The sequence below is a fragment of the Scaptodrosophila lebanonensis genome, unplaced genomic scaffold (genome assembly GCF_003285725.1).
Source record: "Scaptodrosophila lebanonensis strain 11010-0011.00,11010-0021.00 unplaced genomic scaffold, SlebRS2 tig00000001-arrow-pilon, whole genome shotgun sequence".
NCBI classification, from domain to species: domain Eukaryota; kingdom Metazoa; phylum Arthropoda; class Insecta; order Diptera; family Drosophilidae; genus Scaptodrosophila; species Scaptodrosophila lebanonensis.
In genome coordinates, this window is record NW_022060529.1 from 14,269,752 (window position 1) to 14,391,647 (window position 121,896).

At 41.5% G+C, this 121,896-nt stretch overlaps 10 protein-coding genes across 10 annotated transcripts; 4 read left to right on the plus strand and 6 right to left on the minus strand.

Annotated features, from left to right (window-relative positions):
* Window positions 1–2,741: 2,741 nt before the first annotated feature.
* LOC115627460 (inner centromere protein) lies at window positions 2,742–5,900 on the minus strand. The gene is made up of 6 exons (XM_030523135.1): window positions 5,781–5,900; window positions 5,556–5,724; window positions 4,270–5,494; window positions 4,071–4,167; window positions 3,319–4,006; window positions 2,742–3,202 (listed from the first exon to the last, which is right to left on the minus strand). Exons 1-6 carry the CDS (start codon window positions 5,847–5,849, stop codon window positions 3,009–3,011), a joined length of 2,442 nt encoding a protein of 813 aa, XP_030378995.1. The 5' UTR covers window positions 5,850–5,900; the 3' UTR covers window positions 2,742–3,008.
* Window positions 5,901–6,630: 730 nt separating this feature from the next.
* On the plus strand, window positions 6,631–11,933 carry LOC115633893 (peregrin). The gene is made up of 5 exons (XM_030531398.1): window positions 6,631–7,924; window positions 7,986–9,244; window positions 9,316–9,590; window positions 9,735–10,459; window positions 10,817–11,933. Exons 1-5 carry the CDS (start codon window positions 6,802–6,804, stop codon window positions 11,707–11,709), a joined length of 4,275 nt encoding a protein of 1,424 aa, XP_030387258.1. The 5' UTR covers window positions 6,631–6,801; the 3' UTR covers window positions 11,710–11,933.
* A 6,779-nt stretch (window positions 11,934–18,712) lies between these two features.
* LOC115624191 (J domain-containing protein DDB_G0295729) lies at window positions 18,713–20,805 on the plus strand. Its single transcript, XM_030518830.1, has 4 exons — window positions 18,713–19,231; window positions 19,288–19,450; window positions 19,493–20,585; window positions 20,658–20,805. The coding sequence occupies exons 1-4, from the start codon at window positions 18,713–18,715 to the stop codon at window positions 20,803–20,805; spliced, it is 1,923 nt and encodes a 640-aa protein (XP_030374690.1).
* Window positions 20,806–31,861: 11,056 nt separating this feature from the next.
* Window positions 31,862–33,544, minus strand: LOC115633059 (growth arrest and DNA damage-inducible protein GADD45 alpha). Its single transcript, XM_030530407.1, has one exon. The coding sequence runs from the start codon at window positions 33,177–33,179 to the stop codon at window positions 32,691–32,693; it is 489 nt and encodes a 162-aa protein (XP_030386267.1). The 5' UTR covers window positions 33,180–33,544; the 3' UTR covers window positions 31,862–32,690.
* Window positions 33,545–39,321: 5,777 nt separating this feature from the next.
* LOC115632088 (adenosine kinase) lies at window positions 39,322–41,333 on the plus strand. The gene is made up of 4 exons (XM_030529058.1): window positions 39,322–39,770; window positions 39,929–40,084; window positions 40,169–40,324; window positions 40,394–41,333. The coding sequence occupies exons 1-4, from the start codon at window positions 39,703–39,705 to the stop codon at window positions 41,100–41,102; spliced, it is 1,089 nt and encodes a 362-aa protein (XP_030384918.1). The 5' UTR covers window positions 39,322–39,702; the 3' UTR covers window positions 41,103–41,333.
* Window positions 41,334–46,504: 5,171 nt separating this feature from the next.
* On the plus strand, window positions 46,505–48,109 carry LOC115628982 (odorant receptor 43a). The gene is made up of 7 exons (XM_030525265.1): window positions 46,505–46,813; window positions 46,873–47,011; window positions 47,071–47,328; window positions 47,396–47,505; window positions 47,561–47,662; window positions 47,738–47,845; window positions 48,005–48,109. Exons 1-7 carry the CDS (start codon window positions 46,505–46,507, stop codon window positions 48,107–48,109), a joined length of 1,131 nt encoding a protein of 376 aa, XP_030381125.1.
* A 12,307-nt stretch (window positions 48,110–60,416) lies between these two features.
* LOC115624281 lies at window positions 60,417–61,670 on the minus strand. The gene has a single exon (XM_030518939.1). The coding sequence runs from the start codon at window positions 61,668–61,670 to the stop codon at window positions 60,417–60,419; it is 1,254 nt and encodes a 417-aa protein (XP_030374799.1).
* A 4,104-nt stretch (window positions 61,671–65,774) lies between these two features.
* Window positions 65,775–120,792, minus strand: LOC115633767 (protein prickle). The gene is made up of 8 exons (XM_030531242.1): window positions 120,554–120,792; window positions 75,177–75,539; window positions 74,873–75,086; window positions 71,112–71,225; window positions 69,349–69,477; window positions 69,060–69,263; window positions 67,767–68,307; window positions 65,775–67,712 (listed from the first exon to the last, which is right to left on the minus strand). The coding sequence occupies exons 1-8, from the start codon at window positions 120,790–120,792 to the stop codon at window positions 66,400–66,402; spliced, it is 3,117 nt and encodes a 1,038-aa protein (XP_030387102.1). The 3' UTR covers window positions 65,775–66,399.
* Window positions 108,323–110,812, minus strand: LOC115633768. The gene has a single exon (XM_030531243.1). It carries the CDS (start codon window positions 110,725–110,727, stop codon window positions 108,586–108,588), a length of 2,142 nt encoding a protein of 713 aa, XP_030387103.1. The 5' UTR covers window positions 110,728–110,812; the 3' UTR covers window positions 108,323–108,585.
* LOC115633769 lies at window positions 110,754–112,786 on the minus strand. Its single transcript, XM_030531244.1, has one exon. It carries the CDS (start codon window positions 112,777–112,779, stop codon window positions 110,830–110,832), a length of 1,950 nt encoding a protein of 649 aa, XP_030387104.1. The 5' UTR covers window positions 112,780–112,786; the 3' UTR covers window positions 110,754–110,829.
* Window positions 120,793–121,896: the final 1,104 nt, after the last annotated feature.

Consider the following 121,896-nt stretch of genomic DNA (forward strand, 5'->3'; position numbering starts at 1 on the left):
TTTTTATTTATTAATTTGCATTTTGTTTTTGCACAGCTTCATTAATTTTAATTGGCAGTGAAAATGTATGCACAAACATAGGTATTATGAATATTGGTCGCGGCAACGCTGAATTATGTCTGCAATAAATTTCAAAGCACGAATAAACGAATTTGCAAAAGCTAGCACAAAAAATGAAAAACAAAAGAGCAGCAGAAGCCGCTCAAACAGCCACTGCATTAAGCCAAGTTAAGGCGGTCGTCAAAGGCAGTCAAAAAGCGCAAAAAAGAAAGTTTTTTGTTGTTTTATTTTTTGCCTTCTCTACACACACACACACAAACGCACACGCACACACATACACACAGATACAAATATCATTCATCCATATGTACGTTACGTTTTGCCTTTTGCTGCTGCTTCTTTTTTAATTTTTATGCAGACACACGCACACACACGATGAGAGAAATGTACGAAAGCTTTGAGCTCGTTTAAGTTATTCACTTTTCATAGATTAACACACACACACACACAGAAAGACGCGGACGCCCGCCGGTATCTTGTGCTGCTTCGTCGCCTTCTGTAATACGCACTCGTCTACGCGTCCACGTCCGCGAACTCACCAATGCCGACAACACGTTGTTCACCGCTCGAACGCTCGACTCAAACTGAGCGCCCACCACTTGACGCCAAAGAAGTTGCGCTGAGTTGCCGGGCAAGATGTCGGCCTGAGAGCTTTGAGAGTGGTGAAGTTTCTTGGCGGTTGCTTTTCGAAAAAACAAATGACTTAGGCAACAAACTTGCATAAAGTACTTGTATGTTTTGTTTGGTATGTGTTTTAAATTAAGTTTAAACTTTTAATGGGTTTATGGAAATACATTTTTTTTTAATTATTTGAAAGATGCTCTTATATTGCATACTCTAGAGATTAATTATTTTGTCTGTTAATTCAAAAGCTTCTTTTTGTTTTGAAAATTAGTTTGTAAAGTTAAGAATATTTTCCATTTGAGCATATAGTATAGAAAGAAAATATGTATATATTTATTCATTAAAATCTTCTTATTCAAAATAATATTTTTTTACAGATAGTAAATGTAAAACTATGAACTTAAAACATAACAAGTAGATTCATTGATAAGTGATATAACCATAATAGCGTTAAAAAAAAAAACAAGCCCATTATACCTAATATTTGCTAAAGTACATTTTTTAGCACCATTGATACTAACATACAGGAAAATTAGCCTAAACATTCGATCCGATTTGTGAAAGAATTGTTCCGAGCGCATAATGTAGACGTCCCAGTCAATCCCCAGACTGTAATCCCATTAAGATCCAAGAACTTAAACGAGGGATTTCAAAGACGGTTTGCCAAAACAAAACGCAGCTATGGGAAAATATTCAAAATGTTTATTATTTAGATTTGTCCTTAATGTCTGCATGAATCGAAAAAATCATCACGAATAATGGTGAATATTTAGGGTATTAATTGCGATCTTATCAATTCAGTACAATACGGGACCTTTAATAACAAAATTTCAATATTTATTCTTTACAAAAAATCACTTGTGAGACTTGTTATGGTACTTTCGAAATATAGTAAATCCATGTTCCGTCAACTCAAAAGATACACAAATTCTTTAAATCATTTCTAAGAAATGTATAACCCTAAAGCAATTTTAATGATTAGGCAAATATTTCTTCAAAAAACATTGGAATAATTGAAATTATACCGTCTGGCTCTACTTTTTAGCTGCTCAGATGTATCCATTAGGCTCTAATGGCATCAAATTGTGCGCTCCTCCGGCCCCATACTAACTTCAGATTCTAACAAGCTCGCAACCGAATTGCAATTTTCTCCACCCAACTGCATCGACAGTCCAATCAGCATGCAGCAATATTTAGAAATTACCATGCAAATTACATTGCAGCAGCAGCAACAACAACGAACGCTACAGCTAGCCAGCCAGCCAGCCAGCCAGCCAGCCAGCCACAAAATGCGAATGTGATTACGATGGCAGCATGCACGGCAAACCAATTGAAAATGAAAATGACTTGGCGAATTTTCTTTTCTATGAACACTTCTATGCTAGCAGCCGCAGCCAATGTTGTTGTTTGTTACTTGTACTTACGATTGAAGTTGTTGACATTGCTGAGGCTTACCACGAGTATTCGATTGCACCCACACATATACATACTTTTATAAATATATGCATGTATACATATATGTATACATTTGCATTTGCACTTTAAAGTGCCACAAATGAACTGCGTAATCAAAAGTAAGAGGCGGCATTATTGACTCGCATGAAGCGGCTTTGCCTTTTTCCATGTCACCTCGTTTGGCAGTCAAGCGCCGCAGAGCGCAAGCAAAAGAAAATCCGAACAATCGAACTGCAAGATATAGAGAGGAGAAGGAGGAGACAGACGACCATGAATGCCATGGAACCATAGCATGACCAGTGAAATTGTGTTTACTTCTATTTTTCATCATCTCAGTCGAGTTTTTGCTTTTATTTTTCTACTTAATTTCCAACGCATATCAATTTCATTGTACGAGTACGCTTGCTGCGGCGCACCTGTTTAATTGAAGCCGCCGATTGGGCACTTTTGCAGCTTTAATAGCCCAGCAGTTCTAAGTACTTGAGTATTAGTGTCAAATTCGAAGCTCAAGAGCTAACCAAAGCGGTACTTTATTTTATTTATTTTAGCATTTTGCGGTTACTGGGTCTACGCACGATTTATTTTAAAAAAATGGCCAGTAATCAACTGATATAGAACTAAACTTTATTGATAATTTATTTAGTACAATGCATAAAATATTTAAGAATAACCACATTCGTAAAAAACACATAAACATATAACTGATTGCAATAGAAAATTGTAGATTTTGGGGACGTTTCCTCATGTTACAGGTAACTCTAGCCAGGGCAGAAACAAACATATTTTGTATAAAGATATTCCAGTTTTTGCGCTAATTAGAGTTAGCTGTCACATGAGAAAACGTCCCTTGGCTAGCTTAAAAAGAAAACTTAGTATTTTGGTAGCTCCGAGTAGCGCGGTGGTGTGGACCAGAGCACGCTGGAGTTGCGTTTCAACTGACGTGGATCAATGTTGGGAAATATTAACTTCAAGTCGGGGGTCGTTGGTGCTACAGAGAAGAAGCTGTCTATGACATCGGTGGGACAATAGCTTTGCATGACCAGCGCAGCGTTACGCACGTGAGCTGAAAAAAATAAAAAACAAATTGATGAAAAACTAAAAAAAACGGGATTGTGTATATCGATTCAAAAAAAATTAAATAACTAATCTTTCGATAAAATATAAAAAGGAGCTACTTACATCGACTCCAAGTGGGTGGCGGCGGTCGTTTGTAGGTTACTTTTCCTTCATCATCCGTTGAATCATCCTCGTGCAACATTTCGAATGTGTATTTGGATTTTGGTGGCGGCGGCATCATAATTTGCTTTGATTTGGCCGAGTTTAACTGATCCTGTTTCATTTGCAGCAACATCGCACGTTCCTGCTCCTGTATGGCCTTAGCCTTGGCCTTCTTCAGTGCTTCGGCCTCCTCTTGCTGGCGCAGTTTTAGTTGCATCTCGTGTTCTTGCTTCTTACGCTCTTGTTCCTGCACTTTTTTAATACGTTTCTCTTCACGCTCCTTTGCCAGCTTAGCCATTCGTTCGGCACGCTCACGCTCCTTTGCCTCGCGCTGTTGCGCAGCCAACAAATGCTTTTGCTCGCGCTGCTTTTTACGCTCTTCGGCCAGCTGATGCAATCCCTTTCGGAAGTCATCACCACTGTTCTCGCGTGAGAGGGTTTTTGTGGAACTGGAGTTTGTGGATTTAAGATTGGTGCCAGTAGCGGTTTTCATCAATGTTGTGGCTTTGCAGGCGCTTAGGGGCGCCTTTTTGGGTTGTGCCGAATTCAGTGGCCCTGCACTCATAGTTTGTGTGGGCGTTAGAAAACGTCCCAATGTTGGAGCGGGTAGTTTGCCAATTGTAGGTGTTGTGCCGCTGCTGGGTGTGCCCTATTTGGGTTAGAATAAAGCCATTGTTTAGTCGCTATTAAATGTCGACTATAATATCGCTTACCATAAGCTCCTTGGTGCGTTTCGGTCGGCCAGTTTGTGCATTGGCTGCATTTTCAAAAGCTTCTACGCGCATTTTCACAGGACTTTGTAAAAGGGGACTGTGGTACGAACAAGAGAAAAGGTGTAAGATTATTACTAAAATTCTATAGCCAGATGATTTCACACATGGTTTATTGTCCTAAATGATGTGTACTACTTACTTGAACAGCTCATGGGTACGTGTAGGCATCTTCAAGGGCTTAACAGTGGCAGACTTTGGAGGTGGTACCACTTTTTTGGCAGCAACTGTCTTGACCGGTGGTGTCTCGTCCACTACTGAATCATCTTCGGTCATAAGACTATCTCTTTGTGGCTGCTGCGAACTTGTATCCTTTGCAGTTTCCATTGTTTTGTTTGATGAATCAGAGCTTCGGGTATCATTTTCCACAGCAAATGTTGCATCTTGCTTTCCCAGTGTGATAGTCGCGTTTCCTTGGGGTAAATTGAAGGTAGCATCGCCAGGAGCGGTGCTCAATATCATGGTTGCATTCGAGATGGTCACTGTTTCATTAACTGCACCTTGAGCGGCCGGCTCTGCGCGCGTTTCACTGCCGTTGGGCAAATTCTCTATAGCATCCTCGTATATCGATCGCTGCGGCGGCTGTGACTCTTCTGAATTGCGTTTGCCGGGAATGTTTCTGCGAGTGCGAGAAGAGATTGGCGACCCTTTCTCTAGATCGCTAAAACGCTCAATTTTGATTGGGCGATGGGCCTCCTTCTTTTTGCGGCCCTTTTTGGCGGGTGCTGATGTTGTAGTTGTATTCGTCGTTGCAGTTACCGAGAGGACGGTGCTTTCATCGGTGTCACTTGTCGCGGGCAATGCTTTAGCTAGTGGTACGGCAAGTGGTACCTTGAACTGGTCTGCCAAAACTGGCGCCGGTGTTGAGTCCTCGTTTTTAGTACCATTGCTAAGCTTCTCACGTTTGATTTTAACAACTACATCCCTCGATGTATTAACTTCTCTCGCGCTCTTATTGTCCTCCTTATCATCGGAAACGATTTCGTCAACTGGCTTTGACACTTCGGTGCTGGGCAATGGAGTTGGCGCTGTATCTGTTTCGTTAAAGCTCGCCGTTTCAAACTGAGACTGACGGTGCTCGTGTTCCAGTTTGACCTTGACCAAATCTTCAGTTGTGGGACGTCGCATTTTGCTATTGAGAGATGGTTCCTTCAGGTTCTTTTCAGAGCGCAGTTTGGCCGCACGCTGAGGTCGACCCGAGCTTAAAGTCGTGTCCGCTGGCGCTGGAGGTGGCGGCATGAGACCAGCCGTTGTATTAGCCTGGCTGTCAGTTGAGACATCGTCTGCGGCGGCCAGAAGCTGCGAGTTGCTGACGCGTACGCTCGTACGCAACGAAACATCCTTCTTGGCGTCATTAGCTGCAGCTCCTGCACATGCGCAACGGTAGCAATAAAGATTTGGAGCTGGCAATTAAATTGTACAACTTACCAGAGTCTGTTTCTTCTTCGGTAAGGGACGAAAGGCGTTTTGGTCGTTTCTTCGTCTGCTGGGGAGTAACTGAAGTGGACGTTTTAATGGACTCGCTTTGTTCGCCAGTGGCGTCTGCAGCAGGCGTTGATACACCGAAAAACAACTCATCAAGCTCCTCGAAATGTTTCTATGAAAAAACGGCGCGTTTAGCTGCGGATGCTAGATTCGAAATAATCTAAATACCTTATGAGTTGTATTCAAATCATCTTTGAGATTGCTTATGATGCCCAGTACTTTCAGTAAGTCTTCCATTTTTACAAAAGAAGCGTGAACACAAATGTTTTTTTTAAGTAATATCAACGACAGCTCCTTTTTCCCCGTTTCGTTCAAATGGCGGCGCGTCACTAGAAAACGAGTTTGCAAAGATTTGTTATCGAAACTATCGATATGCTTAATCGATGTACGCGATGTGTTGCACTATTAAAAATTGCGTATGATATTTTTATTCTGTAAAATGTACGGTAAACAGCGAATATCTGATTTATTTTACAATTGAAATTGTTATAATGTTAATGACATTTTTTTGGGACTATGGGAGAACTCGAATTGGTTTTGCGCAACACTGTTCTGGCTGAAAGATTTTCCCGCGCAAACCGAAAATATTTTTTGCTGGTCTGAACTGCCTTTTTTATGCTTTAATTTGAAAACAATGTATACAAAATTGCCCATAATCACCAAAAGTATATTATTGGCCATGATTGTTTGAATTTTTTATTATATGGCAAGATAATACTGTTCAATGTGCTCGGTGCAGCTGCTGTTCTGGCATAGTGTTGTAAAGCATGAAAAGCGGGCAAGCTTCTAAGTAGTTTAGTTTATAACAACTTAACTAATATAACTGTTGTTATTATAAAAATGCAATTTAAAAGACGCAATATAATGCTTAGCCCCGATAAAAAAGATAGAAATCCAAACATTTGCATTCCAAACTCACAACTTATCGAATAGTTTTCAGTGTTGGCAGAAGGTAGCCAGCATGCTGGCCATCAAGTGTTGTAAAATATCACATTTGTACATTTGTTAATATCTCAGAATTTCGCATTTTTTGCAACAAGCCAGCAAAAATAAAGTAGCAGATAACAAAAGAAGCGCGCTGCAATAACAAAATAAACATGTATATATGAGAGCACCATAAGCCGGAGTAGACATTCGTCACCAATAGCAAATTTCAGGCCAACAGCATAACAAACAATACGCTGCAGCAATGGGACTCGATTTTGATGCCGTGGAGTACTGCAAGAGCGTGAAAATAAAACAGTCCCAGCCGCCATACGCATGTCCGGTGCGCGGATGTGATCGCAGCTACAAGACCATTGTCGGACTGCAGTATCACCTGGTAAAATACGATCACGACAACCCACAGCCCTTGACACCTGTGCTGACGCCAAGTCGAAAAAAGGCGCGATCTCGAGCGCACCATTCAACGCCTAAAGACAATGGCAGTGGCGGCGATGGCTCCAGCACGGGTGGTGGTGACGCCAAGAACGGCTGTGCCGGGAGCAGCGGAAGTGCACGACAGCAACAATATTCGAATCCGGAGTCTCTGGTGTCATACAACGAGGAGGAGGAAATGGTTACATTTAACATCGACGGCAAAAGCGTTCGTATAGGAATAGATGAGCCGTTGCCGTTAATTGACGACGAGGAGTTCGCTTCGCTGGTGGAGCGAGGGTGCATACTGAATGCAGACGCACCACCTTTAGAGGAGAATGCGCCGTGGGCGCGTGTACAGGTGCCGGAGGCGAATGTGCGCGAAATTGAAGACTACAATGTGCCTGATGCGCCACCTAGGCCGCTAGCCTACTATCGCTTCATTGAGAAATCAGCAGAAGAGCTGGACGGCGAAATTGAATACGATGTGGATGAAGAGGACAGCGCCTGGCTAGAACATATGAACGAGCAGCGTGAAAAGTCTGGCCTGCACACTGTGAGCATCGATACCATGGAAATGCTAATGGATCGGCTTGAGAAGGAGTCACACTTTCAAGCAGCGGCAAACGGTACGCCCACAGGCGTCGAGGTGGATGATGATGCAGTGTGCTGCATTTGCCTAGACGGTGAGTGCCAAAACACGAACGTGATACTCTTTTGCGACATGTGCAACCTGGCCGTACATCAAGACTGCTACGGTGTGCCCTACATTCCGGAGGGTCAGTGGCTTTGTCGTCGTTGCCTGCAATCACCCAGCAAGCCAGTCAATTGTGTGCTCTGTCCAAATGCCGGTGGCGCTTTCAAGCAGACGGATCATGGCCAGTGGGCGCATGTGGTGTGTGCGCTGTGGATACCGGAGGTGCGCTTTGCGAATACTGTGTTCTTGGAGCCAATTGGTAAGTTCGCTTCTGTAAACAAAAAACTGCAATTATTTTTAAACGATGCTTCTCCATGCAGATTCTATTGAAACCATACCACCGGCACGCTGGCGTCTTACCTGCTACGTGTGCAAAGAGAAAGGCCTGGGGGCCTGCATACAGTGCCACCGAAATAGTTGCTACGCTGCCTTCCATGTGACATGTGCCCAGCAGGCGGGGCTCTACATGACGATGGACACGGTGAAGGACGGGCACAACGATTCGTCGATGCATGTGCAGAAATTTGCCTATTGTCATGCACACACGCCGGCAGATGCTAAGCTAAAGACCAATGTGCCGGATTTCGAGGATACGCGTCACAAGATGCGCGAGGCGCGAAAGGCTCTGGCGAAAAAGCGGTCCACGGCGCCGGTAGTGCTCATTCCGACGATACCACCGGAGCGGGTGCACGAGATCGCCAGCATGGTGAACATGCAAAAGAAGAAAGAGTTTCTTGATCGCATCATTGCTTATTGGACGCTCAAGAGGCATTATCGCAATGGCGTGCCGCTGCTGCGACGTCTGCAAAGTCAGGGTAACAACCACGGCGTTATTCAGCGCAATGGCATTGAGGGCTCTCCGGACACGAAGGAACTGTATCGACAGCTCAAATATTGGCAGTGCCTACGTCAGGATCTGGAACGAGCACGTCTGCTTTGCGAGCTGGTCCGCAAGCGTGAGAAGCTGAAAGTTGCCTTTGTAAAAATATCCGAGGAGGTCGTCATGCTGCAGCTGAATCCACTGGAGTTGGCATTTAGCAAGCTGCTTGATGCGCTTGAATCGCGCGATACACTAGAGATTTTCCGTGAACCCGTCGACATTACCGAAGTGCCCGATTACATGGACATTGTTAAACAACCCATGGATCTGGGTACAATGCGCCATAAGCTCAAGGAGTACAAGTATACGATGCTTGAACAAGTTGAGGCTGATTTCGATCTAATGATACAAAACTGCTTGGCTTACAACAACAAGGATACGGTTTTTTATCGTGCTGGCATACGGATGCGAGATCAGGCAGCGCCGCTGTTTGTCCAACTGCGCAAGGAGCTGCAACGTGATGGGCTCTTGGATCGCACGAATCGCTCGCAAGTGGATCACGTCGAAGCAGAGGTGGAGGAGGAGTTGCGTCAACTATTAGCGCTGGCACCAAGCGATGGTGTAGTGCAAAAATTACTCATATTGGCGGACAAGTCACAGGTGCTTAAAAATCCCAGCTATCGCACTAAGAAAATCAAACAGATACGAGTAGAGACAAACCGCATTCGCAAGGCTCTGCAAAAAGCACGATATCTGGCGGTAAGTAAACGGGCAAATAATATTTCAAGTATATCTATTTAAAGCTATTAATATTCCTTTTGAAATTCTAGCGGCACTCAGCACGGAATTCGCAAAGTGACGAGGATGGTGAACATGGCGTAACGTCATCTAAAAAGCGCACTCGTATACGTCGCTCAACGAATGCGATGGAAGTGGATGAAGATGACGATGTGGAGGATGTGGAGGAGCATGATGATGATTCGGAAGATGATTCAATGGGTGATGACGGCGCCTCGAAAGACACAACAAATACAGTACAAACACCGCCTTGTAGTCCCATCAAGAGCCTGAACAATAGCACCTCGCCAGTGGGTATTAATAGAAGGTAAGTGCTAACTAATAACAAGACAAGCGAATAATTTTCGAAAAGAAATTAGACGATGAATCCAAAAGCAAATCATTCTGACGACTGCCTATTTTACATTGATTTAACTCGTTTAAATAATTATTTTGTATTTCAATTTCAAAGAACGGCCATTTTATTGACGCGCAAATCACAGGCAGCCTTAAAACGTCCATCGGAAGCACAGACGACTCCCGTTAAGGAGGAGCAGCACAATTCCCAGTCATCAAGCATGCAATCCACAGGCACCTCATCATCGACGGCCGCAACGGCAGCAACCAGTACGCTTAATGCTCAAACACTCAACCCCGCGGCGCCGACCACCTCGAATTTTGCGTTAACGCACAACAACAACAGTACAGGTGCCGCTGCAGTGGCCAATGCAGCAACAGCTGTAGTCTCCGCCAGCTTAACCTCATCTGCACTCTCAATAAGTAACAAGCTGGGCCTGACAGCGCTCTCACATACTGCGAATTCGGTGAACTCGTCAACGGCCGCCAAGTCGCCCAAACGCAATGCGCGTTACAAGCGTTTGCCCGAGCTACGGAATAGCGCTTCGATGTCACCAAAGAAATCACCAAATGCTGTACCTGCGGTGCCATCAGAGTCGCTGCCTTTCGAGCGCATACCGGATAGTTTCCGAGTATATCGGGCCAATAATCAGCGCGATGTTAGCGACAGCGACGATGGACCCTCGCAGTCAAGCAGCCCGTGCAGCAGCTGTTCCGACTTTAGCTTAACGGGCAGTTGCTCGGACTTTGACAGCGACGAGGCAAGCGATGGCGATGTTCACAGCGAGGACGGGGACACGGATGAGCATGATAGTGATGGCAGTACAGCTGCTACAAAAGGTAAGCCACTAACATAAGGCTCATTCATTGGGTTTGTAAATCATTTTGATTTGAATGAATTGAATCAAGAATTTAAGTTTGAAATCAAAAAGTAATTGAAGTTATTACAAAAGTAATTATTCTTCGAGTCTTTTGTTTTCAAACCCAAGAATTTTGATTGCCTTCATATCATAATCAATTGAATTTTATGAAATGACAATACAGTACAAGAAAATCCAATTTTCTTTAGCTGTATGGGATCCAAAGAGGAAAAGAAATCCAAATCCAAACATTTTTTTTAAATAAAAAAAAAAAAAATAAGTAAATGTTTTAAAATTGACTAAACTATATAAATAGTAATGTCATGAATATTTTTAGGTGTCAGAGATCTTCGAGCGATTCGTGACGGCTCACAGGATTGCACAACAGATGCCATGGATCAGCATCATGCCAGCATGAACAATGCAGACGGAAATGGAGATATGGCCGTTAGCAGTAGTGGTAGTAGCTCAGAAAGTGATAATACGCAGGAAGGAGGAGCCATCGCATCCAAAAAACGCGTGACACGCAGCACCCCAACGCTGCAAGCGGACAAGCGTCTGCCTCTACCGGCGGGGCGTGGCAAAGGAAAAAGGCGTAGCAATTTCAGCGAATCCACAACATCAACAGCAACGCCACCGCCACAAACACGCGGTATGAACAAGTCCACAAAGCTTCGACCCGCAACGCCAAATGCGTCGACGCCACTGGTGAACAACATCAAGTCAAGACGAAGTACAGTGAGCTGCACGAACAACAACAAGAGCAAAAAGTCAAGCGACGAATTGGAGGAGTCCGTTGGTTCGCGAAGAAAGCAGCATAATAACACTGTTCAAAAACCGGCGCTGGAGCCTCTGCAGCTTGTGTGGGCGAAGTGTCGTGGTTACCCATGGTATCCAGCGCTCATACTGGATCCAAAGACGCCCAAGGGGTTTGTTTATAATGGTGTGCCACTGCCAGCGCCGCCAGCGGATGTGTTGGCTCTGCGCAAAAACTGCCTAGACGACATAGTTTTTCTGGTCCTTTTCTTTGATGTGAAGCGCACTTGGCAATGGCTGCCTGCCAACAAGCTGGACATTCTGGGCATTGACAAGCAGGTGGACCAGCAAAAGCTTGTGGAATCGCGTAAGCCCGCTGAGCGCAAGGCGGTGAAGAAGGCCTACCAGGACGCGCTGCACTATCAAAGTCAGGTATCAGATCTGGAAGGGCAGGGGCCCGATCCGATCATGTGAAAGCTGTTTTCCCAAATGCATTTGTAAATCGAATGCGATTGCACCAGTGATAAGTGCAGATTAGGAGGATGTTGACTTCAGCGTATTTCAATATTATTTAACATTCTTCGCAAATGTTTTGTAATTTCAACATTTTATTTAGGTCCTTACGATTTTGTTTTTATATAATTTAGAAAAAACATCAACATTTCAACATCCCGCTCGCCTTGTGTTTGCAGAAATGATATTTTCCTTGTATTTAATTGAAGGCTTTTGTCTGGAGCCTGGCTATGTAGCCAATACACTTTTTCGAAATAGTCTAATAGCCCTGTCTAGGCAATGGTCAAGCCCCAGACGTGGTCCGCAGTGTTAATTTACTTGCTTACTTGTTATTTAAGAAGGCCCTCCATTAGAGTATTTTGCGTGCAGTTACCTTTGGCGATATTGAATGTTAAGCAAGATTGCCAAGTTTCCACTGGACACTAAAAGTGACGGTTTTCGTTGTTGTTTTAAGCATACATTTTAAATTATGAGTAACAAATTATTGATTTGTATTCATTTGTAAAGCATTATGTTCTTTTAGTATTGGCTGTTACCAGCAACAATAGCAGCAAGCACATAAACAAACAAAGTAACACACTATACATACATGTATACATAGCATGAATTGGAAAACATTATAAAACTGAGATGTGTTTTTCAATGTCTGCTGAATCTTATATATATGTCCATACTCAGTCAAAGATTCTTATAGCGAATGGTGAAATTTATAAAATTTGCGTATTGTAAAGTTAATCGGCATTTTAACACTAGATGTTGTCCCATATTGCAGTTCAAATGGAAGAAGAAAACAATTGGATGATCTTCAAAGCTGAATAAATGTTAAATAGTTGTTGGCTTTGAAAAAAAAATACATAAAATCATACACGCACTGTATATTTATTGAATTTTCGTTGGAGCAAGCTAATTTCGAAAAAGCGGTCTCAGTCTGTAAACTATTTAACGACTATGTAACAAAAAGAACTAACGGGTTAATTGTCAGACAGATTTTATGAAAAATCAAATCAATGTTTAAGTTAAATAGTTCTAAGCCATTGTACATTTAAGGGAAGCGGTCAATAGGCGGTGTAAAAAGAGCAAATAATATTATAAATATGAATGTATGCATCAAATTGTGTGTAACTGTGTGTTTGTCTTAATTCTAAATATGAACAAAAAAGTAACAACAACAAAAAAAAAAAAACAAAAGGAAAAATGCAAGTTTGATTATTATGTATTACGACTATTATTAACTAATTATTATAATTACTGTGTGTAATTAATGCAAATTAATAGGCTTAAGTAAGAAAGATAGACAATTAAGTATTGTAGTTGCCCATAACAAGATTGAATATTGTTTAAATTTAATGGTAATATAATGCAGAAAATAAATGTTTTAAACAAATACGAATCCCTGGAATTTCGTTAATGGATGTAGGCATTATTAAATAAACTATATGTGTGTGAGTGGGTTTTTGGAGCATCCTCATACACAATGTATTTAACACAACTAACAAAAAATTGGCCAGGATATGCAAGGCTTAAAAGAATTTCAATTTATTTGCAACAGATCAGTTGTGTGCCAGCAATATTTAGCTTTATTCTTTGTCTTAACATTTTCGATTCAGTTTCCAATTTGATTTCATATACTTTTTTTGTCTTATTAATTATTTGGGGGAGCAGGATATTTGAGTTTTAATTACTTAAGAAAAGTGCCTGTGAGCTTGCAAATCTGTTGGATCAATCGAAAAGGTCTGCACTCTAAAACGCAATATCACTTATTTTCCTTTTCCAGAAAGATCGGAAGAGTGCAAATGAATAGTAATTCCATAAATAATTTCATTTACGATATAGCCATGTCAATCTGTCCGTCTGTATGAACGCAAGTATCTTGGAAATTAGAATGAGTTTTCTTTCTGAATAGCGTACACTTTGTTGTCTAGAATTTTCGACGCTTAACTATTCAAAAGGTTATAAAAGTGGCAAAAACTTATATAATCGATCGTCGTTCCAGGTGTAGTGAATAAACGGCTGATTTGTGCTAACAATAATGGGCCCTAAGGACAGCTTAAACCCCATGGATGAGCCTGTTTCCTTACACATTCTGCTTCCAACTAGTTTGTGGAACTGATTGGAAACAGTTTGGAGGCGACTACGCCCATACGTACACAGACGCATACTTTATTAAGCCAATTAAACTGAATAACAGATTGAAACAAAAGCGAAAGACGACAGACCGTAGACAAAAGTAAATAAACAAATTATGAGCAACTTTTAAAATAAATTAAAGTGCGTGTCAATTGGTGGCATAAAATATTTGCTCGCATTATTTATATGCTTTGTGTGTGCTAAAGAATAATGTGAGGCAAGTGTTCGATGCATTTGTATAGCTTGGCTTAAAACTGATTGATTGTGTGGCTTTGACACGAGCACACGGTAGCAGCAAAACGTGTTGCCGGGACTGTTGGCGTGCACGATAGAAAAATTTGAATTAATATGAAAATTGAGTGGCCTGTTGAGCTGCTGCCATTTCACACGTCGGACCCAGACTTGGCGTCGGAAATTGCCGATCATAGACAGCTTAATTTAGCACATGTCCATAGTCATAGATACATACATACATATGTATAGTATTAATATATTAAACGCCCAAAATCCCAGTCAGCCACTTGGCCTTAATTATGAACACAAATTAATTTATGAGCGTCTGCGATTGAAGTTTATTGATGTTTTAATATTGTTTTTTTTTTTTTTTTTTTTTTTTGACAGGTGCTTAACTCAGCTCAGCTCAGCTCAACTCAATTCAACTCAGCTGTAGGTCATTGCGTTGGCGCTTTAATTGATTTATTTATTTAATTAGTATGTAAGCAAGGCGCAAAGTTAAACGGAACTAGCCAAGTGCTAGCAATTAGAGCGCTCACGCTGGGAACTTCCCCAGCGGATCAATTGAAGTGCAAAAAGGCACCAGAGCAAGCGTACAAATGAATCGAAGAAGAAAAAAAAAACAAAAAAGGGGGGAAACAAGAAACAAGTTTTATTACGATTTTGCTGAAATGACGCAAATGACTACAAGAGCGACGGCATAAATGGCTCAGCCGGCGACAAACATAATAAGCCTCAAACAATTTTAAAAAGAATTTTTCAGTTTCAAAATAAATGCCCTTGGCGGTTTACTTTATTTTTGAAATAATGTGGAACGGCCTCATACCTACATACATACATATTAAAATGTTTGCAAAAAGCAAACCCAATAATGGCAAAATTTCCCAATACATAAATATGTATATACATATATCATTTAGTATATGTCAGAGTTTTTGTCAGACAAAAAATGCATAAATTGTATTTATCAGAAATACGAAAATAAAATTTCCCAAAAATGTACGTAGATAAGATGCTAATCGAAATACGGGCTTTTCAGCCAAAAATTGTTAAAACAATCAGTTTTTGCTGACGTTGCTTTTTCAACCATTCACAAAAATATCAGTGTTGTTTTTGTGTGTGACATTGTTGGGACTTTGTTATTGCGCTGAACTTGCCGCAAGCGAAAATTATTTAAATTAATTTGCACGCAGAGGCATTTGCTGCACACCAATACTCCGATACTCCGATTCAAGTTCCGCGCTATGACGTTGGAGGTTGGTTTTTGTCTTCGCCATTAGCTGGTCAAGTCGCACGTGATGTGGCCAACGTTGCTCATGAATAATAATAAATTGTTGGAAACAAATGTAAAATTGTGTGTGTGTGTGTGTGTGTGTGTTTAGTCTGCCTTTTATAATGCTAATTATGGCTTGGAAATTTTGAAAAACTGAAGTTCAAGTGCGTTTATTGGCCATCATTATGGTTGCTTTTGTTGCTAAGCAGCTCGACTAAAGCGAAGGCGTGATCTTGTTTTATTTTTTTGTCATCAATTTGAAAAAACCAGCGACCACAACAGGAAAAGCAATGCAAAGCGAATTTTGCCAGAAGGCGCACTTTTAACAAAATGGCGTGGTTTTGATAACATTATGAATTTAATACAGCTGGCAGCAGACAGTTAAATTGATTTAATGCTGCACTAATTATATTTATGTAATTATCACCTCTGCGCCACGGCTCTTGAAGTTGCGTATACGCCGCGTTGACAGTTAAGAGAAGTACTTTTTTGTTTGAAAATATAGACTTTGCTGGAAAGCAGAAGCTGCTTTAATTAAGCAGGCGTGCCTCCCATTTCGAGCATTTAGCCCAATATAGCGAAGACAACAGAATAATTGAAATAAATTGTGACGTAAATTGCTGAAAATTCTGCCAGCGGCTATGTCCACCAACCCATGAACATCCAATGGAGAGGACGTCACATGCTCAGAAAGCAAAATATTATGGTCTGCGTGACTGTGGTCAGTTCGATCAACCCACACACACACACATGCGAACATGCCTCGTGTTTTAATCTATACTAGATATTTGACAGAGTATGGCGCTTAGCAACAAGATGGCTGTTTTGGCAACGAAATTCCTCAGCAGCATTATGAAATGTTGGCTTGCTTGAGAAAGTAGCTGATGTAAAGAGTATTGAAATGAAATAAACCAAGGGTACAAAGGTCTAAAAGGTGCTAAAATAAAAGGCGTTTCTGTGACAAGCTGCTAGTTGTGCTGATTTGCTAACAACTTGAAGCCTATTTCTGCCGAATTGGGAGTGATTCAGCCAATTTCCATTGCCTGGTTCCATTTACTGTGTGTTTTGATATTTTGGCTGCCTGAAGCTCTCCTCGATGCATTGACAACATTGTGAAAAATATGAAAGTGCTTCTTCGCTATCAATTTTAGTGGAAGAATATACGTGAAATGTACGCTATAGTTGATGAGTGTATGGGAACTCCAAGGGTTAACCAACTGGTTATTGAAAGAGCAATGTTTTAAAGTTTACAAAATCGCAAAGCAAACATTCACGAAACAAGTTCATGATTCAATCATTTCCAGTGGATGACCCCGTTATGAAATATTTGAATTTCGATTCAGCTGTTAGCGTTGACTCTTCTAAGAAATAATATAGTAGCTTCGCTAATATTCAAATTGTTAGTATTCTTTATGAATGGCTGCTTCATGCTTAAATAAAATATGGTTCATCTTAAATAGGCCATATCCATTCATAAATCAAATTAAGTTGTAGGAATAGGTGTAATTTAATTCTCTTCTGTCTTCTGGACTTTTTCCGGTACTCACAAACATAGCAGCAATTGATATTAAAATGTGTAAAGAGATAATTTTAGAAATGAATTGAAGAGCTACTAAAAGCAATTGACGCAGCTGTGGTTGTGAAAATTTTATTAAAATAACAACAATGACAAATAAATTTATTTGACGTGCAATTAATTGAGGTGAAATATTTTAAATAACCGATTGAAAGGCAACTGGTAACAGGTTATTTTTCCTATTGCATATAAATTTTGCCAAATTTAAATTACTTGTAAGAATAAGGTACTAGTCGTTGATTTTCTGTTGCAAGATCTCTGTACGCCTTCTTAAACAACCCTTTCCATACCCTTATTATTGATCATAAAATTCGAGTTGGCCCCCATCTGCCATATGAGTCAATGTGAAGCTAAATAAGTATTCATATATGTATGTTAAATTTAAGTAACAAAGCCTTGGTTTAATGCACCCACTTTCGCGAAAACCACCCGATGAACTCCAATTGAACTGAATTTTTACTTACTATATATATATATGTATGTGAGTGTACATATATACTATGTGTGTATATATAAAGCACAAAAATGTTCAATGACATTAATTGTTTATTTTATTTTGTGTATTTTTTTTTTTTTTTGTTTTTTGCATTTCCTTTGCCGATGTTACCGTCAAATTTGTAACGATATTGCCCATATAACGGCGCCGACTGAAATTAAATTGAATTTATTATTAAATGCCGAGCGAAACGAAGTTGAACCTTTTGGGGAACCGGTTACGTTTCGGGACCAAGTACCTGCCTCTGCCAACATCTGCTGTTACCTCTGCTAACTGTCTCATATGCAATTGCATTTATGGAAAGCGTTTTGTTCTCGGGCCATTTGTCGCGTCACGCAGACGCGCCAGCCCGGCGACTGTCATTTTGGAGACTGTACTTGCTAAAAATAACCACGCAGCGGAGACAGCAGCTCCAAATGTGGAGCCGAACAATCAATAAAAACATAAGACTTGCATTTACGGCTTATAATTTGACAAATGTCCGAGGCATGCAAAAGATTGCCAGTGTCCGAGTCCTGCTTCGACAGCAATTGGGCGCTGATTAATGGATAGGCGTTGCATTCCTGTCCTTTTCTTCTTCTCCCCTGGATGCCCTGGACTCTTACTTTATGTGTAGGGCTGACCATAAATTGTGTGTGCTAAAAATAAAACCAGACTCGACCTTGAACAGACTTTTGCCTGATGGCGACATCGAGGTAACGGAAGAACCAGAGCCAGAGCCAGATTCGCAGCTAAAGCCAAAGGGTGGTCAGCGAAGGCGGCCTTAAGTAACGGCATGCTGTGAGATTCCGTCTGCAGCTGCAACGATGGATGGAACGAGTGTCTGGATCGAGCAATTAATTGCAGCTGCTGCCAAGATAAAAAGCCGAAAACAAGAACTCACGACACGCACGAAGGCAGAGGCAGAGCCAGGCTAAGGTAAGCAGATAGCCGGCCGGTTAGCAGCTCGACCGCTTGGCCGACCTAGGGTAACAATATATTTATTGGCACATTCTGAGCCGATTGAGACGACAGACGCGTCAAGGACAACAGGCGTTTTGTGGTTTTTGGTGCTTTTCCACTGGCTCAGTGCAGCATATAAAAGGGCTTGGGTGCTGTCCAGTTCCATAACAGTTCTACGTCAGTCGCTAGTGTGTGCAGTCAAAAAGAGTCCAGAGTATCAGTTGTTGAAGTTGTAGCGAAGTTTTGGTCAGTGCCACACCAGAAGTCCTACAAGTCTACAGTGCTGTCAGTGTTTCCGGTTCGCAGATAAGCTACCATGCGCTTGTTTTTGCTCAGCCTATTGGCCCTGGGTGCGCATGCTCACGCCCCCATAGCCTATCGGACTAATTTGCTGGCCTATGCGCCGGCACGAGGTGAATTTGCCGTGGACAGTGGCTTGGCTCAGGGCTACGTGCGGTATTTGGATAATACAGGGGCAGAGCGTCTGGTGGCCTACAAGTATCCGGAACCCCTATACGGCATCCGTCGTCTGAGCTATGGCAATGAGGACATTTTGAATCCGTTGCTGCGCAGCAGCTTCTCTCCAGCTTCTATTAGTCCCGAACAAGCTGCTCTCTTCCGTGCCTGGTGCGAGCAACGCTACAATGCGCTTAAATTGGAGCTGGATCGTCTGAAAGCCGAGGGCAAGCAGCCATCGGCCAATATGTTGGCACAGTTCGAGCCACTCGAAAAAATTGTGAAGACAAACGCATACGAAGCTGTGCCTGGACTCAGTCCTGAGGTTCAGCGGGCACGTGACGAACACTTGCGGATGTGGAACGAGGCGCGCTTGCAGGTAATTATTCCAAATAGTTTCACTTTGTTTTTGGTGATTTATGCTTTCATTTGAAGGTGTTGCGCGCTGAGCAAGAACAGCAACGCTTGACCCAGGATCAGCTGCAGTATGGAGGCGAGTTTGGAACGGAACTCAAGCAACCGATCAAGCCCGAAGAGCAACAGTTGCTAGTGAAAACTACTCCGCTTACTTATGAAGAGCTTAAAAAGCAGCAAGATGGTCTCCTCCTGAAGAAGACGCCTCAGCCAAGCATTGGTGCAGGACCTCTGCCGGTGCAGGAGACCCCTGAAGTGTTGCGAGCACGCGAGGAGCATCTGAAGCAGTTTAATGCCGCCCTGCAGCGTCAGCCAGTCCTGTCCGAGGCCCCCGTGCCCATTTTGAAGGCCGTTCCAGGAATTCAGCAGCCTCTGCAACCGATTGCGCCTGCACTACTCAGCGCAGACTCCAAGCCGATTATAAAGACTACTCCCATATTTGCTACTCCTTTAAAGAATTACGAAGGACAGCCGTCTCCGGTACCTGTGGAGGAGACGCCAGAAGTTAAACGCGCTCGTGAGGAGCATCTGAAAAAATACAACGAGGCTGTGCAGCAACAGCAGATGGCTCCCCAGCAACAGCAACCCATTGGCCAAGTCTATGCGACGCAGCCCATCGCCATCAAGTCCATATTCGATGTACCTGGAACACAGCAACCACAGCCCGTACAGGATACACCCGAAGTTGTACGTGCTCGCGAGGAGCACCTGAAAATACTCAAACAGGCCAAGCTGCAGGCTCAGGACAAAGTGGACGACATTGCGGACTTGATACGTTACGAGGAAAGAGAACGTGACTCCGAGCGGTTGCTCGAGATCGAGCAACGTCGTAAGGAAGAGAAGGAGGCGCAGCTGGAACGTGAGCGTGAGGCGGAACGCTTAAGGGAAGAGACACGTTTGCTTGAATCTGAGCGCATTGCACTGCAGCAGCAGGAGGAACAGCGACGCGAGAGCGAGCGTTATGAGGAGGCGCAACGCCTCAAAGCTGAGCAGCAGGAGCTCCTCAAATACAAGCCAGGTGGTGTCATTTACAGCAGCCCAAGTCCCTTGGAGTCTCAGAAAATCGACAGCAGTAGATTTAAGCTGATTGCGCCCACTGCTTCCATCGCCAAGCCTCTACCGCAGCAGCAGCAACAAAATGGTTTCTTCCTGCGCATACAGTCCAATCAGCCTGCCACTTCGGCGAGCTACGCGCCCAGCAGTGCAGCCTATTTGATTGCGGAGCAGAACCCCTTCCTGCTGCGTTACATCCAGCAGCAGAGTGAGCTGAAGCCGGCCGCCTTGCCCCTGACCGACATTCAAACGCAACTGAAACAATCGCAACAATTGAAAACCGATGGCAGCTTTTCAGCAGGCACTGTGGGCGCTGTCTACACCGCTGGCACTCCGAGCATCCCCACCAGCGGTTCCATCTACAACGCTGGCGGTTTCAGTGAACTGGACAAGGCGACACGTGAGCATTTCCGGGCACATGAGATCGCTTTGGAGCAGCTGCGTCAGGCGAATGCCAAGAAGCCCTGGAGCCCCGATTGCAACTAACCATGGCCCGCAAATTAATTGACAAACTCTCAGATACACACACAAGCTGACAACACTTTAATACTTTACGATTAATTGGCATAAGTTCAGTTCATTTTAATGCACAATTCAACAAATTTGCAAGACTCTCGATTACCGCTCATACACGTATGTATGCGCTTAAGTCCATTCACCCATACTCGTACACCTCTACACCTGTAGTAGTCATATACAATACATTTACAAGAAAGCATAAAGTTGAAAAGCAACGTTAAAATCACATCTAAAATCTGTGCATTGTATTTATTGATCGGTGCAGAGGATGTTGCCCAATATACGTGTACAGGTGCCCCGCAAAATGCACCGTTATGGCGTCTTCAAAACCGTTTTAATTCAAATTAAATCAGCACGCAGTCTCTGAAAGTCATCTAAAATGCGCATACTGGGATATGTGTAGTGGAAAAATTGCGCATTTTATCTGGAGCAGACGTCTATGGCACTTGACAATGCGTCGAAAATTGTATGCCATGCGAAAACAAATAAATTATATCTACAGATAGAGATACTCATGCATAGTCGGACAGAGAGGGGACGGGTGAGGGGAAGGGGGAGGGGGAGATAGGCCCATTGGATACATATCGTGTCAAGCGTCGACCACTTAGCATACGAGTATTGAATTGTATGCAGATTTCATGTTCAGACATGCAGCCGGGCAGCCAGACATGGCGACAGTCTCACTGACCTAGCCCAATGCAAAACGGTAAACGGTAAAAAAAAGCGCACAGCCGTTAGTTGTGCGAGCTTTGATGAAATCGCCAGCCCCAAGCACTTAGATACGCTTTGATTACGTGTCGTATGAGTAATCAACGGTGGCTCGTCTTTGCGGGCGCGTGCTCTCTACCTATGACTAACGATCAGCACACACTCATACCCACCTGTACTTCAAGACTGGCATGGCACAGTCGGATGTGATCTCTTCATTTATTTAAAATGTACTTCCTACAGATTTTTGACATTTTTTGCGCCATCACGCTGCTCTTGTTAGCCATTTAGAGGGGGCCACGTACCATTGGCACCTGATAAGCGCATTCACATATTCATGGCACTTTTATCAGCTTGCTTCTCTCGGCTCTCGGCAGGGGAGGGAGTGCTCAAGTAGGCAACCAAAGTTCGCCAATGAGTCAGGTGATAAGTATGAAATTTTTTACAGCAGCAGCATCTACACCTGCTTCATGATTAGTTTTCACTTGAATTTTACGCTTCTCGGTGCCAAAGTCCCATTTCAAAGGTCTTGTTGTATCTCCAAGCTCCAGTTATCATTTGCAGATACATTCCCAATTCTATTAATACTATTTGTGCGATTCGGATTGATATTTTCATTCAGATTATATTCACCTACATATGTATATTTGCGAGCAAAAATGTTGACAGTAATTCAAGTTCCATCGATAACGATGGCTGATGCAAGTTCTGGCCTTTAATGGTCGAGACGCACATAATTGAGTGGGTCTATGGAAAATGGGGTTACGTCTGGCCTTCTGTATGGCAATCATAACAAATGCGCAGTAATATTTTATTGATTTGGAGGCATGCGAATTATATATTTAAATATACAATGCTCAGTTCGTTCATTGGTCCAAAAAAAAATAGTCTATTATTAAATCCAAACAGACCCAAATTATAAATATTATTTTGTTTTCAATGCGCAAAATGTAAATAATTTTTGAACATTTCTATAAGTAGTTCAAACTGTGCTTTGATTTATTGTAGAAGCATAAAAGTGTTATAAAAGTTGGTTAAAATATAACTTGTTCTACACATATATTTTCAAATGACAAACACCTTCAGTTGACATTGACTTTTCATGCAAATTGCTCAAATCAGAGTATGTGTGTATGTACAAATATGTACATAGGTTCAATTCAATTCAATTTTCTTGAAATGTAAAATATACGTGTCTAATATACTGCAACTTCTTGTTAAAAAACCAGTCCAGGAGAACCGCATAATCACCAGTGGGCAGTGGAATGGGCATCTGCTCTGGGTTAATGTAAAAATCCTTTAGAAAGTGGTCCCCCTATAAGAATAGTGTTTGTATTTAATTTTCTGTCAACTATTATTATTAGTACATACCGCATATGGACAGGGGTGATAGACATTTGAAAAGTTTTTTATCAAATTCCAAAATATCTTGAACATATATCAACATGAATAAAAGGTATTAATTTTATGGTGTTTTGGACACTTGTTTCCGTGGAATTGAATAAAACTTGTATTTTAAAAGGGCTTACGCTATTTTAAAGAAATGTTAATACTTTAAGTACGTAAAGCGATTCTTGACTTTTTGTTGTTTCTTAAAAATAAAAAAATCTTTTATTATATTTGTATTTCCTTAGAAAGGGTATATTGCTTTTGGTCTAATATGTGTAAAGCTCAAATCAAGTCGTGGCAGACCCCATTTTAAAGGTAATCATAGGCATATGTAAATAAAAATGGTGTCCTTTTGTTATACGAGTACACATATAAGTATGTATGTACATACATTTGTCATTAGTTTTTTCCCTCTTCGGGTACAGACTGAGAAATAAATACGAAATAAGCAATATTCGAGTATATGTTAAAAAATTGGTTGGCCGAAATATTTTAGCGACAAATAATTGAATTACAAAAGTATTAAATACATTGCGTATTTGTTAAGAACGAAAAGAGATTGTTGGCCTGTTTGGTTGATCTATGGTTTAATGTAAAAATCCTTTAGAAAGTGGCCCCCCTATAATAATAGTGTTTGTATTTAATTTGCTGACAACTATTATTAATGGACAGGGGTGATAGACATTTGAAAAGTTTTTTTTATCAAATTCCAAAATATCTTGAAACCTGGATGATTGGGGCGTCGCATGAAGTCACAAATATCAACTTTGTAATCTATAATCCATGGCTTATATCCATTCGCTTTCCTTTGTATTTGAAGTCGCAATCCAATATAATTAATCGAATAGATAAATGTTCTGTTTATATTGAGAACGACCTTGTTTCTGGCCACAACTTTAAGGCGGCAATAATTTATAACTATCACTGATTTGTTGTAGGACTCGCAGACTGCAATGGTCATTTTGAAGGAAGTTGCATTCTAGAAATTGAAGAAAAATATTTTAATACCCACGAAACTATATTTACTAAGTATATGTAGGAAGAAACCCACAAACACTGCACCTTTCCGCATAATGTTGTTTTCCGTTGGACAGTTTTTCGTTCACTGCCGCTAATGCATTATAGTATTTTTTGCAAGCTCCAGTTTTAGTAACGCATGAATTAGTTTATTTAATTAATACCATATCTTTTTAGGTCTTCAGTGTATTTCTAGGAACCAAAGGGTATATTAGGCAGTCTAAGCAAAAATGTGTGTAATAGGCTGAAGAAGGGATGTGGTCTTGTCTCGTGAATAGCCTGATTACTTATACTGCTACTATATATACTATATACTATAACTGCCAAAAAAATATTTCGCTTAGCTGGATAACTTTTGGCTTTAAAAATTTAGTTTAAATATTCAATAGAATCCCATGGTATGGTACAACAAAGCTTATTTGAAAAGCTGCAACGATTAATAAATTTATTAAGTATGTAATATAATACATACATATATAAGAAGTTAAAAATAAAAGGGTATTCAATATACGTATTATTCTCAATTCAATTGATTATATCGTATATGTGCACGTGTAGCTTGATCGCTTTATAATTGAGCAAGATCAACCTAATAAGATACTTAATATGTATTTAAAATATAATCAATGATAATTTTGTTGTTTTTGCAATGTATTATTTAGTTAAAATATTAACGATGTTAATGCAAAATAGATGACGTTCATTTTTTGCTAAATATTATTTCTTAATAAGTTTATCGTTGATCGAGACTAAATCAGAAAACTTATTTATACTTTTTGGAATATTTTTTGTATCCTTCACTAAAATGTTTTATAATTAGAATAAAAAGAGAGAAGGGTAGAGCTGCATCCAAGTGTGTCCAATTTAGTTTGCGTAGCTTCAGAATTGCAAAAAGCATGCCCAGGATATAATAATCGGGGTATAATTGAAAGGGAATATTATTCAACTAATGCATAGACCAATTAATCGTCTATTCTCCATTTTGTAGATATATGTTGTCCTTTTGTTATATGTATATATTTGTTATTAATTTTTTCCCCGTCCGGGTACAGGCTATGAAACAAGCCACATAAATGATGCATATTTATAAAAACGCTTCAGTTAACTAATTATGTATAAACTCGTATTTTATTTTTGTGAACTGCTTCAATACAGTATGAATGCAATCAAAAAACTTAATTTCAAAACTAAAATTAAGCATCAAACATAGTATACATACTTCAAAGTAAGATTGTTAACAATCTATTTATTTTATTGTTATTAAAAGTGACACTCTGGTAGTTCCCCCCAGCTATTTGCAAATAAAGATACTGCGACTGCAATGGTTCGTCGTATTTCTCAAGAAGGCCACGCTGATAACAACAATAAAAAATTGGTTCTACCCACAAAAACAACAGACTTGCTATTGTTTACGATTGGTTTTGATAAATTATTTCCACAGAATTATACATTTTTCCACTTTGGCTAAAAATAGCAAAGCTACAAGGTATTTATAGATTGCATTCATAATACAGTTAAGGTAGAAGCCCCATAATGCGACAAAGCATTATATTGGCCCAGTAAATGGAAAAATACCATACTTTTATAATTAATTACATTTAAATGAAGAAGCAAACATCCACAAACCGCAAAATTTAGGTTGCCACCTGAATAATTGATAACAGAGTAGTGGTTTTATCAGCAAAATGCTTATTATGTGTTGACTGTGCATTAATTTTTTATGGGATACACGTATGTATGTACTATGCTGGAGAAAGTGTGTCCGAGTTATAATTTTGTGCCTTGAAATTGTTTTTCGCATGCTTGAACTTGAGCGTGAAGCGTAGACAGTGTTTGGTTATCTGAAAAAGACTGTGATTAGGGTTTGATAAGATTGCAGTTAATGGTCTCCAGTTCGACGAACACATGAACTAGAGTATGATGAATTGGCGTCGAGAATATACACAAATAAAGCTATTTATTTTTAGGCCAAAACGGTTTTATAAATGTGGGTCTTCCTGATGCCACGCCGATAAGAATTATGGCTTACTAATAACAGTTCGCAATTCGGAAGTAAAGCTTTGAATGAAACAATTGCTTTGGATAGGTTGATCAAAGTTGGATTTTAAATCAAAATAAGTCTTCAGAGCTGGAAATAAACACATTAGTATAGTTAGTTACAAGTATATGAACAAGAATTGAGCATGTGGTCCCGTGAAATATTCCAGCTTTAAAATAAAGTCTCAAGTGGGAACCAAAAATACTATATCAACGATGCCGCATACACATAATAATATTGAAATATTTATAAAGAAAACAAAGGACTCCATCGAAATTAAGTATAACAATTTAAAATACAACTAATTGTTTACATATTATGCGGGTATGTGCGCGTGTTTTGAAACTACATGTGATACTATCGGACGTCATGAATCTGCTTTCGTCACGCCTCCAATTCGAATATGTAGAATTTCTCGACCAACCTACGTAATTGCTTTGGCATATGCAAGATATTTCGTTCTTTTGAAACAAACAATTCAAACAAATTATTCCTTGGGGGCGTATAAAAAAATCGAATCACACGACTGTGCTGTGCTTCCCCATTTCGCGAAATGTTTTCTTGGGAAATCGGAAGGTGCATGTTTATTTATTCTATGTGTGTGTGGGTATTAAAGGCGTGTTTATGGCGGAGATTGTGGGTGCGGACCAAATCCGTCAAGACCGTAAAGTTCATGAAAAATCGAGAGTGTGAGTATAAGTATATGAATATATACTATAGATTTATATATAAAAGTATGTATGGATATGTGAGCTCTCTCATTAAAATTTTCAGCAACTTAATTAAAATGTCATAATCAATTGTAATAAAGCTTTATTTATATCGCACACAAAGCGATAATCTGAATTGAGTTACTCACCTTGATTTGGCACCACAGAAAAAAAGAAAAAAAAAATTATAAACAACACCCAGAACTTCAGTTAAATTTGAATTGCGTGAGAAAGTTTTATGGCGAGTCGCACAAAAGATGGGGACAACTGACGCAGTCGTCGCCTGTTCGGTCGCTATGTGGGTGAGGCGGGGGGCAAGGCGATGGCATAACGGTAACCGGCAACACGCTGCGTATGCGCAACGATTTAACGATTTACGTAAGTTGCTTGAAGCCCCGAAACATATGTACGGCACTTGCGGCCATTGCATGTGTATATGTACAAGTATGTATGTATTTTTAAAATGTCTCGTTCAATATATACAAAAACAATAAGAATCACATATTATAACTGTTGGTTTAGTGACAGTGGAAACGTGCTACCAAGCGACAAAGCGTAAAATCAACAACAAAATTGTAACTCGCTTATCAGCGCCAGCAGAGTTTGAGTTTACTTTTCAATTTCAGGGCTGGCGGCACGCGTTGCCGGTCTCCGCTTATCGCTTATCATGGCGCCGTCTCCTATACTACGTGTACACGACTAGTATTAGTGACCATAAACTTGTACTAAATAGTCAATATAAAACAGATTGTTTGGCCTCTTCTTGTGAAATTCAACGCCGTCACGTTAATTCAGGAGACAGACACGACAAGCGTTTAACTGCAAAGAAATAATCACATGTAGGCATGGTTGTGACCTGATAAACATTAATTAAATATTGGCTGAACCAGACTAGTGTGAGAGTATTGGGGTATGTGTGAGTGTGTGAACCCTATTTGTTATATAATTATAAATCAGGCGTTAATTTTGCATGGCTTTGTTTATGCAAATATTTACATGCTGGCGCTTTATGTGCGCCTCAGGTGCAATTGCGTTTTAAGTTTTGCACGCCGATTAATAAATACTATTACTATTTGGTTTAAAAATTTACAATTTTATTGCATGCTTTTCCCACAATTATGCTATCTACGTAATTTCGTGGGCGAGGTTCGATCTTTGCAGTGAAAGCCCTAGCTAGAATAATAATGGACTGTAAACATAAAATGTGTGAAAATCATAAAAATAAATAGTGGAAAAATTTGAAAAATCATTGAACTTATGAATTAAGAATACGGCGTTATTTGCGATGTAAGATAGATGAGCTTAAAGCAGATTTAACTGGCTATAAAGTGTTTGAATAACTTTCAATTAGTATCTGCTCCCACAGAGTGTTAACTATTAAACATATACATATGTATATTAATTATAATGTATTGGAACGAAATAGTGTTTGTTTGGCGTTCATATAAAAATGCATTACTTTCGCGCCAATGCCTATCTGGTTGGTGTAAAACTAAATCAAAACATATCACTCAATACTCTCAATTGTTTATCCCAATGAAATGCCTTCTCAAGATTTACTCGGAATGTGTTGAATGCCATTATTTGTACATACGAGCATCTGTAATTGCTAAGCACATTCTTCTCAAATACTTTAAATATATTTGGAGCGTGGCATGAGTACAACAGTTCTTATAATTATTTATTTAAATAGTTAATTTTCTTCTTACTAAGTGTGCGCATGACGCTGCAAAAGATTGCAAATATTTTGCAAGCATTGTTTGTTTATTTACAGTGATTAGTGAAAAATATTATTGCAAAATCTGCAGTCTGCTTGTGCAATAAAGATTGTACATTGTTCCAAGCGGTTGTTGTCTCTGCAACCGGTTCCATACCGAGAAATTAATTTATGGCGGCTAAACGCCTAATTTGTACGGTAATCTCTCAATCGTGGTGTCTGGCATATCACTAATTAATGGAAAAGTTTAACATTTGTTTGAATGCGCATCAAAAGAGTGCCAAAAACTGATACTTATCATTGATGGTGTCTCAGTTGTAATAAAAAAAGCGGAAAGTTTTTCTCGCGAAATATAAATACGAGTTCCTACAATTCCATGCATACAACTAAGTTGTAAAGTGTGCCAAAACAGGTCTGAAGTAAACACTCAATGGGAAATTACAATACCTTCAGCTATCGCGTGCTGTGCCCGGGAGTCTCGTGTTACCAGCCATCCAGCATTAAGTGTGCTTTTGTTTTTGTTTACGTTTAAGGGGCTAATCGGTGTTAATTCTACAGAAGTCTGAGATGATAATGCACGACGTTGGAAATGGGATTCATCTTAAATAATACGCACTAAACAAATACTGTATTGATAAGGGACGGCTACACAGAATTTGGATTTTTTATGGGTAAATCTCGTACTTAAAGCGCGGATTAAAAAATATTATTCAAGTCTGAAATTTAAGTGGGGCAAGGCAAAAAGGGAAAAAAGGGAGCAGCACTATTGTCATGGTTCACATAATTGTTGACCAGCTATGCACATCTACACACTGGTGGCCACGAGCCTGAGCTCTGTTGGCCACATGGGGCACAAAATGCTTGGCACTAGCACGCCAAGTAAATAGCACGACCTCATGGCGGTCACATGAACAGCTGCTGTTCTAGCCAGATAGTCAGGCAGTCAGCCAGCCAGCCGGCAATGGGGGTTACTGGTCACGAAACTAGTTTGTCGAGCAACCGGCAACAGGTTGTACAGTTGTCGAGAGGGCTATTCCAAATGCAAGCACTTTGACGTACTAGTGCCATCAAGTCATGCCTTTTTGAGGCTCATATGACTGGAGAATCGTCGACACATACGAGTATTACTATACATGGTATGCTAATTTGGGGCAGCCACCATTTGGAATTGTTATTGATATGAATCATTACCTTCGACGACATCGCCATTGTCGTTAAAATTTCTGCGAACTGCAACTGGTTTGAAGCTGGTGAGCCGCTCGAGTCGTGGTAGGCACGCCGGTGTCGTCTGCCTTGAGCGGGGAATGGTGCTGACGGTCGCAAGTCACGCTACTCGCCGAGAATATAGTATGCTTTCCGTACTCGAAATGAGTTAACAAAATGAGCACAATGCCGAGTACATGGCATGGGTGTGTGATCTCTATGAATACTTGACCAGTTCTCACTTGTATTTGCATTGAAGGGTGACCCATTGAGTAAGCTCAAGCGTGCGAGACAGCGAGAGAGCGGGGAAAAAGGTTTCCCCGTAATGCTGAATGGCTTGGAAGTATGCCAACATTGATTGTTCAGTCAATGGGCGCATGGCTTCAGTTGCCCGGCGATTACTCAAGCTGGCATGAGTTGGCTATTTTTAAAATCATTTTCGGATCGTATTTTACTCGCAATATTGTTTATTTATTGACATGCAAAAAGTTCTTGGGGTTTTACGTTAAAGTTTTCGGCAGATTTCGTTTATTATGCAAGCAAATCGTCAAAGTCTCAAAGTCCGCCACAGATGATTAAGCTGGGGCTACACGTACGAGTATATAATTAAGTGACTTACATAATGTCTACTGTCTACAACTTTTTAAAAGTTTAGTAAATAGCACGAATGCTGTTCAGTTGCCAACTGAACTTTTGTTTTAATTCGTGTGCTTGAACTATAATCACTTTCCTCTCTAACGCCCAACAGCAAGTTTCTTATCACAATTGGCAAGTAAAGTGCCTTGAAAGTGGGACGCTTCGCAAGCTATGCCAAACCCGATATTTTCCCTGCAATTGGTGTTTTTTTTGTGCGCAATATCGAGCTCTATGCGGACTATGGAATGGCTTCATAAACTTGAATGTAATTGCATTTATAGTAGAAGTAATCGGATTAAGAACATGGGGACTTTACTTTTTCATTTTCCATGCCTCTTGTCAGTCATATAAGTAAATCGTGCTTTAGCGAGAACTCTTGACTTATTCCCCTTTATAAAGTTTTCCAACAACTGGTAATTCAGTTGTTTTAGCAGGAATCCCACAATGTGAGCTCGTTCCTCGAGTAGGCCTTGATTCGAACCGAGGAATCACGCCGCTACCATCATGACAGAAGCATGATTAAAAATTGCCAAAAATATCATAACATTTAATAATTGTCCAACCTAGGACAGATCTTGAATAAAGATTAAAGATTTGCAAAAGATTGTTTGAAAGTAGAAGTGATTGGTGGCATATCATTTGTTGCATATAATTGTGATTATTTTAGACTAAATAAAGTTTCCTTATCAGTTTTGCCAACATTTGTGGATCTTCATGGCTTTTGTGTACGAATGATTAATAATACAAAATTAAAAAAACTAATCAACTTGCGAATTTAGTTTTAAAATTTCATTCTTGTATAGATACTTAGAAGTACCATAACAAGTCCGTTTAATAGGAAACCTCTCTGTTAAGTTTTTCTGTTTTTACACCGGTATTGACACCGGGTCGGTGGTGTTAATTAGATATTATTGTAGTTTGATTAGATTTATCCTTCTTAGGCTTTTCTAGCTTATAAGATGCTTTTTATAATTTTGATATATTTTCCTCCTATGTCGACAGTCAATTTTGTTGACATAAATAAATAAATTACAATAACAAGACAGAAAGCAACTGTATGGTTCCATTCCATTTAGCCACCGTTATTAAAAATAATGCATTTAGAATCGCTTGATACTCGTCATAATTGGGCCTACTCTGCCATTATATTATCAGTGTTTATAAAAACGTGCACAGCTGCATGAACTGATTATAGAAATCTGAATGGCCGCACGTTCCATGTAATTAGAATATGGTATTCCAAAGCAATGACAATTTTCCAAACACAACTACATTGATAAAAAACGCACAGTGCCTTGGCCATGGGGAATACCAAGCAAGTATAATGACTGTGCGGACTTAGATATATGAGCGATTTCGAGTATACATAAGGGGCTTGCCGCCATTGACGTCAAATGAGTGATTGGGCTAAGTCCAAGAGGAAGTGGGAACTTTTCTGTAAAAAAAAGCGCAGAAAAACCCGCTGAGTGGATAAAATAAAGAGACAAGAAATTTTTCATTTTTATGAATTTTTTATTTGTTTTTTGTTAAAAAAAATTCTTTGTTTTAATTTTAGTGCTTAAAATTAATTAACAATTTTTTTGTTGTATTTCTTTTTTTTATGTATGTATAAAGGTGTATTTTTTCTATAATATGAAAAGCTAACATAACAAAACTTTAATATGCAAATTAATTTTTGTTTTTCTTTCTGATTTTTCATGCAATTATTGTAATATATTGCATAATAATTTGTTCAATATCAAAATATAATCGCTATTATTAGTGTATGTAACAGTTACTATATGTTGGGCTTATAGCGAATAACCAGCAGCCGATCAGCCAGGCAGCCAGTCACGCGCTTTTGTAGCTCGTATCTGTGGTATCTATGAGTCTGGCGCGTGTGTTTATAATGTGTGTGTGTGTGTGTGTGTGTGTGAGTTGTGCGTGCACTTCCGTGCATACACAATTGCTGTTGTTGCTGTTGTTGCTGCAGCTGCTGCAAGTTCTACTGCTTTCATGATGCTGCTGTTTCTGTTGCTGTTGCTCCGACGAAGGTCGCCATCATCGTCGCCTTTCAGTTTCAATTAACAGCTTTGTAGTGCCCGCTGCCTCGCTCTCTCAAACGCTTATCAACTTAGCATATGATAACTGGGAATATGGTGTTTCTTGTTTTTGTTTTTGGTTTATACGTATAAGTGTGGCGTCAATGCGCCACCAACGGCGTAGCGTGCTTTGCCTTGCCTGCACGCCGCTCCTCTTCATCTCTCATCTCTATATACAGTATATAAATATGTACATTAGGGTTGTGTTCCAACGTCGGTTTCCGCAGAACTCTCCAAACGCTTGGGTCCAACAACCCCGTTATTGTTGATTGTTTTTGGGTTTTTTTCAATTTAAACCAAAAGTTGCCCCTCTATCTGGGCTGTTCAATTAACTGTTGACCCGCTCACACGCTCTACACAGATGGTAGCTGCACGATGGGATGTTGGGGTGCATCCCAATGGGCCTCGCAGTAGTCGACCAATTGGTTCTCTTGCTTGTTCAGCTGCTCCTCATCCTCATCGCCCGTCCAGGTCTTTTGGATCAGGCAGCATGACTCGATGGTTTCTTGGCCCAAGATGCGGCTTAACTTGGTGGCGTCGTCCACCTTGACGACGTAGATGTCATTTTCGTAGCAAAAGGCTTCAAGGAGCACCTCATGCATGTGGGTGGCGGAATCGCCGGCCTTGGGAACGGCCATCAGGCAGAAGAGGGAGCCCTCTGGGGACTTGGAAAGCACGTTGATGGCCGCCGACAGACCCACAATGACACGTGACTCGGCCTGGGCTTTCAGCAGCGCCGTCTTCACAGTACGTCCAATGAGGGGGCATTCGCCCATGTTGTGTTGTTGCTGTTTTTGTTGCTGTTGCTTGTAATGCATGCTGATTGATTCTTCTACGACCATTTTGGAAATGAAATCGAGTTGTTGTTGTTGCTGCTGCTGCTGCTGTTGTTGTTGTTTTGGTGCTGGGGTAGGCTCCTGCGCGCTAATTTTCGTGCTTTCGCGTGACACTGTCTTTGCAGCTATTTTCGTAGCCTCTATTTGCACTTGTACGTTTATATTTGGTAAAAAGTTTGTTTTTGGCACACTTGATTGCACTGTTGTTTCTTGTATTTGTGGTTGTTGTTGTTGTTGTTCTCTCAGTTTCTGGTTTTGGCAATTAACGCTTTGAGATTGTAGTATGGTTTTGCGTTTGATTAACTTTTGCTTATGAAATTCTTTTCACGTTTTCTCTGTACGCTTGAAATCCGTTAACCGTTTAGCTTGCTGCTCGTCGGCGTTGCTTCAATTTTGATTTTCAATTTCACAATGAATGCCAATAGCTGGCGAGCGAGCGCTTTTATAGGGGCCGCTCTCGCAAGCATGTGTTTCCATTGAATTTCATCAGAAGCTCGCCAATACGCTCACTGGCGTGCGCGCTTATGTGTGTGTGTGTATGTGTGTGTGGTGGGACTTTTTTTTGGGGGCTTGCTCACGGCGGTAGCTTGGCGCTCTCCAGATGCCAGCCGGTACTTGGGGCAGCGTAAAAACCAACTCAGTTGCGTGCGTGTGTGAGTGTGTGCCAATTTTATAACTTCTCTGTATTTTTATGCCCTTCACTGAAAAGTATATTGGGTTTGGTTTGTAGTTTGTAATCGAAGCTATAGATATATGTAGATATAAATAAAGCTAGGTATAGCTATATGCATACATACATACACAGCTGTAGAGAATAATAGATGTGAGAACATTTTTTTTTTTTTTTTTAATCTTGCCTTTCGTAATATATATATTCTCAATTTATTTTCAATTAGTTTTCAAAATAAACATACTTCAGCGACAAAACAAATACGAACTATTAAAAATGACTTGGCGTTTAGTTAATTCATAAAATACAAATATTGCTGCTGGGCGAATAATAGGTGTGTGAAAACAAAATTTGTAAAAAATATTGAAATTTTGTTATTTATGGTCCCGTATTGTACTGACTTGATTAGATCACACTCCATACCCTGAATATCCGCCATTATTCTTGATGATTTTTTCGTTTCCTGCAGACTTAAAGGATATCAACTTCTGACAAATCTTTGAAGGGATGTTATACCAATGTTTGCCCATAAAACCTAGAAATTCATTGCCAGATCAATGGGATTGTCTGAAAAGTTCGTCAAACACCAAGAAATACTTCAATGTGTATGTTGTAAGTATGTTATGTTAGACTTACAATTGGTGATATCCGTCCATCCATCCATCCATCCAGATTTGGATCTATAGCGGTTAAGTTTTGCTGCATGGGGTGCTTTTTGGCACACTAGTCAGATCACTACATCATATAGATTTCAACAACTTTTTTGTTTCAGATGATCTTTTCAGATCCAAGAATATTTTTTCATAACTAATATTTTAACTGGAAATCATTTGTGCTTATAAAGTTTATAAATTGAAACTTGTGAACGATGACCAATGAAAATGGACAATGGGAATGGAGGAACAAAGTTTTTGTTAAAGGGTATTTAGCAGTCGAGGGTAGTTTTTTTCCCTCGTTTTTCCAAGTAAATTTTGTTTAACGCCTTCCCCTCCTACACTCTCACACAAAAAGTCTTTTTGTTAAAGAGTATTTAGCAGTCGAAGGCAAATTTTTTCGCTCGTTTTTCCAAGTAAATTTCGTTTAACGCCTTCCCTCCTACACTCTCACACAAAAAGTGCGCTCCAGCAAATTTTTATTTGCTGTGCTCCGCACATTTCGTTTGCCTTTTTTGGAGGAGCATATATTTCCGTTAATTTTGATAATTAGCAGTTTATGTGTGAATGTGTGAATGTGTTTGTCTTTCGACAGCCGCAGTTTTGTCTGCAGTTGAAGCCTGTTTTTTGGGGATATTACCATAAAGGTCGTTGTCGAATTTCGTTTGTGCGCGCCATTCCCTCTCTCTCTCTCTCTCTGTATCTTTCTCTCTCTTTGCCAGACTCTCAGCTCCAGAAGAGCTGCCGTGCTCAGTTAGCTGAGTGAAAAGCAGTTGCAAAACTGAGTGTATTGAATAACTATCTTTTTTTTGACACCCTGTACTTTCTATTATCAAAGCCATTTTCACAGAACAGAAGATTTGGAATATAGTAGAAGAGGATCGCTTTCACCTTAATTTGTTTGCTCACATAATTCTCGTAAAAATTAAAATTCTGCATAATTTATAGCCTTTTCATATGCTTAAGTGTCCATTTAAACGATTTTCTCTTAATTTTCAGATACTTATTTTCGAGCGAACTCAACAAATTTCCACGTAGACAGACAATATCATGCTATGGCTCATACACTTGGCTGTGGGCCAAATGATCGATGGGTCGTGAAAGTAAAAGTGTTCCCGATTTACTATTGTCAAGGCTGTGTTCAACATTTGACGTCAACTTGTGGGTGATTGCCAAAAACCTAATCATTTCAAATTAATTAATGATTTTTGGCTGGGCACACGACAAACAAGTTTATAAACATAAGTTTATTCGTATTTTCACATGAATTTTGGTGAATGAAATGAATTGATGCCAGTCGCTGGGGGGTAATGTCGGATCGTTGCATATATCGTCAAATTATGAATATCGGCAGTCTGAAATGAAGGCAGTGAGGCAGACGAAAAGCAAACATAGCAAAAAAAATACGCTAAATGATAAACAAGTCTGGAGTGTATCTGGTTTTTTTTCTCCCTAGACCAAGAGGGGGTCGCACGTGGCTTATGGTCGTGTCTGTGTCGCGATCTATGGACTGTCAAAAGGTGTCATTAGCCAGGAGTTTTTCGAACCTAATCCTAAGAGTGCATGCGTGTGTTTTGTGTTTGAATTGCTTTTGTCTGTACTGCCTTGCATATGGTACATTTTATCAATTGAACTTAATGCAATATTTTATTCATTTTCATACTGTTGTTATTTTCGGCATAAACAAGCCACGCCACTGGGTTCAATTACCGCTCAGAAAATATTGGCGCGCATTTTTTTCTGCCAATTATAATAAATGCATTTTTCAATTTGTTTTTTTCTTTGTATTTTCTCCCTTATTCTCCCTTATTAAAGGTGTACATTTTTGCTTAGCTAGAATAACACATTTTATAAATAGCCACTAGCATAGGTACACACCTATATAGATGTGTAAATATATATCTGCAACCTTTCTTTTTCGGGGAATGGAATTTTGTTTTTGTGGATGGTCAGCAAATAAATGTGCTCAATATGTTTATTATTGTAACTACTTTTCGAATTAAATAAAACGCAATTTATCGGCTTTAAATAGAATATGCTTATAGTGCCACCCAAGTGGGGCTACCATGTTCATATCTTTTCAGATACTAACATCACCCGGTCGCGTGTTCTCCGATAATAAGTAGATTAATGAAATATAGCGGAGGCGTTTTTGCAAAGTTACAATTTCTTAAATAATTTTTATAAATATAACTACGCCGTAGACCCTAAAAAAGTTTCCTTTGCAAGATAATTATGGATCAAAAAAAAAGGTGTATTGCTTTAGCACCGCCCTAGTATGGAAATCAACAAAAAACTGAACCAACTGTACCGCGTGTAATAAATTTAAAAATAACTTTGTCACGTTCCCACAGAAAACATTTCACATAAAATATAAAAGATTAGCAGTTTAACGAACTTCTTGGAAAACTGTAATTTAAATTTCATTAAATTAAAAATAAAAAATGCTCGTTAAGGGTATTAAATTTATGAACTCCATTGAACTGCAAGTGAAAACAGTTGAGTTGACAATTTCTGGGCCTCACACTCCCATACAGAGCGGGGGCAGAATCGAATCGAATGTGCTGACAATATGAGGAAACTCTCAACGAAATCTGCAGGAAATACTGACCTATGTATAAGTTAATAACAACAACAAAAATACGAGTATTCTTGTAGTTTATTTTGTACATTGAGAAAACACGGCTTGCATAATTGCTTCGTAAGGTAAACAAAATACGATACGATACGATATCGTGATAAACATATGTACATACATTTGTACTCAGCATGTACTATAGCTTGAAAAACTTGCATTGTTAGTAATCGGAGCGCATTCAACCTGCTTCAGCAAGGGGCATCAAGTTTTTGCGCGCCAAATTTTCCTCGATTCTGGCCAATGAACTTGGGCCGTGGCTTGTTTACTACCAACTAAATGGTACAATTGCCGGAGCACGTACCGGGCACATGAGCATCGTCCGATCGCACTGATCGCACAGTAGATAGCGAAGGTAGCTTTGGGAAGGGCAGTTCAATTCATGATATGCACATTTCGAATGTTTGGTGTACATTACAGCAGTTCGTGGCGGACGCACAAGTGTTGAGTCATTCTCCCAATTCCAAGTATGTATCTGGTATGCTGTCCGAACGGGTTTTGAGAATTCCCCAAATAATGCGTGTCTTTTCATTGAGACAAATTCGAAAGCCAGCCTCGCAAGATCGGTGCAAAGTCCGGCAAAACCGATCAGCGACCGAGCTCACGTGTGCACCGCTAAGAAAACGTTTCGGCCATACACGAGTATATATGCCATGAACCAGTTTAGAGCTTGGTTTTGGTACCATACTAGCTACAATGCTGCAACGGCGACACTTGCATGCGGCTAGGGGGTTTTTTTGTTGGGGAAAACCCCAAATGAACGGTGCATTCCAATGCAGAATGCTGCATGCCTTGTGGCCATAAAAAGCCCCAATGCCAAAAGAGTCTGTGAGAAAGGCTGCTTATCTTCAAATATAGTATTTCTGTACTTTTTCTGCTTTAAAGTGATGACAAATCGACTTCATATTTTTGGAGAAGCTCGTATTTTTCTGAATTAACAGATTTGCAAGTACTTCCCAAATCACTATAATGGGCATTTATTTTTGGCGAAACGTGCAGATTTGTTTGTGCAAGCAATTGGAACATATTTCAAAACGGAATATGTAAACATAAAACCCCCCTATATGAATATAACATGTGTAATTTTAGGTTGATTGAAATTCCGCAAAAATTGAAAATAAAATGGAATTTCAGAAGTCTTGGAAGTTCTCTAAGGTTTTAAATTCAATAGACATAAGTAGATAAAATTCATAAAGCTTTATCAAAAAGAGTAAAAAAAAGCATGGGAACTTAAGAGCGTGTTTTCACACATGATACAAAGAGACTAAGAGTTAAGCAATTAACAATTAACTGCAGCTTTTGCACTCTCACAATAAGCTATGAGCCGGACACAGACACAGTTAGCGGTAAAGTAGACAAGAAATTTACCGAGCGATCCGCTTTCACACAAAATTTTCAAAATTATTTCTCACTGCTTTTTATTATGGTTTCATATATTTTAATTTAATTGTTACAATTGCAGCGGGAATCAACAAAGCACTTTCAAATTTCATATAACAATCCTTTAGAACTAGAATTGTAACGGAATTATTGCGTCATTATAATTAAAGTATTTTTACTATTTTGCATCTAGTATATACGATAGTAATTTATTATTAAATATTTTTTTGTTATGATTGTAATTCAAAATAGCATTACTTCAAAAAAAGGTTGACTGCAAATATATGATTTAGCTTCTTAAAGAAATTAAACAAAATACTAGGAAATTAATCTATTACTATTTGTTTAAAGTTGAAAACTTAAAGTGCAACGTATTTTTGTATTTCAAGCAAGTTGGCAGCATTAAAAGCTTTTTATAAACGTAAGAGAGAACTTTGCGCATAAAAGAGCGCACAATGTTAGGAGCAGCTCCACTTGAAGCACGTGTTGCCAATGTTTTACCGGCATTTGTGAAAGCTTTTTTGCTGATTTTTTATTGTATACAAAATAAACAGCTGAGAGCAATTTAAGTGTTGGCAAACAAAAGGCAGCAGTCATTTCAATCTTTGTTCTAACAACCACAATGCGCAGTTTTTTTTATCAGATACGTACAAGCTGGGTAATCTAGTTTAATATTATGCACGCAAATATTATAGTTATTAGGGGTAATTTGTTATTTTGCAATGCAAATTTTAAAAGCTTTGGGGCGTCGCTAGGCAACACTAAAGAAGACACAAACAACAAAAAGCTTCCACTTACATCACAAAGTCAAAGAAGTCAAAATAAAAATAAAACAACAAACACAAGATGACGAGGAACAACAACTGGTCACCGCAAAGAAACCAAATCGAAGTTTAATACCCAGTAAAGAATAAGACCAAAGTACATATATGTAGTATAGTATATGTATGTTTAAAATGGGAAAGAAGCCAGTTACGAGAATGGAATAAAACACTCCGCGAAGCAGCGCCGAGCATTCAGTTCGTTGGTGGCATTGAATGCTGGCGGAAGTGACGAGTCGCGGAGCTGGTACAAGCATAGACGTTTAAAGTAGAGCGCCAGTATCTGTGTTTACATGTTTGTGTAAATCGATTAAAATAGTGAGGGAATCCAACTCGATCTGAGGTAAACACGCAACGTAATTTACAAACAATGGAGCTCCTGAAATTCGCGTATGAGAAAATATTTGGCGCCGACACAGAGACCGAAGGCCAGTGCGCGTAAGTATTAGTTATCGTGGTATTATTGTTGTCTATTGTTGTGGGTGGCTGGGGGATTCTGTCGAAAGCCCCGATGCTGCACTGTGCGAAAACCACTGCGGGGTTTTTCATCGAATATGATTCATGAAAACCGTTTCCTGTCTTGTCTCCTTTCGCAGACCATGTCAAGTTGTTTGCTTTGGCAATGTGCTGCTTGATCACACATTTCAGTTGGACGATCCGGAGCTGCTCCAGCGGCACAATCTCGAACCGGGCTCCAAGGGAGAGATGGAACTAGAGGAAATAGAAAAACTTGTCACAGATGCCAGCAACAGGTAATAAACAACTTAAAATTCTTTCAACATGCATTCGCTAATTGACGCTATCTCTTTTTATTTTTTTCTTGGGAATGTTGGCAGTGCTAAATGCCTCGTCAATCCAGGTGGTTCGGCGCTCAATACAACCCGTATTCTAAAGAAGCTGGGCACTGAGGCACAGTTCTTCGGTTCTGTCGGCTCTGACAAGCGTGCCGAGCAGCTACGAGATGTACTGCGAGAGCAATGCATCAATGCCAGGTAGTGGAAAAAAAGAGAAATTGCAGTTACTTTTGTTGCTCTGACTAAACCCTTTTTGTGGTCTTGCAGATTGCAAACCATCGATGACACACATACGGGTCAATGTATTTGCTTTATATACAAAGATAATCCCACCATGTACGCCAATATTGGGGCATCCGAAAAGTTCTCGTTGGAGGAGATCTCGCGCATCGCTAACAATAACGAACAAACGTTTCTGCGACCCATCGAACGTAAGCAAATACTCTACATCGAGGGCTTCTTTTTGACGCGGCGCACGGATGTTTGCGGCCATCTTGTGGAGAATTATGTGCGCAGCCGTCGACGCCTGGCTGTGAATCTCAGCGCACCTTACATCGTCCAGCAACAGTCCAAGACTCTGCTGAAATTGATTGAACGCGCCTACTTCGTGTTCGGTAATCTGAAGGAGTTTGAGGCGTTGTGTGACGTGACCGATTGCAAGAGTGTGGAGACCTTGGGACGCCAACTACTTGAGCAGAGTAGCGGCCCAAAAATCATATTGGTCACAAATGGAGCTTCAGGTGTGCGGTTAATAACTAACTATGTGGGAGAGAAGGAGCCAGCCGGCATAGTATTGATTGAGGATTTTAAAGCACCGCGTGTGGAAAATGTTGTGGATGCCACAGGGGCAGGGGATGCGTTTGTGGCGGGCTTCTTCCACAACTGGCTGCAAAAGCGCTCCATCACTGAATGTGTCCGAAACGCTATGGATGTCGCAGCCACCGTGATCACCCAATTGGGTTGCAACCTGCCATAGCAATGGGGCAGATAGGAATCGCCTTAACAAAAGCAAGAAACAGCAATTTAGACTTATTTAGTACATACTTTTATAAACATATGTATGTAGTTCCTCAGGATTGCTCTTTTTGCACTAATTTTTATGTACTTGTACGTATTTTGTATGTACTTAACTTAATTGTAATCTTTCGACACGCATAAACGCTGTAGGCCACATATTCATATAAAAGTGATGCAATTTGTTTGTAAAGTCTGGCATTTTTTCTATAAATGTGTTGGGGCATGGCCCACTTGCCACCAACGCACTGAAAAGGCAAACAAATTTTTGTATGCCAATGATTCGTATTGTGTGAGGTTTATTCGAGATAAATGTTGTACCCTATAGTTGAAGAGTATTAGGGTACAACGAAACTGTTTTGTTCGAAGCAACATCCAATAGGAAAATTAAGTTGCATTAGTATGATTAACTTTATGACCTTCTGATCGTCTATCCGTCTGTATGAACGCAATATTTTTGGAATGCATCAACATTTTTTGCAAGTGCATTTATGCAGAATATAACTCTCCAAACTATATTCTTATATCTGCACAATAAATGTAATCTCTGCCCAATCCGAAGTTCATGCGCCCTGCGAAATGTTCTATGTTTCTTAAATTGAATGGTTATTTTGTATAGTTTAAAGAAACGGTTTTCGGTTGCAGTGTATACACGAGTTCGACACCCTGAACTCTAGTTTTTGAGATTTTTTTTATAATGAACATTATGGTAGCCAGTCATAGTTAATCTTCTTAAACATTGTCATGGAATGTGTGACTAATGTTTGCTAGAAAAGAACGTGGGCACAGAAATAGCTGCAACCGCGACTACATTTAATTGACTCATTAAAATAAAGTAATTCGCGAATGTTTACAACTAAGGTTATGAAAAGGGTAGACCATTTGTGAACATTTAATTTATTATTTACTTTATATACTATACATAGTAGTATATACCATCTATTGCCATCGAAGCTGTGCTAGATTTTACGCTGCGGAAGTTTTTCCTTCTTTTACAACTGGAAGCTATTTTTTGGAAGAACTTAAAAGAGCTATTGGATGACTGTTGACCAAGAGTTCGTGAAGTTGGTTTTTCAAAATGTAATGATCGAAAAAATTGCCAGGAGAAAGTTATACACAAGATGGTGCAATTATTGCAAGGTCTGAGAGATCGAAAAGAAAGAAATGTTTAATTTTGGTAATTTACTGGTAAACAGCTTACAGATTTATACCCCCCGGAATCGGGGGATTACTTTAAACAGAGCTTCGAAGACATTGAGCATGAGCTCTCTCTCTTTAGCTTTTAATTATATTTTATCTTTTATTTAAGTAATTTAAATTTGTTATTTTAATTTAATCATATTACTTCTTTATAGATTCTTGCTATTTTTTCTGCCCCTTTTCTTTTTGTTAGGTCAAATAACGTCTCTGAAAATTCCCCCACCGGGTCGGATTCGTTATTAGAAATGTTTGTATTTCTATGGGCTTTGTTTTTCTTCAGTTTAATCTAGTATAAGTTCTGTATTGTTTTTGATAAAATAACTAAAATAAATAAATATTGGAGAGGATGTAGGGAAATGTATTACAAGCATTTTACCTACATTTTATTTCCTCAGATCCGGCTACTGTCGCGCATTAGGCCTTAAGCTTAAGTCGGCTTAGTACTTATCTTGAACAACTAACGTGTTCACTAGCTAGCTCTTGTTAGAACTATGACGGCATTAACAGCAAAGCGATAAGTAGCATGTCTAGATGCCATCAAAGGCAGAGAATCTTAGTTGTTACAGATACATATACCCGTACTAGGCATATTATTTTTTTGGGGGTTGTTGTGCGTCACATGTGCCAGCAAATCGTTGGGGAAACTAAGCCGCATTAGCCACGCTTGTTGAGCGACTTGTGCAAACAGTTGATTTGAACAGCTGATGCAAAACTCCGACAAACAATAAACAAATAAAGTTGGAAGATTACTCAAGCCATATACTTGTAAGAGTGTACACATAGGTATAAGTTAAAGTTGCTCATACTCGTATGTATGCGATGTGCTTTGGCAAAGCAATTTTCAAGTCGTAAAAATTGAGCTCGCTACCTAATTGGCAAAAGCGGCTTATGGCTTAGCTCGCTGCTTATTGGCGCTGTAAACTACACTCGAGCAGCTTGAAATGTGCAAAAGCCAATATTGACATGGCCAACAAAGCACGCCCACTCAATAGGTAGTGCACATACAAGTATAGACGAGTGGGCGGGTGGCGGTCACATTATCAAACCTATACCGGTCCCAGTCCTAGACCCTCGCTTAAATCACGTCGGGAACTGGAATCTGCTGCTGTTAATTACTCGATATTAATTTTACACAAGGTCTGGCAGTCGCTCTCGCTCTCGCACTCTCACCTACACCCACTTGCCCACATACTCGTATGCTTAACTTGGGCCATGAGCTTGATTGTTTTGTGCCATTCCGGCCACTCCTTGTTCAGTCTGTCTGTCTGTCTGTCAGACTGCCTGCAACTACAAGTACACGTAATTAATGTCATCGTGTGGTTTATAGGGTTTACGAGCACTTGGAGCGGATGGCTTTTGATGTGTGCTTGAACTGAATTCCATTTTCATTTCCACTCCCATTTCCCAAGCAGACATCCAACGGCATCCTTGCCTTGCTTAGCTTAGCACATACTTAGATGTGATAATTAAATATCGTCATTAGTTCAGCTTAGCTTTTAATTTATTTTAGAAATTGCCATTGTAAATTGCAAAGGATATGCAAGTGCTGCAAAATATGCATAGTCGCCTTTCTTCTTTGTACGCATACCCGTATACATATGTATTTGCCGGTCATTGATTTATGGGCAGCTTGGCGTATGCGTAATAACACGGACATGGACACGTATACGCAGCGTGGTCAGCTGCACGAGTATGTGGCGTTGCATATTTGCCTCTTGACTGCGAAATATGGACGTTTGGCTTTGCCATTGCCCATGTTTGCACAATATATTGCGCATGTGACATAGACAAGCCCCAAGGCCGCACTACAAGCTCATCCATTGTCTCTGCCTTTGCCTTTGACTTTGTCCTTCGCTCAGCTTGCCTTTTTGCGGCATAACGCGCGGTTAAGTGGCCATAATGTGTGCCTTTATGGGCTTGGGCTTGGGCTTGGCTTTTTTGCTTGTCCTTCCTTCCTTGCTCGCCTCGCTGTTTGTGTTGTTGTTGTTGTTGTTGTTTTTGGTCGTGGTGTTTGTGGTTTGACCAGCTGGGTGGTTTTATTTTAATTCCTCGCCATATTTGCAGAGCCAGCATTGTTGTTGAATTATGTTATGACGGGCGCTTGTTGATTTTTATATTGTGTTTTTTTTTCCTTATGCAGACTCTGCTGTGGTGTTGTCGTCCTGGACTTTGCGCATGATAAGCGGCTGGTGAAAATATTCGGCCCTGGCATGTTTGTTCAGTTGTTAACGGATAATCCGGTTTTATTGTTTAATAAGTCATGACGGCTATCATACCCGGCTGTATGGGTGCCTATGTCAGCGGTTCGTTAGCTTTCTGATATGTTCGGCATTGATATGTTGTGCCAGCATTTGTGGTAGGACATGAATTTGAATCGTTTCTTCTTGTGGGTTTCCCCAAAAATCGATAAAATTGTTAAAATCGTGCTGTTCATGCGATTACAATGATATCTTGTGGGTCAGTTGTACATTAAATGGCGGCTTTAATGCTTAGATAGGGAAGATTATACCTTTACTATTTATACATATAAAACAATTTTGCTTTTAATTTTAGAATTATTTATTTATTTAACACGATACATATTTGGAAACTCTGATTTATATTATAATTGTAATTTAATGGATTAAAATTATGATATATAATAATATTACGTTATAATTTCAACTTAAAAGATAAGAAAGCCTAAGGGAAAAACTACAACAATGTCTATTAATGGTGGAATTATATTTGCCATTTAACCAGCTAGGCCCCGATTCACAGCCATATGTAGTCAGAGACATTATAGACCTAACAAACTTTTAAAAAATTTGAAAGAGGAGGAAAATAATTCCACGAAACAGCTAGTTAAGCATATAGAGAAAGTGAAAACTCTGAAATATTGAGGAGCAGAAAATTGAGCGCTTATCAGTGAGGAGTTATGGTAAGCAGTGGGCTGAATGATTTATTATTAATTCATTAAATTTACTGCTTGATGCGAAACTATCACCAAGTATCCCTAATCAACATCTCATAGCCAATAATAAATACATTGCTTCCGTCGGAAATCAAAAAAATCGAGAATTAAACAACAAATAAATTAACAAATATTTAAGTGTTCAATAATACTTATATACGAACTTATACAAGTAGTAGTATTGAAGTAAGTTTCTATTAAGCTCTGCAGAGGACTAAATACTATATATAATATGATAGTAATATTTATTTATAAAACAAATGCAATGTTTTGTTTCACTCCGATATTCTCGACTTGTTAGTTCTAAACCGATGCTAAATATTTTGAAAAAGAATTAGGAATTTTGATTATATCTTCTAACATTTTGCGAACTTTTCAGCTAAACCGTAGAATAGTATAGTAGTGCAATTATAAGTTTCCTATTTGACAAATTATATGCTATGCGACACCTATTACCCAAGTAAATGCGCATTGATTGCTAAGCTCTCCAAAACGCTTCTGGAAAGTGTTGCAGGCCATCAGAAATATAAAAATCTACGAATTAGCCACCAAATGGGCTAACAAATATTATATAGCATTATTTATTTATAGGACAAGTGCAATGTCTAGCAGTGTAATTATTTCAGACCGATATTCTCAACATGTTAATTCAAAACCCATCTGAAATATTAAGAAGAATAATCAGGAATTTGGAATATATATTTAGGTATAATTTTGCGAATTTTTCAGCTAAACCGTAGAATAGTATAGTAGTGCAATTATAAGTTACCTATTTGACAAATTATATGCTATGCGACACCTATTACCCAAGTAATTGCGCATTGATTGCTAAGCTCTTGAAAACGCTTCTGGAAAGTGTTGCAGGCCATCAGAAATAGAACAATCTATGAATTAACCACCAAATTAGCTAACAAGTATTAAATAGCATAATTTATTTATAAGGCAAATGCAATGTCTAGCAGTGTAATTATTTCAGACCGATATTCTAATACTATTTGACAAATTATATGATATGCGACACCTATTACCCAAGTAATTGCGCATTGATTGCTAAGCTCTCGAAAACGCTTCTGGAAAGTGTTGCTGGCCAAGGCGTCGATTAGCCAAATAAAAGACGCTTGCCCAGCACTTGGCTATGTAGTGTCGAGTGGACAGCGTCAAGGACCAACCTACTATCAAAAGCCATGAGAGGAGTAATCGACGAGGCAAGCATGCAGCTCATCGAGGACATGCCGCTGGTTGCCATAATTGTGCGCATCTGGAGGTACTTGGGTGTGCTCAAGCCCACTCCGAGTACCAATTGGCGGAAATATTTATTCGTGTTGCCCGTCTTATTGATGAATTGGATGCAGCTCGTCTATGTGCTGCGCATGTGGGGCGACATTACGTCATTCATTTTGAATTTGTTCTTCTTCGCAGCCATTTTCAATGCCCTGATGCGCACCTGCCTCGTCATAATCAGACACGTCCATTTCGAGAGCTTTCTGATGGTGATGGAAGGCATATATTCGCAAATTATGGTGCGTGTTAGATACAATCAACCATTGTGGATTTTTCAACATATAATATCCTATTGCAGAGATCGTCCGACACTAGCTGCAAGCAGATTTTGCTGGCAGTCGAGCAGGATGCGCGTGGCATTGCCATTTTCAACTTAACAGCTTCGTTTTTGGACATTGTGGGTGCACTCTTCTTTCCACTGTTTAGTGAACAGCGAAGTGAGCGTCCCAGTCTCCAAAACCGTCTGGCGTTTGCTGAGATATTTTGTCTTTTGCAGTGCATCCGTTTGGAGTGGCTCTGCCGATGGTCAACATGACTAGCACGCCAATTTATGAAATCGTGTATATAGTGCAAGTACCGACCCCCTTTGTCCTGACTCTCTTGTACATGCCCTTCGTTAGTTTGTTTGCTGCCTTTGCGCTCTTTGGAAAAGCTATGCTACAGATACTGAACTACAAATTGGAGCACATTGCTCACCTGGACACGGAAGAGGAGCGTCTCAGAATGCTGTTCGCTTGCATTCGGTTTTATCACAGTGTGACTAGGTAGGCCAATTAATCTCTCTCCTGAGACTCTAACCAAAGAGATAATCGATGTGGGAGGTGTTTTTAGATATGTGAGGCAACTGAATGATCTGGTCACGTTTATTGTGGGTGTTGAGGCGCTCATATTTGGTGTCATTATTGCATTGCTGCTCTTTTGTCTGAATATTGTAAGTGGATCCATCTTGCTATAATAAGCCATAAAGATCACATCTTTCTATTCAGATAAGCTCGCCCACCCAGTGTATTTCTTTAATGATGTATATTCTCACCATGTTATATGTTCTGTACACGTACTATAATCGAGCCCACGACCTTGTTATCGAGGTATGTATGTGAGTTAGTTATTCATGTATGTTTGGTAATGGCATGACTGATTTGCTTTAATTGAAATGTTTTCAGGGCGCCCGTGTTACTCAGAGTATTTACAATGTGCCCTGGTATGAGGGTAGTATGAGATTTCGCAAAACTGTGTTGATCTTTTTGATGCAATCCCAAAGCCCTTTGATGGTGAGTAGCGGAACCTTTTCTGGGCATGCATTTCATTTGGCAGATTCTAATCCGGCCTGCCTTTATGTTCGTCTGCCTGTGTGCCCAGTGAGCTCAAATTCATATCAGTTGGGCTCATTTCATTTCATTCCGTTTGAGCTCGTTTCATTTCGCTTGCAGATAAGACTTGCCAACGTTTACCCCATGACTTTGGCCATGTTTCAATCCCTACTGAATGCATCCTATTCGTACTTCACAATGCTGCGTGGCGTTACCAACAAATGAGGTGGAAGCTCAAACTTTTGGCCATCGAGGCTGGGCAAATGGAGAGAGAGAGAGAGTTTGTGTTTGCAGTCAGATGCACAATCTGAGCAATGTAGATTGTAGTGGATGCTATTTGCATACGGTCGTCGTTTGAATAGTTATTCAGAAAGGATTTAGTCCGCATACTCATTTGTAGTTCTGGCATGTAGCCTGCAGCATAGTTGCAGCATTTAAGAGGTTGCAACAAATTAAGCGCTATGAAATGTTTCTATTCAAGTCTTGGTCTACTGTCACATTTAATGCACTCTTATATTGTTGTAAGGATATGGATTTAAACTGGTCTGTTTCTTCGTCCGTCCGTTTTGCTAGAACCCTAACTGTTAGTTAGGGGATTCTGCACATTATAAATGATTGATTAATTTCATAAAGTGAATCACAAAAACCGCATGAGTAAAAAAGAGTGGAAACCCAAGGTTGACTGTATTTGCATTTACAATCAAATGCGGCTGCTTATTCATAGTCTATAATTGTAAGATTTTTTATGGGGTCCCTAAGTAAATAGAAATCAAAACCCAAAAGTTTAATACCGTGTATAACATTATATATTTCGATTTTTTAAATGGGCACTTTATTCTACTCTCCAAAGGTACACTCACACTTGATCGAGGATAGAAAAACGTATACACATGCTAAATTGCATAATTATGCGTGTACTAAAAATAGTTTAATTAACATTTGTCGTATGGTTGACTATGGTAATGATACGCTGTTTCATTTAAAATAAACAACAGAAAGAAGGACAACAATGTTTAGTGTCAGGCAGCAATAACAACTTAATTTAAAATTCATTATAACAGACACCAACTAGTTAAACAATTTCCATGCTTCAAGCAGTGCAGAGCAGCTAAATGCCCAGCATGAAGAACAACAGAAGCCAACAACAACAACAACGGGGTACTCAAAAGTTGAAATGAGCGGCGGGCGCACTTGAAATACGCAAATAAACTTCAAAGGCCAAACGCTGAAGGACTACACGCTGTGTTCTCCTGCACCCAGCAATAGTGGGCTCTGATCCTGGCCGCCTGGCGAGCGCATAAATAACAAGTTGCTGTGGCAGCAGCAGCGGCAGCACCAGCACTGCAGGGTCCTACGAAGCGGGCGCGCATTTGGCTCGAGTGGCGTATACTTAATTTTATTATGAGGTGTCAAGTGGGCCGTCGACTTTACGTCGTTGAACGCCTTTTGGCTTTTGTTTGTGTAATTTATGTTGTTGCCATTTCATGGCGGCGCGCTCTCGCCACCAGCGACAGGTGTGAAGGCGCAGGACACGCCCTAATGGCAGGCTCGCAACTACAATGGCGGGTCGCAATGAGAGGACACGGGATGAAGGCGTTCTATGCAAATACATGAAGTTGCCTGCGGCCTGTCGTGCGACATCGGGCCTTGGCAGCGCAAATGGCGACGGCGATGGCGATGGCGAAAATGTTCATTTCCTTTAGGCTTTTGCTTTTTGCTATAAAGTGCTGCATACTTTTGGGCTTTGATTTTTATGCGCTACTTGATAAATAGAGTTCGAGCTCCAACTAAACGAACCCAACCAAGTTGGCTACTGTGGGAGCCAACTGTTTTCACGTTGCCACACTGCTGTGGGGCGGCAGCAGCTACAACAATGAATGGAAGCTGAAAAAAGGAATATGCAAATGATACGGAAATGTAAATGTGACGCTCACACACACACACACACACACACACACACACAAACACACTCGAGCACACACAAACTCCATCCATACATTGGCGCAAAGGCAGTTCGTCCTGCCTGTCCGCTGACCGTACACTGTCTGTTCGCCTCTCTGTGTGTGCTGCATAAAATTATCAAGTTTCCGGGCTGTGGGACGCTGCACATTGCTTTGGCAAAAAATGTTTCATTAAAGCCACGTTATTTACCAACAGCTGTCGCTTTCGCCCTCGCCATTGTTGTGGTCTAGCGCCCACTTCTGGCGTCAAAGGTGGCGCTGTTTTATAATTGAATTCATATGCATCAATGAGAGCTCCAGCCAGCCCACCCTCCAAGGTGGTTTTGGCTTCGCCAAAGGGGCAAATGAAATGAAAATGAATAGCGACACGCGAGGCAGTGTTTGTACTTGTATGTATTTGTGTGTTTGTGTTTGTGTTTCTGTTTATGCGCGTGCAGTTTCTACTCCTCCATTTCGCTGGCATTTCGTTTAAATGGATTTTCAATTGCGGTTTGAACATTTTGCATAAATTGATGTAATGAGTTTATTTCGTGCCGCTGCCATGGCAGGCAGTCTAGCAAGTAGCTTCGTTTATCCTGTCTGCTACAATTCTCGTTGCTGTAGTATTGTGGGTGCGCCACTCACTTGGCTCATTTGCAATTGTCAACTGGCTGTCAGCTTAGACAGTTCTATTGACAGTTTGCTTTTGCTGTTAATTTTAATTGTGGCATGACGACATTTGATGACATTACGTCTGACAGTCGTCGATGGTGTGGGTTTGGTCCTTCTGTGGCCAAAGGCTTAAATTGAATTCAGGTTTTAAATGTAAGCCTTAAAGCAGCTTAGGCGCTTGAGTGTTGAATAAAATGAAAAGCAGTTTTATTAATTCTGTAAAATGTGCTTGCTGAGAATTTTAATTTATTCAGTTTCTCCAAGCCATTGCGTTATCTCAAAAGATATGATTCATGTACACATTCCATATGAAGAACAAAATTATACACAGAAGCCTGTGAAAGCATCTTTAGCTAATGCCAGCTTGGCAAGTAAATTGTATTTTGAATGCAGATATACGAGTATATTGTTATCATTGCCTTTTGGCAGAAAAGTCATCTCTAACCCTTTTTGAATGAGCCAAATGGAATTTTAATAAAATTTTATACAAAAATCTCTAGTATTCTGAGGAAAAGTCACACTCTAATTTTCATGATATTTATTGCAAGTAAATATGTGTTAGCAAAAAGTGGATTGTTGTAAGCTATTAAGCCAAATAGTGACATAAAGTGAAGGCAGGAATAAAAATTCATTACCATGATAAAATAATTTTTTTTTGAAATACGTTTTGGGCTAACTGCGTCAGTTTTATTAAAATAAATGAGTCACAAAACAGTTTCATTTGTAAAAGAGTCATACAAACTATTTTGCAAAAACTTAGCAATTACCTTGCACCTAATATTACCTCTAGTAGGTAAAAAATGTAAGATCAAAATAATTAATAGTTGCTTCGCAAACAGGGAGCTGCAAATATATATTTCTCGTACTTTTCTAAGTGCCTTTTATTGTATTATAACTGTGTGCTTGTCCTTCATTTCCATTTACAATCCCAATTGCATTTATCTCATCGTTTGGGTTATTTCAAAAACTTTCATAAACGAAGCATTCATTTTCCAATTATTTATTGATGGCCATGTGGTCTGCTTTGTTGGTATGTACGAATACCTATGTATGTGTGTGTGTGTACATATGAGAGTAGCACTGGGACTCGGAAGCCTGCCAATAAATCACTTCCGTTATGCATTTGTATTAGTTTCTATAACAACACTCGGCTCGGCTCAGCTCGGCACCACTCCATGTGTGGCTCCATTGTCTGCCTCCATGCATGCCTTACGAGTGCCAGCCAGTGTCTAGCAGTTGGTGTTACTGCCTTTACTGACTGTGCCTGCAAAATATTTGCATTTTCACTTTTGATTTATTATTGTCATTGCCATGTGTAAATTGCCAAAGCAAAGGTGCAAACAAGCAAGGTAGCAGCAGCCACAGCCACAACGACAATATTCTCGGCAGACCTGAGCAATACTTAGAGGGCCATGCATCTATGCAAATGAGTTTGTATGTTTCTCTGTGTGTGTGGCCCTGCGTTGACAAGGACACATTATGTTGGCCAAATGAATGGTAATTGCGGCATAGAAACAAGTAATTGAAGTGCAACCCAGCCAGCTCTTCAAGCTCAATGGCTGCTGTGGTTTGCTCATGTGTTTGAAGTTTGTTTGAGTCCTTCATTATAGAATTGTGAGAGTGTGTGTGTAGGTGTGTTTATGTGCATCCTGCCTGTCACATTTCGATTTGTATCTAAATCAAAAATTTGCCAGACTGTTAAGTCACAAAACGTTGTTGCCTTTTGTTTAGTTTTTATTTGCATCGTCTCGGTCTCGCACAAAAAGTCATTACGCTTCCTAATTACAAGGCCAAATTAGCCTGGCAACGTTTCAGGATTCGGCTCCCGTCCTTGGTCCTCATGATGCTAGTATTGCTGCTGCTGCTGCTGCTGCTGCCACCACTAGTCACAAATTACTTCCGCTTGTATGCAATTTCCGCATGACACTGCGGAAGTGACGGCGGTTGGAGCGCATAAGCAGCTTTTCTGTTGCAAAATGTCAAACAGTTCAGCGACAACTTTATTTTGCCACAAGACAGCCACGACTTTGGCTACTGTTTCCATTTGTAGTGCTGTTGTTATTCCCATTGCTGCTTCTGGTGGGGCAAAGAGCCCGTCCGGCAATATGGCCTCACAATAATGACAACGGGAACGAGCAACAACAACAGCAACATAAGCAGATAATTACACCGGCTGCCGTCGTCCATGCTTCAAGTGATAGCGCCGCGGTAGCCACAAAGTAGAAAAGTAGAAAATTAGAAAATAAAAAAACCACAAGCGGAAAATTAACGTGACGTGCGTTCGGAGTGAAAAGAATAGCAAAGTTGGGCATTGGAAAAAGGGCGCAATGTAAATACAAACATTTGGCATAGGCATTAGTACACTGATAGAAAAATCGGTAAATAGTGAATAATGATTTGCTGACTATAGCACAAGCGCACTTAATAACTCCTAATGTAGATTCACTTAAATACAGCAATTTAGTAAACAAATTTCTACAATTTAGGAGTGTGTCTTTCCATTGTCATTGAAATTGTTTGTTTGTTGGATTTTATGGGCAAACTCTTGTTTGGCATATGACTGCCCTGCAACATTTGGGCGAAATAAAGACATTTTAAAGACTTAGCAATTAATTAAATCCCAAAATATTTATATTAATGCAGTCGATTTAATTATTTAAGAGAGAAGTAATTTAAATGAAGGTTTCTTTTTGAATAGCTGCGTTAACTTTGAATTGCGAAGTCTTGATTTACATAAGGGCTCTGGTTTGCTCGGAAGTATGCAGAGGTGTGTAATATAAATTTGTGTATACGGATGTAGCTAATTGGACCTTTTATTAAAATAATATCGATACACGATAGCAAAATCATAACATGAAATTGTATCTAAATTAACTTGAAGAACTAAGAAAGGGAATCTTGCGCCGTGCATTAATCTTGGATACATTTTTAATAAGAATCATATCATATAGCAACGGGACTAAAACCGGACAAAATCACGATTTTGTAAGCAGAGTCCGAAATTCTGTTAAAAAAAAGTGTTGACTACTGAAGTCGATTTTGCTTCACCTCCATTCCTTTTGTCATATTTCGGACCTGTTTCTATATAATTTTCTTATTGTTATTTTGTGTAATTAACTCTTAACGAAACAATAACTTCCACTGAAAAAAGAAAAGGCGTTTCTCGATTATGGTTCAAATGTCGGTATTTTCTGCTCTCTTTATCATATCCTTGAATTTGTATTCCTATTTCTTTTTTTAAATATTGTTTTCGGTGCAGAATCCATGTCCCTACACTTCCTTTAATTGCTGCTACCTGCGGCTATGTTGTGTAAAGTTTTAAAGAGCCGTAGTATATCTGTCCAAGCTCATTAAAGCGTGAGTTGCCGTCAGTGTTAAACTTTTGTTTACCCATTCTAGTATACCCATACTACAGTATATCCATCTATGTAATTGTATAGGCGCAGTTGTGGCAAGAACTTTATCAAGATGCTTATCGTTCGAAATGCAAAATTCCTGTTTACCGAAATTCCAACAACATGCAACACAGACTGAGCCAACACAGAGACATTTCGAACATTTTTGACTGTCTGTGCCCTACGCTGTAAGCGAAATTCAAACAGACATGCCAGAGACTGTTCCTCAGTTTCAGCCCTCAGCCCTTATCCCTCAGCCTTCGTTTGCTCCTCCGCCACGAGTAATGGAGCTAGCCATGGCCACGGCCACTTCAGCGTCTGTGTTGGCGTCTGCCTTGAAGCTACATTTAAATGTGCCGCAACTTTTCCGTGTGCTTCGACGCGCCACACACTGCCTCCCTCCGCCACCCATTGGCGCCCCTTGCCAACATTTTCAGCGTCGCCACGTGTGCAGCTTTGTTGTTGTTATTTTCGTTGCTGCCGCTGTGTGTTTGGCACTGATTTCATGCTTTATAACTTTCGATATGCGAATGGCAAACAACGTTTAGCGCTTTGCCACGTACAGAAAGTGCGGCTTAGCCACCTGAGGGGCCGCAAACACGGCGTATGCGCAATGTTTGCATCTACTTCTCATTTTTTATGCGCCAGAGGGTTGATTTTTACCTATGTATGTGTGTGTGTGTGTGTGTGTGTGTGGATTTTTTACTGCCACATCATGGCACATACATCAAATATTGATGCAATATTTTAGCTATTTTGAAAATGAGTTAAGTCTGTCGAAATATTTCGTTTACGGGTGGAAAACGGGTAACAGCTGACTACGCTGTTTGCTGAGCCGCTCGTCTGCGATAATAAAGTTTAGCAGATAAACGATTTTGCAATCAAATTATGCGCATATTGTGATGAGGGAGCGACTGTTCCGCTGCTCTAGAGTGCGGCCTGTGTCGACAGTAAAATTTATAAAATTCAAATGTGTACTCTATAGAAGCGATTTTAGGCTGTAACAATATGTGCCGCTGGGGAAACAGTTGAAAAATTGCAAGGTGATGATGCTTTGGTGGTATGAGAATAGCACACTGAATGGTTAAGTTGGCGATAGGTTTTATTTTGTCAGTTGCTGTTTGTGCATGTAAAAAACAATATTGAATATTTAAAATGGGAGGACTTAGTGTAAACACATGTTGGCTCTGTTCATCGCCTTCTGAGGAGCAGCTATGATTATTTTAATTATACATAATAAGTCGATGTTGTTATAAAGATAAATTTTAGGTTATAGGGCATATTAAGATTTAAAGATTTCCATAAATAACTTCGCTTGGAGGACCAAATTGCAGTTACACATATTCACATGTTTATTAAAGCCATATACTATCTGAAAAGAACTGTACTTCGCTTCTTCTGAAATACGCAAGTAAAAATTGCAACTGAGAACAAAGTAAAGAACTTTGTATTGTCTGTTTCGTGCTAGTTTTTTTTTATTTTAAATTTGTTCCAGATAGAACTATTCTTTCATTTTTAAAAACTAAACCTTGATAGATAAATATGTTATTGCGACATTTTTTTCAGTTTTTAGAGCTAAATTACGTTTAAAATTATTTAAGGAACTATGGAAGGGGAGGTCGAGCGAATGGATCCTTCTAAAGCGCCTGAGGTTCTGGCTGTTGTGGCCTACTGATGGTCGTTGGACATGCCGATCCGTTAGGGATTGTATGAAGACCGTTTCAATGCCGAGGTGCGCCGCCAATGGTGCAAAGAGTTTTATTTTAAAGCCGCTGCAGAATCTCTACATTACAGTAGCTGGTTGTGCCCCACACTTGGATGCCGTATTGCCAGACTGGTGTTATTACCACCGCTTAGAATAACAGCTAGTTACGATGGTATAGTTTGGATTGGAAATGTTTCCTTCTGCCTGTTACATTTTTCACTTTTTAAAAAAAATGTAGGCAATGGAGCCAAAGGACTCTTTAAATGCAAAAGCTATAAAGTACCTCAAACCAAGATAATGTCATTGTACTGGTTGGCATTGAGAACCGCTTATAACATATTCGTCTGCGAAACTTTAAGTCAAATTTTTGTAGACAGTATAAATAGTTGAACAGTTGAGATGTGCATCTCACACTAGGTGCTTGTTTCTGGTGTAATTAAAACACCATAAACGCAAAAACCAACAAGCGAACACAGTCGTATGTCCTCACAACCTCACAAAGGGGCACACACACATCCGTGCAAGCATGAGTGTGCCAAAATAAACATGAGCGAGCATTGACAGCAAAACTTTCATATCAATTTTAAGCCAAAGTAATGAAAAAGTAACAGCACCCAAAATAAAAGAAGGCTAGAAAAAACAACGAAAGTAACAGCAACAAATGCCATAGACAAAGCATATTTGCACAAGCATCGCAGGAGTCCCGAGCAGGACAACGTAGTTGTTGCCCATAACGTTGATGTGGATGTTGATGATGCTGATGATAATGATATTGTTGGCGACGCAAAGCGCAGCGCACAAAGCAACGTTTTATGACAAGGAAGCGCTGGACCTTTGAATACTTTTGGGCGCGCTTCTAAGGATATTGTTTACATTGCCAAGCATGGACTTGGTGATGGGCATGGGCATGGACTGAGGCAGGGGCACGGGCACGTCTGCGCCACAACGAAATTAAAAACCAATAAAACGCCCCGTGGTCCATGCCACATGAAATTAAAAATTATGTTTTCCTTTCAACATTTTATTGCAGTGCCGCATAAAAAGCATACACAAAAGCATAAAAAGTGTGAGCGAGCAGAAGGGAAGCGACTTTAGGGCTACGCGTCAATGTATGCGCAAAGTTCAGGCCCAACGAACGCAAACTTTCGCAATTAAGGGCCACAATAAAAGTTGAGAGAGCGCCTAAAATGCTGCTATGCATTTCGATAATTGAATATTTTTACCTGTGCGAGCTATGTAGATTGCATAACCACCCACACCATCTACAACAAACACCGAACCACCCAACCACTCCGCCACAAACGAAAACAGAAGCTTGGAAAACTGTTTTAAGTTGCCAGACAAAAACAAAGCGCCACAGCGTTGTTCAGCATGACGCCATTTTGTTGCTGCTTTGGCTTAAAAAAGGTATCATGCGCTCAGCAGCTGAAGCTGCGCAACAGTTAATTTGACTATGCGGCTCTGCCGACGTCGGCGCCGGCGTAAGCAGCATCGTTTTACATACATCAAGTTCGACGTCGTAAAACTTTCACTTGATTGCACGGCCAGCTTCTGTGCGCTCGCCAATTAAACGGCATTTCGGGCGTGTGCGAGTCATTTATTTAATTTACTACCTGCGTTTTCGACAGTAGCTCTAACAGGACCTGTAGTACCTCGGCATAGCTATGAATAATTTAAGCAAATCGGTTTTCAGCCGCCTCTCTTACTGCCTGCCTGTCTGTCTGTTAGTGTTAGTGTGCGAGTGCGACTGTTTGTACGTGTCGTTGCGCCGGATTAGACGGCATTTGCATATTTTAATTATTTAGATTGTTGTGTTGAGCTACTTAGCTGCGACGCCGCGACAAACGGAAGTGCTGGCAACTCCATTTTCGCCAACCAGACAGACAAACTTAATTAAAAGCGGCTGTTTTTCTTGTGGCATTAGAGGAATTGGTGTGCGGGTTAGGCACTTTGTAATTGATAGCATTCTCATGTGTGCCACAATGCCGAGCTACAAAGCTTTACTTAAAACCGTGCTATATGCAAAAATAAAGCTCATGTCCGAACTTATTCTATTTTATTATTTGCATAAATGTTAGATAAAGGGTTTTTAAAAGACAATTTAATAAGGATGCAGAAAGACTGCAAATTATTTTGATTCTTACATTGAATTTATTTGAATTATTTCTTGAATGCAACAGCAAGAAAGGGTTCCGTGATAAGCATATGTCTTTCAAAACAAAAGGGTCAGAGACTAGTCTGAGTCTAAAAACTCAGACTCGCTAGAAAATGTAAGCCATGCAGACTACAAAAAGCTTTTAAGTTCACTTGAAAAAAAAGAAAATAAATGCAAGACAAAGGCAGTACATAATGATTGCTTCACAAACTTACTTACTTACTCATTTAAGGGCTCGCCTGATTAATTGATTGATTGAAAATATGAATTTTAATAAATGTCTCCAGACCCTCTTCATTTTGAAAAAGCGATATTTTGATTAAAAAGTTAAATTACTGTTCATTTAAGAGTTCATTACAAGTTTTCGTTTTTGTGAGATGCCGATTTTATTTCATTAATTTTTTTTTTAAATTTAATTTTATTTAGTACATCAACAATAATTCTATCGATGATAATAATTAAAATATATTTTAACATTTTATATATACTTGTATTAAAATAAAAAATAAAATGATGATATAACTGAATATAACAATTTCATCTCAACTTAAAAGATATTAAAGCCTAAGACAAAGCTGTACAATAACGTCTATTAATGCCTCCGACACGTTCGAAGAACGTGCCATATGGGGTCTAGACATTTAAATATTAATTAAAGAAACCAATCTGGGTCAGAAGGATATCCACAAATTATTTTAAATATATGGATTTTTAAGGAACATTGCAACTTAAACTTGGAATGAAATTATGCATTTAAATAAATGTCTCCATACCTTCCCAATTTTGAAAAGGAACTAATAAAAGCGTTATTTTAATATAATGCTTTTCTTAACCTCTATCGTTTCGATGGGCAAACTTTAACTTAACTGAGCACTCTAGTTTGCTGATAGCTCACAACAAAGTCATTTGAAAAGAATTTTTGGGAATGCAGTGCATTGCTTATTTTGAAATTGCCAGTCTACTTATATGATGTTTTGGCGAAAATGTGTGCAGAGGAACATTCGTTCATAAACATTTGTAGCCGGCTTTCCCAATAAACACATTACGTGCGCCAGCAATCGTAAATTCATAATGAAATATGAAGGCGAAGCAAGGCAACCAGCCAGCCGGTGGCCAGCAGATAGAGCAGATAGATGTTCAAGGAAAAGCTAGCCAGCGGAACGAGCATAATAAATACGCACAAACACAAATACACACACAAACACACATACACCTCCACATGAGTAGACACACACAAGTCTTGTTGCAAGTTTGTGTCTGGTTTTTGGCAAAAATGTAGCAGTAAAGCAGGCGCTGGCAACGGACTATGGGTATTACTTTTATGATTATTTGTGGTGTTTATTGTGGCGAACCGGCTGCGTTTTAGTGTCGCAGAGCTGCAAAACAAACTTTAACAACTTCCAGCGCCGGTCCTGCCCAGTCTCGCCTCAACACAGACACAGACCGAGAGACTTTGTGCAGCGCAGCGTGCAGCTTTAATTAGATTTTCGCATTAGACGATGACTACAATTTGAGTGCTGCCTGTGACAAGCTAATGATACAATGATACTGACTAGTTGGCATCGGTATGCCGGACACGCCACGCGCGTTCCCCCCAACTATTTATGGGGTTCTGGGGTTGGCCGGACTTACTTACTCGCCCCAAACGTGCGGCAGAGTGCAATAAACACCAGTCCGTAACAGTAACAGTTGCCGGATGGGTGTGTGTGTGTGTGTGTGTGTGGGGACCATCAATAAAGCTTAATTTAATTTGACCGACGCACATTTCTGCACTATCTTTAAGCCAAGACCCACTCACACTTACAAATATATATGTACATGCTTGCAGAATTGGCGGGCTCATTATTATTATTAGTTATGATGATGTATGGCTTATATAAGCATGCGCGTATGTACAAACACATATAAATGTATATACAATTATGTATGTATGTTTGTCTGCATGCGAGGGCCACACCGGCCTGGCAAATATTAATAATTGTTTTTGTTGCTGATACTTGTACATACGCATAGCTTCGTCTACGGAACACGCTAAAAATTAATTAAACGTTTTTTCTTCACTGCCTCATGTGGCGGGCGGGCTCAGCGGAGTTTGGGAATTGTGGGGTCTATGGGGTTTGGGCTCTGGAAGGCTTTTGCTCGGCTATTTCGTGGTTATTTATGCGCTTGCCATTTGCCGTTTTTACAACGCGCGACCAACAACAATGGCGGCTATATTTGTTTCATTTTGTTTTTGCTTTTGTTTTTGTTGCTGCTACTGTTGCCGCTACAGCTGTCTGCTGTTATTGGTGTTGTTGGCATTGGCCATGCATTGGCAATTTATATTTGTATTAATTAATGGGCCAGTAAACAATTGCTGAAAGCTGTGCTATTAGTCCGCATGGGCAGCATGGAAATTCTGGACGGAAGGGTCATAATAAGCTTTGGCATTTGGTATTTGGCTATGCACATAAATTATGCACAATTCGTTGAGTTAATAACATTTTCCGTTATGTGGAAATTGACTTTTGTTATGTCAGACATGCGATGCAGACAACGCAGCTCTGCAGGCGTTATTAAAATTATTTAAAAATACATTTATTTTATACGTATGCTCTAACTAAATTCCTACAAAGTTCATTAACTATGTATATACACGTAGATCGTATTAAAACAGATTTACTCATTAAGCTGCTATATTAGATTGTTGTACACCGACCAACTTTTGTAGAAGCATTTCATCGGCTTTGCGCTGCTGCTCCTTCAAGGCTGTCAGTTCTGAGAGACTCGGCAGAAAGCCCAGCTTCTTGTACTTGGCCAAGGTGCGATCCTGTAGCTGCGGCTGGAAACGCCAGATATTATCGTCCACCACGGGGTCCAGCAGCCAGGTTTTGTTGTCTGGCTCCCTGTAGTGTTGCATCTGGGCGTACTCAATGGGCACAGACTTGGCCGCACAGCTCGCCTCGTTCGTCCAGTGTATGGCAAAGTGATTGTGGAGTCCGACGGCGTAGCGGGTCGAGTGCAGACACTTGGCCGCATCAAAACGATTGCAGTGCAGAGCTGTGCGCTTCACATGTTGCAGCATATAGAAGAAGGAGGGCAGCTGTCTGAAGTATTTCGGTTGATCCGCATAGCGCGGATAGTAGACGTTGCGAAAGCAGAAGCTAACCCAGTCCTGGCAGCTTTCACTCGTGTAGCCCAAGTAGTCGGGCACGGTGCGTGCTAGTGTTACGAGATCCGTCCAGTTCGTCACATTGCCGAGTGGCATGATGACCTCGTCAATGTCGAAGACACCTATATAGTCAAAGCGATACATGTTGCGATAGAAGCAGTCATTGTAGGGTATCATCTCGTTAAGAATGGTATTGAAGTAGTTCGAGGCCATGATATAGTGATGAAAATGAGGTAAATTGGGTTCGCCTCGGCCCAAGGACAGTGGGCGGAGCTCCACAAAGTCTGGACTCTCCTCCATATAATGTTGAAGCACCCGCGATATATTCGCATGCATGGGCGAACTGTAAAATATGACCTTGCTGGTGCCCAGCAGACGCATCAACTCCAGCCACTCAATGAGACGCCAGGACATGTCGTCGTATAAAAAGTCCAGGGCTTTGACGCAGATGGCAAAGCGGAGCGAACGATCTTCTGAAGAAACATTTGGGGCATCTTCCAGTTGCTGGGGCTCATACACTACCTTAAGTAGGTTTGTTGCCTTGTCGCAGGGACCGGAAACCAGTGAGATCATATCGGGTACCTTGCCTTTGGGGACTGCGCACGACATCAGTGTCGGAAAATAGTAGCCTGGGGACCCAGCACCCCATTTCCAAACTACCTTGTGCTCGTGTACTCGCACTATGAGCGGTTTTGTTTGTTCCTTAAACCACATCTGGCAATAGGTCGTAGGATATTCCGTACCTTTGAAACCGCGTTCATTAATCATGGCCAGGAGACGAACTAGTGGCGCCTTAAGCACTGTCTCTCGACAAGTTTCTTGCTCGTGCCACTTGCCAGTAGTCGTTGTGGTACTCAATGTTCTTCGTTAACGGTGCACACTTAAGTTTCACTTGAATCTTCGTCGCATTCAGCATTTCAACCAATGGAACCGATGGAATCTCAGCACGCATTAGTTCCAAGCGTTCTTGCAAGGTCGGGCCTGTACAAGACACATAATCGTACAAATAAGTGAACAATTAAATGTTCAGTACTTACTCCCGCGTCTATCAATTAATAGTTCATCGATGATTACCGCACGCCTTTCATATATATAGCTATTCCGGTTACTAAAACTAGAATATATCAGTAATAGGAGGAAAAACGTTGGCCCAACCATTATGCAGAGGGATCTGTGGAGTTGGCCGATTTTCCTGAACATGATGTGCAAGACTAGCAGTTAAAAGAAATGTGGTATATGAGTTCTTAGAAAGTACTGTTGAGGCTTGGAGGCTGCCTAAAAGTAACCAGTTTAGGTTCTGTTTTTTAACCCCGAATCGAAGGGTATTATAAGTTTTATTGGCTTATCCATCATTGGAAATAGGCTGTTATATCTGTCAGCCTTTTTAAATGTGGTCGCATAAAAATAGTTTTATTGTGCCCTATTATTTCTATTCTATTATTATTTCTGTTAAATTATAGTACTAATAATTATTCATATATATATTTATTTTTATTTATTTTTAATTTAAATGCACTACGAAAAGGTATTCTCGCTTCGACGGGGCCTAATCCAAATATTATTTTGACACTATTTTTGACATTCACGCACATGTTCACATATTTGCTCTCTATTGTGTATTGAATACGTAAATATAGCACTATTACATTATTTTGTAGGCCTAATTTAAATACAGTATTCAGTTAAAAAGAAATATAGGTGAACAATAAGTTATGAGTAACGCAGTTTTGAGGAGCTGCCAACAATTCTTACAACTTTTGCTAAGCTATTACTTTTTCACTTTTTACTCTCGCACAGTAATTGTGTTTGGAGTCTTATAAATATTAACAAAGTATGATTAAAATTAGGGCAAGTTTTCTGTTAGTGACGTTTTAAACGAATGACGTTTGCTAGTGATGTATTAAACTATAACATACGATTCTATCTATCTATTCAGCTGAGCAAATAAATTTGATATTTGGCTTTAGAAATACTAATATGTGTTTTGTATACGTAAGTGGGTGTCAGGGGGTCCCAAATAAAATCTGTATGTATTTTAAACAATGACTATTAATAGCAATACACTGTTTTTTTAAATAAACGATATTTTCTTTGCAGTTTTTGTTACTCACAATAGCGGCATATGTGTGTTTATTTTACGTGAGTTCACACACCAAAGGATCGATCAAAAATGTGTTTTTTTTTAATTTTCTCCATTTTTAAATTGTTATAATTATTATACACATTCTTAATTCTTTATTTAATTCCGTCCTGGGTGGCACAATTATTAGAGGAGGAGGGAGAGACTACTTTATTTTTTTGCATATTTTGAAAGTTGTTTTGAACATACAAGTAATTCCGAAATGATGATCACATATTGGGAACATAAATGGAACACAAACATAAGTGGAAATGGAAGAAATCCTTCATTATTTGCGCCCCTTATATTCCGTTTTAATGTCACATAACGCACCAATAACGAAATGCACAGCACAATACAAATAAACTTCAATGTAATTTGCGTAATAAAAACTCAAGAGCGTATTGAAAATGCCTCGAACAAGTGCAGGCAAAAGCGCAACAAAAACAACAGCAACAAAGGCGGCCGGCACTCAATGTCCTGCAGGCGAAATGTACAACAAAAGTCACCAGGTTTGAGGGTGTTCCAGTGTCTGTCTCTTTGTATGGTGTCTGTCTGTGTGTGTGGCGTTCTTTGCCATGTCTATCTGTGTGTCTATCTGTCTGTCAGTCCGACTAACTGTGCATTGTTGTAGTTGTTGTTACTTGGTAATAACTGCAGTTGCAGGTTTACAATTTGTGCGTGGTTTGGTGTTTGGGGCCATGATAAAAATAAGAGTCGAAAATGCGAATATAAATTTTGCCATATCTGATGTACAGATGTACAGAGACCAGGGGGTGTGCCTGTGCCTGTGTCTGTCTGTGTGTGTGTGTGTGTGTGACAGGATTAACGTAATGGTTGCATTGCATTTACCCGAGCAGCGGAAGCCGTGCAGACCAATCATCAGAAGCATGTACTCGTATGCAAGCGGCAGAGGAAACGGAAATGACATGCAATAAAGCACAAAGCGTCGCACAAAGTGAATGCGAGCGAAAGAGAAAGTTGTCAAGGTGGCTGCTCTGCTGGTGGTGGTGTGTGTGTGTGTGTGTGTGTGTGTGTGTGAGTGTCTGTCTCACTTGCGGATTATGTACAACGAAAGATACCACAGACCCAAAAATCTATCTACTTAAGGCAATGCGTACCAAAAACGATGCCCATGTGTCCAGGCAAACTTTTCCGAAATTACAATTGCAAAACTAGTCTGCAATCTCTCAATGTATGTGCGTATATATGTGTGTGTGTGTGTGTGTGTCTATGTGCCTTTGTGCGAGCGAACGTTAAGTTATTTGGCTTATCAATGCCAGACGCACACAATTCCAAGTCTTATCGCCCAACCGCATCGGTCGCCGTTTTGTGCGCTCACATGCAGGTATCGACGCGCTGGCCATTTTGATTTAATGCTGCCCATTTAGCTGGACTATTATTAAGCGGCCATTAGCAGGCAGCAGGCAGCAGTGCAGGGACAAGTGGGGGCCCTAGTTGTGAGCAGCGCGCAAATTATATGAAGGCGCACGCATTCCATGCGGCAGGCGGCAAAAGATTTGTCAGCCAACCTAGAAAAGCTGCAACTTTCCGGGCAACATTGTTGTTCTGGTTGCTGTCGCTGCTGATTTTGTAGTTGTTGTTGCTGCTGCTGCTACTACTCCATACACGTACATGTGGTGGTGTAACTGCCAATTCTAACTAACTGAAAGTCTGGTTGCTACCTGCATTATTTACTAATTACGCCCTGCAGCAAGTGTTGCATGCATGTGATTGCTTTAACTTCAACGTTCCTTTCCTCTACCCCCTGCCTGCCCCTGCCTGCACCTGCCCCTAGCCAGTCCGCTATCAAGCTGCTGCTGCGACTGCTGCTCTGTCGTTGTTGGCTTCGTGTCGCTGCCATTGCCACCATAATTTGCCATCAACTTATTAGCAACACAAAATGCGCTTGTTTTATTTTCGATTTTAATTTTCATGTTGCTGCCTCTGGTAGTTTTGCATGCATATGCGCATAATTTATATTCATTATCTGATGCATAATTCTAGGTACTACCTGGCCCCATCAACTTGGATTTGCCAGCTGTTTTCCACTCCACCTTATGCCGTTGTCTGAGCATTTGGTCTTCTGCGATTCGTATTTGTATTTGAGCTTAAGGGTGCTCGACGAAGCGTGTGGGCGCAGTTGCTGAGAAGTGGCGAACGTTTACGCCACTTAATCAATATTTACCCAAGAAATTTGAACAAATTCGAAACAAGACCAGGGTCTCGAAGCCCGCCGCACTGCTCTGTTAAGTTGATAATCTTGGGTCGTTTTGTTATTTTTGTTTTGTTTGATTTATGTCAGATGCAAATAATTTAAAGTTATAAGCTGTTGTTGACACCGAACTTAAGGCTATGGGTGGGATGGGCGATGGCTCTAATCTGCCTTCAACTCAATGCTTAAAATAAGAAGTAAGACTTATGCGCTTCGAGAAATACATAACTTTAATACCCAACTTGTTGTAAATTTATTTATTTCATATTGATCGGCAAATGTCTACCCCAAAAGGTCCTCTAAGGCCAGCCTTTCTTTCTTTAAATCGTAAATTTTTTCTAAACCAAATATCAAATATTTTAAACTCCAGAGCCTATCTGTACCTGCTGCCTAATAAATACTTTAAAATTAACAGATAAAACTGATATTGGGAATATTTTGATATATTCGTTGCTTTGGAATTCAAATATTAAGACCCTGCTAAGATTTAAACATCCTATTCACCGATTTCAATCAAATCAAAAATGCAATAAAAATGTATTATATTCCTTTGAACTCTTTATTTATGTTATTTAATTAAGAATACAGCTTACAATTGTACAATTATTGTTAATTTTCTTTAGCCAATCGAATCAATTAAATAGTGTAGGTTTGATATTGTAAATAGTTGTTGCATAGATCTTAGTGGGTATAAATATATATAAATCTGTTCTTAGTCTGCCCGACTTACCCTCGGATATATAAATAAGTAATCGACATCCTATCACTAATTTAATTTAAAACTTATGCATCGTTTATGTGGTACGAGTATAAAAATATAATTAAATTATATTACTTTCACTTTGTAGCTTACTTTCGTAGGGATGTGTATTTGGAACCGTGTTGAGCCCATTGTGGTGGCTCTTATTGTTTCATAGTTGCCTAACCCTTAAAATCAAGTTGAACTTTATTGCTTTGTTGAGTTGACATGGAAGTGGCGTACATTCAAATGCAAATCCAGTGCATCTGGAACCGAAACTGGACAGAGCCGGTTCATTGGCGACTACTTCGTTAGTGTCCATGTCCATGTCCATTGATTTAGCGCCGCCAGCGCCACATTTATAATCGCGCGTTCGCAAGCAATCAACGCTAATTGTGATGCCCTCGAGCAGCTTTGAACAGCATCACGAGATGATGCAGTTTTTGTCCTTGTCACCCAGTTCCGAGGGCTTGCGTTTGCGATCGTACGCCAGGGCGTCGTTGGGAACGTAGCTGACGCGTACGCCGCCATAATGACGACGCTGCGGCAGTTGATACATCATCATGTAGTCCTCGGAGCTTGACGAACTAGAGGAGCACGTCGAGCATACGCTGGAGGCATCATCCTCCTCTGAGTCGCGAGAGTGTTGCTTTGGCGGCTTATGTGCATCGCCCTCGGCCAGCGCACTATGCAGCAGTGAGGGTGGACCTTGGTAGGAGGAGGAGAGCGGCTGAGCGGGTGCATAGGTGTCGGCACGCGTGGTCGAGTGGGAGCGATGGCCGCTGCCACTGCGGTGGTGGCTGGACGACTTGCGTCGTCTGCGTCGGCGTGAGGAATGTCCATGGCCATCGCGCTCACGTGTCTGCCGACTACTGCCCTCAGCATGGCTGCTACCTCCGCCGCCGGCAGTACCAGCGCCATTACCAGAGTAGCTGCGCGATCTTGGTAAGGTGTCTGGAATGCCCTCAAAGCGCACGCCTTTTTTCTTGCCCTCACCACTATTGGCACCGCTCATTGGCGATGACGAGGAGGCGCCGCTCAGTATAGAGACGGGATGTGTGGTTGGTTGATTGGCCGACTGTGTGGACAGAGGGGTGTTGAGGGAACGGTCTCCTGCCGAATGTGTGGGTGAGCCCATTAGTTCGGGCGGTAGAGCAGTGGAGGCCACGGAAAGATTGGGTGTGGGCAGTTCGGGTATTTCGGAGGGTGGTGGCGGTGGTGGCGCATGCATAATGTCCACATACTCGTGCTGTGGAGCAGAGAACTGCTGCGCAGAGGCATGCAGTGGTACTGTGCTCTGTGCTCCTGAAGATGCAGGTATCTGCGAATAGTGCGGCATTTGTTGACCACCAGCAGCCGTCAGTTCGGGCATGCTCGACGTTATGGAGTTCTCTAATTTGGAGACCTGCTGCAATTGTCTTTGCAACTGATAGCTGTGTGTGGCACCCAACGGGGGCTTTGCCGGCCACGCCGCATCCAAATTAAGCGCCATCTCGTTGAAGTTGTAGATACCGTCGCGTTGCAGTTCCATGGGCTTTGGCATCAAATGCGGTTGAAAATCACCCGGTGAGTTGAGCGGAGACATGTTCTGGGAGGTGCTTGAGGCGCGGCCACCGGAGAAGTCCGTAAAGTCGCCAGCACCGTGCTCCGAATCTTTGACGACACCCGCGTCTGAGTCCGATGTTGGGTAACTTTGCTTGGCGTGCTCGAGCAGCGTAAGTTCCGCGCCCAGACCCACTAGACTGCCACCAGGCATGGTTCCGGCACAGGCCTCTTCCTGGCCACTCACACCCGCCGCCAGCTGCTGGCTCTGCAGATGGTACATGGCCTGATTGAAGCTGGCCTGATGCTGTTGCTGCTGCTGTGGCGACATGGGCGGCGAACTGGAGGCGTGGCTGCTAGGTATGCGAGTCTGTGGGCGGACGCGTTGGGTGGGTGGTGTGGGTGTGGTATACATGCCCGTGCCCGAGCTGTCCGACGGCGTCGGTGGTTCCCCTTTGCTGCAAGCTATGGAGCAGTAGATGGCGCCCCGACGAGGTAAAAAGGCGCGACCCAGCAGCGAGCATCGGCAAGTGTTGCACGAGAAGCACTCGTCTGTGGCATGCCAGTGCTGTCCGTCGTGACTCATTTGGCCCTGATCCACGCCAATGGCCTCGCCGCAGTAATCGCAGTACTCGGCGAACATGGCGTCAAAGCAGAGCAGGCAATAGGGCTTACCCTCTCGCATTATGTAACGTTGGCCGCCTAGTTGTTTGTCGCACTCGTGGCAAGCGAAATGATTCATGTGCCAGGCACGTCCTTCGGCTTCGGTGCACTCGTCGGCAAGGATAATCTGCAAAAGAGTGGATGACAAAGTTCGACAAAGTTTTAGAAAAGTGTCCAAATACTAAGACAAAGAGCCAGAGACACATTGAGGAACGTTGCCTGAAAAGTTATTGGTTTGTGCAGAAAGTCCATTTCATGAATTTCGAAATCGTAAATAATATATAAACGTAATTTAAATAAATGATTTATAAGCAAGAAATACTAAACGGGTACTATCTTGAATCGGTTAATGTTTGCATTTCTGTAAGACTTAATAAGATACTTGAGTTTATTTTGGAAATCATATATAATTTTGGAAATAATATATAAACGTAATTTAAATAAATGATTTATAAGCAAGAAATACTATACGGGTATGCTCTTGAATCGGTTAATGTTTGCATTTCTGTAAGACTTAATAAGATACTTGAGTTTATTTTGGAAATCATATATAATTTTGGAAATAATATATAAACGTAATTTAAATAAATGATTTATAAGCAAGAAATACTAAACGGGTATTATCTTGAATCGGTTAATGTTTGCATTTCTGTAAGACTTAATAAGATACTTGAGTTTATTTTGGAAATCATATATAATTTTGGAAATAATATATAAACGTAATTTAAATAAATGATTTATAAGTAAGAAATACTATACGGGTATGCTCTTGAATCGGTTAATGTTTGCATTTCTGTAAGACTTAATAAGATACTTGAGTTTATTTTGGAAAACCAATTTTTGAGCTCTGCATAAACCAGCAATTTAGTCTTCACTCACCTCATCGCAGGCGGAGCAGCGCGGCTTGAGAGTCTCGGCATGGTGTCGACCACAATACATGCGGCCATCGCGATGAAAATAGATGAGATCCACCAGCAACTCGCGACAAATGCAGCACGTAAAGCACGCCGGGTGCCAGGAGGCATTGGGTCCGAGACGTGTGGCAAACACGGCGATGTCGCCAGTAGAAATTAATTCGTCGCACTGAAAGTTGCAAGTACGAGTAGTAGAAGTACGTGTTAGTCTTATTCGGAGCCAATAGGGTTAAGTTAGGCTGGCAACTACTTACACCATCGCATGGACGTGCGCTCATCAGCTGCCGGACGTTGCCACGACCGAGTGCATCCCGCTTGCGTTGCGTGGAGAAGAGGCGCAGCTCCTTGCGCTCCTCATCCGTCAATGAGTGACAGTAACGAACCTGCAATGACAGAAATAACAGTTTTGAGCACCGGTCCGATCATTGCGACAGCAAAATCATATGTTCTGGGCAGCAACTGGGCAGCAGCCACAGCCACAGCCGCAGCCATAGCCACAGAAAATAAAGGTAACAGCTTTAAGTGATTTTTCCAAGAAGCGTGCGTGTGTTCGTGTGAGTGTGTGTGTGTGTGAGTGTGTGTGTGTGTGAGTGCGTTGGCCTGCTTGTTGTTTGGGGCTCGCCTATCCACATCTGCCTGTCTTCAGCTCAGCTCAGCTCCGCTCAAGTGGGGTTGCTGTCATTCCAGAGAGCCAGACATGCCCATGCCCAGCTCTGGCAGTAAAGCAGAAAAAGGCGTGTGGCTGCTGTGGCTGCTGCTGCTGCTAATGCTGCCGGCGGCGGCGGCGGCGGACAGCACAAACGGTAGCCGGACGCTGCCTATCAACACGGCTGCGGCTACGACTGCGGTCAGTCCGTTGGCCAGTCTCGTTTGTGTTGTATGCAAATTTTCTGGCTCTGTTTTTTTTTTAGTTTTTTCTTTTTAGCATACCCTGCCTGTAGTTTACTTGACTCTGTGGTGTACATTTGAATACCCTCTTCCCAATGTATCAAAGGGTATATGCATTACAATTCTCAATTTGTTGTTTACTTCTATGAGGATCTATAGACCGGACTTTCCTTTCCTTTTTTAGCATAGTTTCATAACTCGTTCTTATTTAAAAAAAGTGTTAACTTTTTGCTAGACATAGTATCAACTGGTTGTTGGTAACAAAAATGCAATTGCATTGACAGGTAATTGCTTGGACTAGTATTCAATCTAGCCCCATTTATTAAATAAATTCTACAACCCATATCTGCATACTAACCCTCTTTGAATTTAGTTTGAGCAACATAGGGGCTTCTAAGGTCAGGCTGGCTGTACGATAGAGTGCGCACATTTGGTTTGATTTGACTTTTGCCAGGCTTGGAATTTCGGCATTTTTACAGCGGTTGGGCCAGCCTTCATTGACTGGATTGGATGTTGGTCAGGCAGTGTCTCCTAGAGCTGCCCGATGTTAACTGTTGGCTGCCGGTTCAGTTATCGCTTCACAGCGTCGTTCTCGTTAACATGGCAGCCCCAGTGTTAAAATGGTAACTGATATGTGTGCCTACTCCATATGTAAGTACGAGTATGTATGTGCGCTTGTGGGAATCCGCTTAGCAGTTTTAGTTGCTTGCGTTCTTGATTTTGTTTTTGATTTTTTCCCCACTTTTTTTTTGTGTGGCACTCGTAGTAGTTTTGTGTTTGTGGTTTTTGTGTGCTCAACCAGTTAGTTGCACTTGTTTCTTTGATTAATTAAAAGCTGGTCATGTGGCCATGGCCGTGGTCATGCATATGTGTGGGAAAATACGGCACTGCCGTAATGCCGCCATTGACTTTGAAATGTCATACCCGGGGACAGAGTAAGAGGCAGAGGCAGCGGCAGTGGCAGTGGCAGCGGGGTGTAATTTAAGCCGTCTTTTTGACATTGCGCCGTTCATTCAATCACGATAAAATCGTACACACACACACAGAGACACACATTTAAATAAATGCCACGAAATTGACGTGCCACAACCCGAACCCGAACAATACCCATACCAAGACGCAGACTTACCTCGTTATCATGCGGCGGAAGTTGATGCAGCAATTGTCGCACACGATACTGCTCGCCGGGACTGTTGACGTATGGCACTTTGTCGTCGGGTATCTGTGAGAAATACAAGCGAACCTGCGGGCGATATGCAAAAAAAAGCAAAACATGAAATAAGGAGAATGACATGTACAGTTAGTTGGTATTTTGACATTGTGGAAGTTGCCAAGTTGCAGAGAGCAAGGGGCAAAGGTGATTGCAAACCCACATATGTAACTAAGAAGGTACTCATAGGGGCAAGATTAAAGTCCTTAGGAACAAAGAACATTGAACTGCACTTGCATTTAATTGTGCATCAATACTATTTAATACGAAACGTGTTTAAAAGTTTAATTTTTAATTGATTGAAAGAACTTGTATTTTTTACTTAAACTCCTTCAAAGCTGATCCAAATAAAGCTCTTCAAATAATTATCTTCTCTCTCTTCTTTGATATAATTTGCAAAAACCTCTGTGCAACTTCGGTCTGTGATGTGCGATTAACATTTCTTCCCTGAACAGGCTCTCCATTGCCATAAAATATGTGCCTATTAAATGACTTCACTAAAAAGGTCTCCTAAAAAATTATTTCTAATTGATTGAGAAGACATTGCATTTTTTTGTTAGTAAAAACCTTTTCAAAACTGATCCAAACAAAGCTCTTCAAATAATTATTTGCAAAAACTCTATGGAAGCGCGCGCGCGGTTTGTGATGTGCGATTAAAATTTGTTCCCTGAAATAAAATATGTGCCTTTTGAATGACTTCGCTAAAGTTGCTGCTCTCTGGCGTCATCATCACGCAGAGATCAACCAAAATAACTCTCCCAGATGCCGTGCCTGTCAAATGCCTCCTGCTGCCCAGCAGGTTGCCAGCTTCGTGCCAGGCTCGAATTGAGAATCGGCTGAGGCTGCCAGGTGAACAATGGCACAAGGCGCTGCCGCCAGCTCAGACATAGCATTACTTAGAGAATTTTGTGATTTTATTGTGTAGATTTTCTCTGGGCCAAGTTGAAAGGTGTACAACGTGCGCCTCCAGCCGAAGACGTTGCTTACGTTCTAAGTAGACTTTATTGGCCACGTTTTTAAGTGGCGGAGTGCCGTGAAATTTAAGCAAATGGTTGCAAAGTCATAGCCTGTCTGTCTGTCCGTCTGGCTGGCTATCTTGCTGTCTGCTGCCTGCTGTCGGCGTCTGCTCAACTGACACATGGCTTATGTTGCATCAACGTAAATTGCTGCCACAGCGACAGATATTCAAGCGGACTGTAAATAAATTTTCAATTCTGTTTGTAACGTTGCCAAAAATACATACTCGTACATATGAAGGAAACATGAAAAAATCACGCTATCTGCAAGACACTTGATGGGCAGTGTCAGTTATCTAGGATTAACGGGGGTCATGAAGCAGGCAGGCAGGCAGGCAGGCAGGCACTCATACTATATAGATTGTGGAATTCGTGGCAGGCTTCACTTATGTGATACCGACCATGGGTTAAAGCCTATTTGCTGGTCTTCTCCAATAGTTTTACTGACGGTTGCTGGGCTAGTCAAATGTTTTATGGCTTCCATTTGACAGTCGTGCATAAAAAATGCCAAAAATGTGTTAGCCTGCTTCTGGGCGCTTGCACTGTGCAATGAAGATTGTGAGAGATTTATTTTGCATTGTCGCATATTTTACGCGAATAATTTATGTGGCGTTTACTCCTCTGGGATGTTGCCAGCAGCCTGTAGCCGAAAAATAAAATCGGCACGAAGTTCCACAAAATAATTGAAAAAATGTTTGGGCGAAACGCGAGTTTTTCTTTTTGCTGCTGCTGCCCAATATACGAACACACTCACAATTGAATTGGCTATAAAAGTCAAATTGAAAAATGGCTAACAAGGCGTGCCCCGCAGTTGGTAAATGAAACGTTTAATGCTGCGCCTGGTTGCAGTTGATGTGTAAACTGAGTCGATCTGCATTGGGTTTCATTAGCGGCGGAGCAATCTAATTCGAAATTTGCCGACAGCTAGGTGACAGAGATACGAGTAGACCCTCACTTAATAGCCCCTACACACAGCGAAAAAGATAGACAGGCAGACAGGCAGATGGACAAACGGACAGTCACAAAAAACAGATAGGCAAACAGGCATAAAAACACATTCGAACATTTAGACAGTGCAGTCTGAAGCTACACTCGAAAAAAAGGTGGTAGTTTCTAAAAGGCTGCTTCATCTCTACGATGAGAAGCGATAATAATAGAATAAAAATAATAGAATAAAATTCAATTTTAAAGTCCTACTCAAAATATGAAATAATTTTTATTATTCATTTTCCAAAAAAAAACCAGAGAGAACGCTACAGTCGAGCAAGCCCGACAGTGTAATACCCTGTACCCAGGTAAACTTCCGTCACTGAGTTATATGCGCCCATAGCAGCAGCAAAAAGAGGAAGAAGAAGAGCGAACTTGTTGCTGCAGTTTGTGGGGGTTGTACTGGCGAGGATTTGTTTTGCTAATAACTTTTCTTAGAATACACCGAATTGAATAAAATTTTGAACAACAGTAGACAATTATATATTAATTATGTGTGCAAAGTTTGGTTTAGGTAGCATTTGAAATGTGGACGCTATTGACGAAATTCTGTAGCGGGGGAAGGGGGGGAAAATTAAAAAAAAAACATAAACTCGTCCTTACTCGGACCTAGTAGAATCTGGATGCCAACTTTGGTTATTCTAGCTTTTATAGTTTCTGAGATCCTCGCGTTCATCCAGACGGACGGACAGACGGACAGACGGACGGACATGTCTAGATCGATTTCTCTCGTCATGCTGATCAAGAATATATATACTTTATGGGGTCGGAGATGCTTCCTTCTGTATGTTACATACTTTGCACAAACCTAATATACCCTTTTTACCCTACGGGTACAGGGTATAAAAATTTTATTTGCTAAAACGGAAGCATGGATTTAATTGAGCTCTATTGATAGGAATTGCAATTGAATTTTTCTTTATTCCACGAATTCATTTAAAAATATAAAAGAACGTATAATGGATGAATGCGCACTCTTGACTACAAGCTACATTTTTTTTTCAATTTTTGTTAAAGGTAAGTGTATTATTAACAGAATTATATGCAATTTTGAAATCTGCCGTAAAATATAAAATTACAAGTATAATAATAATCATTTTTTTTATTCATTTTCCATAATTAACACTTTATTTGCACATAAGGAAGCGTGGATTTAAGCTGGATGAAAGCACACTTGTGACTAAAAGTTCAATTTTCTTACTGTCAATTTTGTCTAAAGGTCAGCCCCGCTTTCGTCAAGTGTATTATCGCCTTGAGCTGTGAGTGCGGCGCTTGCCATTATCTGAAGAGCTCGCGAAGAGCGAAGCGATGCAAAGCAACGCTCGACTGATTTATGGCCTCGCCGCGCATATTTATTTACAACAGTTGCTAAAGCAATAGCATAGCATGACCACAGGCCACAAAATGGCAATACGGGGCAGCGGGCCGAGTGACAAAATAACGCACAATAACTCAAGTATCTGTGGCAGAGTGCAGTGCATCGAGACGCGACGCGAACGCGAACGCGCGACACGTTGGCCGGCAACTTATCAGCGAGCAACAAATCTTCGCGGACAGCCACAGAGGCGGCATGCAAGCTAAAACCCTTGGAGTCATATTGCAAATACTGGTTGCATATTAGCCCAGGAAATGGAGCAATATCGAGTTGCTAGCACCATTGACAGCGACAACACTCACCTGATCGGGTCGCAGTCCGGGCGGCACCCAGGTATATTCCTCCAGAGCGCAGCCGCTGTCATCGTCCGAGTGCGACTGACGCTGCATGTCCATGTGCGGTCCGGCGAGGAAGGGCGCATGCGCCGACGACGGATGATGCAGCAGCGATGGTGGCGACGGCGTCGATAGCGCCGGCGAAAGCTGATGCTGATGTTGGTGCTGATGCTGATGTGGACTCTGATGTGGATGTGCATGCTGATGTTGATGATGAGGCGGCGGCTGCTGCTGCTGTTGATGCTGTTGATGCTGCTGATGCGGTGGCAGCGGCAGTGGTTGCTGTTTCAGCGACGAATTGGAGTACTTGGAGTTGGAGGAGCTGGCTGAGGCAGCGGGCGAGTATTGGGCGGCTGCGGCAGGCGGCAGCTGCTGGTGATGCGGCGGCAAGTATTGCTGATGCCGTTGCAGTGGCAGCGGCGATGTGGGCAACATGCCCGCATTTTGAGACGCGTACAGAGCGCTCGCAGATGTGCTGCTGGGCAGGCCAAGACTGCCGCTGGCCGTTCGCAGACCAGCGCCCAATGGCGGTGGCGGCAGACCGGATCCATGTGCACTCGGCGAGAAGTGGCGCGGTAGAGTCGGGATCTTCTGCAGATAGGAGATCTGCGTCAGCGGCGTGCGGCTGATGGGCCTGCAGGTGAAAAAGAACAAGAACGAAAGGCACTGCGTTAGAATATGTGGCTAAGAGTGGTGCAAGCCGGCGTGGCTAATCGAAAGTTAATTAAAATGAGCCTGGCACTGCGTGGCAGGTTAAAAGGTGTTGAGCATGGGAAACGGCTGGGGCTGTAACTGAAAACCAACAATTTTAATGTAATAAAAACCGCATATAATATTTTTTATCATGCGCTTGTAATTTGTTGGATTTATGCGGTTTTGCACTTCCTATTTTTATTTAATTTCGTTTTCTGGTCGCTTTGTCTGTGTTGTCGGATCTCTTTGGACAAGCTGTCAATTCTAGTTGTTTTTCATTTTCATGCGTTTGTATGCGATTCGAAAACCCACTAAAAAAAAAAAAGTCAACAGGGCTTTGTTACTTTTTTCTGTTGACGTCAAAATGAAAATATGCGCTTCACAGCATTTGCACAAACAAATCGACAGTTCATGTTTATGTTGCTTTTGTTCTTGTTGTAGTTGTTGTTGTTTGCCTGATATATGTTTTTTGTTGGTTGCGTGTATGCCCAGCCCTTGAGCTGTTGTTGTCGCTGTCGCTGTCCCTGTTGTCATTTGCCGCGCTGTTGTTGTAGACTGACATTGTTATCCTTGCTGCTTGCAATGCCCTTCAAAGCTTTCTATACGGCTAGTTAGTTGACATAACGAGTTTGGCATCAGAACATAGCTTAGAGAGACTTAATTAAGCGATTTGGGAGATTAGATGGTATAATAGAGGTACTGTGGCTCTGCGTTTTGAAGGAAACACTTTGAAAAACAGCTCCACGAAAGTTGAGTTCCTCTACGAGTCATTAAATTGCAAAACAAATTATATTTTGAAATGATTTTGGACTGCATAACTAAGAAGCTTGACGAGGCTACTAGAAATGAAGTACAATTACTGATTTGCAATTTTATTTTTTTTGAGATTCCTAGTTTGATGACGACCTTTTATAAGCTCTGCAAAGTATTTAAAAGTATTTATAAGAATTTCCCTTGGGTTTGTTTATAAGCCACAATACTCGTAGGTCGGTTTAGTCTAAAAGAAGCCAGTGTTCCAGCAGCTTGTTTTAAAAGTCAGAGGTGTGTTTAAAAATCCTGCTGAGTTTCAGACCAATTTCAAACAAATCTGTTATCGGTTTATTAGCAACCTTCGAGTTGTGAACGCTTTGGAGAACATTTTATAGGGAACCTCCCTCCCTCGTTGCCTCAACTTGTTCCGCACTATTCCACACAAAAACAGTAGCATTTGCCATTAAGCTTAAAAGCGGCAAATGATTGCCACAATCATTTCATTCTACATACTCGCTTGATTTGTTCAAACAAGTTCTCAATCAAATCCAAATGCAATCATAGATTTCAATTGTAGCGCATTTGAGGCTTGTGGCCCAACAACCACGTAGCCGTGCAGCCCCAGAGCCACAGTGCCACAGAGCCAGCCACCAGCGCCACTTCATGCCAGTTTTTGTTGTTGTCGCTATCAAAGGATAACTGTGCATTGTCTGCGCATATGTAACTGTAACTCCAACCACCGATCTGTCTATAACTCTGTCTTTCAGCGTGAGTGTGAGTCTGAGTCTGAGTCTGTGTGTGTGTGTCTGTGTGTGTGTGTTTGTGGGCGTAACCGGCTGGCTGTGTGAATGCGGATGCGGGCGTTTTATCAAAACAATGTGGCCGCCCTTTTGTTGTTTTTGTAAGCTCGCCGAAACGAACTTTATTTTTTATTTCAATTTTCGTTTTTGTTCTCATCCGCTTTAACGATTGCAATTTCTGTTTCTAGCTCGCTGGCTGCCATCCTGATGTGTCAATATTGTGCGAAGCGGTTTCTGCGGTTTCCCAGCAATTAATTGCGCAGATTTTGGCCTTTCTGGTTGAAGGCAAAAACATTCCCATTGTTTTATGGCAAGTACATAATATTCCTATTTGAATACATGTACTTGTACATACAAGTATGTATGTACTCGTATTGCGGCAAAAGTTAAGTACAAAACGCTGTAGATGACAAAAATGCGTGGCGTGCCGCTACGTGAGTGTGTAAGCGGGGTAAACGGGGTAAAGCGGCTAAATGTGCAGCGTTCGCAGACGCCGATGCACGTGCAACACCGAGAGCGCAGCTGGAGATCCGAGCGAGCGAGTCGGATCGAGACAGAGGCGGTGCAGCCTAAAAGTGTTGGCTGCTGTCAAATCAGTCGCATTGGAACTCAAATTACAAGCCAAACAGAAACGGCAGGCTGGCTGGCAGACCGGCTCCAACTGTTCAATAGTTGATATTACAACAACAGACGGTAAATGAAAAGCAAACCAAATGGTGCTGGGAAAACTGTGCCTAAGCAAAAATTTCATTGCATTTGAGTGCAGCTATGGAAATGAAAATGGAAATGGGAGCATGCCCCGAACGAGGAGGCGAGATCCCATTCCCCGTCACAGTCTCTTGAATTTATTGTGCGGTTGTGTATTGCCGACCAGTTACAACAACAGTAACAACAACAATAACAACAACTGCGACCAGCATGCATTTGCTTTAAATTTGCTCTTTTTGTACTATTTATTGTAGTTTTTTATTCAATTTATATCTATGGCGTTTTTTGTAATTTACAAATTTATTGTTGACTGCAACGAATTGGCGCGACTTTTGTGCGACTCTTGCGTAAAATTGCTGGGCGGTTGGCTGGCTGGTTTGCTGGATGGCTGGTTGGTTGGCTGGTCGGTTGCTTGTACGAGTATAGTATTGTGGCAAGTTTCAATTTGGTTTAGTGCAGATTTGCGTGCCATGTTGCGGCTTTATTAAGCCATTAAAGCGTTGCAAATTGCACTTGGATACGTAGGCTAGAAAGTGAGGCCCATAGGGGTGCCATCTCCCATCTCCCATCTGCCATGCAATTTCAATTTCAACAGTGCTGGTGGCCAGACATGATGTGCATGCTATTCCCTTTTGAGCTTCCTGTCTTGGCAACAATGTTGCACAACTTGTTGCTGGCCTGTGTGTTCTAATTTGTTGCGCCGCGCAACACAATGAATGCAGCAGCAACAAGAAAAATAATAATAATAAACAGCCGCTTTAATGACCACAGAAGGAAACTTGTAATTTCGCTCGCAGCCGTAATCGAAGCACCCTGGGTCATGCCATAAAAACGCGCCATTTCTCCGCTCTGTCTTTGAGCCTGCGGGCAGCTGTTGCCAATATTTGTTTAGTAGCAGATGATGGGGGTCACTCAGCAGCTCATTGAACCTATAGTAAGTCCAAACTGGTTTTGTGAGGCAAACAAATTCGCTTGATTTATCTATGATGCGCTGATACTCGTACTTTGGTCTGGACAGGGGCTGCAGCCCTTTTCCATTTTGTCTCAGCCACATCAAAACTGGTTCAAACAATTTGCTGCAGCTGTCTTGACCCGGGCGGCGAGAAAAAGGCACAAGCAGCGATCCCAAGCTCAGTCAAGTATGTAAAGTAAAGTCAAGTCGCTTCAAGTTCCATCAACCTAAGCAGTTGTCGCTGGGCTACTCTTTACCACCATTATGCTTTCAACCTGACTTCAAGCCGATCGACGCCGCCGACTGCGATACTCGTAAGTGGTGTGGAAGATACTATATTTAGCATGGCTTATCTGCCGGCTGACATCTAAATGAATGATCATTATGTAGCAGCGCGTTGACAAATTGCAAACCATTTTAAGCCAGCAAGAATTACCGAACTACTGGCCAGTTCCCTCTGAGAGCTGAGATTCATTTACAATGGTCTTAACACTTGGCGCATTGTGTGGTTTTCTAAGCAATTTTTGCTGCGCACTTGAGGTCGCTAGAAATTTAGGTTAATGCGAGGCAGCGCCATGCTTGTAGAAAGTACGAGTATGGCCAACAGCAATTCATTAGTCTGACAATTGCTAACAATTCATCTACCTCGCCCTACAATTGCGGCAGGTGGCCCGTAAACTGTCTTGGAATTCTACCAACGAGACTAGTTGTGAAAGTTTTATGAAGTCTCATTGCGGCGTAGCAACAATTATTGCTTCAGTTCCTGCATCCCTGCTCCTCTCAATTCTTGTTTGCACCTTAGTTGCTGCTCCTGCTCCATCTCCACCCGCTTTTATTGTTTTACAGCTGCAGTAAGAAAAACTTTAACGTCCTTTTGTCAAAGACTAGAAAATACAGTTACTTTTCTTACTCAAACGAGAGGTTTTCAATTCTTGTTTTATACTATTTTATGTTACTTAGCGGGTGGTCTTCGTTTTCATTTCATGCTTTCATGCCTTTCAATTCAATTGCTAAGTTTATGTGACTACGCATAATTGTACCCTACACCAAACATTTAAGAGGTATGCTGTTTCATGAGCTACTGCAAGCACGGTTTGGAATTGTACATAGAGATTAGTTTTGAACAGGCAGTGATATTGCTTCGAGATGTCCGTCATCAAGCTTTTATAGAAAAAGAAGGTTTAGAAAAGTTGTTGTAATAAGGTTGTCTTTGATCTTTCCTCAACATCTCCTATCTCTTGCAGTAAACGTGTTCAGAAGTTCAAAACTATGAGATTTGTTATGACATATTTTGTCTGAGTGTACCTGGGGATGCAACAAGAGGAATATACACACATACGAGTACATATACAGGCATCTCCTACGTGGCGTTGCCCGAGGGTCAAAACTTTATTAAAACCCGCAAAGCTCACTAGTACGATTGTCATAAACGATTTTTGAATTGTCAATAAAAATTGTACAGCAAGCTGTAAACTTTATGGCAACAACACACACGTGCAGCACAAAGCTGGTGGCCGACCAGTGGACTGGTCCGTTTGGGTGGCAGCTCCAGACCTCTAGCTGCTACTCGCCCACTCCCACTTCCACTCCCAGTTGTCGTATTTGTTTGCCAGCTCGTGCTGCATTGTTGTTGTTGCTGCTGTTGCTGGGGCCCTAACTGCGCTGTCTGCCTTGTCAACATGACATTTTGCGTGTTGACATTTTTATTGACTTTGGCATGTATGGCAGGGAAAAAATGTTCTGATATTTTTTTGCTGTTGTTGCTTGGAGCAGAGAGTTGATTAAGAATGTCTGCTATGTAGTGGTTGTTGGCCTGTCGATTCTGGAGACAGTCCCAGAGCCAGCTGTGTGGTCCCGACACAATTATTACGCATACGCTAAGTGTCACGAACACGCTCGCAAATCAATTAAGCGTTTAACTGTAACTGAACGAACGGCTTTTGTCGTTGCTGTTGACTTTTCTGTGCTGAGTTTAGAAAGTCACATAAGTAAAATAATTGCATAATTTGTCAGACAGCACAATTTTCACACCGAGCGCGAATTGCCGGCGAGTTGCAAGTTGCAAGTTGCGGCGCCTGTTGATGTGGAAGGTGTCTGTTGCATGGAACGACATGAGAACAAATTGTTTGCTTATCATTCGGTAACAAAGCTGACCAATTAATGTTGACACTAGGCAACAGCAAACAGCAAACAACGAACAACAAACACCGTCGCCTCGGCGCAGGCGGCAAAAATGTTGCTGCAACATTGCTGTTGCTATCGCTGAGGCTGCTCTGCTAACGGCACAGCAATGCATTTCTTGTGAGCGTGCAAATTTTCACAGCTGTGGCTAAAGCGGCAACAGAAACAGAAACAGCAACAGCAACAACAACACCCAACAACAGCACCAAACTATGCCAGTAATTTGCCAACTGAAATTGTGTGTGTTGGTGTGTGTTTGTGTGTGTTGGTGTGTGTTGGTGTGTGTTGTGTGTGTGTGCTGCTGCATGTTGCCGGTTGCATGAGCGGCAACATCGAAGCAGCAAAGGCCAACAAACACTTCAAATGTCTGCCAACTTGAAAGACCCGCTCTCAAGTGCATACATCCATGAGCCCAAGAGTATTCATTGGAAACAAAAGCAGGTTTGCCGCTCGGCACTGCTCAATGTCGTCATTGTTGTTGCTGTTGTTGTAGTTGTTATTGTTGCTGCTGCTGATGCTGTCATTGAAACTGCTGCTGTAGCTGAGTTGCTCGAAAAATGCACAGAAACTTTTTAGTGGGCAAAGAAAAGTTGCATCATGAATGCAAATTTCGCGCGCGCTAAATACTGCCTGATGCAACAACGGCCTCAGTTGGTCATCTGGTAATTGATTCAGTCAGCGCGCTCCACTCCTGCCTCTGGGCCGAGCACTAATTAATTTCTAACGCGCTGTAAATTCATCAAAATTGAGGCAACACATGCGTTTCGAGTCACTTATGCAGTGCTTATCACGATGCCCGCTCTCTATATTTATTCTGCTATATACTCGTACATACATAGTATGTATGTATCTATTTGGATCGACTGCGTGTGGCAACTTTTCCAAGCCGCGGCCCCAGGCTATGTTTACGCTTCAGTGTTGGGCCCACGTTGTCTCTCCCGTCTACGAACGTGTTTCTGCCTGTCTCGCATTTTTTAATTGAGGCTGTCTTCTGCTTTTGCTCATTTTGTTGCCATTGCTGTCGTTCTAGTGGTTTCTGTTTAGTTGTTGTCTTGCTGCTATGAGTTATGTGGCTGCCTCGATTTTCATATGCTCGTATTAATGTTTCCTCGTTCTGGTGATTATGTTTAATTTTGTTTTCGACTCCAACAACTTTGCATACTCATGTCCGTTACCTGCTAGTTTTCTGTCCGTGCTGCGGTTAGTTTTCATTAAATAAATTGATGCCTGCCATTGATTGATTTTTGGCAATACGAGTATGTACAAAGTAATTGAGGCTCTGCTGCTGCGCTGGGCTGTGTAAACAAAATGTCTGAAGCCACTTGAACTCTTACGAGTATAGGAAAAACCTTGATTTCTTCTTCTTTTTTTGCTTATAAAGATATATTAAGTCTAAACAAATGTGTTTGCGTATTAAATTGTAAATGTTAGGCATAAAATTCATTGCTTGAATGATGGACTTCAGTAAAAGAATTATTAAACAATGGTTGGTCGTTTGGAATATATGAGCAGAGGAATTACTTAGAGATACAAGAATAGCTGCTTATTATTATTAATCAGAAATTCTAGCTTTAGTTGTTGTACAAACTGCGCTACAATAGTAGTATTTAAATGCAAGCATTGAAGTCCGCAAGAAAAGCATCCCACATAGTTCCCAAGAATTTCATGGTACAAACAAATTTCGTTTTAAACTAGAAAAACTTGCTCTCTAACATACGCAGAATTGTCGGGATAATACGACCACGAAAAAGTTGATAAAACAAACATGGCAGGTATCCTAACTCTCCAACGAAAAATCGACAAATAATTGAAGAAATATTCAAGAAAAAGTGTGTTTACACAGATTTGAAAATTCAATTAAATACCTCCCACTTGAGCTGATAATTAGGTGTTTTAATCACATTATGCATAAGCCAATGAGACCGCCTGCTGATTCAGTTTTGTTTGAGGAATCGGTCGGGTAATGCTCATTGATAGCTGCCCGTATTAATGACACGTCCAGACGCTAAACATGTCCACCCCAGCAAGAGCAAACTTGATTTATGTGCCCCGCTGCCTGGCGTTTGCATTTCAACAAACTGTTCACAAATTAACCGTAATAGTTTGCAGGCAGCAGCAGCAGCAACAGCCTTGCCCCGCCTCCCTTTCTTCTTTCCAAGTGCAGGTTGCACATTTTGATTTATGGCCAAGTGAAATTCGAATCTAATTTCTTTTCCATTAACAAAATTATAGTCGAACGGTGGCCTACGCAGAGTCGGAGCTGCTGTTGTTGTTGCAGCAAAGCCTGCAACATGCAGTGCGACATCAAATCGACTTTGAACTCCAGCGGCGCTGATGCCGATGGAACCGCAACCGTTTGGCAACTTGCTGCCTGTTGTTGCTGTTGTTACTGGGATGGCTGTGGTGGGATGGTGCAGGTAGTGGGGCAGGCTTCCCAAGTATCTACATGACACACAGCAAATGCTGAACTTCAAAATTGTGGCAGTAGATTTGGCAAATGTTGACAAAGCGAACGGTACTGCGGTTCTGTGTCTTGTTCGATCTGCAATTGCCCGCCAACGAGTAACTGTACAAGTCGCTGGTACTTTTAATAACATGGCGGCCTAACATTGCAAATAATTAGCAACTAATTGCATTTTACGAGTATGAGTGCAGGAGACAGTTAATGGACATGCATGTGGCTTCAGAGGCTGGTGCCAGCTCCATTGGCAGGCATTGAAAAAGGGTTATGAATTGGCTTGCCATTAGCTTTCTAGAAACGGAAGTGAGCAGACCAATTTATGATTCCGTGAGTCCATTTGACATTTTACAACCTCGATTTATCCATCACGTAATCTGTGCTGTGGTTGGCTTAATCAGCTACTTACCTATAAAGAGCAGATAGCAAGCGACGAACAATCGTTAACAAAAAGGCCAAGCAGGCGGTGATAATGCGCTTAGCTTTGCGAACGCCGCCTCCTAACGCCTATAGGAAAATCGCCGCCTGGCAGAAAACTGCAACGCCACAAACCAACAACAACACTAACAACAACACCAACAACAATTCAAAGCAACTGCAACAAGTTCAACCACTAACGAGTGAGGAATGCAAAAAAGTGCTAATGCCACAGATCGCCAGAGCCGTATGCCAGAGCCAAAGTAAATGGCTCGCTCACTGGCATGCTGGCAATTTAAATGCAAAAGCCGCTTCGACAGACGCGACAGACGGCCGCGACAGACGCGACGGTCGCTCCAAAGTGAAGCTGTCAATGAAATTACGCTCGCCCGGCCTCTTGAATGTATTTTTCCCCCATTTTCTTTAGTCTCTGCTGTTGGCATGCATTGCATATCAGCTGGCTTATAAATTTATAGCCATGCATGTTGGCTGTTGTGTGTGTGTCTCTGTGTGTGTGTGTGACTGTGTGCGTGCTTGGCGTTGAGTGTGCGTAAAAAGCGTTAAATGTTTAATTAATTAGTGAGAAATGCATTAAGTGATTTGTAGTCTTTTAATTTGCGGCTATAAATTGCTGAGGAATTTCTGGGCAACACACAAGAGCCAAACCAAAACATGCCAAAGCCCTCGCCCGTCATTCAAATGTCAACTTTACGAAACGAAACACATATCTACAGAACAAAAGATGAAGGCATTTCGGATATTTTGACTCGATCTGCCTTTCAAACGCACACAATACTTACAGATGCTGTAGGACTTTATAAGAGAGCGTGATTGTTATATGCTAAATAATTCGTGAGCTCGTGAATTTTGTGAGGGAGGGAGAGATTTCAACTCACAACCTCTGAAAACATAATATAATTAGTGTATCTAGAACACCGCCATTGAAATATAGAGAGATTCCTATTGTATTGGAATTAGCTTAAAGGCCTCCCCTAACCAGATGGGGGATTTGCTTTCTTTTTCATTTAAAAATCTAATTAGTATAATAATTACATATTTATATAATAAACACACATTTAAATGCAGAAATATGTTTGTTAAATTGAAAGATTGCATCCCTAATTCCAAATTATTTTCATAAAACTGACAAAATTCAAAAATGTAACTGCTTTTAAAGCGAAATATTAAGTTGGATGTAGAAACGGATTGCATAAAAGTATATCCACTTTGCTCTGCAATTTAGGAACTGTCTTCCCTGAGTTAAGAAAATCTTTCTCAATGAATGTTCTTGCATTTTTCATCGATCTGTAGAATTTGAACCGTTTGTATATTGCATTATAAAATTCTAATTCTCCAGTTGTTTTTCTGGTATTTTTTGTTACAAATACGAACTGTGAGTGATTAAATTGTAAGCGCTTAATGGATTGTACTAAAACAATGCTACAACTACAAAATAATAAAAAGAATCTGTTCGAAATATGTGGATGTTGTTAATTAGTATTGAGATATCAATATACTTGTAAGTTATATGTACATAAGCGACATTTATTAAGGACATTGTACGGCTTAAGCGGGTGATTTGCCAGTTTGAAAAAAGCAAAAATTAAAATATACTACTTATATGATGGATATAAGGATACTTGACATATTATTCGCTTGAGGTGTGAGTGCATTGTCAATCGTGCCCAATATGTGGAGCTACTCCTAAGAATATTATGTTAATGATATAAATGCAGAACTATTCAAGCAAGACCTAACACTCTACAGCTTGGTGATATTGTTTTTAAAATGTCTTATATTTTACCTACAAGTTAAACGTACAAATTGTTATACTAATAAATTGATTACGGCTATAGTGGGCGTGATCGGATCGGTCCGAATTGTTGTCTTCCTCTTATATAGTTGTATGACCCTACTATTCAATGTTTAAGCTCTGTCACTACATCCGTTTATTTTATGCCAAAATTTCAGCAATTCCGACCAGTTTGCAATGGAAAGAATGTGCCAAAATAATTGTGTATACAGCCTAAAGGCCGCAGTTGCTTTGGCTATTGAAGCTTTAGTTTAGAACTGATTTTAAGTTACATTCATGTAGAAAACAGAAGAATATATACACTCTACAGGGCTGAGATGCTTCAGCGTACTTATAATAGAAGAGTTTTTGCGTAAACGGTATAGTTGAACACTAAAATCTTACGGAACTCTGCGAGCGTGACAAAAAGAGGTTTCGTGAGTGTAATCGTGTTGGCCATTTTCTGTCACGCACGCAGCTCAAGTCTGGTGATATCAGGTACTGAAAACCTGTGAGTTTCTTGTGGGCGTCCAGCGCGCTCTAATTTTTGAAAGCCAACAAAAAATGTTATTCGAGTATAGATATGTATTTGAATGCTGTCTTGCAAGGCGGATTTTAATTTCTCCAACAATGTGATATCAAAAGTTATATATCTTTTTGTTAACAATAGTGAAGAAAAAAGCTGGCAAGTGTTGTGCGTTTTGACATTTTGACAGCGGCTTAGACGCTTGAAAAATGCTTCAGCATTATTGGATTTATGGCTATTGGAGCTGGTATGCAAAGCACGCACATAATTGCTGTTCAAAATCATTTTTTGAGCATGTAACCAAACACAATTAATACGCCGCCTTGTGAAGCGGTTAATGTGTGTAGTGTTCGAGGTAATTAGCATGGCAGTCATGAGCGGCGATGGCGGGACATGTTATAAAGGCCGATTCCAAATGACTGTAATGGCCAGCTTTATTTTATATGTATACGCACTTGTATGGTTTTGTTTCTGTACCATAACAGCAACAAAAAAATCATCTCTTATGGTCGCGCATAAATAAATCACAGGACGGTGTGTTTGGTGTTGTTGCTGCAATGCCTTGGCGCCGTCTGAAGTCACCTGCCAACAGCCAACAGCCAACAACCAACTACCAACTGCAAGAACAAGCTGGCCAAGTGTCTGGCAAGTCATCCAAGTTGCAAGTTGGTAAGTCGGTTTGTTGCACTTTGCTTTCGTAATTAAGTCTCAGCGCATCTGCAATTTCAATGGCAGCTCGCACATATGCTTGGCTACGCCCCAAATACATTTGTCAAGTCGCACTATGGAATAAAATATGTGGCACTTAGTGGTGACTCTAAAGCGTTTTGCAGCGAGTGTCCTTAATGGATTCTTTAATTAAAAACATGAGCAATGCATACTATATGCTTTCCCGATCAGCTTCAATATAGTATTAGCAGTCGTGGTACACCAGACAAAGATGTTGTTTGTCATGACTTGAAATGGCGATATAGTCACGTTATTTCCTCTGGCTATTCCTCTTAATCCATATATATTCGTATATAGATGAGAACCAAGCTGAAATCATTTTTGCATTTGGCATAGATTTATCCAATGATTTTTTGTTTCACTACAAGGATTTGAGCTACAAACTCATTCATATGCCATATACAAATCTCTACAGGCATTTGAAATGGAAACTTGGTGTGCATCGAAAAAAGGCAAATGTAGAGGAAGCTGCGGAAGAAAACATATGGTAGCTACATATATGCACTCCTTTACTCTCTATTATTGATCAGGCTGACAAGACAATTTATAAAAGCTATGTTCGTCTGTTCATCTGTCCGTCCGTGATCCTCATGTCAAGTTTAGGGTGCTCTACAAATTATGGATATAATATACTTCTACGTTAGTAATGACTTTATTTTAGTTTTCGTTAAAATTCGATAGTACGGTTAGATAGGAAATTGAAATATAGTTATTGGCGCATAATGAGCGCAGTAATGGTGATGGCAACCTAACACATTGTATACAGAAATATCCATATGTGAACTATTATATATAAGCACAATTATTTTTCGATTAAGATATAACAAATTAGTAATATAAAAAGGTGAACTATTACTAGTTGGAAACGTAACATGAGAAGCTTCGCTATTATGGCCAGAGCTGTAATTATTTTTGGATTTCTGATGGCGCTACTCTTCTTGCTTAACAAGAATGTAATTGATGAAATAGTTAAAAAAATAATTGTAAAATACGAACAGTTTACATACATTTGGAATATTTACAGTACGCGGCGCACATCAAACTGACGAATGCAGTCTGTGAAAATTTTAACAAATCCTGGATTCGAATTGACACTTGTCGACTAAAAGTAATTCGGCGCGATATGGTCGTTTTCAATATGAGCATAGATGTTTTGAGTCCGGCCAACAACATTCATTTTCGTTTGGAGATGAAGAAGAAGGCAAACGGCTACAAGCCCTTCCTCATGAACTATACCATCGATGCTTGCAAATTTTTGCGGAAACCCAATCAACCGGCTGTTATATTTATATGGAATCTTTTTAAAAATTTCTCGAACATCAACCACACATGTCCTTACTCAGTGAGTAATTGTAATTCTATGATTTTTATGATTTCTGCAAAGTTCATGTTACAGGGAACACAATTAGTGCGCAATCTTTATATTGCCCCTGAAAAAGTAACTCTCCCATTCCCAACTGGCGACTATGGCTTGTATTTAACTTGGATGTTCAATATGAGGCCCCAATTCACGACCAATGTGTTTTTCTCATTTGTTGAAGATTTTTAAAGTAAAGACGAAAGTGCATATGCACTTGTAATAAATAAATTGGTTTAGTTTAATTCAGCTACTCCATGATATATATATATTTGTATTTTATATCCTGAGGATAAAATGGTCTTAGTCTTAGAAGTTCGACAGAAGAGCACAGGCATAGCAGATCCCTTTAACATTATGTCGCTGCATTTGTAAACTATACTGTCTATGAATTATGTACATACATCAATCATACTTATATTTGTTCGTTAGATAATGACTTCAGTTTAGTTTCCTTTACAGTCCGATTGTACGAGTAGATATAAAATTGTAATATAATATTGAATATAGCTAATGGCGCATAATGTGCACAATATAGTAATGGCGATTGCAAACAAATACATTAGTTTTACACAAAACATACATATGTTAAACTATTATATATAAGCACAATTATTTTTCGATTAGGATTTAACAAATTAGTAATATAAAAAGTGAGTTACTGTAGTTGAAAACGTCAATTGAAAAGTGTCACTATTATGGCCAGAACAGTAATTATTTTTGGATTTCTGATAGCGCTACTCTTCTTGCTTAACAAGAATGTAATTGATTAAATAGTTAAAAAAAATAATTGTAAAATACGAAAAGTTTACATACACTTGGAATATTTACAGTACGCGGCGTACATCAAACTGACGAATGCAGTCTGTGAAAATTTGAACAAGTCCTGGATTCGAATTGACACTTGTCGACTAAAAGTAATTCGGCGCGATATGGTCGTTTTCAATATGAGCATAGATGTTTTGAGTCCGGCCAACAACATTTATTTTCGTTTGGAGATGAAGAAGAAGGCAAACGGTTACAAGCCCTTCCTCATGAACTATACCGTCGATGCTTGCAAATTTTTGCGGAAACCCAATCAACCGGCTGCTATATTTATATGGAGTCTATTTAAAAATTTCTCGAACATCAACCACACATGTCCTTACTCAGTGAGTAATTGTAATTCTATGATTTTTAGGATTTCTGCAAAGTTCATGTTTCAGGGAACACAATTAGTGCGCAATCTTTATATTGCCCCTGAAAAAGTAACTCTCCCATTCCCAACTGGCGACTATGGCTTGTATTTAACTTGGATGTTCAATATGAGGCCCCAATTCACGACCAATGTGTTTTTCTCATTTGTTGAAGATTTTTAAAGTAAAGACGAAAGTGCATATGCACTTGTAATAAATAAATTGGTTTAGTTTAATTCAGCTACTCCATGATATATATATATATTTGTATTTTATATCCTGAGGATAAAATGGTCTTAGTCTTAGAAGTTCGACAGAAGAGCACAGGCATAGCAGATCCCTTTAACATTATGTCGCTGCATTTGTAAACTATACTGTCTATGAATTATGTACATACATCAATCATACTTATATTTGTTCGTTAGATAATGACTTCAGTTTAGTTTCCTTTACAGTCCGATTGTACGAGTAGATATAAAATTGTAATATAATATTGAATATAGCTAATGGCGCATAATGTGCACAATATAGTAATGGCGATTGCAAACAAATACATTAGTTTTACACAAAACATACATATGTTAAACTATTATATATAAGCACAATTATTTTTCGATTAGGATTTAACAAATTAGTAATATAAAAAGTGAGTTACTGTAGTTGAAAACGTCAATTGAAAAGTGTCACTATTATGGCCAGAACAGTAATTATTTTTGGATTTCTGATGGCGCTACTCTTCTTGCTTAACAAGAATGTAATTGATTAAATAGTTAAAAAAAATAATTGTAAAATACGAAAAGTTTACATACACTTGGAATATTTACAGTACGCGGCGTACATCAAACTGACGAATGCAGTCTGTGAAAATTTGAACAAGTCCTGGATTCGAATTGACACTTGTCGACTAAAAGTAATTCGGCGCGATATGGTCGTTTTCAATATGAGCATAGATGTTTTGAGTCCGGCCAACAACATTTATTTTCGTTTGGAGATGAAGAAGAAGGCAAACGGTTACAAGCCCTTCCTCATGAACTATACCGTCGATGCTTGCAAATTTTTGCGGAAACCCAATCAACCGGCTGCTATATTTATATGGAGTCTATTTAAAAATTTCTCGAACATCAACCACACATGTCCTTACTCAGTGAGTAATTGTAATTCTATGATTTTTAGGATTTCTGCAAAGTTCATGTTTCAGGGAACACAATTAGTGCGCAATCTTTATATTGCCCCTGAAAAAGTAACTCTGCCATTCCCAACTGGCGACTATGGCTTGTACTTAACTTGGATATTCGATATGAAGCCCCAATTCACGACAAATGTGTTTTTCTCATTTGTTGAAGATTTTTAAAGTAATGCGATAAAATGCGTATGTATTTGTAATAAATAAAAACGTTGCTTATAGCTATGTGAGGACAAATATTTTTCTCAGGGACTGTAATCGTTTCAACTGTTATTACAAAATGTACAAAATAAATTTGTTTAATTTTATTCATTCGCTCACAATATAATGATTAACCTTCATTAATTGTGGGCAACAAAATAAAGCTCATAAAATAGTGTTTATTCTTTAAGTTTTTTTTTTGATCGAAAATAAACCTAAAGTGGTAATTGTCCTTGACTTTCCCACAGGGAATAAGGACAAAATTTATGTATATCCAGTTTTGGGATACAAAAAAAAAAAAATTATCATTATTTTATTTTTGTGCCCAAAAATAATGATTACTAGGCAAGTTGTAAAGTAAAACTCAAAATAAATCATTAACTTTTAAGAGATTGAATACATATTACAATTCTTAAATTATGGTGAAAATACTAAAAAAAAGGGGACATTGCTAAATTCCTCGCTTTCTCAAAGTTAGATGCCTTGGATTTGTCAACTATTATTAGTATTTGCAAGTAAAGTTTTGGTTTAATACCTGCGAGGCGGCCAGTGTAGCGCTTTCAGGGTGCGAACTCTAGCTTTATACATATATATAGTAGTAGTAGTATATATAGTTTATCCACACGAGTATGTAATCAAAAGGGTATTAAAATGATGGTTACATTTGGAATTAGCTTTGAATCTATATGTGTACCTACCATACCTATTGCCTCTAGTTAATAAGAGTTTATGAGCCAGAGTCGGATTTAGCTGAAGAGTTAGAAGCTGGTTGTGGAAATACTTGTAATGTGAGTTAGTTCAAAGCTTGCCCGCCCCACATTCTGGACATGCACTGGAAAATTGCCATCAGGACGAGAGCAACAAAAAGAGTGTAGAGTGCAGAGTTTCTAGGCAAATGTATGTACACGTATGCAGGTGCATTCGAGTAAAGTGCAAGATTTATGTATCTGTCGATGGTAGTTAAGATTGAATTGAATGCTTAGACACGAGTTGAGAACAAGTTAATTACACTTAGAATGTGGCTGCCGCATCAGCAGCATCTTCGGAGGAAGAACTCTAAGCCATGGACTCGGACACCAACTGGAAAACGGGAACTATTAAGAAGAGGACCAGAGCGTTTTGCTGTTGAGTGCGGCTGAAATTATTGCACTGCAATTTTTTAATAACTTCATTAGCAGCGCACAGACAGTCGCGACCAGGCAATTAAAATTGTTTGCAGCATTTTAGTCGCCGGCCAACGTGGGTGCATTAAGACCAGTATATTTATGTACTATATGTATGAATGGACTGGTAAGCGCGTGGTAGTTACTTTTTATGTACTCGTATTCGTATTCGTATTCGCATTCGCATTCAACCGAATACATCTACTCGTAAATGCAAAATTCAGTGAAAACCAAGCCCGCGGCCAATCTGGCAGTCAGCTCGCATGCTCACGTGTGGCAAATGGCAGCTACCGGATTCTTGCTTGCCTGCCTGCCTGCCTGCCTGCTTGCCTGCTGGTGGCAGCCACAGCCTGTCATGCCACATCAAAACGGCGTCTGTTATTATTATTAATTATGCTTTGATTGCGTTCTGTGTCGTAGCGGCCAAGACGACGACCAAGACGGCGACGGCAACGGCAACGGTGTTGGGTTGCTTTGAATTTGCTTTTCCTGTTAGCAGCCCATTTGAAATGCATTGATTTTGTGTCTGAGCCATGGAGGCAAATAACCCTAACCCATAATGTGTGTGCGTGTCCCAGTCGGACAGCTCGCACCACTCGGGACTGTGACTTGTAATTTGTAGCTTTTAGTTTGTTGTTGCCATACTTTTTTGATGGCTAATTGAGTGGTCTTTTTGTTTTGTGGCGAAATTCGATGAACATTAAATATGATTTCAACAAAAATAGTTGCCGACAGCTTGCGGCGGATATATGCGTCGTTTGCCTTTTTGCCAATTTTGGCCCACGAGCACGATATTAGTATGTAACTTTTTTGTAAGTTTGTTGCTTAAGTCCTTTGTTTTGCTTGCTTCATTGCTGCGCTCAGAAGACAATAGTCAAGTATATCAACCTGATATCAAACGCAATCGGTGTCTATAGTTGGTTAAGATCGAAAATACCATAAAACCTCACGTTTTTTGAAGTCTTGAAATATTTAATTATGGACCTAATAGCGTTTTTTTATATTTTATTATTGTTATTATTTTTTTTTTTTCGAAAACCATGATTTGATTTGAGGTTGAATGGAAGCGCTTAGTTTTTGCAGATTGAAATTAAATCAAGTTAATAAATAAAAAAATCATAAAATTATATGGATCGAGCGTGGACCAAAGCAGAAATACTAACAACAGTTGCCGGCAGAGAATGAGTTTTAGGGCATAACTTTATTTAGAGTTAACCTTAGTAGCATGTAAGCTGACCCAAAGACTCGAAATAAGAAATAATAATAATATATATTCGCAAATAAAAACACCCCATATATTTGCCTATAATTGTCGGAATGTGGAGAATGTATACTTCCAGTTCAGTGATTCTTGTTCTTTGTCTATCTGAAATCAGCAAACCGATTTAGAATTTATACACTTTGTGAGATCTGTCCCGCCTACTTCTGTTGGATTATATTGGTATATCCTTTTAGCCCTTTGGGGAAAGGATAAAAAAAGACACGCTGATTTGATGCACTCCATGCGTTTAATTTTCCAACAATGCCGATTCGCTCTACAAGTAGTTTATCTTTTCCATTTCCTATGCTATAGTAGTTAAAATATTTGCATTTGTAGTGCTATTTTTTCCTGAGTGTACATACTTTGTGCAGAGTTAAATATGTTAATATATTGAATGCATAGTAAATCATAACTTGCTTCTATAGTAAGAGTACTAGCATAGGTGTAGTACGGGTATGTGGCTCCAATTCACAATTCCCTATGCAATATTTTCGCTCTACTGCGGCGAAAAAGGAAATATCATGTTGACAGTGAAAACAATCGTTTGGGTTGGCTGGCTGGCTGACTGGCTGGTTGGTTGCTTGGTTGGCTGGTTGGCTGGTTGGCTAATGTTAAATGAAATAGCTCGGCAAACAATTGCGACAGCAGCCAATCTTGGGATATCTATGGCCATTGACTCTTGGTAAGTCCGGATAATGTTTTTGTGCGCGCCTGTCGGCCATAATTCATAGGAATGGACTGCGGATGCGACTGAGGCTGCGGCTGCGACTGCGACTGCGCCTGCTCAGGGCCTTTGTGCCCGACAGCACACACTATAACTTAGGGCGCTATTTGCATGACATTATGCAAAATCATGACATGAGCGGGAGCAGCATCCGCAGCAGCAGCAGCATCAGCGCCATCAGCGCATGAAGTCCTCCTCCTTTAAGTATTGGGAAGTGCTCATGTTTATGTTAAGTTGCCCAAGACGGCTGAGACCGAGGCAGATGCAGACGGACCATCTAGACAATGGGCCCAAGTAAATCACACTTTGGCAGGCCAACGCGGCGTATGCGTAACCCGAGCTTGCGTGGCTTCGCGAGAGTGAGTGAGTGAAGCGCGCATGCGTAACTCTCAATAAACAATTTACGCAAACGAAACTAACCAGGCAGCCTGGCAGTCAGGCAGCTTAAGTAGTTTCAATTTCAGCAGCAACAGCAACAGCCACAACAACAGCAACAGCAACAACAACGACACGAAGAGGAAGAAGAAGGCCTACAGAGAACAAGTTGCCAGAAGTTGCGTGTTTACAGTCGCCTGCATATTGCGGTCTGGCCAGACAGCCAAGAACTGCCATGCGCACACAGCCGCCGTTGCTGTTGCTGTTGTTGTTGCCGTTGCCATCGATATCGACTTCGACGTCGCCGTCAACATATCTTGCAACAAGCACGCAATGTGTGTTCATTGACTTCTAGATGCCCTGGCTGCCGTCGCCCGTCAGTCTGTCAGTCTGTCAGTTTGTCATTGTGTCCACCGACCAAGTTGCACAACAAGTTGCTGGCGACTGCGGCGGCATTGGCTGCGGGTAATCAATCATTATTTGCGCACTTCTGCCGGCCGGGCCGAAGAAAATTGCCCGGCGGCGGCTGCTGCTGCTGCTTTTATTGCCGTTGAAGAGCTCCTTGGAGCAGGGCTCGAACAGTTTTGCATTTATTTGTTTTGCCGGCCATTTAAATTGTCAGCAGACGGCTATGAAAATTACAACTGACAAATGGCCAAGATGCATTTTGAGAAGTTACTTACTCGTTAGGCTCCTGCTGAGAGTTTGAGGTTGCGATGGAGGTTGTGGCTTTGGCGAGCGTTTCCGGCGCTGTGGCTTTGCCTTCCACTTCGTTGAAAGTGAAACTGATATTGTGAGCATCGGTGGCAGTGCTGGCATCCTTAAACGGCTTCATGCTGTGCGGTAAACTGCGCTTGCGCAGGCTCAAGTTCAGAAACTGTAAATCGCTGGCGCTCAATGGTAGCTGCCCGGACGCGTTCGGCAGCGGGGTGCGTGCGGGTGGCGGCGGCGCCGGTCGCTGCTGTTTCTGCTTCGGTGGCAATGCGGGCTTGGGCTCATCAGCGACAGCCCTCAGCTGCTGCTCATCTTCCTCCGGCTGCTCTATGATCTCCAGCACCTTGGCCGTGGGCTCCGGTTGCAGTTCATGCTGCGCGGCACGCTCCACATAGCCGCTATAGTATTTGGCAATGTGCTCAGTGGCATCGCTTGGATATTGCTTCCCTTTGACCAGATCACCCAGATGATCTGCATCGATGCCGAACAGAAAGGGGTCGTCGAGCACGGTCACTTTGGCGTTGCGTTTGGTTGGCTCACCCGTGTGTTGTTGCTTACGTTCCTGCTGCTGGTGCTGTTGTTGTTGTTGCTGCTTCTGCTTGAGCTCCCTGCTGCTCCTCGTTGCCGATCCTTTGACGTGGACGCGCAACGAGCGCAGCAGCTTTTTACTGCGACGCGGTGTCGATGACTCGCATTTGGCGGGAAAGAGCGGTCGTGTGGTCGCTGCTGCACTTTCTGCCGCTCCGCTCGCCGAGCGGGCACTGTCGCCCAAATCGATGCCATCGTCTACATCGTCGTCCACATCTAATTGCGAGACTGCGATAAAATCAGCGACCGTATCGTAGTTGCCCGTCAATTGGCAGTTATTGTTGTCATTTTCATTATTAGCCTCGTTTGTGCCTTGGCCTCCTGTTCCTGTACCAGTACCATTGCCAGTGCCAGTACCAGTGCCAGTACCAGTACCTGTATCAGTACCTGTGCCGGCCAATCGCTGCGCCGCTGCCTTGCTATAGAGCTGTCGATAATATTTCTGCTGGTCGCCGTACAAGAAACAGACGCGCCACCATTGTTTGCATGCCAGCAAATTGGCGGTACGTGGCACCACCGCCGGCTCCAAGCTGCCCGTCGCCGTCGCCGTTGCTGTTGCGGGCGTTGTTGTTGTTGTTGTTGTATTCACTGTAGTAGTTATTGTTGCTGTTGCTGTTGCTGCTGCTGCTGCTGACAGGCTGGTCATGTTGCTGTTGCTTATTATTTTGCTGCTACTGCTACTGCTGCTGTTCTTGACTTGTATTTTGTGCTCGTAATTATTTTTCTTTAGTGGTTGTTACTGTTGTTGTTGTTGTTGTTGCTGCTACTGCTGCTGCTCCTGCTTGTTAGCATTCACATTTTCCTTTTTTTACACTATATAGCTTTATTTTCGCTTTATAAATTCATTTTGTTTGTGTTGCACTGCACCGAAACATACTTAGTATAGATTTCTGCTTTCCATTATTAAATATATGCATTGTTTCACAAAATTTATTGTCCACATTGTCAGGTCGGAGCGGACGGCTTAAGGCTGCCACACAATCAGCGCGCATGTAATTATTCGATCATTGATTAATAATGACACCAACAGCAACTCAACGGCTTAGCAACTTTCACGCTCACAGCTCACAGCTTACAGCCTGTCTGTAGCTTGTGGCTGAAAATGAAAACCCATGCTGCACTCTCCCACCAAGTGTCAGTTTCAGTTCGCTTGATCGATCGCCTGCACTGCATATAATTTACTTTCAAAATCGCGCCGACAACTGCGAACTGGAATCAAAAGCTCATTTCGTATGCAAGGCACATGACCAACTTCTAACTGACGGCAACTGCCCTCGACTTGTATTGTTGTTTGGGTTTTTTATCTGACGTCGGAGGTGAAACAAAAGAAATACCTTGGAAATCTAACACTTTCGAGTGAGCTGAACAGTTGATCGCATCTACCGCATTCGTATGTGAAATGAAGATGGATGTCCGCGAAATGGAAACAGCAGCAACAGAAGCCAACACTCAGCCGCAGTTGCAGTTGCAGTTGCAGTTGGCTGATTGACGAAGGCAGCATGCGGAAGTAATCGATCTCAGTTCGTGCAGCGGTAGCCAGTACTTGGCGTACTTGGCCAACTTGGCAAGAAACTAATCAAATTTGAAGGCTGGCCCCTCTGCATAGTCCGGCTATTTACACATCGAGAATTGCCAGAGCTGGCAGCACTCGAGCGCTCATAATCGAGCCTAATAATGATGGCTGCGCAAATAGCTTTCCTCTAGACGCTGGCGATTAGTCACGCCTCTAATAAAGATGGTCCAGCCAGCACTTCAACTGCAGCAATACCTAAGTGCCGCAGCCACCAAGCCACCAAGCCACCGAGCCACTGACCACTGCAGCTTGCCGATGATGCCCTTGTCAGATAATAATAACTTCATCTTCATCATCATCAGTGCGGCTGCAATGCCTTGCATTATCCATTCTGTGCAGCGAACATACGAGTAAGTCGCAATGCCAGCCACTTTGTGAGCTGGTAGCTAAAGCCTTGGCAGCAATTGCAGCTTAACAGTCGCCAGCCATGTGTATTTGTGTGTGTGTGTGTGTGTGTGTGTGTGTGTGTGCATTAAGCCGCTTTTAGCTTAGTGCTCTGAGCCTCTTTGTGGACCATCAAAGCGGGGCGTGGACTGTGCTGCTAATGGAGCCGGCGCGTGTTAATGTTTTGCCTTGAGTTAGCTAATAGTTTCGGACTCTAAGAGTTGTCAACTCAATTCGATTAGTTTGAAGCGACTTCTATGCTACAAAGATATACGAATAACCATTTAATTCTGTTGCAGGACTTCTATCCATAGAACAAGTGATTAAATCTTTTTATTTTTATAAAAATATTAATTCAAAGAAATGGGATCTGCTATCTACAAGTATTTAAGCGCATCAATTGTAGAGATAAATGGAAAGTTATTATACATTTATAGTGTTATGGATTTTATTTGATTTTGATAACTTGTTTGAAGAATACATTGTTTTTTTTTTCTAGTGGAAATTGCTCGAATGAAAAAGAAAGACAGCGATTGTTTTAAATTGATTTGACGAGCATTATCAATGGTGGCTACATTCCTAGTGCCTTAAAAAATCTGTAATTTATTTTTTTTTTGAATACAAGTATGTACGCTTTTAAGGAGATATTAAAGAGAAGACTAGGGCTTTGTTTATATTATTATTATTATTATTATTATTATTATTATTATTATTGTGTTGAATATTCTTTACATTTAATACCGCAGTATTATCATGTAATTGGAAAGCCTTACTAAATTCAGAGTATGGGCAACAAGTCAGCTTTCATGTTTATAGAAATGCCTGTACACTGAGTACAATTTCTCTGAAAAGTTTTACGGAGCATCAGCTAAATCGCATTTATTATGACATGTTAAAGCATCATTGAAAAGAAAAATAAACGTTCGCCCTCAACTAACTCAAGAACTAACATTCCCATTGGGCCGCACACACACACACATATACATTCTGACTTAGTTAGGTCGAAATTAAAGCGGAAAAGAAACTCAAGCTGCGCAGTCGGTTGTCAAAAGCACACCTTAAGTACACACACGGATACACATAATTGAATTATAAACAGCATGAGGCAACAAAATGCATGTTGCAGTCATAACTGGACGCCGCCTACATAAACAACTACTACTCGTATGGTTTCCGGTAAAATTGAGCCAAGTCAGAAAATGAAGATGATTTCCAAGCAACTGGGAACCAACAACAACAACAACAACAACAATGTATTGGAGAGCCCTGCATAGAACAAACAAGAAGTTGGGGGCTCGGAGAAGGCTGTGAGACTGAGGCGCTGTAAACGGCAGCAGAAGAAAAGAAAAAATGCAGCACGCGATGCGCCAAGTACTGCCAACGTTCAATTATGGCTCAAAAGAAAACTACAGACAATTGAGCCGCCGCGCCGTTACACCAAGCAGCAACAGTGTGTGTGTGTGTGTGTGTGTGTGGGTGATTAGGCAAGTGAGTGGGCTTTATTTGTGTAAGCAACGGTAACCAGTTCAAGGTAAGTACCCGCACATTTTCCAAGGAAAAGCGAACCGTCCCCCCCGCCCCCCATCACTCTTTTAAAAGTAATCCGACAGTTGTGAATGAGCAAGGGGCATCATACTGTTGTTGTTGTTGTTGTTTCAAGTCGATTCACATGTGCTACTAAGGCTCCAATTTCGTGTGATTAAAACGCGATCACACAATGATCATAAATAGACAAGAAAAATGCGTTCCAAGCTCAGCTCACGGGCCAGATTCAAGTGCCAGCTAAATATGCCCCACAAAGACTTCCGGCGATTGTTGGCGAGCGGACATTGTCGGAGTTGTGGTTTTCGAATCAATACCAAACCACTTTGAGAGAGCGAGCTAGAATGCGTTACCGTTACTATTTATTGATTCAGACGCTGGCTGGTGCTGTTGCTGTAGCTGTTGCTACATGTGTTGAGGGGCTTGTAAGTGACGCGATCGGTGTCGCGATATGCGGCGCATAATTTATCAATAAAATACGATAGCCCCATAAGCTTCCAAAAGCCAAATTGTTGACCCATCGGCCGCTCAGGGCCTAATTGATTGAAATAAGCATCGCTGCGAGCAACGGACCTACTTTTAAACTTCTGTTATGGCATGGCAACCGTCCGACCAACAAACAAACAAACAAACAAACAAGCAACAAACAATTTGCATGTCATTCGATCGATGGCTTCTCAAGTTTGGTTGCCCTTTTGCCAAGGAATCTCATTGTATTTAAGAGTGAATCTAAATTCTACAAATATTACTAAGAAGCAAGAAAAAAAGACCGCTCCAGCTCGAAATGCTAAATTGGCAACATGGCGGGCTGTAGTTGCTGTTGTTGTTGTTGTTGGCGTTGTTGTTGCTCGCTTGCGGCGCTGCCATCAATCCAGGCTGCAATTGCTGTCTGCTCTAACTGCAGTTTGTCTAGTTTTATTGTGCTTTTCCACTATGTGGAAATACTATTATTATTATTATTTCTGCTATTATGATTTGCCACAGCACTAAAAACATTTGTCAAGTTCCAAGTTTGTGCACAAAGTGGTGGCCGCAGCAGGTCTCTCTTTTTTCGTGTACATTTCTATCCCCACAGTCGAGTGAAAATTGCGTTGCAAATGCAGACAAGCAATTAATTTCATAGCCATTTATGCTTAACTGTCTCTTTCCCTCTCTCTGTTTTTCTGTATTTATGCATATTTTTTATGGCCATTCACTAGTTGCTAGCAGGCTGAGAAGTCAATTGGCTCAAACGGTTTGTCTTGGTTTACTTTTCTTTATTGCCCCACTCCCCTGTTTATGGCCATGCAAATTAAGCTAATCATCCCAAAAGAAGCTTAAACGAAGAACATTAAGTTCTGGTCAATGCAACTTACCGTTAAATTCCCCCCCGCCATGACACTTTCTTCCACATAACACAACTACAAAATCTTGTGGTGGGTTGTAAATCAGAGCCGCTTCACGACTGTGTGTTAATAATACCTTTTTATCTGATAGAATGCAGCCACAGCCACAGCGACAGCGACAGCATCAACAACAATGAACAGTTGAGTGCTCCAAAACCTTCACGTTTAGACCTGTAGCCTAACACTTTAACGCCCACTTGACATTCCGTCTGCAGCAGCCGCAGAGCGAGCTCGTCAAGCTCTGGCAGAAGCAGAAGCAGAGGCCAGAGACTGCAGCTCAAAGCCAAATTCTTTTCATCTCTCACACACTTAACCTGGCACAGAAAGCCAAGCTCATCAGGTTCGGAGCGTCTGTGGCTCAGAATGTGTTATCAGAGATCTCATTTGAAGCGTTTTATACAGTTGAGCAGACAATGCTACAGTTTCAGATGAAGTTATCAGCTTAACCCAAATACGACCGCATGACGACTCATTTACGAGTAGCTGTTGCATTGAGAATTTTCCTCAACTGTAAATTTCATAATTTATTACAATTCTTGCATACGACGAGATGAGTATTTACTAGAAAGGGGGAGGGGAGGAGGGAAGGCGCAGATGCCACATTATGATGGCAGGCTGACATATTTCCGATATTAACATACGAATGCCAAAAGATAAACAATGAGAAATATGTATTTAATAACTGCCTACTATGCATGTCTATACATGTACTCGTACTCGAACTCGTCGCTTTGTGTGTGTGTGTGTGTGTGTGTGTGTCATCTTTTCCAGTTATACGTATAACTTAACTGTAACCCAAGCTAGAACGTCAACTCAAATGATGGCAATGTCAACGGCGACGCTGACGCTGGCGGCGGCTGCGGCCGCGGCTGTGGACTTGGCTAAGACCGCGCCCGCTAATGGATTAACTTGTTTCTATATTTTATGCGCCGAATGAACTATAATTTTTGTATCTTTCAGATACACAGCCACCGCTGTCTGTTGTGGAAATTATAATTACATAGTTTAGACTGCCTGCTGCCCATTTGTATTTTTTCTTTCTTTTGTGTGTGTGTGTGTGTGTGTGTTTTTTTTTCTCGCTTAGTCCACTCTTGGCTTTTAGTCTATGACATGCCAGGCATTTAGCCGCTAAACTAGTTTGGATTTCGGATTTGGCAGTTTCGCTCTCTGGGGGCGCTCTAATGAGGCATTGTCTGCTGTGTGTTGTTTTTGGCTAGTTGGCTCATATTTCATTGGCCCGATAATAATCTAACGCCTAGCCTAATGGCCCGACTCCAAAAGTGGCAATTAAGTTGGAGCGCCGCGTAAAACGCCTGTAAAATACTTCAGGCTTAACATATTGCTATTAGATTGATCGATGCTGCATTTTAAGTCGCCCATTTGGCTTTCGATTGCAATTATCATATGCGACATGCCTTGGGGTTTTCAAAACGGAAAATGTGGAACAACTAAAGCAAAAGCTATATGCAATCGGATTATTCACGCAGCCAAGTGAAATTCACAAATGGGGCGTAGGCGTCCCCATCTGGCCGGCAATTAAAACCAAGCCGAAAGCCAGACCAATCTATAAAAGTTGTGTTAAATGTCGAATGCAATCAGAATCTATCGAACAAGAGTGGAGCAACAGTTGCTCCATTTTCTTTTTTTAAATGCGCACTCGCCGCTGCAGATTTGTGTAGATTTGTTAGCTGAAAGCAGGGCAGGGGAATACATGAGAGCTGCTATCTGTGTGTGTGTTAGTGAATGCCTCGTGTGCCTGTTGCACGAAGATGATTTGCATGCTAACACGAGCTGACAGTGTGACAGATAAAATTGCCAGGAACAGCGATGAAACATGATGTTGCTCGCCCAGTTGAGGCAACTCTTTGAGTATTTGATAAATGATCGGGCATTTCCATGTCGGCCAGATGCGCTCAATCGCATAAAGAAAACAGTTAAAGCATCGTTTCCTTGTTCAGTTAATTTTTGGCTAATTAACTTATATTGCTTCGCAACATACGAGTATTCCACAAAAGTCACAACAGGTCTATGACTATGATTTATGAGAAAACGAAGTTGTTTTTTAATTTGCTACAAAAAGTGATAAAAGGCATGGACAACGAACATTTTGTTGCTTAATTGCGCATTGTTTTTTGGCCACTAAAGCCACAGAGACAACCAATTAGCGAAAAAAAACAGCTAACAACAAACGCATGTATAAATTTTAGATATGTAAATGATGAATGTGTGAGTGCCTTAAACACAATTTCGCCCATTTTATTTATGGTCTGAAACGATTTATAACAAAACATGCCGAGCTAATTATGTGCAAATGTTATGTCTTTTTTAAGGGCTGGCTATTAAACTATTTACAATCATTAAGAAGATTTTAATTTGATTTCAGCATCGAAGCAATAACATCATACGGTTATTGATCGATTGTGTTTATTCTGAGAATTAAGCTTTTGCTTCGGTAAAAAAATATAAAAACAGGCCAACACAACATGGAATGTTGGCGTTTTTTCTCAATTTAAAGTTATACTTGTAAAAGGGGTACGTATACGTAATACGATTCTCAACGGGCAACATTCATGTTGCAGAAATGTTGCTATACTTTTTTCTATTGCTACAAAAAAGTCTGCAGTATTTACTTTAAATTGATAGTTAGCGTGGTGTTTTTTTTTTATGAGCGACTTGGCCGGACAATTTTCAGGTATGTAGCGGCATTAGTAGCATAATAAATACTCTATGACTTTTTAAAGTTTTTAGCACGGCTTGACTTCCTTCTCATTTGAATTCGAAATGTTGCGTTGGATCTAAAAAGTCAGCAACATTTTTTGGCAACAAATGCTGCACAACCAAAGAATTGGGAAATGAAGATGATTTTATAGCATGGCTCGACTTCCTATAACTAGTTCCAATGATGCATTTATAAATCTGTAGTAATCTCCCATTTGAATTCGAAATGTTGCTTTGGATCTAAAAAGTCAGCCACATTTTTTGGCAGCAAATGCTGCAAAACAAAAGACTTAGGAAATGAACTTGTTACTAAATAATGACATAACAGTTCTGCTACCAGCGTTTGCTGATATTTAAATAAATGCAAATAAATATATACATAAATAGAGGTAAAGCAATGCTAAGCACCTATCTTGTCATAAATAAATTAAGTTTGTTTTTAGAAGACACACACATTGAGGAACTCATAACGGTTGTTGACCCATTGCCACACGTTTTTTGTTATGCTAACAAATGCAGAACAATACAGGTGAGGTGTCTATGTGTGGTGGCCATAAATCGCTGGTCCATTGTAGTGAAATTCCTGACATGCCCGCAATTAATACGCGTCAACGGCAATTCCAGCCACAAATCGTTCTTTTCTTTTTAAAACTAAAATAATGCTAAGCGAGCCTAGTTTTCACGCTTCAGCTGCCGAGCGGTCCAGCTCCGGGTTGGCCACATCAATTGCGTGAACATAACAAATTAACGCCCCAACCTGCATCGAGGTTAAGTAGCTGCGAGGGTGCCCAGACGGCCGGACAGCCTATCTTTCGGAGAAAGTTTATCGATGCGCAACGGTCGTAATTGACTAGATTTGGTAGTTGTAGTTGCTGCCAGCAGCAGTAGCAGCCGCAGTCGCTGTGGAAGCCGCAGTTACAGCCACTAAGCGCACTCATAAACAACGTTTTCAGTTTTAGTTTCAGTTTTGGTCTTGGCTTTGGTCTGGGCTTTATGTTTTGGTTATAGCCGGCGGCTGCAACACTGCATAATTAGCGCTGCGAAAGCGCGCAAAACAACTCAAAGAATTTCTAAATTAAGCGTAAACGCAAGCCATAGCGGACATCGAGGCGTGCACAGTTGTGCAAAACAACAAAATTTATTGGGCAACAACAAGTTGGCAGTTACTGCTACTGCATAATAACGCGACCGCATAAAATATGGCTGTAAATTGCAGGCCAGCTGTTGTTGCTGCCACTTTCCTATTGATGCGAAGTGAGGCCGACTAAATGGACACAATTAACCTGTATCTGTTTTCACCGGCAACGGCAACGACAGCGGCCATAGGAGGAGGGCGGATGAAGCGGTGGCTGGCATCATAGGTTCCGCTTGTCAATCAAATAGACACCAAGTACGCGTTGTTAAGCTACGCTTGTGTCTGTATCTGTGTGTGTGTTGTGTGTGTGTTGTGTGTGTTTGGTTTTAATTAAAAAGTTTCTGTAAGAAAATGGTAGCATCCACAGTTGCCAGTTTTAATTATGGCGTTTTAGTTTAGTTGGCTTCGCTTCGTAGAGGCACTAGGAGTACGATACGAGTACGAGTACGAGAGCGCGTATGTGGCAAGCTCACGTTGCAACCGCTGCAGTTTGCATAAGAAATGAGACAATTTTGATGGGCTCCCCATTGAAACACGAGCGCGGGCTGCAACCGCGAACTGGGGATTGGGGATTGGGGACTGCAGACTGACAGCATGTCGTCGACTTCAACTACTACTCGAATGCTGCGGCATTTCACACTCTTGCTACTCGCATGTGTGAGTACAAATTGGGCTGCATATCATGTGGGCTGCCCACGCAAACTTGCTACCAAGTTGACATCGACTGCAAATGCCATTTAACCCATAAAGCTGATTCAAATCGCTATCGGCTATGGCTGTGCACACATTAATTGGCACGTCAGGCAATTAGAAATCGCTGATAATTGTGTACAATGCGCATTTGCATGCCTCGATTTGCAATAATACCATAAAATATGTATACCATATAATAGTACGTTTACTTGCTGCCCACATGCGGCTGCATGCAGACTCAGACCCAGATCCAGACTCGGACTCGGAGTCGGACTCGTAAAATTGAGTTCGAGTCAGGCCGATGTATGCTGGCATGTAGTTGCGGTTGTCAATAAGGTGTTTGCTCTGCTCGCCGCTGTACGCTAAAATATATGGCGAGCTGGCGGCCCACACATGAGCTGGCCATGTCAATTGCTTGGCTAACAAGCCATTGTTGACACATTGCAAACAAGCAAAGGACCCAAGCAGCAGGCTTCATGTTGTTGCACATGTCACAGCATTTTGTGGCAGTTGCGTTTGCATTTGTGGGTGTCTGTTTTTTCTTCCTCTGTCTTTTGTTTTTAGTTCGCAATTTAATTGGACTACGATATGGAGAAAGCTGGAGTGGATGAGTCAAGTCCACGATAATCAAATTGCTATGTGCCGCATTTTATGGCCAGACACTTACATAGTGCTTCATGACTACTACTTTTTATTGCCTGTTAAAGTTGTGACGTGCTCATGGGCATATTTTGTTATGACTTTATTTGAGCTTGCTTGCGCTACTGGACGCTGGCCGTTGGCTGCTGTCTGGTGGCAGCTGGCAATTGGCGACTGGCGACTGGCATTGAGCGCTGGTGAAAGTGCGATTAAAAACTTAACACATCAAAATAAATCAAATAAAGTACGCTATCGTTGAGCGTAATGTGTTGCATGGCATTATGAATGCCATTAACAAGTTGTGTGGTAATATACATAAATTTCATCAAGTTTGTTGCTTAAGTCATACGTTTGCGACGCACTCAGCATGCGATTACAAACAATCTTGAAATATAAGAAAAAGTGTCGTCATTATATTTCATTCTTTTGCTTAGGCGAGCGATCTGCTGTCTGGCATATCAAAACAGTTTGGAATTTTATATTTTTTATTGTAATATTTTTATTTGAACTTGGCGCTTTTTTTTTCTTGTGGCAACCATAACCGCAATCCGCAATCCGTTGACAATGTAGACAATGCCCAGCCCAGGGCAATGTTGATGACAACGACGCACCTTTAACACTTTGCCCAGCGGCGTATCCATGCCGCCACATAGGCAATTTGCATAATTTTATGAGTCGCGCCAGCTCAGGGGCAGAACTACACTACGTTTTATTCTTCAATTGATGTTGAGCTGCATTGTAGCGCACAGACACTCGTTTTATTGCGCCTTAGCGTTATTGAATCGGGTTTAAGGCTGTGAAGGCTTTGCTATACAATCGATGCACAACACTTCTCTTGGGCCGTACTGATTATCATTTATAAGCCGCACTCTTAAGATTAGGCTTTATTGTTAATTTTATAGCGAATCGCCGATCTCGATTAGTTCGATAGCAAGTTCGTGCGCTTGCAACAGGTGTAAGTCCGCTCGCGATCGCGTGCACTCTCAAACTGGGCGCACGCGCAAAGCACACGAACGAAGCAAAATGTGGAACCTAACTGAGAGATGTGGATCTTGTCTGGCCGCGACTAGTTTACAAAAGCTATTTGCTACTAGGTGGCGCTAGTGATACCCTCTTATACTTCTTGGCAATCATTTAAATGCTTCAGCGCCGAATAACAAAAATAAATACAAACAAGAATGGGGTTTAGAAAAAACCACAGCTTAACTTGCAATCCAAAACCAAATATTTGTTTTATTTATTTTTGCTCGTTTTATTCGGCTATTTAGATTTTTGTGAAAGCAGCGAAAAGTATGCAACAGTATTTCCGATTATTATTTGTAGCCAAAAATACGAGTTTTATTTCCTCAATTGACAAGGAATCTTAATAATATAGGTCTAAATAATTATTTAGAACCACCTCAAATCTAATGGGTGGCAGTTGCGCCAATAATGGAACTGTGTTTCCTTTGAAAAATAATCATATGATATATGATCTCACGCAAAAAACACTCTTCACTCGTTTTTGTGTTAGTCATGGGGTATGAGAAGATAAAAGACTACACATAATTGCTTATTCTCGCCAGTAACTAATGAACATCTCAAGGTCACGTTCGGTGACTACGGGGCCATGGCGGTATTTGTAAGTCGGTCAGTGTGCAGTCGGCATCAAATGAGCAGTGCGATGCGATGGTCATTAAGGCAGACAATGCATTTATTACTTGAGCACATAATGCGGTCTGTAGGCTAATTAGTAGTTAAACGATGTGAGCGGAAATGCTAAGAATTTTTTCAGCTATTTGCCGCTTTGTGCAGAATGATTAATTGGATTTATATTATCAGCTGTGAAGTTAAAGGGCAGCGTGAGAAGTAAAGGCTCGCGGTGCCGCTACCAATACCTTTGCTGAATGAAATATGCAACTCTGTATGTATCAATGGTTAATATGTATGTATATTAATTGTAGGCGATGGGGAGTGCTTCCTGCTATCACAAAATCAATTTGGCTAATTGCAAGCATAATGGTCTCGTTTGTCGGCCCATTTGAGCAGACACTCTGACGCAAACGAGCCGAAACTAAAGCCAAATGATTGGCAAAAATGGGCAGACAACTTCTTGACACGCTATCCCAACGGCCGACACATTTATTAGTGAAATAAAATAACCCCCAAAGTGTCATCAAATCAATGCAAAGTAGCGAAAATCGAAATAAAGCAAAAGGGAATTGGAAAAGCGGAAACAAAGGCTCACAGCACACCAGACAAGGAGTAAGGGGCAAGGGGAAAACAAACTTTTTCGAGCAACATTTGCTGTTGGGCCCATTAAGGGACAGGGGCTGCGTGGAGGTAGGGCCGACGAAGTTCGATGTTACTGAACGAAAATGGGCAATTTTGTTGCTCATAAAGCGTCGTAATAATGGGAAAAGTTAGTGCCAAGGCACGCTAGGCATGTGCAGGACACAGGTGTGTCTCCTGTGCATAAAATAGTTTTGTTTGCAGGCTAATAGATTCTTATTGCTGTTGCTCTTCTGTTTTCTAGTCCTAATCAATAGACACTCCCCGGGGACTGTAGGATTTGCAGAAATAGCAAAAACAGATGCCAATGAATATTCACATTTGCTGTTGTTCGTTTGTTTTGTATTTCATTTGTACTATGCTTTAACAATTCACAACTAAACAATTTTTGATGCCTGAAGCATTTTTATCTGCCGCGCAAAAGTATGCTATGAAAAATTTACTAAGCGTTCAGGAAAAGAAACTGTAGCCTACGCGAAGTGGCTTTAACCCTTGAGCGATACACAAAGTGGTGACGAGAATTTTAAATGTTGAATAAAATCTAACCTGAACAGATAATTTTTGCGAGCTAAAAATAAATACAACTACAACATCTAAACGTATTCTGTGCTCTCGATAACTGACACTAGATTCTCGGCCATGTCGCAGAGTTGCGTGTATGTGTGAATATAGAGCGAGTCCCTGAAATATTTCTTGCTGCGCATCTTCTTAAGCACATAGAGTTCGGGCTGTTGTTGCTTCAGTTGTCGCATCCACGGCTTGGGCTCCTCGTCTTCATCGGAGGACAGCTCCTCGCCATTTTGCTTCTCTTTGCTCTCTTCGAGCTTGTCATAGAAGCGCCTGAGCTCCAACTTCAGTGAGCTCTCTTCCAAGGAAATAATCAAATCCTCCCATTCCTCTATGCCGTTTGCTATAGCCCCGCGCACATAAATGTAGCGCGATCGATCCCTTTCAGCATTGTGTTCGAACTTCTTCGATGGCAGGCCGTCGGTACTGCACTTAAAAGGCTCCAGCGACTCCATTAGCAGCTGAAAGTGAATCTCACGTTGGATTGGTTCGGGCTGGCGCATGATTAACCTTTTGAGTGAGTCCAATCTGAAGTCCCATTGCGGCTCACGGGGCTTCTTCAGAATCCTGTACAAGTTTTTCAGATGCTCCAGATCGTCGAACCGGTCGCAATGGTATCCCAAATTCTCTGCATTGAATATCTCGCGCTCGTCAAACACCCGCTCGTATGGACACAACACCTCGTGTGGTTGAATGAGTGGCGTGAGCTCTGCATGTAGCGCTCCGAGCTTATCCATGGCGGTCTTATTGGATTTGTCGATGACGCTGCTTTGCAGATGGTTTGTCTTGCGCACGTACTCCTCCGGCGGAGTGCATTTTCCGATCAGACGTACAACTAGCGAGTCGCGATGACCACAGAAGATTTGAGGAAATATTCGCAGCTCCCAACGCTCCTTAACGAGGCAGACGCGACGTGGTTGGAACACTACATTGGTCACATGCACATCGCCCGCCCGGAGCACAAAGTTGGCCTTGTCGAACAGGAATGTGTCGTTGCCGGTCGCCAGAAACTGTGAGTTTCTCTTATGGTAGGCCGTTCGGCGCCACTTGCAAATGATCACTTGATGGCCAATGTTCTCGAATCGCAGCACCTGCTTCAGCTGTCGATGGTAGGGCTCGCACTGGAAATTGATGGGCACGTCAATGTTCTGTGCACTGCGCTTATCATTCATGATGAATATTTCATTGTTGATCTTAATGCCAGCCGCAATGGAGGGCTTTTCCAATTCTATTTTATGGGACGACTCCGTTTGGCTTCTCTCGCTCCCCTCTTCCTCAAACTCCATGGTAGTGCTGCTTATAGTGCGAAATGAATTGAGCTCTTCAGCCTGCACTTGGAAAACGTTTGGGTCCTTTAATATATTCTGACCGACCACTTCAAGGTGTTCGGCATCGGGAAAGAATTCCAGAACTCGTTTGATATCCCTGTGCTCCCGCTCGATACGTTGCTCGAGTGCTCTCGAGTTCATCCATTTAGTTCGTTGTTTTGAGTGCTTTTCTTCATATTCCGCAACTGGACCCATTATCTCGTCCTTGGTTGTGGTTGTGAGGCCGCTAATTTCCACCTCGGCTTCACCTTTTTGCTCGGCTGTTGGCAAAGTCTCCCGCAACTCATTCATAAACTTGCACTGCTCGCTATTGAAATGTCCGGGCAGCACTGCAACCTGCTTGCCCTTTAATGCCACGGGATTCAAGCGCGTGGCAACGTCCATGAGACGGTTTACAGTACCCTTGTCCCGTTGCTCGACTGTTGTGGGTAGATTGAAGAGCATCTCTCCAGGTCTCTTGCCAGTCTTGCGCCATATCTTTAGCTGAACATCTAGGCGATCTGTTAACGTGTCTTCCCACAGTTTCAGACGCTTGTCCATTTTAATGGACTCCCTTATGCTGCTCGTGCTGGAACATCCCGTGCTGGAATCTGGAACTCCCGCCTTTTCCAGTCCCACTTGTTCGTCAAAAATTTGCTCGACAATGTCCTCAATAATGCGACGCCCATAATGCTGTGTGACTTCCTTAAGCTCACCGGTTTTCATGAAAATGTCCTCAGTGGAGGACGACTTGATGAATGCCGTGTTATCGGTCGATGGTGTTTTTTTCGGATTGACCACAGCAAGAAATGATATGTTTTTCGACTTTTCAGATAGCCGCGTGAACCTGAGACTGACCATTGTTGCAGAAATAAATTTGTGTAGACTAACTAAATAAGTGATTGTGTATTTAGTTCTGTATTGTGCTCGTTGTTCAAATAAACTGGACGACTAACAAAAAGCCTACCAAACCTCCGTACTTTCAATTACAGATACAATGTCTTCAGCCACGCTGCAAAGCTTGGTGTAAGTATAGATATAGATCGTATCTTTAAAGTACTTGGAGTGCGTTACTTTTTTTCTCGTCTTTGCGTTCATTTCCGCACTGCCCTCCCATTGCACAGCCTTACTGAAGCCGTTCCTGATCATGTCTCTTAGATCGGAAAAGGACATGAGTTTCTCTTCCTCTTCAATGACGGTGTGCAGGCTTTGACGTTGCAAGGCCAGTTTGAAGAGTTTTCCCTCCAGTGCAAAAATGTGGCTCTCCCACACTTCGATGGCATTGCTGATAAGGCCGCGCACATAGATGTATCTGGAGAGCTTTCGCTCTAACAACTGAAGACCATCATCGTTATATTGATTGTCGGTAGCACAAGTGCGCATACGCGCCAAGACTAGCTGCAGTTCCTCAAAGTACGCCATTCGCTGATCCAGATCGGGCAAGTCACATATTGACGCAATAAGCGTTTGGGCACTCAAGTCCCATTTGGGTGCAGCGCTTGAATTGTTCACGCTATTAAATATCTGCTTTAGAATTTCAAGGTCGTCATAGCTCTTGCAGTAATACCCTTTGTTGCACTCATTGAACATCTGCCGCTCTTCCGGCTTGACTTGACGATGATATAGACATGGAAATGTCCTTGGCGTTGGCACGAACCGTTTGCAATTGCGTTTAATGTTCTTTTGCACCAGATTAGATACTACTGCAATTTTTTGGTCAAGAATTTGGGTATATTCCTCGGGGGGCGTACACCTACCATGCAGATACAGGTTAAAGCCAGAGAGGCGTCGATTTTTGATACGACGGCCTATCAAGAGCAACCACTTCTGCTTTACAATGCACACTTTACGGGGCTGGAAGAGAACACGCACTAGACGCACCTCGCCTGGCCGCAGCATAAACGGTTCTGTATCCATTACAAACTCATCGTCCAGGGTGTCCATTAAAGTGCCGTTGTATGCGAAGAACTCCTGACGCAACCAGCACAGACTGAACACTTTATTGCCATTGTTCTCGAAACGCAACACCGGACGCAAAAGTCGCTCGAAGGGATTGCAACAGAAAAGTCGTTCAACGAAGGGTGCATTTTCCGCCCCCACGTCCTTGTAAAGGGTACCGTTAATGTAAAGGCCAGCGGTCTTACCTTTCGAGGCACGCGATGCATAGCTTTGTACGCTGAAAAACTGTTGTAGCTCAGGACACGACTCTTCGGATTGACTTGATATTGAATGTAGGGAGAACAGCTCTCCGGCACGGCTAAACGTCGATTTGGTGCCCACGACCTGCAGTTTCTCGAAGTCGGGAGGACAATTCAGTACCCGTTTTATGTGAGGGATTTGTTTCCGTAGGTGATGATCAAGCGCCTGCGACTGCAGCCAGGGATTTTTAGTTGCGCCTTGATCTTTCTCTTCTCCCATCATCTCAGTAATTGTGTGCTGGGGCATGCCAACAAACTCGAAGGCTTGTCCTTTTTGCATACTGGGCCCAGTAGAGGATATTTTCGCGTGCTCAAGGACCCGCTTCATGGTCTCCTTTTCACGATTGTCGATGCTTGAGATGCGATTGAAGAGAATGTCTTGGGGTAGCTTGCCAGTCGCTAGGCGCAGCTTTTCCTGCAATGCACGTCGCTCTCGCAGCACATCTTTCCAATACTGAAGTCGTTTATCTACGCTGTACTGGGATGAGCAGGAGGGGTTAGCCGCTGAGTCTTGCGAGCTGGTCTCAAAGTATCTTCCATCCTCATGATCAAAGATGCCGTCTGCGATTTCGTAGACCAGTTGCTGGGGGTCTTCCTCATTTATTAATTTGTCCGTATTATCATCGTCAACTACGAAGTAATTTAGTTTTGAAGGAGTTGTAACGTGCGTTTCAGAGTTGGAGGGCGACCTTTTGCTGTCATATGCAATGAACATGGTGGGTTCTCGTGTGTACTTCGAAAGATGTGTACGAATATTTATTTGACATAATACAGAAAATGATAAAGCAGGCAAAGATGTCGGGGGTAATTTTATATTATCCCACCAGCGGATGAATCATTGAATAGAACTGGTAGTAGTACTGTTGGTTGCGGCTCAGGTGGGAACTATTTCAGTACTTTCGATCACTGACACAATATTCTCGACAATATCGCACACATGGGTATATGTGTGTATGTACAGGGCATCCCGAAAGTACTTGGAGTGCCTCAGCTTCTTTAGAACCTCCGCTGTTATCTTTTCGCCGTCCATTTCCAGGATGTCTTCACCATCTCCAATTACTGAGTTGTTCTTGATTTTTGTAATCAGTTCCTTTGTATATGCGTGAGTGCCTGGTGGCTGGTTATCCTCATCCTCATCGTTTTCCTTTCTCTCTTCCTCCTGCAGCAGTCTTATGTAGTAGCGCTGCAATTCAGGTTTGAAAAATGTCTCCTCTACGGCAGACATAAGGTCCTCCCAGTCCTCGATACCGTTGCAAATGACGCCACGCACATAAATAAGGCGTGTCTGCTGTTTCTGGGCATCTAACTGGCAAACGGCTTCCAGGCTAGGTGCCGATCCTTGCAATGTTAATAATACTTCCATATACGTTTCGAACATTTGCGAGCGATCCTCTCTATTCTCAATGCGTAAAATGAAGCCCTTTATGGTTTCAAGGCGAAGATCCCAGTGCGGCTCTCGTGGCTTTTTCAACTGCTTGTGCATGGTCTTGAGCGTCTCCAGGTCATCAAAGCGAACGCAGTTGTACCCAAAATTGAGAACATTGAACAGTTCCCGCTCATCCAATGTGCGATCGTATGGACAGAACACCTCCGATGGCCCGATAAGAGGCACTAAAGATGCTTGGTGCTGGGTTATGTTCTCCATTTCGCCTAGATTTGATTTCCATATGACCGTATCGCGCAGCTCGTTGAGTCTGTTTAAATATTCTCTGGGGGCCGTGCACTTGCCATAAAAGCGCAGTTGCAGCGATTCTTTGCAGCAGCACAGCACCGGGGGCTCTACATTCAGATGCCACAGCTCCACTGCCACGCCGACTTTACGCGGCTGATACATGACCACCAAGTTGTATGTCTCGCATGGCACTAGACGGAAGCTGGAGGTGTCGAAGAAAAATTCGCCATCTCGTGCTACCAGGAGCGAGGCACGATTGTAGAAATATACGCCCTGTTTCCAGGAAAATGAGAGAGTCTGTTTGCCTATGTTGGTGATCCTTAGGACGTGTTTGGTGCGGCGTTGAAATGGATCGCACTTAAATCTGCTGGTCAAATCGGCGCATTTCAAAAGGCTTGGATCGCCCAGAACATAATCTTTGCCGTTGACACTCATGCCCACCTGGGGGACCACTATCGGTGGTGTTGGTTCTGTGATATCGCTATACGATTCATAGACGCACTCCTCGCTGCACGGCTCACAAGGTGTGCTGGAAATTGTGTGTAATTGCTGCTCACCCAGGAATTCAATGTTGGGCTTCGGCTTAAGCTTAGCATAGTTTGTGCCCGTCACCTGTAGCTTGTTTAAATTGGGAAGGAACTCGACCACTTTGGTAATATCACCGAAGCGATGGTCGAGACGCTTATCCAAGAATTTGGACTGCAGCCAGGTATTCCTCAGTCCATACCCAGCGGCCTCACTGCCCAGAATCTCCTTTTGTGTTACACCTGGCAGTCCCGAAATTTCAAGGTGCTTATGCCCTACGCGCTCGGCTTGTGGCCAAGTCTCCCTTACTTGCTCTAGCTCAGCACACGTACATGGATCTTCTAATTGCGTTAAGGTTGCGATTCGCTTCCCCGTCAAATTCTCGGGACGCATGCGCTCAGCATAGTCCAAAATGCGTTTGACAGTCTCCTTGTTGCGATCCTCGAGGGTTGTGCGTCGATTGAAAAGCACTTCCTCGGGTTTTTTGCCAGTCTGAGTTTCAATTTGACTCTGCAATTGCCTGCGTTCAGCAAGGACTTGGCGCCAATATTTCAATCGCTTGTCCACTCTCAGCTCTGGCTCGTGACTCTCTACGATGCCACATGCTGACGATGTCTCCTGTATGTAGCCTCGCTGCTCGGCAAAAATCTCACTAAGTAAGTCTTCAATGATGCGCTCACTATAATGTTTATCAACTTCTTTCAAGCAACCACGCAAATAAACATCTTCGGTGGTAGTGGATGGAAAGGAAAGTAAATTGGTCATAGAAGCGTTGCTGAACTTCGGCTCTAGGGTCAAGCTGAAACCCTTTCGCGACCTTCTATGGTCAATTTGTGTTTGATGTTTCTCCATTTGTCTTTGAGTGGTTTTTATTTATATTTGTTAAAGTATAATGAAACAAATTTACTGTGTGTCCTTGTAACAAAATATATGAACTTGTTGACAGATCAGTTCGCCAGCTCTCAATCTTTCAAATGTGGACAGTGCTCTCTATGACAGAAACAATGTTTTCAGCAGCGTCGCAGAGTAGGGTATAGCTTTGAACGTACAGCGAGTCTCTGAAATACTTTGAGCTTTTCAACCTTTTCGATATAAGTGCTGAAATAGCCTCAGCATCCAGCCCCTCAGTTCCCGATTCCTCTTCCAGTGCCGTTAATTCGGCCAAATACAGTTTGAGTTCAGTTCTGAAAAACTGACTTTCCAGCTCGATGGCCAGTTTCTCCCACTCCTCGATGGCACTGCCAACCACTCCACGAACATAGATGAATCGGGTGCGCTGCTGTTCTGGATTGGAGTCCAATCTCTTGAACATATCGTACTCGCCACATTTCATGGGCTGCAGCAGTGTGAGTAGAAAGTCATTAAAAACCTGGCGTTGTTCAACGCCCTCTCGGCGCAAAATAAACTCCCGGAGCGTTTCGATGCGAAAGTCCCAAGCAGGCTCGCGGGGTTTCTTTAGAGCAGAGTGCAACTGTTTCAGCATTTCAAGATCATCATAGCGAGTGCAGATGTGTCCCGGGTTCTGGGCATTGAACAGCTCGCGCTCATCAAAGATGCGTTCGTAGGGACAGAGGAGGAAGGGCGACTCGATTAGCGGAGCTATGGAACCCTGCAGTTGGGGAATACGTTCGAGCTCCATCCAGTTCGATTTGTCGTATATATTTCGCAGATTCACGTCCACTTGCTCGCGAAAAGCCACGGGTGGTGTGCAGAGTCCGTGCACGTGTACAATGAAGCTGCATCCGCGACAAAACATAGCTTGTTCTATACACATGCGCCACTTGGCCTTGAACAGTCCCACACGTTTCGGCTGGAACATCACATCGAAACGGCGGATCTGCTGTGGATGCAGCACGCATTTGGTCGAATCAAAAACAAATTCGTCATCCACGCTGTTGACGGAAGCATGTTCCTTGTAGTATGGCAAGTACTTGCAACTAATAAATAGGGGTCTCTCGCCTATGTTCTCCAACTCCACTAGGGTCTTTAAGGTTCGCTGGTAGGGGTCGCACTGGAAGAATAACTCTTGCTCGGCCATCAACTTGCTGGTTTTCTCATCGATTCTGAATGTGCGCCCATTGATTTTGACGCCATAGCTAGGCGTGTAAGCAATTTCGAATGGAACGCTGGGCTCCTCGAGCTCCTCCATCTCCTCGATCTCTGGGGACATCGGACGAATGGACGTATCATCCGATATGCTGAAGAGCTTATCTTCGCCGATGCACTTGATCGCGTCCACCTTCGAGTGATGCACGTGGGTTGGGGTAACTTGTAAATTGTCAATGTCGGGGAAAAACTCCAACACCCGCTTCACATCGTGCTTCTGCAGCCTGTGTGCCAATCGCTCGCTTAGCAACCAGTTGCTGGGCGCCTCATTACTAATTGCAGCCAGCTCTAATTTGGCGAGCGTTGGAAGGCCCATGAACTCCAGCTGGTTAGGGCTAGGCAGAGTTTCCAGAACTGCATGCATTGGGGTGCAAAGCTGTGGATGGCAATGAGGCTTGAGCGAATCGGCCGCTTTAGCGGCTTTTGTGTCAGCATTGCTATGCTGGGCGTGATCGAGAAGCCGCAGCATCATCTGCTTGTTGCCCACATCGATGGTTGAGGGTCGATTGAAGAGCACGTCTTCGGCTCGCTTCCCTGTCGATAGCTGTATGCGTTTCTGTAGCTGTTTCCGTGCATACAGGGTTTCCATCCAGCTTTTGAGGCGACGATCCATGCCATCGTTAAGTGCATCCGATCGCCATTCGCTGGGGCACTCGGAACTGCTGCGGTCATGGAAGCCACGCAGCTCTGTTGGTATATTTTTGATAATGTCCTCGACCGCACATTCGGCCAAATAAGGGGATACGTTCTCAAATGAAAATTCGGATTCGCGAAATGCTTTGCTTGCGGTGAGCAAATTGATTTCGTGCCATTGGGAACCAACGGCGACATTTGGGGAAAACTTGAATGACTCGAATCTGCTGGCCGTGTTATATCCGTAGGTATTTTCTTGATGCCTTATGGAACCAATAGCTATATTTGAGGAAAACTTGGATGGTTCGAATCTGCTGGCCATATTTCATCCGAAGTTATTGTCTCGATTGTCTTGTTTCCTTATTTTTACCTTTGCTTGCCTCTAAACTCATGTAAATGACTGAAATGTCAGCGCTAAGTCGCTTTTCTGTATTGTTTTCAAGGCACATTTCTGAGTGCGTGCTCCGCAGTGCTAAATAACCGAAAATGCAATTTACGAGCTGGTCCTTGTCCCCGCTAGCACGAGTATGAAGAAATGCATTGCATGTGCGCTAATTTGCTAATAATCCACACAAAACTTAACCCTACACTGCCCCATTACAATAAGCGCCCGCATGTGTGTGACAAGTCGTCGTAATTCTCATGAAATTTTCGTTGGTTTTTCATTTGGCGCTGTGGCAGCAACTGGATTAGCATTTCCAATGACATTGACGTGCGGCATTCCCACAATTCAAATACTGGCTTTGGCGGCTTGCACATAAAAGTGAAAGGAGTTGGGCTCCAAAGACAAAAACTTACCTAAAACGAAAGAAGGGAGAAATAAAATTGATTTATATGTATGTGAAAAATGAGGAGCAACAAAAAATTGTGTTTCAGACCTAACAGACCTGTTAGCTGTTATTTATTAGGCTAGTTGGAATTATGGTTGGTTGGCTCGTTATTAAATTTATTTGTGTGTTTATTGAGGCCATTGCACCTAAAAGCTGAGCAAGTTTTTATTTTTAGGAATATTCTGCCCAAGCTATATGTTCTTAAATGCAAGAATAAAGCGCTATTTGTAGGAGTAGGAGGAGAGGCAAGTTCTAGAAATCGTCGTTATAATTAAGAAGATTTAATTTCTAAAACACATGAGATGCGCTTTTAGGCGAAAAATATCATTATAGATTGGCCCCAGAATCTGAAAATCTTGAGAAAATGTATGTTGGTCTGTAGGAATCAGAGTCAAGGTGCCCTAAACGTGCATAGAATATTCGAACCTTCTAAACTGCGGCCCCCAAATGCATGAACAGTTTTTCAGCACAATACGAGTATGTTTTAGGCATATGTTTGAATATTTACTTGTGTACGGATACTAACAATCTTTCCATCATCAACATTACATCACCGTTTAACAAATCCAAGAACTGACTTGTGGACAGTGGCTGCGATGTGAAGATTGAAGTGCAATTTGGAATTAAAAGCAGTATACGACCTTGTATCCATTTAATTAATTTAAGCAATTAAATAATAAAGGGGGATACGGCAGAACGAATTCATCATCTCCTGTCTGTGTTTCTGTTCACAACATGTGCAGCAAATTCATTTTAAACAAACTTTCCAATATTTATGGAAGGTAAGATAGGTCAGCCAATTATAATACAAGCTACTTATGTATGACTTGACTAGATGAGTCATATTCAGCAACCTCGCCAATGGTTGTGACACGCATCCTGTAAATACATCAAGTGTTTCATCGTCATCATCGCACATCAAATAGTTGCAAGAAACATCATTATTTAGCCACCGGAAAATGTCATTCAACAGAAGCTCTTCCTTCCCCATGAAGAGTGGTTTTTAATAGCTTCTTTTATTTTGTGGCGACCTGTCCGCACAGCGCAATTGTATACATGCATCAATATGCAAATAAAACTATATCAATTACCTTGGAAGGAAAAGAAACTAAACAAAGTCAAGTAATTGGGCACAAAAGTTAGAGTCCTGCAAAGCCAACTAACCGCAAGAGGAAGCACGGCTGGGTAGGAGAGACGACAACGATATCGGTGTGCGGAAATGCTCGCCGGTTGCATTGTTAACAATTTCAATTCCTATCATTATTATTATACATAGTCGAGTGAGTCTGTTGTGTATGTTTTTATTTTGTTCTTCGTCTACGTGCCGCTGGCAAACAATCAGCCCACATACGAGCATGCCCCAACACAGGCTGTTGCGTGTATTGCCATTCAGAAATACTATTCGTATATATTGTATTGTGCATATATCCACATGCATATTGGGAACGTGCAAAAGATGCAATACGAAACTGGAGCTGGAGCTGGAGCTCTTTCTGTATGCACTTAACGGCCGGGCAGACAAAAACAAAACAAGCGACATTGTTGCGGCTGTTGCTGTTGCTGTTGCACTTGATGCACGAAACAGAGCGACGCGCAACGTGCAACAAGCACTGAAATCTGAAATCTGGCAGCAAGTGCTGCACTTTGATTTTCATTTCCCATGCACTCAAGTAACGCATTTATTATTTAGCAGGCGGAGATTGAGAGGAGCTGAAGCTGAAGCCAGAGTCGGAGTTGGAGTCGGAGTCAGAGACTCAATTGTGCAGACTCACGCTGCAGTTGTCAACGGCAAAGAGACTTGCGAGACGAGCGCGACTGCTGCTGCTGCTTCAGCTGCCTCATGTTGCATACCACTTGGTGGTGTTGACGGGCAGCACCGACGCACCAACTGACAATGACGAGGACGCCGCCGCCGCCGACGACGCCGACGAGGCGACGTCAACTGTTGGCGCTTGTCGAGTGAGGACATCAGACAAGAACCGTTGTCGTTGTTATTGCCGCTGTACCATACAAGTATAAGAAGAATTGCAATTTATTTATATTTTTTGTCTGGCTGCGCATGCAAATTGAAAACTATGGAAAATTGAGTTGCTTGGACGGGTGTTAGAGGACAACTCGCAAAACTCGCTATTCTTTGAGTGCGCATGCGAGCTGCTGAGGCTGTAAAAATGCGCACATTATTTGTCATAAAGGAGGCCAAATTCATTGAGATGATGTGGTCGGACAAGTGGCGGCCACTTGGCCATTACGTTGGCGCTGGCGCTGGCGCTGGCGCATGCGCTCGACACCAACTCTGTGGCCGTAGCGTGTGGCCATAAAAGTGCGTTAACGGCAACTGCACTTTAATTGAAAACCGTTAGAGTTGAGTTTCGAGATGTTGGGGCAGCTCCGTGAGCACAAAAGTTACTCAATCCGATCTGAATGAATTTTTGCCTCCACTTAATTGGCACGCAATTTGTGCGATCGGATGGAATGCGCTGTCAAATCAAAGCACTTAATTAAAAGTTATTGACACAAAACTGCTCGCGGGCAGCGTTTAATTGCATAAGCTTGTTCCCAGACCGCAACAGAGCAACCAACTTGTTGCCCACAAAGCCGTGCGGCACTCAACCGAAGATTGACAGAAACTGCACTTGAAAGTTGCGGCTCAACTTTAGCCATTATATATACACACACATATATATAGGAGTATATATGTACATAGATGGGTGTTCCCTCCTTACCTCACTTCGGCCGATTTGATAATCGCCTTGGGTGGCGCATCCCAATAGTTGGGTGCTGGCGGCACCCATTGTCGTAGCACTTGATAATTCCCCTCGAGCAGGGCCATGCCCTCGATGACTTCCTCATCCGATTCGGCATCGTTGCCTGCGTTGCTGCTGCTGTTGTTGTTGTTGTTGTTGTTGCTGCTATTGTTGGTGTTGTCAGTGTCAGCGTTTAGGTTATCAACGGATTCGTTCATGATCTTCGTGCCCCTCTCCGGACTTTCCAAAGTAAATATTGTTGCACAGCCTTCGCGGGCATTTATGCTGACTCACAGATAAACGCACACACACATACACTCCTCTTGGTGAGAGGAGACACAAAGATGTTGCGCACGCATGCCGAACGAAGAAAAAAAACACACACACACACGCACACACACAAAGAAGTGACTAAGACGCTGGCCGTGTGTGTGTCACACAGGAAGAAGAGGAAGCAGCCAAACAACAACAAAAGTCTGCTGGCAACATGAACAACAAATTGTCGGTTTTTTCCGTTTTATTAATTTTGATTGCACAGAAAACGCGCGCTTTTTTCCTGGAATTCTAGCACCTCTCTGCTTTCACACAATATATTTTATTTATTAACAAATGTGATTATTATTTATAAATTTTGAAGTGGCACGTAAAACCCCGAACGGCAACACTTGAAGCGCAGCGCTCACGTTGCAATCACGCGTTGTTTCTTTCTAATCGGCGAAAATGCTCGTTGCGTTTGTTTTGGCACGAAAATTGACAGCAAGAAGAAGCAGCAGCAGCAGCAGCAGTAGCAGCAGCACGGCGAAAGTCTCGTACAAAGCGCATGAAATGGAAGAGGAACACACTCACACACACACACATACATACAGACACACTCGAATACAGTCAGAGCCGCTAAAACACGCTCAGGAGGGGTTAATATCTGGCGTTTGCATTTTGCATCCCTTGTCGTGCGCTCCTTTGTGTCCAGACACAAATACACATACATACACGCGTACAATGTACATTTGTATGTATGTATGTGTGCATGTATGTATGTGTGCATGTATGTATGTGTGCATGTATTCACGTGCACGTCCCCCTTTGTGGTGAGTCCTTGGTCTTCGGTTGTTTCTCTGTTTCAGTTTTGTGTGTCTCGATATTCTTACGTATTCGTATATGTATAGTGTAAAAAATAAGGGTTTGTAATTTAATGTTTTTATGTCTGATTTCGTTTTCATACTCTCCTTCTCCTTCAGCCCACTGCAGCGCCAGGGGGCGGCAAGCTGTTCAGTGCACGCATATTGTTGAAATTATGTTTCCAAAGAACTGGCTGCACCGTGCAG

Bases quoted from the DNA above. Each gene is read 5' to 3' on its own strand.
- LOC115633059 (XM_030530407.1), bottom strand. From the start codon at position 33,179: ATGGTCGTAGAAGAATCAATCAGCATGCATTACAAGCAACAGCAACAA.
- LOC115633769 (XM_030531244.1), bottom strand. From the start codon at position 112,779: ATGTTCATTGCATATGACAGCAAAAGGTCGCCCTCCAACTCTGAAACG.
- LOC115624281 (XM_030518939.1), bottom strand. From the start codon at position 61,670: ATGATTAATGAACGCGGTTTCAAAGGTACGGAATATCCTACGACCTAT.
- LOC115624191 (XM_030518830.1), top strand. From the start codon at position 18,713: ATGCGCTTGTTTTTGCTCAGCCTATTGGCCCTGGGTGCGCATGCTCAC. The intron at 19,232-19,287 runs GTAATTATTCCA...TTTCATTTGAAG, and splicing joins GGAACGAGGCGCGCTTGCAG to GTGTTGCGCGCTGAGCAAGA. The intron at 20,586-20,657 runs GCAACAATTGAA...TGGCACTCCGAG, and splicing joins CAAACGCAACTGAAACAATC to CATCCCCACCAGCGGTTCCA.
- LOC115633768 (XM_030531243.1), bottom strand. From the start codon at position 110,727: ATGGTCAGTCTCAGGTTCACGCGGCTATCTGAAAAGTCGAAAAACATA.
- LOC115633893 (XM_030531398.1), top strand. From the start codon at position 6,802: ATGGGACTCGATTTTGATGCCGTGGAGTACTGCAAGAGCGTGAAAATA. The intron at 7,925-7,985 runs GTAAGTTCGCTT...TTCTCCATGCAG, and splicing joins TGTGTTCTTGGAGCCAATTG to ATTCTATTGAAACCATACCA. The intron at 9,245-9,315 runs GTAAGTAAACGG...TTGAAATTCTAG, and splicing joins AAAAAGCACGATATCTGGCG to CGGCACTCAGCACGGAATTC.
- LOC115632088 (XM_030529058.1), top strand. From the start codon at position 39,703: ATGGAGCTCCTGAAATTCGCGTATGAGAAAATATTTGGCGCCGACACA. The intron at 40,085-40,168 runs GTAATAAACAAC...GAATGTTGGCAG, and splicing joins GTCACAGATGCCAGCAACAG to TGCTAAATGCCTCGTCAATC. The intron at 40,325-40,393 runs GTAGTGGAAAAA...GTGGTCTTGCAG, and splicing joins GAGCAATGCATCAATGCCAG to ATTGCAAACCATCGATGACA.
- LOC115633767 (XM_030531242.1), bottom strand. From the start codon at position 120,792: ATGAACGAATCCGTTGATAACCTAAACGCTGACACTGACAACACCAAC. The intron at 69,264-69,348 runs GTAAGTAGTTGC...TGCAACTTTCAG, and splicing joins GCGCACGTCCATGCGATGGT to TGCGACGAATTAATTTCTAC. The intron at 68,308-69,059 runs GTGAGTGAAGAC...ACTCTTTTGCAG, and splicing joins GCTGCTCCGCCTGCGATGAG to ATTATCCTTGCCGACGAGTG.
- LOC115627460 (XM_030523135.1), bottom strand. From the start codon at position 5,849: ATGGAAGACTTACTGAAAGTACTGGGCATCATAAGCAATCTCAAAGAT. The intron at 5,495-5,555 runs GTAAGTTGTACA...GCGCATGTGCAG, and splicing joins CGAAGAAGAAACAGACTCTG to GAGCTGCAGCTAATGACGCC. The intron at 3,203-3,318 runs GTAAGTAGCTCC...TATTTTTTTCAG, and splicing joins GCCACCCACTTGGAGTCGAT to CTCACGTGCGTAACGCTGCG.
- LOC115628982 (XM_030525265.1), top strand. From the start codon at position 46,505: ATGCAGCTCATCGAGGACATGCCGCTGGTTGCCATAATTGTGCGCATC. The intron at 47,012-47,070 runs GTGAGCGTCCCA...TGTCTTTTGCAG, and splicing joins ACTGTTTAGTGAACAGCGAA to TGCATCCGTTTGGAGTGGCT. The intron at 47,506-47,560 runs GTAAGTGGATCC...CTTTCTATTCAG, and splicing joins TGCTCTTTTGTCTGAATATT to ATAAGCTCGCCCACCCAGTG.